We start from the raw sequence: 144179 nt of genomic DNA, 5'->3' as shown, positions 1-144179 counted from the left end.
CTAGCACTGGTGATACTGGTAAGTGTCCTTGTGTTATCATGCACACACACAGACCATCCGCTCCTCACCTGTTCCTGGAGGAGCTGTGGATGGGAGAAACATTAAGAATCACGCCTGCCCTTTAATTGTTCCAGTTATGAATCCAGGAGGTCTCAAGAGGTATTTCTACTGTTAGCAAAGGGGATTTATATACTGTCTATGGAGGTAAAGCTCTCATGTGCGAAAACTCTATTGAGGAAGAGTAATCAGGGGCTTTTTTATCAGAAGTAGAGAAAAAGTAATACTAGATACTTTGGTGTATGGCATTTGAAAGGAGATGTATCTCAGAAATAATTTAAAGAGGTTTCAGCGCCCATGACAAACACTAAAGTACCAAAAAAAAACTCTGTAGGCAAATGTAACCGTGAGAGTTAGAAATCAGTAAAGAATAAAAAATTTTCTGTGAGACAAATTGAAATGCGTCAGGGAAAAATAAATGCCAAATGCCGTGAGCTCCTGATAAAATTGAGCTTTAGGTTTCTGAAAGTATCACATGTGCAAACACGTTATGATGGTCACAGTGTATTCCATAATGGTTAGAAGGGATTTTGAAATTATAAAAATGAGACTGCGAGAATACAATTCTGAACTACAGATATTTTCTTTTAAACTTAATGGATTAAGTCAAACTCATGCTACTGGGTTTCACTTGCTTTTGGCCCTAAATAGTTACCCCTGGGCCAAAGTGGGTACAACATCTACACTAAGGGTTCACAAACTCTAGGGTGCACCCAAAATCCCATGGGGGCTTGTGGAAAATAAGCCATCTGGGCCCACACCTCGATATCCTGACTCAGTGGATCCTGAGTGAAATCAAGAAATTTCTACTTCACTGAAATATTCCAGGTGATTCTTACTTAGACAGTCCAGGGTTATACCTTGGCAAACGGTTATATGGGCCCAACAGAAAGAGTTCATAGGCCCTGTTCTGTGTATACCAAATGAAAATGCTTGTTATTCTTAAACCATATTATGGCCAACAGGCCACTTTGCTAAAGGAAAGATACCATTTGTTTTGTTTCCAAGGAAAATGCATGCAACTCATTATTTGTTTGTGTTTCAACATCCTGTACTGAGGTGAGGCTCCTGGTGCCGAAGGCAGCTCTGTGTCAGGTGTAGATGTAGGAGGGTCTCACATTTGCTAGCAGGCCCAGGAAGATGGCTCCAGACCAGAGCAGAATTTTTCTCCCACTGCTAATTCCAAAGAAATGTATAAAATTAGTCATCTGAATTTAGAGATGCAGTTAACATTTATATTTTCTTTCTAACAGACTTAGAAAATTAAAGAAACCATAGTTTACTATGAAGAGTTAATTTTTGGCAAAAGGGGAAATGTTCAAATGTCCAGCTTTCAAAAATGGGAGAGGAGTACACATTTTGTCTAAGGATTTCTCAATAATTCAGATGTGAAATGGGATATCAATCTTCCAAACTCAGCATCTTTATTTTGCTTATTCTTCTGTGAGTGTAAATGTCACTGCGTTTAGCAAGGACAAGCGTTTCCAATGTTCTCTCTTCCATCTTTGCTTTGTAGACTTTGGTTCCTCTCTTTGAAATGCCTTCCCTAACCCTTCTTCACCTCACTAAATCCTGCCTTTGCCTGAGATTCAGCTTGACTCCACCCCTCCAGGGGCTTTTCCTGAAATTCCCCCTCCCCCATCACCTTACTCTGATGAATCAGACATTTCTTCCCACAGGAAGGTCTTGTAGCAGCTGGTCCTTCCCCCCTGCAAGGCACTGTGACTTTGATGTCTGCAGCCCCTGTGCCTCATCAACCTATGAGTTCAATGATATCAAAAGCCTCATCCTACTTGTTTCTCTCTATTTCTGGGGATGAGCAGATAGTATGAGTTAATACGATTTGTATAATAAGTGGATTTAAAAATTTGAAAATTAGTTTCCATACAGTAAATCCTAATGAAGCATAATGTTGGTTCCTAAGTGTTAGTTGCATATATACAAAAAAAAAAAGGTCATTAGTTTCAAGATGTGTAACTACATTAACAAAAGCAAATATAATAATATATCACACACCTCAGCAGCAAACAGGTACATCAACATATAACTAAATAGTATGAAATGCTACATTTCAATGCTACAAAGTTACAGTGGGATTATAATTTATACTGCAACATACGCACACATACTCAAAGGCAATGAAGTTTTCTGACACTTTTGTTTACCTGGCAGAGCACCTAGGAAGAAATGAGCATACACCCATCTTTTTATTTCCTTTGGTTTTATTAACAGGAGCAGTCTAGTATGAGTCTTTGAGGTTAAGTGTAAAAATTCTTCTAACCCAAAATAAGAACACAAATGAGTACTTGATTTTAAAGAAAAAGGCATAAAATTATTTCTTTTCATTGAGTGATTGATTTAAAACACAAGTCCGTCACTTAATTAGTTATGCTTATTGGGTACAATTTTGCATGTGTTTTTACTGTTCAAAACTTTTTTCACAGAAGGTACAGATTGCTTATGTGTTTTGTATTCTTTTCTCCCGCTGCAAGTTGAGCTGTGTGCAATGCCAAGCAAACTGTGATTAAGAAAATGAGTTTTGCTTTTAATCAATTAAATTAAAAAGTTGGCACATGAAGCTTGTAGCTCCTTAAAATAATGACTAAATAAAGAAGAGGAAGTTTAATATTTAGCACAGTGAGACAATAATCAGAAAGTAATAAAAGCAGACATCTTTAAATAGATAAAAATGACAAACCTATATGATGCATAGGGTTTATTCCAATAACCTCCAAAATGAATAGCACATGAAAGAGTGAGTGTTTATTACTGCACCTCACTCAGCGTCCACACTGTGGCTGCCATCTAACTACCCAGCTATCATTGCAGAGGCATTTATATCTTCAGCAAGTAAATATTACTCAGGTGTGAAGATGAACACACATGGAAGAGAAAACATGTCCATATTTCAAATGAAAAACTACTTACTGAATCTCAAAAAAAAGAAGAGTTCAAATATTTTGAGACTTATAGCCCTCAAAAACCCCTATCTCACTTTATATCATTCTTAGAAATCATGAAGCTTTATGATTTCAAATACAGCCCACCTAGAGATAAGAATGAAGATGCATTTAACCTTTTCAGCAGCATAATTCCTGGTTTGTTGATATATATAAGAATTTTTTTAAGAGGGATACTGACATATAAGATTTTGAGTTAGGCATAAAATAACATGTTGATATAAATCATTCCAAAAGAAGTAGTTAGATACTAATGTGGAAAGAATTTCAGTATTTTTAGGGAATATGCTGGGGTGATACAAATTTGGGATTTTGACAAATCAAAATGATCTCCCAATTTAAGTCAAAGGTCAATCCTAATTTCCTTATGAAAACAAATTTTTCTCTTTAAGGCACTTAGGGCAATAGGTCATAGTCCTCTTCTACTGTTTTGCCTTCTCCATGTCTTCACTCAAATGTTTCTTGATCCACGAGGCCCTCTCTGAAGACATGTAAAATTGAAATATTCCACCCACATTCCAGATCCCCTTTTCCTTGACTTTTTTCACTCTTTTCAGGGCACTTCTTTGTATTTAACTTGCACACTCTGTGTGTGGCTTAGCCTGTCCCCTCTACAAGAATATAAGCTCCCCCGAGAGAGGTCTTTCTGTGTGATTTGCACGGCAGCGTACCTAAGCACCTAGAGCCGTCAGTAGCTGGTGCGTGGTGAGTACACAAGAAACATTAGCTGACTTTCAGTGACTTTGTGTACACTCTGAAGAAGTAAAAGATATGGTCAGTAAAGCCCACTTTTCCAACGTATGGAAGTTGAACTTAAGAATGATTTGGCATTAATTCATGGTACACATTTCAAGCAATTTTTAAGTTATACTACAATATTCAGAATATTGTTCTTAAATATATGTTTGCTAATATAAACATGACTGAGACTTCTGTCCGTCATAGAGTAGAAACTCTTTTGTTTGCCAGTTTACAGACTTAGAGATATACAACTATGGGGAAATTCATTTTCCTAAGAATCTTAATGAAACACGTAAGTCTGACAGAAATGGATTCGTTTTTGCAGTCAAAATATTAAATCTGAATACTCTGCCTTAAATTTGGCATTAGAAAACTTTTGAAAGAAAACAATTTAAATGTATTTTATGAATACATTGTTGTATACCTATCTTTTTTTGATGATCTCACTCATCTCCATTACTGATCTACGACCTCTCTACCTTGCTCGCCCATTTAAATTTCCACACCTGCTCCACAGCTGTCTTGTTAGGACAACCTCAGTGCTTCATCAAATATTGTACACGAGTAGAGCAAGTATTTTATTATTATTACTACGCTTCCATTAAACTTTCCCACTTCCTACCTTTCCAGTTAGGCAAGTCTCACCATGTCTGTAAATTCTACGCCAGTAATTGGAATATTTCTTTTTTCTTTTTCTAGTCCTTACCCAAGGACATTTTTCATTGTTTTTAAAGAGAAAGAGAGGAAAGGAAGGAGGAAGGGAGAGAAGGAGGGAGGGAAGGAGGGGGAGAGGAAGGGAGTGGGAGGGGGAGGGGGAGAGAGAGAGAGGTGTGAGATGAACCTACAGCCTGGGCATGTGCCCTGACTGGGAATGGAACTCACAGCATTTCAGTCTGTGGAACGACACTCCAACCAACTGAGCCACACCAGCCAGGGCAGTAACTAGATCGTTTTCGACCTAAAACTGCCCCTGGTTTTCCAGGGAACATTGTCTTATTCAACTACCCGGCACATATTTGGGAAGGAACTTGAAAGTGCATCATGGAGCTCGGGATGAATTGTCGCTCCCACTCAGCACCACCTCTGTCTGCTTGAAATCACAATTTGGAATTGATCATGATTCCTTCCCACCAATACTCAAATACCCACACAATCCTGATATAGCTTCATCTCCTGTATCCACATAATCTATCCATTACACATGAAATATGTGATCTGAATCCCTATGGCATATAACAGTGAAGTTATATAAATTTATTGAGAATACTCTGCCTGAATCCAGTTTGGAGAAGAAAAAAGCACAAAACAAACCAAAATGTAAAAATGTTACCATTGTGGTTGTTGGTTAACTGTGGAGACCTTGACATAGGATCCCATCCATTTTTGAATTAAAGTGCACACAGGTAGGATGTTAGGCCGTGTGTTTTGTGCTTCTCTTCCTGTTTCTGATGTCATTGCGAAAGTTCAGGTCACAATGATGTTTCTGGATTGTCGCAATCAACTCCTAAATGGCTTCCCCTTTCCAGTTTTGCCTTTTTCCTTTTCATCCTCCACAGTATTAACAACTTTCCTAAAATCTTTTAATTTCTTTCCGGATCCCTATTGCTTGTTTTAAAAAGTCCAAACTCCTTAAGGAAGGATTGTGTAGAAAGAAAGACTTGATGTGGCCCCAACTTCTTATTCAGACTACTCCTTTCTCCACCATCTCCTACCTTTTATGTGTGCCTGGAGGCAAATGCTTGCGCTGGGATGTTCAGGATGCCCCATTGCTTGGCAGCTCTGTGTGTCTGCTCTGTCCATCCAGCGACTAACGTGGAACCTGACACATACAGACATCAAAACACAGGTTCCAGATCCAAGATGGCGGATGAAAACTCCCCACATCCCTGCATTCCGAATCACAGTGAAAAAATATGAATGTAAAGATATGTCCTGGGCACCACTGGAAACACCAAAAGAGGGCAAAGAGCAATGAGCTTGGTCAGGAATTTGAGAGAGATATAAACACTAGTGTATAAAATCCAATGGAGCTGAGAAACCTGTGACCCAAGATATGTTGAAAAAGACAAGCTCTTATAAATTTTTATGATTTCTAATTTAGGAGAATCTGGTTTTTGTTGTTTTTGTTTTGTGTTGTTTTGTTTCTGTTTTTTTTTAGCTTGGATACAGCTCTGAACAAATCAGTGACCTGGAAGATCAAGCAAATCATTCTCTCATAACACACTGAAAGAATAAAGATGTGAAAAGTGTGAGGAAACCATTAAGGAAAATAAAGGATAGATTCAGAAGTTTCAATTTCTACTTAATAGGAATACCAGTAAAAGGGAATGAAGAAGATGCAAGGTTGAATAATTAAAAAATAATAGAAGAAAATTCCCCTGAGCTGAAATGATATAAATCTTTTGTTTGAAGGGGCTATCAACTGACAAGCTGGAATGTTCTCAACTTAGTGCAAATTCAGCTTCAAAGATAAAGAGAAAATCATGAAAACGGAAATCACAGAAATATGAAAAGTGTTTCCTTTAGCTTCAAAGGAATGAAGTTAGAATAAAAATGCAGATCTATCATCCACAAATCTGGATGCTAGAATAAAAGAATTTTTTCTCAGCATCTGAGATTAAATTATTTTGAAACCATAATTCTATATTCAGCAAAATTATCAATCAAGTAAAGAGGAAAAGAAAAATATTTAGGAGCATAAGAAGACTCAGGCAGCTTAAAATCCACAAATTCTTTCTGTGTGAATTATTCAATGCAAGATTCCAAGCAAAAATATATATATGGTATATCAAGAAGATAAAGGCACAGGATAAAAGAAAAAGCAAAAACTAAAGCAGTTAAACTTTTATTTAGTTTAAATGATCATTGTTTACTAAGACATTTAAGAAAATTTTGTAAATTTTATGCTCTAGAAATTCCCAAATTCCTAGGTAAAATAACAACACAGCAAATGTTTTAAAATAGCAAGTAAAAAAAAATAAAATAGAAAATATTATATTATATATTTCTTTATACCACTATTTTGATAAATCTAGAAATCTAGACTCTAGAACTCTAGATTCTAGATTCCTGTGGGTTCATAATCTTGGATGTTCCAATAAATTATATCTTTATCTCCACTAACCTCTAACTGAAATTTAGCATGACTTTCAATTATGAATCTTGGCAATAAAGCATAGTGGTATTAGCAATACTTGTGACTCTCATGGGCACAAGTCACAGAAATGTTTAAATCACTTTATAGTTGGTGCAAGTATGTGAAAACATGATTTATGTGAGTCACTACATTAGCCTGTACATTGCACGCAATCTCTAAGTTTCTCTCTGCAGCTGATCCTGCAAATGAGCTGACCACCCCACCCTCACAGGCATTCTCACATTGGTAACTCCACCACTCATTTTACCTCTGTTCTTATGTTACCTGTTATCAATACTTCTTTAATACTCTTATTTACCTCTTATTTTCCTTATTTACCTCTGTTATCAATGCTTGAGTTAAGTTGAGTTTTCCCTGTTACTTGGTAAAGTGTTGTGAAGCTGGACAGTGGAAATGAGAAGTTTTAACTCTCCTTAAGTCAGTATGGTGTTTTGCAATACAGATAACTGAGTGAGCTACAAGTATAAGCCTTGCAAGTTCAAACAAATCACATGATTCAGATAACTATGGAAGTATTATTTAAAGTAACTTATTAGTATTCAAAGATAGTGCAATGATACAGGCCATGCATATTACAAGTTCTGAGCAGCAAAATTTCTTTACTTGGTTTCCTCTTCCATTCTCGTTTTGCACACTGTGTTGCAAGGTAAAGGCAAGCACACATAGTTTGTTGTACCAGCAGGTTTTGTGCATTTTTTCTATTCCATAAGAATAATGAGCACATTGAAAGTAACATTGTGAGAACACCATAAACATAATCAGGAAAAAACCCACACACATTATTTGCAGGAAGGCATGGAAAACTAGGTGACTACACTCAAATTCCAAGAAGAACATTTTTAAAGAAATGATTCTAAAAAGTGGTTCATAGACTTCATCAATTGCCAAAGGGTCCAAGCATTAAAAAAATGAAAAAAAAAGTAAAGAATTCCTGATTAGATCAAGTAGATGTTTTCTAAGGTAAAAATGACCAAAACCAAGTCAGGAAGTGAAAGAATAGAATAGATCAATAATTATAAGAAAAACTGAAAGGCAATCAAAGATTTACACACACATATGTGTACCTCATCCCCTTTACCACTACCAAAGACCTGTGCTAAAAATGCTGCTAGTGAACAAACTTTTAAGGAACAGGTTGTGTCTGTATTTAAATCCTTGAACATTTAGAAAAAGGAAACAAATACAAACAAAAGAAAGTTCCCCAATACATTCTACAAACCAAATAAAATAACCCTGATATAAAGGCAAAGGAAAATATGTATATGCGAGAAAACCACCAAAGCAATATTACTTTTAAATATATAGGAAACTCCTAAATGAAACAATAACAAAGCAAATTTCCTCTAGTATAGCAAGAAGGAAGGAGAGAAAAGATATGCAATTGAGAAAGTTTGAAAATTGATACATGGAAGTTGAAGCTTCAATTTTTTCAAAGTTGGGAGGCACCTTCAACCTTCAAGAAGAAGGCCGGAGATTGGGTGAACATCCCATTGAAGGTCATGGAGGCAGTTTAAAATAATTGTGGCAGACAGTGGGGTTATTAGCATTGCCAGGTAACGTTGAGCATTTATTTCAGATGGGATATTGCTGCCCTCTGGCAAACTTTTCTTTAGCAGAGCTTTTCTGCTTGATTGCAGGACATTGAGAGTTGTGATTTTGCAGATGTGACCAAAAAGAGAAAGAGTCTAATGAAATAATAACTATCTAAGTTCAAAAGATGAAAAGTGAAGAGCAGAGGAATTCAGTCAGGCTAGAGGTCCTGCTGATGGAACACAATGGTCACCTTTAGAGAAAGTAATAAAAAGGATTATTGCATATTTTATTATGGAATACTACGCAACAATTAAAAATAATGAAATAGATATACATGCAATTAAATGTAAAGCTCTACAATATGTACTGTTGAATATTTTGAATAAAACCAAGATACCTGTGTGTGTGTGCTACCAAATGACGCACAGAGAGTAAGGCTTACCATTATTTACTTATTTTTATTTTACATTTTTTATAATTTGAATTGTCTGTACTTAGCATACATTTAATTTTTAAAGTATTTTTAAAAATAAGGTTATTTCCATGTTGGACAAAAGGGTGTGCATAACTTCTTCATGTAGAGATACTGCTGTAAACTTCCTTATTTGTTTTCATCCAATTTTTTTTTAATGGTAGTATCTTTTTTTTATAAAAAGGAATCACATCGTGCATACTGTTTTTAATCAGCTTTTTTTTAACCTTTCCTACAGCATTAAATATTCCTCTAGTATCATTTTTAGTGGCTAAATAAAGCCTTGTTGTTAAATATTTATGTTTTATTCACCTCTTGTTTCTACCAAAACACTTCCATAAAAATCTTGTAGCTATAATTTTGCAAACATATATGACTTTTTCTTAGCATGAATCCCCTGAAGTAAAAATGCTGGTTTAAAGACGTTATGCAAAATTATGAGGCATTCAGTAGAAATGGCCATACTGCCTTCCAGAAAGATTTTTAAAATTTATACTCTCACCTACAGCATAACCCAGTGCCTCCTTTCACGCCATTTTTCCAACCCTGAGATTGTAATTTTTTAATCTAGTTTTTAATAACACATCCTCAAATCTAGATTTATCACGAAATTAAAGATTTTCCTATCCTAACTCTATATTAAATTATTTTCAAAATCAAATAGTATAGTAATAATGACCTGAAAGCAGTTGGATTCTGTGGGATATAGAAATCAGGACAATATTTATGTGCCTCATACAGACCTGTTCCCCAAGCTTCCCTTCTTTACCAATCAGTTACATGAAAAGATTGAGAATTAGGTTTTGAGGGTCTGATTCTAACTGCCTCCAATGAGTAAAATTAAAATTTAAATATAACTTAAAAAACTGTGCACTGGACCTTTGTGCCATCAAAGAAGGTCAAGTTCAAGCCCCTTATTTGAAAAGACCTCTCCCTGAGAGATCACAAAAGGAAGCCTATTAACATTACATCTTTCTCTTTCCTTTTCCTCATTGTTCATTTTAAAGCAAAACTAATACTGACTGAAAGCTAAAATCGCAGAAAACAGTCACGGCTTATGCTGTATTGATGTGGCATCAAAGTTGAATATGCTCCCACTGAAATCAATGGGCACGATTACTAGTGGAAAATCTTGATGAGTTATCCAGCCAACAAAGCGTAGCTCTTTTGTTTTCTAAGCAATACTGGAAAAGACCTATTACATGTTGCTACTTAGGCATTTTGTGTTTTTATTTTCAAACAAGAAATTCAGAGTTTGATATGCCTGAAGTCTGGTTACTAAACATTCTGTTATTCCTGCAAAGGACAGTGGTAAGTTTTCAAACAGGAATGCTGTCTGAAATGCTTTAGCACTCAACTCAAGACTGTGACATGGTCCAAAATTTAAAAATGATTTCCTGTGGAAAAGAAAGAAGATACTTGCTTGCTGTTGCTACCGTTGCTGTATACATGCAAATAAAATAATAATCTACTGGGAAAAAGATGAAGGTGATATTTGCAAATGATGTTATTGTGTAGACAAAGCCATATTCAAATTAATTATGACAGTAACTTTTATTGTTCATTCTCATATAAAAATTGCAAAAATGCTACAATGCTGAAAAAAAGAGTAGTAGAGGGAGATCAAAGAAGATCAAAAACAATTGGTATCTTAACAGTTATCAAAGGAAATCACACAGCTCTGAAGACATCCAATACTTATTTATTTCACTAAAACGCATACAGATGAAGTCAAAAGAAGAAAAAAAAAAAAGAAGATACCACAGTAAAACACTATTTTACTCTGTAGTTTCACCCAGGAGCTCTTCAAACATGTGAAGGCCTGCGCATCTTATTTACAAAATAATTATAAACCTTAAAACTAACCTTGGGATTTATCTACTACTTTCTTAGCCACTGACCTATTCCTTTCTTTCATTGCCGAGCTCCCGTTATAAAAGGTCCGTACTAACCTTGTCTATTGCATTTACCCTCAGCCCAGCTTTTTGTAATGTATCAGCCCTATCGAAATATTAAGTTGGTAGTTTCAGCTGAGTTACCACATTAGAGTGATGCCCTTTGACAAAGGAGGTGCTAGACCATAGGGAAATTTACAAAAGAGGGGTGCGGAAACCTGGTTACAAATTTCTTGGAACACCTCACACTCCTCAAGATTGTAAAGGGCTCACGTTGGGGAGATGAAAGAGGAATTCGTGAAGGGGATAACTTGAAGGAGAATTGTTCTTGAGTCCAGGTCACAAAGGAGAGGGGGAGACCCCATGGCTATCCCCTTCCCCAAACCTAATGAGGGGGAGGAGCTTCAGCGAGCCCCCTTAGGCTGCTACTTGACACATGTTCCATGCAGAGGACCTTTGCTTAACTCCAATATGAGAAGCTACGGGAGCTTGGGCCTCACAATGGGACGGGGCATTGCTGTTCTGGGAGGTAATTGCACTTCTTTCTGACAACAGGTAGAAAGTGCATAAATCCCAGAAGAGGGGAGTCAAACTGGAATAAAAGTTCTGCTGGAGAGGACCCTAGAGAGAGTCTGCAGAGAGCCTGGGAAGCGGACTGGCAGAGAACCAGAGGCTGCAGGGGGTGTGGCTGCCTAAAGAGACAGGACCACATCAAGAGAGTTTCAGTCAGAGAGGCCCAGCAGAGGAAACTCTAAAGAACCTAACAAAGGGGCTGTGAGAGAAAGTGTCAGTTGTAAATAAGTGTCTGCCCGGCACAGAGAGAATATCAGCATCTTAAAATGGTACCTGTTCAGTGGGTCTTACGCCTCTCTTTCTCCCTCTGCCGCCCTTCTCCAGCCCCAGGTGGGTCCCATACAGCAATTACCAAGCTGAGGGGAGAGGAGTGAAGAAAGAAACTTTAAATCGGGTTGGATCCACATCAGAACTGCATACTCTGATTTCTGACAGGAGACTGTGGCTAAAAGTGACCAGAGGATGTCTGGGTATATGAGAAGGGTCAATGAGCCTCTCCAGGTTTTCAGCCAGGGGCGAGCACAGTCTACCACCTGAGTAGGTTGAAAGGGCATGTGGGAAACATAAACTGTTTGTTGTAATTTCAACCCATGAGTCCTAAATGCTCCACTGCTCTTTGAGACCATTTTCTCCAAAAGTGCCAGTGATCTTAAAAAGGTAACAGAATATAGTAAGAAAATGAATGGATTTGCACCATTCATTTGAATGGTCCAGAATGAATGGAAATGAGACCTGAAATTGAATTCTGAATTCACAGCTTAAGAACTGAGTGGTCTTGGCTAAGTCATCTTACCTCTCTGAACCTCATTTTTCAATCTGTAAATTTAATCTCTAAGATGTTTTTTTCTGTTCTTAAGGCTATTTGTCTCGGTTTGGGTTCCCTAGAAATAGATCATGAGACAAGGATTCTGCGCAACCTAATAGGTAATCCCAGGAAACTCAGTAGAGAGACAAAACAATGAGACAGAAAAGCAAGCCAATCAATTATTGATTGTTATCGAGCCAGTGGCCATTGTGGCAACAGGAGTTCAATCCCCCTGCAGAACCCAGGGAGGCTGTGTAGCCCCACACTGTCCAGTAGAAAATGCAATGAAAGGCAAACCAGTAGCTTCAGATTTTCTAGTAGCCACACTAAAAAAGGTAAAAAGAAACAGGTGATATTAATTTCAATAATTTTTTCAACCCGTTAAACCCAAAGTGCTACATTTAAATATGTAAAAATTATATATGAGATATTTACATTTTTTGACTAAGTCTTCAAAATTAGGTGGTTTTTTTTAATACTTATAGGACAATTCAATTTGGGAACTAAACTGTCATCATCAAATGTGTATTTAGATTATGTAAAATTTACAGTTGGAAAAGTATATTTGTATAGTCAAGTTTTTCCAAATATGATTCAAGGTTTTCCAATAACTGAAGAGTATCATTTTGAAGTCAACTAAAATCAAATCAAATTGAAAATTCCATTCCTCAGTCACACTAGCTACCTTATATATGCTCAATGGCCACGCGTAGCTAGTGGCTACAGTATTGGACAGCACAGATGTTGAATATGCCTCAGAGTTGTTCTACCTGGGAGACAAAGAAGCTGAGGCCTTTACCAACCTCATGGGCTGTCACTGGTTAACGGCTGCTTCTGGGGCTGTTGACAGCTGTGCTCACCACCACGCTTGCTTACCACCAGAACAAAGCTTCTTGCACAGAGGTGCAGGGGTTCACAGAAAGAAGCCTTCTGCACATAGAGGTGAACACCAAGGGGATGTGGGCAGAGCCCTGACGGTGTCTGCTGCACTATAAAACCTCCATTTTGTCATATATTGTCATTTTTATCAAGTCTCTTCTTGATTTCTTAGAAGAATGTGACAAATCAATTATTTGTTTCAAATATCTCTCACAGTCAACTCTTCCCTTCCATTGCCATTGATGTTGTTCCGTGTGTCAGAGGCCCTGCCTGGCCTGTCATAGTTTACGACGTTCTCAGCAGTTCCTGTTCAGCATTTGGGCAGCAATTCAGGCATGAAGGTGGACCCTGCATGTTTTGGGAGCTATGGTACATGTTATGTGGCTATCCCCAACCTAGTTTGTAGAACCAAATCTGATTTTAGGTAGAAATAACTTAAGATCTAACTTAATACATTAGAACTTGACATTTAAATATTGCTACACCTAATTCTGCTAAAAGCTTGATCTGGAGACCCTCATTCCCATGAGACCCATTCAAACTTGATGGTTTGAATGTTTGATTCTCCAGTTTCTTCCCAGGAGCCCCAGGTTGGCTAATGTCTCTATTTCCTAACCTCAGGCAGAATGCAGTCCATCCAGCTGACTTCCCCCGTAACTGTGCCGTACCTGCTTGCCCTGTGGGCCTCTACATGCCTCGAGTGTTTGTCTCCTTGCCCTTTACTCCTCAGTGCTCTTTGGCCTCTGTTGCCCAATGCTTTCTGGGTTGCATGAGGCTAAACCCTCTGGAAACTATGTTCTGCATGCCAGACTGACTCTCCTCCCTTTTTCTCCCCCCCTGGCCTACGCCACCTAACTGGCAGGATCTTATTCCAGGTTCCTGCTTCTACCACCCTATTCCATAATACTGCTCTTAACCAGGTCACATAATAGCACAGCCCCCAAATAGGACAGCATCTACCTTCAAGCCTAATATTAACTGCTCTCATTCCTCTTTCTTTCTCATTGATTCTGCACTATGACATCAGATTCATTTCTTAAAATTCTGCCCATGACATGGCAACATTTGCTAAAGAAAATCCATAACTATCCTACAAAGAATCTCATGTTGGGGAGACAGAATACAGGACGATGTTCCTGACTCAGGTAGTTTTCAGGCAAATTTGAGAAGCAAGATTCATATGTATGGCAGAATTAGGAAATAGTTTAGAACAGAGACTGGCAAACTTCACCTGTTTTAAAGGTCAGAAAGTTAACAATTCAGTTCATTCATTGTGGGCTGTATGTCCTTTGTTGCGATTACTCAACTCTGTCTTTGCATCATGAAGCCAGTTACAGACAATACATAAACGAAAGGGCATGGCTGTGTCCCAATACCAATTTATTGGGACGCTGAAGAGGACACTAAAATTTGCATTACATAATTTTTTCCATGCCGGGAAATATTCCTCTTTTGATTTTTTCCAGCCATTGTTAGCGAGCAGACCATACAAAAACAGGCAGTGGGCAGAATGTATTTAGCTGTCATAGTTTCCCAACCCATGGTGTAGAGCATAATTCAGTTCTTACTTGGGTGCTTCAGTCCCAGTGAAGTAAAAGTTTAAGGAAGAGAGAGAATCACTGAGATTTCTGTATGGAAAAGTCAAACCTAACTGAATCTAGGAGACAGTAAAATAACTTGGATGATGAAGGAAAGAAAGAAGCTATTTCCACTCAGCAAAGCACAATCCAAGAAAAATGAGTTGAGTGTGGCACTCAATTACAAACTGCATGGGGACTTCATTAGTTTTCTTCTAATGTGCTTTTTCTGTTCCAAAGTCCAATCCAGGACACTACATGGCATTTAGTTTTTATGTCGTTTCAGTCTCCTCCAATCTGTGAAAGTTCTTCAGTTTATCATTGTCTTTGCTGACCTTGACACTGTCAATGAGGACTGGTCAGATATTTTGTAAAGTGTTTCACGATTTTGATTTTGTGGTTTCTCGTGATCAGATTGAGGTTATGCATTAATGGGAACGATACCACAGAAGTGAGGTGCCTGAATCAGTGCATGATATCGGGGTACATGTCCTGTACTCGTGACGGTAAGCTTGATCACTTAGCTAAGGCTGTATCTACTATGTTTTAAAGTTACTCTTTTCCCTGTGTAAATAATAAATACTTTGGAATTGGTATTTAGATGCTATGCAAATAACCCTTTATTCTCTTTAAATTATTGCCCACTAATTTTAGCATTCATTGGTGGGTTCCACCTACAGCAATGTTTACTAAAGCTCTAATGATGATGTGCTATTTCCTTATTTCCCTTTACATTTATTAATTGCAATTCTTCTGTAAGGAGAAGTTGTCCCTTTGTCACCATTTATTTATTCATTCAATCATTTATTTATGTCAGTCTGTACTTCTAAGTATTTATTTTATTGTTTCATAATCCAATATTTTATTTTGTTGCTGAAGTATTTCCAGCTTTGCCCACTGAGAGCTCTTTCTGGTTGGCTCCTGTGTCTTTTCAACATGCCCCATCCTTGTTTCCTTATTTTTTGGAACTAAGATCCTCCAGCCTCGCCAATTATCTCTGTCCCAGCCTTTGAATCAATCACTTCTCCAGACAACCTTTAGCTTTAAATTTAGGGTCCCCTATAAATCATCCTACCTGTTCCCTGCCACCTTCCCTCAATAGTCCCTCTTCAGAAACACAGGAATCTTTCAGCCAGATAGCCTTCTCGCTCTGGTCCACCCAAATCCCTAACTGAACACAGCTACAACTAACAAATTCAGCCTTGTGAATTTTAGACCTTCATCCCTCCAAATGAGATACTTTCCCCCACCTGCGACAGGCCCAAATCCCACCCCATTTTCTCAAGTCAGGGCAAGTCACATCTTTTCCTTGAATCTTTTCCCAAACTCTCCGCCTACATTTATCATTTGCTTTTTATAAATACCATGCATGGTTTTTATCCCTTCAGTTCATGTAGGGTTTAAATTATATTCTTTGAATTTTTTTTCTATTTCTTTCATATTATTCATTCCCCAACAATACTGTAGCTCCTTTAGGTCAGGGGTCATACCTCATATTCTGGTATGCTCAGTAGTTAGTAATATCTAAATACCTAATAGACATTTAATAAATGTATGTCAGTTTAACATTCATATCAACAAATCAGCTACTAGGGTGAGTCATCAAAGAAATAGTTGAGCACTGGGAAGATTCCAGGAGCTATCTTATCTAAGCAGGAATGTTAAAAACTACTTCTTAAGATACAAAGTCAGGATAGCTGCGCAAATTGCTTATGGCTTTGATGGTATTCCAAGAAAATGTAACCCTGAGCCAGGGCTATACTTATTTCTCACCAGGAAATAATTCATCAGGATATTTATGGCTTCTCTATTAATAAGTAAATCGTTATGATATTTTACACAATACTTTCTAGCTTTGTTTTAGACCAACTGTCTGATCTATTTCCATTTTTAAAAATCAACTGCCTTTTACAGAATTATTAACATATAAAGCCAAAGATTTTCAAAGGGTAAAGGGGAGAGTATTGATAGAACTCATTGATTTTTTAATGAAGAAAATATTGATAAACAAAAAGAAAATAATCCCATAATCCCAACAGCCAGCAACAGTTAAGATGCTTATCCAGCTTTATTGAGATATAATTGACGCGTTAACATTTTATTGTATAACATACCATATATAGGAGGTGTGCCCAGAAAAAGTACAACCATCATTAATATAATGAGACCAGTTTGTGTGACATTGATGTAACCTGGCGGCCAAGGAGGGTGGAGTGGAATGTGCATGCGTGAACCATGATGATTTCATTGTTCTAGTCAGTGGGGACGGTAGACTCCACTGAATGAGCTGTGTACTGTGTGGCCATTTCACTCTACCGAGCAAGTAGAACAACAAATCTGCATCACATTTTGTGTTAAGCTTGGACATTCCTCCCCAGAAAGTACTGGAATGATTCAGAAGGTCACAGCTATGGGCAACTGATGATTGGCAGCTTCATCCCAACAATGTGCTCTCTCATGCATCATGTCTCATGCGGAATCTTTTTGGCAAAACATCAGTCACCCAGGTGACTCAGCCCCCCTATAGCCCAGATTTGGTGCTCTGCAACTTCTGGCTCTTCCCCAAACTAAAATCAGCTTTGAAAGGCAAGAGATATCAGACCATCAGTGAGATTCAGGAAAACACAACAGGGCAGCTGATGGTAATTGGGAGAACTGTGTGAGGTCCCAAGGTGCCTACTTTGAAGGGGACTGAGGCATCACTGTCTTCTGTGCAATGTTTCTTGTATCTTCCTCAATAAATGTCTCTATTTTTCATATGGCATGCTGGATACTTTTTGGACAGACCTCGTGTGTGTGTGTGTGTGTGCGCATCCGTGTGCATGTGTGTGTGTCTGTGATGTTTGTGTAATCGTTTCATACAAGTTGTTCTAACTTACTTTTGTCACTTAATGTTTCATATTTCTCATATCATTACTTCCTACATTATTTCTTTGAGACAGTAAATGGAATTTTATAGACTGAATGTATTATGATTTATTGAGTTAGGTGTCTATTTTTGGACATTAAGGTGTTTCTAATTTTCCCCCAATAAATGCCATTTCACAATGAATATTCTTATACTTAATTGTGAACATAAATTTCCTTAGCATGAATTCCTAAAAATGCATATCTCTATATGAACTGCTATACACAGTTTAGGGTTTTTGTTTCTGTGTTTTAAAGGCCATTGCCCAAATGTGGTGTCAATTTACTATGAATCACTGATCGTCAAAACTTTCAAACAATCATTTTACATTTTTAAAGGAACAATGCTCACCTCTAGAGATAATGAAATAAAGCTACATTTTCTGGGGTTTTTTTAAATGGGACTCTCCTTTATCCTGCAACTTTGATCAATTTTTAAATATTGTGGTTCCTGATATAAAATAAGCAAAACAACACACATTATTTAGTGTGAGTTGCAAAGAAGGTACAAGGTCATTTGAAAATGAAAACATCCAAGAGAACATAGCTACAGCTAAAAAAATAATAATAATTAATTAATTAATGTCCTATTTAACAAATATCTTGTCAAGAAAAATTATTTTTTTAAGTACCTTCTCTTGCTTTCTTTGGCATAATTAATATGTTTGCATAAAATATAATATTTTGCACATTTATTTCACATTCACCAGTTCTTCTAAAAAAAATGAGGCTCAGCCAAAACTTGTGTGTACACAAACAATTGAGAGGTTGTTGCCACATGTAAAATAAGAAGTTTCCCAGTACATTTGAATGTACTTATTTGTACACTCACCTCTGCACAAAAAAATTGAGACAAGTATATTTGTATCTTAAATGACAACAATACAAGTTAAATAATATAATTAAAGTTAAAAACAGACTAATAAGGCCAAGAAAATGCATTACATAACAGCTGTGTTTGAACTTCAAGTCTGGTTTCCTGAATTGTTCTCTCCTGTCGGAGACGTAAGTCTTTGTTGTCCGTGCACAGACCAGATTTACTTCATGCAAAACATTAAATGAAAATTCAATAATTTCAAATTATTAATATTCATTTCAAGACAAAAATGAACACAAGTACTTAAAGAGGAAGACGCTACATACCTTTTTTTCATTTCTGTAGATAAAAATCAGAAGAGCAATGTAGGCTAAGATTACTTTCAAACAATTGAACAGTTTTAGACATAAGTCCCCATCCCCCTTCAAAGATCTGAAAGGCAGAGGATAAAATCAACACATTTTTTTTTCTACTCACCTAACATCAGTCAGGGGTGACTAAATCTTTACAAGGTTGCTTTAAATTGAATAGTCCTTTAAGTGAATACTGTATTCTTGAAGATTCTTACACTAACACTGTATTTTTTAAGTATAAAGCCATGAAGTTGGCATCTAGGAAAACAGAAACACTCTATTGATCTCCAAATAGATATTTAAAAAGCCAAAATTCACATAAGCAGCTTGTTTGGCAGTGGCAACAGTGCAAGAAAATGCTATCACTAAATAGGACTGTGCCCACCCGGATGCAGGGATCACACTGGATTGCATTTTGCTATTTGTGATATTACTTATATTTTTTGCAAATTAATATATATCAGCAAGACAAGCAACATTGCATCGTTAACAAAGAAAGAGTGGGTAAAAGAACTGACACGTGATCGGCAAAGTCAGGTCTACTTTGGTCAAGAATATCACAATATTTGCAAGTCATATAGGAGGTTTTCTGAGAGCTTACAGGACTACTGAGCAAGTCTCCTAGAAAGATGCTTCCCAGCGTGAATCCTGAGAGGGTGGCTCTGATTCTGCGTGTTACACTGTGGAAGCTTCTGATAACGTGGGGGCAAAGGATGGACATATACACGCATGACGCTTTATCCTTATTGTAAGGTTCCAAATTCTAAAAGTGTATGTTTTTCAACTGGCATGAGTTGCCTCTCTGTGATACAAGTAAATTACCTGCTTTTCTAGTTTAAAATTTTGGAAGAGCTTTTTTTGTAGGATAATAGTATGCAGTGAAAAAGTGATATATTGTTTTTCAGAAACCATAATCATTTGAAACTTTTGAAGTAGGGGAGAGATTCATGTAAATTAGCATTGTACAACTCAGTAATTTTGAGAGCTTTAGTTCCTCCTTAATAGAAAATGTTGAATTTTTCCTCTCTAGTGAAAGTGTGTGACTGGATACAATGCCTCTTATTTGGGGCTTTAAATTAAATTTCAGAGACATCTTCACTTAGATCCAGTGACTGGATAGCCCATCTTTCACTCCATCTCAATGTGTATAGTAATGTCATATTTTGATTAACGTGTGTTTTCTTTGTTTAACTTGCTTATCTTATTTCTGGTCTTACAGAGGTACGGTGAATTGCTTATGTGCATTTAAGCTTCTGGCCAGTAAACACTTCCCCTTGTGCTTACTCTGGCAAGGGAATAGGAAATGCCTATGAAAGGGCCCTCTGCTCAGAGACCTGCAGCCAGACATCATCTGGGAAGTCATTAGAAAATCAGAATATGGGTCTCCACCCCAAACCTACAGAATCGGAATCTCCATTTTATTTTTACTGAATTTATTGGGCTAACATTGGTTTACAAAACTCTACAGGTTTCAAGTGTACAACTCAATAAAACATCATCTGCACATGGCCCATCGCCCCAGGCAAAGTCTCTTTCAGTCTGCTACCCCTTTGCCCACCTCCACCTATCCATACGCACCTTTCCCTCTGGCTATCATCACAGGTGACTGTGTCTATGTGTTATATATACAAGGTCTGTGCAGAGAGTATCCAGCCATGCCATATGAAACACAGAGACATTTATTGAAGAAGATACAAGAAACATTATACATAGGACAATGGTGTTTCAGTACCCTTCAAAGCAAACACCTTGAAACCTCACACAGTTCTCCCAATCACCGTCAGCTGCCCTGTCATATTTTCTTGAATCTCATTGACAGTCAAATCTCTTCCCTTTCAAAAGTGATTTTAATTTTGGGAAAAGCCAGAAGTTGCAGAGCACCAAGTCTGAGCTATAGGGAGGCTGAGTCACCTGGGTGATTTGATTTTTCACAAAAATAACTCTTCATGAGACACGATGCATGAGAGGGTGCATTGTTGTTATGAAGCTACCAACCACCAGTTGCCCATAGCTGAGGCCTTCGGAATCATCTGAATAGTTTCTTGGGGGTGGGGTGGGGAGTGTTCAAGCTTAATGCAAAATTTAATGCAGATTTGTTGCTCTACTCGCTCAGTCATTTTTAATGCAATGGCCACACAGTACACATGCTCACTCAACAGTGTCTACCACCCTCATTGACTAGTACAGTGAAGTCATCATTGTTCACACATGTGCATTCCAGTCCCATCTCCTTGGCTACCAGGTTACACTGATGTTGTGCAAACCATTCTCATTATATCAACAATGGCTGGACTTTATCTGGACAGACTATTATTTATACATATATAAATAACTATATATATCTATAACTATACATATATATACACACACATATATATTTGTTTTGCTTAATCCCTGCACCTTCTTTCTTCTAGTCCCCAGCCCTCCTCCCCTCTGACAGCTGTCAGTCTGTTCCATGTACCCATGCCTCTGTTTCTGTTCAGTTCATCAGTTTATTTAAATCATTACATTCCACATACAAGTGAGATCATACGGGGTTAGTCTTTATCTGACTGGCTTATTTCACTTAGCATAAAATCTCCAGGTCTATTCATGGAATCTGCATTTTAACAAGTTCCCCAAGAGATACAAAGACAAATTAAAGGTTAAAAAGCATTGCCCTAGAGTACATTTAACCTTTCTTATTCAGCAATTCTACTTGCTGGTGATTCTTCCATTTAGAATGAGGTGTAGCTCTCTGAATGGCCCATTTTCAGATAGACATGAAATAAAGGTAGCATTTTAAATTTATATTAATTTACCCTCCATGTATATGACCTCCTTCATATCTGAAGACATTCACTCTTAGGGTAGGGGAATTCATTTTCTAAAAGCAAGACTGTAAAGGGAGAGTTAATGTTCAGCCTACAACATCCAAAATAATAGTTTTTATTCTGCAAAAGATAAAAGACTTGGAAGTCAAGCTTTGTTGAAGAAAAAACAATTTTCTACCATCCCTATCTTTCTCCTGTTATCATACTGTGAAGCAGGTGGATGGAGATCATAAGTTTTCTCCATAGAACAGGAAAAATATTTATTTCACCTATTACCTAAGCCATGAATTGTTTTCCTTTATTAGCTTTATTTTGAAATAATTATATATTTAGAGAAGACCTGCACTATAGTTCAGTGAGCTTTTATATACCCTTTACCCAGCTTTGCACAATGTTAACATTTTACATAACCTTGATACAATGGCTGACGTTAAGAAACTAACATTGGTACTCAGACTTTATCTGGATTTTCCCAGTTTCTCTGCTCTTTTCTTTCTTTTCCAGGGTCCAATCCATGATACCACATTGACTCTAGTGCATTAGGCTCCTTCAAGCTATGACGATTCTTGGTTTTTCCTTATCTTTCATTATCTTGATCGTTTTGATGAGAATCGGGTAAATATTTTGTAGAATGTCCCTCAATTTGATTTTATGATACATTTTTCTCATGATTAGACTAAATTGATAGGTTTTGGGGGAGACTATCAAAGAAGTGGTATTAAGCTATGAATGTTTATCCTTCATGCATAAAGATAAACTGTGGAGGAAATAAAAGGCAGAAGTTTACTTCTTTGGACCCAAGAGATGGTAGGGAGAGACAGGAGACAGAAGGAGGGCAAGCAGGTAAGACGATATTGGGGTTCCAGTTTTCAATATTTTCTCCACACACACCTTCTGGGGGATAATCTTCAGGGGAAAAACAGCTTTGTAACATCTAGATAAATAAAGAGTGACCAGAGACCACAGGGTTAGTGGCTCACTTTCCCAGATTTCGGCTCTAAGCAGAGTGTCCTGGCAAATGTTTAACAACTGGAGTCGAGGAGCTGGGGGTGAGAGAGGGTGGAGCCCTGATTCATAATATTCACTCATTTCCCTGGTGGAAATGCTCCTACCTTGGCTGACATGAAGCTATGAACATAACATTGCTGAACGGAGTTAGAAAGAACTGCATGGAGGTACACTATTATGTAGCCCCTTTACCACACACATATAATAAACTCAGATAATAGTAAAATATGGTGAAATAAAGAGGAAGTGATGACTTGGAGTATTAATTATCTTTGCATTTAATGTAATTTGTTTAGGTATGTATTTACATTATTTAATTTTTAATAATGGTTGTGTTTACTAACTGAAGGGCAACAGTTCTGAAAAATTAACAATTGGCTAAGTTGTGAGCTCTCTCCAGTCCTCCACAGCAGCTAGGGGATTTTGACCATTTGGCTCAGCAGCACCGCATCCCATAGGGCTCACGTGGCCCAGAGCCGGTAGCCGAAGGTGGGTAGATAGGCAGGACTTAGGAAGCATTCCTGTCTCCTCACAGCCTTTGTGTGAGAGGCAGGAGCCTCCAGAGTTTCTCACTTTCCCAGTGGGACTGCTGGTGGACTAGCCGAGGTCTAGGAACAGGTAAAGAGGCCATGGAGGATGGAACTTTAATACCAGGGAAAATGTTCAGGTCTATGGCAATTATAGTGATGGCCTCCAACATCATCCCAAAAGATAGGATGGGACCTGGTTAGATTTCAGTGGTCCCAATTCCAGGGAGATGAATCCAGCCCCTATAAAGGGGAGATCACTGGCTGTCCAGAAGATAGTGCATGATCCAAGGATGCTCCAAAGATAAAATAAGACCCCCTTCAGATACCCCGATGTTACCTTGGGAAAGAGCAGGAAGAGGAAGGTAGAGAATCTGGGAAAGAGAAAGTCATCTTAAACAATGTTACTCAAAATATGGCCCATAGACCAGTGCCAGTCCACAAACTGTTACTGGTCTGAGGTGAGATAAATATAGGTAAGAGTTTGTGTTGAAATTTTATTGAAAATGGGCATTGCCATGATATCCTAGCATGTGACCAGTGGCCTTGTCTTGTTGAATGGGATATAGACCAGTTCAGGTGTGTTCAACTACCATGGTGTGTTGCTTGGGGGCACAAGATACACACTGGTCATAAGCTGGAAGGCCATGCATTGATTTATGATTGATTGGAAAGTCAATCAATTTGGGAAACATTAATCTAAAAGACTTTTGAAACCACCACGTATTTTGAATAGTTTGAATCAGAGGTTGTCTAGGTGTGTTCCTTGGACCTACAATAGCAGGATCACCTTAGAAATGCATACTCTAATTCCCCGCCTGATATACCCAATCAGAAACCCTTAAGGTGGGCCCAGCAATCTGTTTAAATGTGTCTTCTAGGTGATTCTGCTGCCTGTTTGAACTTAAGAACCACTGGTAAGAATCTTCAAAGTGAAAGAATTGTGTTCAAGCTGGAAGAAAATAAAATACTATTAAGTGCAAATCATCCCCATTAGAATGCAGAGCTGGAGTCTGTGAATGTAGACCAAGTAGAGAAAAAGGAAGAAAACGAAACTTTCTTTGCAAATCTGGGTGATATGCAAGTGAGTGAGGCCAAGAGGCAAAAGCTGAATACTTTGAGTGGATGAACAATTTTTATTTTTCTCTACATTTCTAAGTGTATCTCATTTCCCAGCACACATCAGCGTGTTTTTTTGCCCCCTACCAAAACAGGGCCACAGTAATAGGTACAGAAGCGTATTTCTCTAGCTGTACTCTCATCACCCAATTGCTGAATTTCTGGCTGTCCTCCCATTCCCTATAATCACTGCAATTAATAGTTCAGGAGGCACTTCTTGGCTATTTTGTGTCATTTGTCTTTATACAATCTTCCCCGGCACAGAGTTGATATGGCTTTGGCTTAGAATCTGGCCGACCTGGACATCAGCCATATCACAGCCAGGAAATTCTCTCTGCTGCCCATCAGAGCCCACCCGGGGCTCACAGGATCTTCAAAGACAGTCTCTCTCAAACTGATGTGCAGACAGTCACCTGAAGCTCTTGTTCTCCTGCAGGTGTGGTCCTGCATGTCTTGGGTGGGCCTGAAGAGTTGCACTTCGAACAAGCTCCCAGGTGACACTGATGTTGTCAGTCCACAGACAGTATTTTGAGAAAGAAGGTTTAAAGCAGTGGTTTTTCTGCTCTCACCATGTGTTCCCCCAGGTCTTGAACACAGGTAAACGAGCATCGTTGTAGGGTGACTAACTGTCTTGGTTTGACAAGGATTGTTCTGAACACCCTGTGTCCTGGGAAACCCCCAGTCCTGGACAAACCCAGCAGCCACAACCCACTCTGAACTGCCCTGACCCTGTTTCTCCCAGATTCTGACCCCAACTGGCCTTTGTGTAGTTGTTCCTTGACTCTTCCTTCTTTTAATATAAATGTTCTTCCTCGAGGCTCTTCATTTCTCCTCCACTCCGTGCACTCCCCTTTGGAAGGGCTGTCTCCACCAGCCCCAGAGACAGTTGCATTTGCAGCCCGTGTAGTTAGCTAGCCCTGTTTATGAAAAGCTGTCCATTTAACTTGCTTTGGAAGGTTTCACTGAATGTTTTCCCACAGCTGGTCAGGATTAAGAGGCCTCTCTGAGATTGGCTGGGCCCATATTTGATGGTTCACTCGTGCACTTTCATATAAACATATTCACTCCACCCGGTTTCTGTAGACCAAGCAAGTCTCCCCAGTACCTGGGAGCAATGCCTTCTCTGCTTTGCCTCTTAGGTAATGATGTGGATATTATCTGGAATTAGGAAAAACCAAAATCTTCAACTCGGGGGCTTGGAAAATGCACTGTGTTTTCCAATATTTACAATTGTTCTTTCTATGGTGAAGCCATACATTTTTTTAGGCACAATTTCATGCCTCATCATCCCACAAATATAGTTCTGATTATGTTCACCCACAAATAAAACCTTCAACAACCCTGAATTGACAGGAGAATGATTTCAAAACTCCCCATGTTAGTACAAAGTCATGGATCTCAAAACTTCAGCATGCATCAGAGTCACCCGGAGAAGGATTGCTAAAGCACAGGTTGCTGGCCCTGCTGCCACGTCTCAGATTCAGTAGGCCTGGGTAGGGGCCCACAAGCTTGCATCACTAACAAGTTCCCAGGTAATACTGATGCTGCTTGTCCACGAACCACTCTGAGAACCCCTGGCCTGCTGGACCCCTTCCATGTAGCCTCAGGTCACATTCCTAACACCCAGCTATCATACCTGTTTTCAAAGACAACCCTAAATTCCTTGTTCATATGCATGCTTTCCTAATCTGTGCCTTTGCTTTGTTTCATTCGTTTATTCGCTCATTGTCTTCGTCTGCTCGGGCCACTCTAAGAAAATACCGTAGGCTGTGTGGTTTAAACAACAGACATCTATTTCTCACAGTTCTGGAGGCTGGGAAATCCAAGATCAAGGTCCCAGTCGTTTCAGTTCTTGGCGAGGGTCCTTTTCTCGGCTTCCCGACGGCCACCTTCTCACTGTATCTTCACATGGTGGAGAGAGGAAGTGCTGGTCTCCTCCTCTCCTTGTGAGGACACTAATTCCAACATGGGGTTCACCCTCTTCACTTCATCTAAACCTGATTATTCCCCAAAGGCCCAATTACCTCCTCATGCTACCACGTCGAGGACTGGCTCTTCCACAGATGAAGGACACAGACATTCAACCCATAACACTCATGGATTCACTCATTCAGTGGTCCATTATTTCATTAAACTTTTTTCCCAGCTTTATTGAGGTACAATTGACAAATAAAAACTATAAACATTTAAGGTTTACAATGTAATTTTTTATATACTTCATCAAACATTTTTTTTTCAAAGACTACCAGGACTGGCTTTGTCAAGTGCCCTCAGGAAGTTCATGACATGAGGGAAGAGAGAAAAAAACATATCCTTTTCATTTACAGATCAGCTTCATGGCTTTTAAAGAGCTTCCATGTTCAAGCTCCCATTGATCTTCTCCAGAGCTCTGAAAGACCGACAGGGCAGAGAGCCCTTTACACACTTCGCTGATGAAGAGATCGAAGGCCAGGGAGAAGTAGTTAATCAAGGTAATGCCAACTCAGGTATTTTCAGTTCCAGGTCCATGATTTTGTTTTGTCTTTTTAGTTTCAGTCATACTACTTCAGTCTTGGCTCGTTGTATCCTCACTCGTCCTGCTGTCCAAATCGTATCCCTTCTTTAAAACCCAGTCCAACACTACCTCCTCCATAAAGCCTTCCCTGATAGTCCTAGTTAAAATAATTTTTCCTTCCTATAAACGAATGTATATTTCATTTTGTCTCTCTACTGGCATTTTTAAAAACTATAACCTCGCATTCTAGACCCCAATCTCCTTGAGAATAGAAGCTATAATTTGCTTTCCTTTTGCTCTCCCACACCACTTAGGACTTAACTCATAGTAGAGTTCATCAAAGCACTGGGAACTGAAAAAGGGAATAAAGAGGGAGAGATGAAAATATCACCTATTCTGAGTCAATGATTATATTCATAAGATAATCAATAAGGAATATAATGAAGATGAAAGCAGAGTTGTGTGTCATCTCTTTGCTCTCCATCTCTGTAAATGAGTAGGGGTGGGGAGAACTAACATTAATCAAAGTGATTGTTGGATACCAGATGTTTTGTGTTATGGTATTTTGCCTTAATAACCTAATAGAAAAATACTGTTTCTCCTCCCATTTTTAAGTGGAGATACTGAAGCCCAGAATTGTTTAGAAACTTGCCTATCTTCAGAAACTGATGCCATGTTTAGGGAGGAGACCAAACCCAATTCCACTGAACTTCATTTGGCAACATGAACACATGAAATTATCTCCAATTGTGCCATGAAAATAAATTGCCCAGCATTTATTTACATAAGAAATTAGTTCATTATATAGTAGTAATCTTGAGAATATCATTTACAGAAATAATCTTGAGATCATCTTTTAGTAACATAGTATCTCACTTTATTATTGATTTGTCATTTCCTGGATGAATCCTTTGATCCATTTTTCCAAAAGGAAAAAGGAATATCACTATTACCATACTCTTCTCTTGTTCTTCATGTGACCAGTCATCACTAATTGTGAAATGCTAACCTGTTACTTAGATACCAAGTGTTGTCTTAACAAGTGGTATTGTGTTAGAACAAGGCTATTAGAAAAAAAGAGTGTGAAATGTTGGGCCTACATTCCGAAACAAAGTGGGGGTGGGGGTGGATTAACCCAGAAATGTTTTCATAAATAACTTCAAAAGGATTAATAACTTTAGCAAAAATGGAAAACTCAGACTTTAAAGCAATTCATTAGACATTTACCATAATATAGAGCTGAGAATTATTAGGGAGTTTAACCAAAGGACATTGCCAGTGAATGCCACAGAATCTTGATAGAGGCAGATAAGAGACAGACAGCTTTTAAAGAAATGGCTAACTCATGTAGGAGGGTTCACCTGTTGGTTCTGCAGCTGAAGTCCAACAAGAGCTGAGGCCTACAACATCCTGAAAACCACACAGATACATCAAAGGTGACAGTTCTCACAAATGTATGAAATACCAATTTGTATCCTTTACACTTTCAGGTTTTGCAATGTTCTACCTGGTAAACACCCATCGGTTTAATTGGCAGGGGTTTTTACAAAGTTGTAACATTTCATTAGGCATTAAGACAGCTAACAATAGATCTTGGCATCTTAACCAGCTTTTTTCTTTTTACAATTCCAATGAAACTATTTTAAGTAATGAGAATATTCTACCAAACTCTTCCAAATTCAGTTGACTTGTTAGGTACAATAAAGTTTGAAAGCTCATTTTCAGGCCTCCTAGGGTGTTCGATTCAGAAAAATCAACTTACAACAAATGTCCTCTTTCTTAAACAGCTCTCTATTGTTACATAGCCTGTCAGATCAGGGAGCTGGTAAAACGTCATGCTTCTGGAGAAGGGGGGAAATTTTTCTAATTTAGTGTTGATGATGCTAATACAACAGGTTTCTGTGGGCATTTTCAATCACTCATGTACATGTCCTCAGAGACATGGCACAAGCAGACTGAGCTTCTTGAAAATAAAACCATAAAGAAATTCACATTTTAAAAAAGTGTTTCCTTATCATACATTCTAAGACATAAGATTATTGGGTCAAAGGTATGAACCTTTATTGTCCAATATCTTATTGATGTTACCAAAGTATTTTCAAAAAGTGTTTATATAGATTTATATGTCAGCAGTTATGTAAAAAGAAGCTATTTTTAAATGCACCCTTACTGACATTAAATTCTTTTGCTTTGTCTTCCAGATCATCAATTTGTTCTTCAACTTTTCTAATCTGTTGTTACACCCATCTATTCAGTTTTTAATTTCTATCAGTTTATTTCTCGGTCATGGAATTTTCATTTGATTTTTACCATAGTTTCCATTAATCTGCTGAAATTATCTTCTCATCTAAAGTCAGTAACTCCTATACCTGGATCTCCTGCAGGTCTGCTTTGGGTCACTTTTTCCTGTCTACTGGTGTGCCTGGTAATTTTATTGAATGCCAGAAGCAGTGTATAAAATGTTGTAGAGATAACTTGAGCCTTTGGATGATCATATCCCTTTCAAGTGTTTTACTTTAGCTTTTGACAGGCATTTAGGGAAGTAAGATCTCCCTTGGACTTCCTGCTCTCTGGAGTCGTGGCCTCTCAAGTGTTCTCCAACTGGAAGCTCTCTGATTCCTTTGAGCAAATATTTGCTCAATATTTTATCCAGCTTTTCTCTCTGCTCTTGGAGGATGAGTTGATCTAAATGAAAATAATCTATAACAGCTGGAGTATAAGTCATTGACACTAATTTTAAAATAATGAATTCAACCTAAATATAACTTATTTTTGTTTTAATGTATATTCACTTGATTATTAGTAAGGCTAAATGTTTTTATATGCTTGCAAATGTGTTATATTTCATCTTTTGTGAAATGTGATTTTAGTCTTATCTCATATATTGGTTAAGTGTGATTCTAATCTTATTAGTTTTCAGTTGCAGTATTATTATGAGTTTGTATGAGCTTCTGCGTAATAATTGTACTAACTAACCCTTTCTGTTATTATACCCAAATAATTGTACTTGGGCTACTGTTTGTTTATTTTATTGTTTCAATATAATCAAATCTATTTTATCTTTCACCTTGCAAGTAGTAACAGTATTTTATTTTATATTTTTAAAGATTTTATTTATTTATGTTTAGAGAGAGGAGGAGGGATGGAGAAAGAGAGGGAGAGAAACATCAATGTGTGGTTGCCTCTACCCCACCCCCGCCCCTCCACACTGGGGATCTGGCCTGCAACCCAGGCATGTGCCCTGACTCAGAATCGAACTAGCAACCCTTTGGTTCGCAGGCCAGCACTCAATCCACTGAGCTACACCAGCCAGGGCTAGTTATAGTATTTTAAGCTTATAAAAACAAGTCCCTTTAGACTTTCTATGGTATGAGTTTTGCTAATTTATTACCTGTGTATGATGAGTGTATATTGATTTTTTCAAACTGTTTATCAGTCTATGTATTACAAAATATTTTCACTCTCCATTGATTTATGTCCTGCTATTATCAAATATTTAATTCTTATATAAAATATAATTTATTTTGATCACATATTTGCCCCATTAACCTATTTGGTGCCAGTATCACATGGTTTTAATTATTATAACTTTATAATGTATTTTATATTTGATAACAGTAGTCTCTCCACATTACTCTTCTTTCTCCATACTGATTTTTGCTTGCTATTCTTGTTTATTTTCTCTCCTAGGTTTATGTTAAAATCAAGTTTCCCCTGACCATTACCTCAAAATGTGAAAAACAAAAGAGAAATTGATACACATGCTGGAAAGAAGTAACAATTAAATTTGTATGTTATCTTTTAAAGCAGAGGCAGTCTTTTGATTATTTAACTTAATATTTTTGTAACTTTCAAAAAGATTTTTAGGAGAACTTCAGCTATACTAAAATAAGCAAAATAAATAATAATTAAACAGTCTTCTGATTATTTAATTTAATATTTTTGGCTCCTTAAAACTTTTGTTTAGATAGGTCACATATATCTGTTTAAAATCAATTATAGCCCTGACTGGTGTAGCTCAGTGGATTGAGCATGGGCCTGTGAACCTAAGGGTCGCCTGTTCGATTCCCAGTCAGAGCACATGACTGGGTTTTAGGCCAGGTCCTCAGTGGGGGGTTCGCAGGAGGCAACCACACATTGATGTTTCTCTCCCTCCCCTTCTCCCTCCCTTCCTCTCTCTCTGAAAATAAAATAAATAAAATATTTTTTAAAAATAAAATAAAATCAATTATAGAGCTAATATATTTTCTTGCTCTTGTAAAATGAATCTGTTTTAAAGTTTATATTACGTTAGTAATTGCTAGTTATTTAGAAATACTACTTACTAATTTATATAAATATTCACATGACTTCTAATATTTTACTAATTTATTAATTCTTCAAATTTCCATTGACATCTTTGGATTTTCAAACTATAATAATATTTTTTCCATACACAATGGTAATATTCTATCTTTTTTCACTCTTTATAGCTCTTCTTTCTTTAATATGTTTTATTACATTCATCAGGGATTTTAAAATAACATTTAATAACATTATTATGGCAAAACCATTATACCAACTTCTTTCCCCACCCCTGTTTTTAAACATATACATTTCTAGTATTTTTACATTAACTTTAAGGTTGACTCTTAGTTTAAAATACTTGTCATCATGTTGAGGAAATATTTTATTTTTTTAACCATTTGATCAAATAGTTATCAAATTTTATCCAATGCTCTTAAAAATAATCCATTAAAATAATGTTTTCCTATTTAACCTACTGATATCACATATTTCATTTGTATCGTTTCTAATTCTATAAACTTTTGCATTTCTTAATATATATGATTTCATTTGGCCCTGGTATATTTTATTGCATTTAAAGTATAGCATGTATAAATTATTTTTTTATTTAGAGTTATTTAAAGTGTGATCTTTCAGTACCATTGTCCCTTCACTAATATTACAGTGTTAATGATTATAAAGTATTTCCTTTGCCTTATGTACTGGTTTTTGACAAAAATTACTCTTTATTTAATATTCATATTGCTTTATTTGACTTAGATGTGTGAGCAGATTAAGCTGGAAAATACTTTGCCTTTTAAAAACATATTTCTGTTGTTTTTCTTTAAGTATGATTTTTGTAAGCACCACCAAATCAGAAAGATTTTTATCTTAATTTAATATGAAGATCTTTCCATTTGAATAGGGAAATTAAAGCCCTTTACACTTGTCATAATTTTTAAGCTTAATTGTAATTATTTTATACTTTGTTCTTTTCAATAATTCCTTATAGTCTCCTTATCATTTGATCTTTTGCATGAACAAGGTTTTGTTTACTTTTATCTTCTACAATTATTTACAAAATACATATATTGTTTCCAATCTAACCAGTGCCTACATTAAAATGTTTACAAGTATCTTTAATTGTATTCTTATCTAATGATTTAAAAGTAAAGCAACAACTTCTATTGCTTTTGTTTTCTCCATCTCCTCTTTCCACATTATGAACATCAGTTACAGACTCTTCCTTTAAAAATTTAAAAACCTCTTTTTCAGGGTTATCTTATTGAAAACGTTGCACCTTAGTAAAAAAAAAAAAATCTAGCTACCAGCATCAATTCTTAATTCACTTCAATTATCACTAGACTTTATTAATTTATTACTTTGTCTTTACCTTTAACACTTAGCACTAATCTTTTTTCCAGAAATTTCCTATTCTTGAGTTTTTATATTGTCCCACCTCTCAGTATCCTGGAAGACATCTCTGAAATGTTTGCAGCAGATATTCTTAATGTCACATGTCCTGGCATCTTGAATATTTTAGAATATTTTAGAATATTTTATTATATTCTTCGGTTGCTTTTACATATAAGTCAACAATTAGGTAGGCCTAAAACTTGCAAATCTAACTTATCTTTCATAAAATTATGTAGAAATTTACTTGTGGTCTTAAAAAGGTTCTTGTTTGACATAAAACTACAAGGGCAATCTACAAAATTAATATATTTTTTTTCCTCACCTATTTGCAAGATTTGTTTGTCCTAGAAATTTTGAAATTGCCCAGCTTATGACTAGGCATTTATTACTACTCCTTAATTTTCTTCAAAAGAAAACTTACAATGTTGGTGCAAGTTTTTCCTCAGAAAGTTTTTCTCTGTTATAACTTTAATGTTTACTTCTGATCCATAGGCTTTATATTCAGGGAAACACCAATTATTTTGCTCATAAATCCAATAAATGTTCATTTGATACCAATAGAATATACTATGTGTCAAGCACTCTGTTAGGGGTAGGGTTATAATAATAGATGTTTATTTTCTCAAGGAGCTTATATTCTAAGTAAGAACTCTGTAATTTGTCTTTCCCATTTCCTCTTATCTTTTTAACTTTTACTCATTTCCTTTGGATGTTTAGACTATTTATGAACTTCTTGAATCGCTTATCTTTATTTCTACAAAACAAAAATTTCACCTACTGAATTTTTTATTTAGTCACAATCTATTCTTATTTTTACCTGTTCTTGTTTAATTAAAAACAATATAGTCTGTCCTACTATATTGTTATAATTGCATTTCTAAGAATCTCACATTATCAAAATGTTACTATAAAAACAATTTTTTCAGGAAGAAAAGGGACTAGCAGCTGGAAAGTTTCAAATACACAGTAAGATTATTTTTACTACAGTAATATCAATAATAAATGTTTTTATATCTCTAAGTGTTTTTAACTCAAATTACAACTAGTAAATTAATCTGTAAAAACCAGTTAATACAACCCTCAACATTATTCGTCAGGTAATGTAAAACTTACAATGGAAAGTAAGACCAGATCTTTGACAAGGAGTTTCTAGGACCATAAAATAAATTATATTACAATTTGCAACTATCCAAAGTAAAGACTGGAACACCAATTGAGCAACCAACCAGCCATTCAAACAAATTTATTACAAATACTTCTATGGAATAACTTCATTTCTGCATGATTAACTTTAGTTTGAAATGTGCCATTATGTTAAAGCTAACAATAGCCAATACAATGTACATGATGTATCTTAATATCTCAGTGATGGTATTTCCAATTCCATCTATAAAACCATAGGAAGTAAGAGAAATGATTGAAGTCTTTCACAGAAACAACCACAGTTTCTGGTGCACTTCACGTATTAGGGTATGTTCCTTGCTCCATCCTCTCAAACCGAAGGAGACCGGAGAGGAAAAGCACTCATGACTTCAGTGTGCTTCCCCAAAACTTCCCTTTTCCTGTAAACTTGCAGAGTCACCTTCTGGCACTTACAACGAGAGCAAAGGAAAAAACAGAAAAGAACAAAGGAGAATAATTTTGTGTTGCACATGTATTTCAAGTCCTGGTGCATGAGGCCCAAGTAGCCATCAAAGGGAAGTCTTTTATGTGTGAACATTAAAATGAAGAAATACAGTTCTGGCCAGGATGAACTTTCATTCTGCTAAGCCTAAGAAGTGCCCCAGGTATGTCAGGGCCAGCAACACAGAAGGCCATAGGAGCATGTTAGAGAACAAATTAGAATTGATGAAGCGGGCCTTTCATCCCTTTCAATATCTAGAATATGCTTATTTCCTATGTTTTTACTGTTGATGTATAAAATTTTGTTTCAGGTGGTTCTAACGCTTTTTAAAAACTAATTTAGTAGAAGAGTGCTCATATACTGCAACTCATTTGGTGTCTTCCCAGAAGTCCCCCAAATTGGAATCTTAAAATATGCACATTGGGATGAAAACACAGCTTAAAAACAGTTTTGTTAAATGTCTGTTTTTTTAATTCAATGAATGATTTTAAAAATTAGCTTCATTGTTTTTTAATTTACCATCTGTTAACTCAATAAATATGAGTTCTTAAAGTTAACCTAATTGTCTTGGAATTTGCTGTTTTTGAAGCTGATTAAAGTTATTTAAATTAATTTTATTTTATATTCAGACTAGGACAAAGCCTTTCTGCATTTGGATAGATCTTGGTTAATAATTTACAAATAAATATGCCCATTTTTGAAATGGACTAATTTTCTTTTTATGGTTCTTAATATATATCAGTCAACTTGTAAAGAGGCAGAGAGGCTGATGCTAGATAATTAAAGGAATAGTATATCAATACACCAAAACTTATAGCCATTAAAAACTGTGGCCATGTAGAAAATTTGCATGAACTCTGTCTCTTGTTTAATAAAGACAAATAGAGTAAATATTAACTGGAATGCAATTTCTTCCACTCTACATCATTGTGGATAAAAGGAGCTATGTTCTTTAAAATATTGCCCTGCCTCTGGTCACAGTGTATTGGACTAACAGTGGTCTCTGGTCCCAAGTAGGCCAATTATACTTTTCCTTGAGGACTGTGAAAGACGGGTCTTTCTCTGGGTGGCTTGACTAGAACATCTGTGGCTCAAGAGAAACTAGCAACCATGATCTGCTATGTAACTGTGGGGCGCAGGGAGCTGGGCTGCTTTGAAGAAGAAAGACAAAGATGGACATAGGGAGAGAGAAGGTTGGTGGAGTCCCTATTGCACCTTAAATACTTCTGTGCCTGGGGCCCCATTACACTGACTGTGAATTCCATGAAAAGCCCCAGTGTGCTCTTCCCTTTTTTGCTTAAGCTCAGAGTCAGTCACCTTCTCTCACTCACAAGTCAAAATAACTTAAACTACTGCACAAGAGGAAAACCCCCTGGTGGTGATGATTGTTTAATCAGGGATTTCCAGGCTTTGTTCCTCCCCTGCTTTTCTTTAGATGAGAACTTTTTAATATTAATACATAATTTACATATTTTTTGTTTTACAGTTATTGTTTTATGGTTTATCTATGAAACCTTTATCTCCAAGTTATTTAGTAGAAAGCTTTTCCTCTAAAAGCTTTAAGGTTTTAGCTTCTACATTTAGATCTAAAATCCATTGCAAATGAATTTTGAATATGGTGTGAGGTAGGGATCAACGTATTTTTTATTTTTTATATGATATCTGGTTATTCTAGCACCATTTATTGAAAATACTTTCTTTTGCACATTGGGTTGCTATGGTGGTGGAAATGGGAAGGGGGATGAAAAGACTGTCTAAAACTAAATTAATGACAATACTAAAATAAATAGGTATCCCTGGCTGGTGTGGCTCAGTTGGATGGAGCTATTGTCCTATAAAGTGAAGGATTGTGGGTTCAATTTTTGGTCAGGGCACATGGCTAAGTTGCGGGCATAGTGGTTATCCTTTTTGTAACATAGCAGTTGGCTCATTCACATCAAAATATTTCTTTAATCCTCACCCAAGGACATTTTTTCATTGTTTTTAGAGAGAGGGAAACACTGATTATTTTAATTATTTCTTTAAAAATATATAGCAGTGGATGAAAATGTTTTGGCTAATAGACATCCATTTTCCCTATTTCTAGAATAATTATCTCCCAATTTATCTTGGAGAACCATACCTCCCCCACTCCCAGCCTACATGATTTGTGTAGGGTGGCTGCACTCCCAAATCCAAGGTGGACACTTGACCCAAGGCTGGTGAGTTAAAGAACCACAGCCCTTGACCAGAGTGATGAGTGCAGGTATGGGTACTTGATACAATTTGACCCAGTCACAGTCATGTGCCATTATCTGAGTAGCTAGATCTCGTTATGCCTAAAGCAGTCCTTACACTCTATTTTTCCAGTTTGTGTGTATGTTTGGATAGGGGTGGAGGAATAAAAGTGAAATAAAACCAAAACCAAAATTTTTATTTTTGAGTTGGATTTCTACGCTTTACAACCCAAGTTCTCAAAGATCCCATCTTATTTCTACCAAATCTGAATTTATTGACATGGAGCCAGAAATCTGTATTTTTTTAAAAGATTTTATTTATTCACTTTTAGAGATAGGGGAAGGGAGAGACAAAGAGAGGGAGGGAAACATCAATGTGTGGTTGCCCCTCGAGCACCTCATACTGGGGACCTGGCCTGCAACCCAGTCATGTGCCCTGAGTGGGAATCGAACTGGTGACCTTTTGCTTTGCAGTCTGGTGCTCAATCCACTGAGCCACACCAGCCAGGGCTGAAATCTGTATTTTTAAAAAGCATTCCATTTAATTCCTATTCACATTAAAGTTTGAGATCTACTGATTTAACTTCCTTATTTTATGGCTGAGGAAACTGAGACTAATAAAAACTAGGCATCTTTCCCAAGATCATTCAGCAATATGTATTTATTCTAAGCATGTGAGAATTAAGAGTGAGAAGAACAAAGATCCCTGCCTTCCTGGATATCACCGACTAGCATGTTAGTTACAGAATCAGGACTAGAATTTGGTTCCTCAGTTTTCTTCCTGGGGACTTGATTTCACCAAGGATCATGCTCTAATACTCCTCTTCCCTGCTCTAATACATTTTTGCTCTAAAATGTACACTTCTATTAAAGGCAAAGAGTCTACATTTGGGCAGCATTCATAGCATATAAAAATAGGAGGTGCTTTAACAATTTTAAGGTAAATGATACTGCTATGTACCGTTTGTTATTTGCTAACATTTCCACCAAAGCAACAGAGGACAGAAAGCAGCGAAGAAAACAAATACAGTACCCACCCTTCCGCTCAAAGTCTCAGGTAGCCAGAAGGTCTTTGAAGACTTGTTTTTTGTTAATAAGTCATTCAAGATACTGCATTCAAGTCTATTGTCTGTGTAACTGTTTTAATAGAAAACTAATTTCTTCCAAAATCTTTCAGTAAAAAATAAATATTCCAGAAATAGAGGCCATAATTATTCTCTGGCTTTGTGTACCCCTGGCACACCAGCAAGACACCCAGGAGGTACTTTTTTCTACCCCATTTACATTCCAGACAATTCATTTTCTATTCTTGTTTAGATCCCAGGATTCCTTTTCCATTAGAATACTAATGACAACAATAACATTAACACAAAAAACAATTGTTAGTCTTTATTGAGTATTATCTGTACTGAAGCGCTGTGCATCTGTTAACTCCAGGAGGTGGGTACAACTATTATCCCCATAATGTGGATGAACAAATTGAGGCAGACAGTCAGGAGACTTGTCCAAGGTCAAGCAGGTAGTAACTAGTTGAATGAGGATTATAATCCAGGCAGTCTGACACTCAAGGTTTCTGAAATTCACTTAAAATATTATAATTTGCCCATGCTGCTCCTTTGTATTCAAAATCCATGGGACATGTAAAATGGGTGAATTTTATTGTACATAAATTATACCTCAAGAAAGTTGAATAAAAAAATTACAATTTGTAGAGCCAAGTTGTTAAGAATTTAAAGATGCTTTTTCGTGAATTGAGTGGCTTTGAGAATATGAATGTGCCCGTGGGAACATAACCTACAAGAAACCAGCCAGCAGCATACCCTATGAAAGAATATACCTGGTGTTTTCATCACTTTAGGGGAGTGTTTTTGGAGAGTGTGGGATGTTCTTGCAGACCAGAGACTGTGGAGTGGCTGGCAAGTATGGTTTCAAAGCAAGGGAGGAGCTGAGAAGAATTGTTTAGTGAACTCAGTTTTTAAAGTTGAAAAAATAAATCCTGTAAAGACAGTCTTAGGCCCATGACTATAAAATAGTCTAACGGGTAGTAACAGAGTTTGGCCTTCACTAGAAACGTGCATGAACTGTACCAATAGTGCAATGTGACAGAGCCTGAGGGTGCAGGGGTTTAGGGTCTGGAACAAGGGCTATCTGGTTACCAACATTCCTCATGGCAGCGCCAGGAAGCTTAGTCTTAGACAATAGGTATTCTGATGCAGTACAGATCTTTTTGTCCTGCACTGAATGATTTATGAATTTTTAAAAACCAGTATTTACCATAGATAGAGAAAATTATATTGATCCATATAAGATCATTGTGTTCTTGAAAAATAAACAGTCTAGCAAAGGAAGCATATGGCATAAGGGGCACTCAAAAATGTGCTCTCCTTCTAAAACATTAGCTTTCTTTTCTCTCATTCATTAGCTCTGCAAATATTTATCGGGCACCTCTTCTATACTATATGGAGGGCTGTGCACTATAAACTGGGCAGTGTTGCTTTTCCTCATCCCTCAGATGATTACAGAGTATCAACTACAGTAGCCTCTCATATTAATTTTTTCCTGCCCACTTTCCCACCAGAGCATTTTCTAAAGAGATTTGATGGTGTTACTTCCATCCTTACAATCTTTAATGACTTCCTATCTCCTATAGGAGACTCCTAAAGTCCTCTCATGTAGGAGACATTGATTGACAGTCCTTAACCTCAATTTGACCACTAGATATAACCCCCTAGTATATGCGTACTTTGAAATGTAAGTTTTCAACATTTAATATTTCAATGTTTTATGTAAGCTGAATTTCTAGCTTCTTTTTATAAACTGAAGAGCTGGAATTTGGCATTGATTATTCCATTTAGACAGAGAATATATTCTCCAGATTGACACAGTTCTGACCACTGCTTATGGTGTCATCTTGGTCTGCTTTGCTCCCTTATACCCATGCTTGGTCCAAGGTATGCATAATAGTTCGCAGTCCCTGATGGATGGATAAAGGGTTCATGTCTCAACTCGAGAGCATGTCTGCATGGTCCTTCACAAGTTGGAACTGTTTGGTTTCATCCTTCACAAAGACTCTATGTTCCAGCCACTCTGAATTCCGAGTAGTTCCCTGCACAAGCTTTGTCCTCCTCAGGGCCTTTACTCATGCTGGTCTCTCTGCTTGATATGTGCTCCCTCCACCTTCCTTTGCTGCCTAGAGGAGCCTCACTTATCCTCAAGACTTATTTCAATCCTCTAAGGAACTTTTCCTAAATCCTGCCAGAGGGGTGATTTGCTGCTTCCGGTGTTCTCACAGCACATTGTGCCTCTAGTAGAGTGCAGTGACTTTCCTACTTGCTCAATGGGAAAATGTGTTTCTTGAAGACGAGAACTCTTAATCACCTCCATGTCCCAGATTCTTAATAGAGTGCCTGGCATCTAGTAGATAGATATGAATATTTATTGAATGAACAAAGAGATGGGTAAGTGAATGAATGAATGAATCCTTCCAAGAGAATTTCTGTTACAAGATTCTAAGGTTTGAAATAAGAGACGTAACTACTCAAGGCCAAATCTCAAATTTTGATAGTGATCATGACATCTTCCGATAACAGTTCTTAAAAGTTCCTGTTCATTGTACCCTTTCCAGAACAGCAAGTCTTGAGAAAATTAAATGTATATAATATTAGTAAATATGCAAAGAGTGACTTAAAGTTGACAGAGCACCATATCGTGGGGGGCAATATGGGTGGGATGGTAGTACTGGATTCCAAGAGAGCATACATGGTGAACGAAGTCATAGCATTCCTCCATACAAGGCTGGTGGCCTCTCTGGCCATGTCTACCTGGAAGAATGGAACATCTGGGCCACAAAGCAGCAGGAAATGATCATTTAGCTGCAGGTTATCATGAGGAGAAGGGTCCCATACGATATGGGAGTCCTTGGAGCAGTGTGTCACAGCTCTCTACGAGGCTGCACTATCTGGCCTCGTCGTAATGGTTCCATGAAGCCACGCAACTACTCCTGGTCAACAGTTGTAAGTCCAAATAACGTGTGTCACTTCTGGCCATAGCACTTAAATGCCAGCATGAGACAATTCAGTTGACCTTTAGTTTTGCCATAGCCACATGAAACATTCAAGGTGGCCACTGTTCCGTCAGTCTGGGACCCTGAATAAGGAGGCACAGAAGACACCTGCTGATGTGCAACGGACTCATAGTATGACCAAGAAAACAACTTTTGCTGTTAAGGCCCACTAAAACTTGGAATTGTTTGTTACTCTGGCATAATATAGCCTATCTGGTTTAATAAAGCAGATTTTCTCTGTTTTGCTGCAAATGAAAGAAAAAGACTACTGGTTGGAAGTTATAGGAAGACCGATTCTGTGTAACTTAAAAAAAGGTAATAAAGGTACAGAGATGGAATAAACTGCTTAGGGTTTTCTTGGTTCATTCACCAATACACAATGAACTCTACTGTGTGTTAGGTGTTCTGTAGCTAAAATCCCTACCTTTATGGAGGTAAGTGGTGAGTTCCCTTCACCCCTGATGTTTGCGTTGATGGCCCCTAAAGTTCGGATTAGACAAATTAACTTGAAAAATACTCTCCAACCCACAGCTTCATGGATGTTTATTTCCTCTGGTCTAAAATAGGAAAAAACATCTATTTTCTCAAGCATTCCTTTGATTCAAATCACTTACTGATTTATTGAGTTGTCTTTTCACATTTTAATGTCAATTTCCCAGCAAATAAGTTCCTTGAAGGCCAATACTGTTTTATCTCTCCTTTTCTCATACTATTTAGTAGGCAATATTTCATTGTCTTTTCTTCGAGGAAAACAATCAGCTTTTGATAGTAGCTATTATTAGTTGATATGTTTCCGATTTACTTGTTTTTCAACTATTTGTTAGATGTGGACTTCTTAAAAAATCTAGGAACACAAATGTACTACCCTAATAACTTCCAGGTAAAATGCTTTTTTAGTTTCCTGAAAAAAAAAAAAAGTCTTAGCCCTGTACTATTGAATTTGTTGCCAATTAAGCTGTATTTCATTAACAGCTTATTCAGTGGGTATTTAATGTATTCCTACTATGTGCCAGGGGGCAAGGCTTACACAAGTTTATCAAGATATGTTACTTAATACACTTTACCCATCATTACATAATTCTATAATAGAGCCTATGACCTCGGGGGGAGGGGCACAGGAACAAATTCAAAAGGTTGGGGCAAAAATGTTCCTTCAGCTTAATGCAGGGGAGCACATTACACCTTAAATTCTGGGGCTCAGTTGATAACTTGGGGGAGTAGATGAGTATGTCAGATTGTGTACGGGAGAAAAAAAATCCTTTTCTTTTTGTATTTCAATTTCTGTTAAGGTTCATTTCAGGCTTTTAGAATTGGAGAATCATCTGCCTGCTACAAGAAATTGCTAATAAGCAGTAATTAAAGACTGAGAATTTATTTGTTCTTTCCATTCCAAACCTGATGTCATTCCCAGATGGAGATATTGGTACTGGTTAAGCAATTCAGCATTTTGGTAAATTAAGGCAGGATTTGGTGTCTCCTGGGTCCTGTCAGGGAAGAAAGTGGTCCAGGAAAGAAAACTTGTGTTTTATTTTGTTTTGCACATTGCAATCATTTATACCTTTTTGCTTTGTTTTACAGAACCAGGAGCTGAGGTGGGCACCTGCATCTTAAAAAAAATGAGGGCTAGTTCTCTAAAAGAAACTTTTCATGCTCTAATGTCTTTGGAATTGTTGTCTCCGTCTAAAACGACACCTGAAAAGGACAGCGCATTCCAGGGAATTCAGCACCCACTGATGGAAAAGAACAGGCGGATCAGAAAGCAGCGTGAATACATGCACTACTGTCCTTTATTTAGAAAATCCACACCAAAATACAGCACAGTTGACGTGTTTGTTACCAGGGCTTGAAAGTTGAGTCCACCACTGTGCAAAAGATAAAATAAGACGGCACGGATATCAGGATTTTCCCCGTGTGCTTTATTCATAGACATTTGACAGGGAGGACCTAACAGAGCATTTAGGAAAAACACTTCTCAGCCCACAGTCACTTTCCAGGAACTTCACTGCAAACTGTGCTCCAGGCTGGCGGGATGGAGATTTTAGCAATCTCCCTACTGCTTCCATAGTTTCCTTCTCTCTAAATACAATTATTTATGGGGACTTAATGAGAGAGCAAGCCTTGTGTGAAAAGAACTCAAGAAAGTGCAGCTTCTAAAAATACACCGAGGCGGCCCTGCAATTCTTATTGTTACAAACTGACGTTTTGCAGTTCAAGCCATGAACCTAACAACTACACACACACACTCACACGAAGAGAAAAAGTAAAGACTGTTTTTTTCTTTCTGCAATTCCTTGAGTAAACAGTAGTAATTTTTTGTTTTCATACTCAATGCAAATTTCCCAAAGACGACACAACGTAAAAACAAAAGACCTGTTAGCTTCCTTAGAGTTGGTGGACAGAATGGCAAGAGGACAGGGGCAAAGGTGAATTCCAGGTTCGCCTTAGCTGGGGTCCTGAACTTCCAGTCACCCCCGATCTTGCAGAGGTTTTAGGAGTTTCAGTCCCCTATGGGAACCGTTCCCTTGGCCCTCATCACCGGCCCTCTTCGCTTCCAGCTTTTTGAAGAAACTGGACCTCAGCTCAGGCGTCTTTTTCCAGCGAGGAGAAAAGAAGTACAGCGGCTGATGAGAAGACAAACAGTAAACAAATGGGCCAGGGCACGGCCGGGTGTCTGCCAGGGGTCCACTCCTCTGCCTTCCACCACGTGCTCTTCAGCTGGGGTGCAGCCCTCCTGCACACGGAGCTGAGAGGGGCGAGGGTGGGGTGAAGGGAGAGGGACAGAACCGGCTGTGAGGGAAGGAGGCCCTCTAGGAAAGATCGTCTCCACCGAGCGTTGACGGGAGAAAAAAACTGGCCCACATGCCCCTAGTGGGGAGCGGTACATCCCACGCAGGCTGGGTTTGGGAGGGGGAGCGTCGGGACCTCTCACCTGACTTCCTCCTCTGCTGGCACACACCGCAATCACCCCTTGCTCCCCCTCTTAAAAAAAAAAAAAAAAAAAAAAAAAAAAGCCCAGCCAAACAACGAACAACAAGAGGAAGCCGCAGGCGGCAAGAGGAGGGGTGCGGGAGGTGGGGGCCCCGGAGAGGTGAGGGGGTAGGGTTGGCGGGCACCGAGAACTGCGCCGCACACCCCCAAGCGCACTCCAAGGCGCCCACACTTACCCCTCGCGGCCGAGGGTCCGGTCTTCGGCGCCAATCCCCGTCCGCGCCCCTCGCCCGCCCTCGTCCCTCCAGCCCGCCGCCCCTCTGCACCCCAGCCGGCGCGCGGGGAGGGAGCCTACGCGCGGCGCGCGGCGGCGGCGGCTCGGGCTCGGCTCGGCTCGGGCTCCAGCGCGCCCAGTGTTGCCGGCGGCCGCCGAGGCTCCACCGCCAGGGGGAGAAGCCGGGGCGGGCGCAGGGGAGGCGGGCAAGGCCCTCGCCGCCCCGCCGGCCATCCCGCGCGGCAGAAGCGCCGAAGCGGCCGGCGACGCAGGGTCCGCGGAGCCCCGGGGCGCAGCGTGCCTGGCCGGAGGAGCCGCAGCTGGATGCGCGCCGCGGGTGGCGGCGGGCTCCCGTGGGGGGCGCCCGGGCCGCTCCGGTGCGCCTCCAGACTGCGGGCGCGGCGACCGCCGGGCCGAGAGCAGCTCCCGCCGGCCCCTTCCCCCTCCCGCCCCCGCCCCCTCCCCCCGCCGTTAACATCTCCTCCCTCCCCCTTCCCTTCCTTCCCTCGGCCCCGCGCGCTCGCTAGCTCGCTCCTCGCCTCTCTCTCCCCTTTAAACGCCCACTTCGGATGGGGAAAGAAGACAACTTGAAGTCAAGTTGCAATTAACTTCCGCGGCAGCCGCAGCTCCGGCGGCGGCGGCACCAGAGGCGAAAGCCGCCGCCTCGGAAGTCCGACGCCGGCGCGCCCGCCGTGGGAGCCGTTCCCGGGCTCCGGCCCGCACCCGACAGCCACCGCCGCTCCCAGCGCCCATGCCTGAGTGAGTTCTGCTCCTTTGCTCTCCCCCCCTCACTCGTGCTGTTTTCTCTCCGTCTCTCTCTTTTTTTCGGAATCGATCCAAACTTCTTTATCACACCCACTCCCGGCGCCCCTGGTTGAGGCTGCTCGGCTCCCCTCTGGTGGGCGCCCGGTGGCGCGGGGCTGCCGGTCCCCTTCTCTGTCGCGCGCAGCCGGATCCGGACGGGTGGGCCGGCAGAGCGAGGGAGAGCACGCGGGATGGGGGACTTGAAGATGCCATTCGTTCTCTCTCAGGGTGTGGACGCACTAACACACCTGCCCGACAGACCCTGACTGAACAAACTCCTTCAGGTCATCAGCGTGACCCCTTTGGGGAGAGAAAAGGGGAGGCGAAGAGACCGAAGGAAGCATGCAGGGAAAGGGAGAGCCTCTCTGTGCGCCCCAGAGCCGGGCTGGCAGAAAGGTGCCCCGCGGAGTCGGCTGGGGGAGTGGAAACGTTCCCCCGCGGGATCGCAAGTGAGCTCAGCATCCTTGCCCGGTCCATCTCCGCCTGCCTCCGCCCCCGCCCGTGCGGCAGGTTGGGAGCGGCGGCGGACAGGGACCTGGGAAGTTTTGGCAACTTCTCCATCCCGGGAACCACTCGGGCGCCGGGAGTTTGAAAGCCGCGGCACAGCGCGTTTCCAGCCCTCGCAGGCTGTAGTGAGACCCGTCCTGAAGGGACTCCTGGATTGAATTTGAGTTTGGAGATGGGGTGGAGGCTGGGAGAGGTGCTGCCCTCTTTACAAAGACGGAGACATCACAGGAGTGGCCTCGGGGTCTCCTTCCTGCAGCCCGGACCCGAGCGGGGCGGCCTTCTCCGAGCGCTCCCTGCCGAGGCTCCCGGGCGGCGGAGCACCGGTTTGGGCAAGCGCCGGAAGAGGGACAGTGCAGGCAGGTGGCAGGTCCGGGCGGTGACACGCACGTACCAGGGAAATTCACTGAGCAGGACTCTTGGGATGACCGCCGAAGACCGAGAGGGACTTAGAGCGCTTGCTGGAGGTTTTGGCCCGGACCTCCACTGGGGCGTTGCAAATTTCACTTACAAAGTGTCAACCACAGGATAGCCTCCCAAAGTGTCCTAGTTGGCAACTTTGACCTCTGTGCCCTTCCTCGGTGAACTTTTTCAGCGGTATTCCGGATTTCCAGGCAAATGTTTTAAGATTTGGACTCCACATGGTTGTAAAAGACCCAGGGGAAACAGAACGACGTCCAATTTTCAGGACAGAACCTTTCTGCCCAGACTGGGTTCCATGCTTGCATCTTTGAAGGCCATGCCACCTGACTTTACCAAGAGGACAGAGGAGGGGGTAAGAATGAGTAAAACGCGACTGCTAAGTGTCAGTTTTTGCCCGCAGCAGTCCCTAAAATCTGCAGTGTTTGTGCTGCTGATGGAGTAACTCATCCCGCTGAAACTTTATTGAAATTTACACCCTAACTGAAGTGGATTTTTCTGAGGTGTCAGGAGTGTAAGATTTATTCTATAGTCAAATGTGTTTGGGAAAAAAAAAAATCCCCATACTTTAAAACTGAAGAAAACCAAGGTTGAAATGTTTTCTCTGCAAACCTTTAATCTGCTGTGTGGTACTGGTGCTATGATTTAGCAGCAGTTTTTTATTTCTATTGCATATTATTTTAGTAGAACAGTAGTACATTCATATACTGGCTGCTCCAGTCTGCTGGCAAACATTAGCATTCAAGCTTACATTTTTGACAAATGTGCAGACAGGAATAGCATGAATAGGCATCTTAAATATTAACAACCTAAGCATCTGTTGTGAAACAAATTTAATATATTTACTCTGTTTTTCTCACATTGTTAGAAAAGGTTATAATAAGTGCATAATTTCAACTTTAGTTTGCAGAAGTAACTGGCTGTATCTTTCACTACCTCTAGGAGTGTTTAACACAATCACCAGACATAAATACTTTAATTAACTTGGTTAGGCACATTATTAAATATACTTTAAACAATGTGCATACTATGTAACAGTAGCAAAATATGTATACTATTTGTGCACATTTTAAATGACTGTGCATTTTATAAATACACCAAGCATGTTTATTCTTCATCTCCACTTGACACTTATTACTTCATATTTTTTCTAATGGAAACAGTATTTTAAGTGTAGAGTTGTTCAGTCATATGTAATACCTAATGTGTAAACAGTAGCTATAAAATACAAAGCACTGGTAAATTTGAGTATGGCTACATGTAACACAATTGTACAAGAGAAATAAAAATCACTGCTCAATTTTGTATTCCTTTCTGAATAATGAATACAAATGATGGATAAATTTCCCTCCTAAAGTACTAGTGCCTTAAAATGTGTGGGGGGGTAGGAGGAATGAAGGAGAAAGGGGGGAAAGAGATAAAGAAAACCTAAAGAACTTCCCAAAGTCTGAATAGTTATTTCCAGAATCAATGCATTCCTCCTTTTCCCACAAGCTGAAATATGTAATAAATAATAGTTCTTTGTATGTAAAAGTATTCAAAAGGAATGCCTTTTGTTCAGTTGTTGTATAAATTAATATATTCTTGGTTGATAATCTACAAAAGTAGTTCTTTAGTCTCCCAGCATCTTAAAGAAGAACACCACCAAAATGAATAATGGCTTATTTCTGCAAAGAAGTCTGTTGCCAGCTATATGAACCTGCAGCTGAATAAGATATGATATGCTGAGTGATGGTTAAGAAAAACTACATTACATTAGCAAAGACTGAAATATGTGGAGGAGATTTTGAATTATTTTTTCATGTGACAGGTTGTGGATTGTAAATTAGGCCTGAAAGGTCAGGCAACAGGCACCTGTTCCTCATTATTGTAAAAATCTTTTGGTTACAAACACTATTAAGCTAAACACAATATGGATACACAGTAGGGACTCTATAAAGCACTCTAGTGGTTCTTCATCTGCTCTGTAAATTTCCAAAAGGCCCATACACAGATACGCCTTTTACACAAACCCATCACTTCTTTCAAGATGTGTTATCCTGGATGACTCTCATATTAGTAGTTGAGATTGATGAAGTATATAAAATAAATACACGTCGCTGAATCCATCTTCAGACCATGTCTAGAAATGTTGTAGTCAAATGCAACAATATTTTAACCCCCTCTTTTTCCTTTATAATCCATTGCTTAATTTTCAGAATCTGTTCATGTTTTCACTAGAAACCTCTCCAAATTGTCTTGTATACTTTTTCAGACCAGTTCCCGTTTTAAATGATGCCATGAAATAATTTGCTCAGTACTTGTATATGATGAGCAAATTAGTTGCTATATACTGTCATAGCTTTATGGTATATAGGAAATGGGAAGAATACCCCATTTTAGATGAATGCTGTTAGGAAGGGTATTGCCATGTGATCTTCAAACTTGCCACTCTTCCCAGGAGAGTTCAGCAATGCTTCTGTTAGAATTAAGGAGTGTGATTTGATTTTTATGAATGCTTTACCTTTAGATATTTCAGAGGGCAGAATAAGCATACATATTGAATGGACCTAAGCAGCATAAGGTTGGAAGGAAGTAAAGGTGCCAGTTGCTTTTAATTAGCAAAGAAGGAGGATTTTGAGTCAATTCTGTAAAACTCAAATGATTTAATTCTATGTTTAAATTTGTTCTTTTCCTCTTTTTTTTTGTTTTTGAACAGTTATTGCTTCCTCTGTTAAGTATTCAGTTTTAGCATTTGTGATCAGATTACAGAACAGTCATTACTCTTGCTTTTCAAATTGATTTGGTTTTCAAACTCCCAAACTCTGGGATGATTTTAACAAATTGGTTTACATTTTGACAGAACAGAGTTAAGTTAATTAATAGATCAGGCACGAAAAATCATCCACGGTAGGGTGTATTTTCTGGTAAAATGAAAGTTATGTTTCAGCGTGATGAGCATCAGGCTTCAGTAATCTGTTCCTCGTGTGGAATGAACACTTCCTACTTCGAGCTAGCAGGCACCTACTGTTTATTTACGCTGCATTAAACTGACAGCTCAGCAATCAAAGGAAAAATATTACTTACCTTCCTGAAGTAAATACCAGTTTATAGGTTAGTGCACATATTTATATTCCTGTCACCATTAAATAACGGCTCTGTCTCCATTTTAATATCTACCTGTGCTATAATCCAGGGCTTCAGACTCTTCCTGGTTGGGGGTAAGGGGTCGAGAGCAGTTTTTCTTATCCTCTCCCAGTGGCAAAACCTTGAAGAAGAGTAATTTCATTTCTGTGCTGTGAGAACCAGTTGGAAGAAATGTTACTTTACATACCTCAACTATAAGATCAAAACCCCCCAAGAATCTGCATGCCACTTAAAATAATCACTTTAGAACAACCTCAGGACAAATACATTCAAACATATTCAAGTGTGTGTTTTCTAAATTAACTTTCTACAAAGTTCCAAATAGGTTCCTTAAACTCTTTGATTACTTAGGTAATAACTTTAACAAAGTATCTTCCCTTGCAAGTCTTAGATGGAATGCTTCAGTTTTTACTGGAGATCTGCACGTATTAGTAGAAAGGGTGGCTCATGGATTGCTTGATGCTGTTGGCTTTCCTCTGAAAATATTCTTGCCTCTTTTCTTGTTAGTATTTCAACCTTAAGATAAGAGGGATTTCATCTTTTGAACAATACTAAATATATTTGTTGTTTCCTCTTTAAATTAAAAGTCCCTTCCCTTCAAAACGCCTGGAAACATCCAAACACTGTTGAAGTTGAATCATAACACTTATGGTTAACTTGAGAAAATGCTTATTTTCACTGACATTCTGTAAGTAGCTCTTACGCTCATCATCTACACACAGTTGTCAATCTCTAATCACATCTTCCATTGACAGCAGAGCGGAATGTGGTCTTAATCCAGCATATAAATCAAATTTGTTACACAAGGCTCTTCTGCTTCACTATTACCAAAGAAAGAGTTTCTTCTATGGTAATTTATATATCGTTCCTAAGTGCTATTCTCAATGGTAAGTCTCTTAAACTTGATGTCTTCATAGAGTGTGATCAACACATTAACACACGTTATTGAGTACTTTTGAACTTATGCCAATGGTACCTTTTGCTGTTTATTTCTTTAAAGTCTTTTTTAAGATCAGATATTTCATTTCAGAGTAAATAGATACAGATTGTGTGTATATATATTCAGGGTGAGATTTAGTAGCGTAACAGTTCTCCAGCATATTGGCCTATTTTTATTCTTTCCAGCTATTCTCTATCACTTCCACTGTCGTTGCTGTCTCAGGGTTGGCGTAATAGAAATTCTATCACCTCTTTCAATGGACTTTCAAGGATGTAACTCATTTTGTGTGGTGATCTAGTTTAGCAATGAGGGATGAAAATTAGGTAACTGGTACCCCAGCATGTGTGTCCCTAGATTCTCCTGAAACTTAGTCCAGTTATTTGACATTTGGTAGTGAAGTGTGTTGTAATAAAAAATTAAGAGTTGGTTCAGTTTCCAGTGGAGGAAGGATCTTGCTGGATAAAACATTTAACTGTGCAATATTTTATTACGCTCGCCACGTATTTTATAACCCGCTTATTATTGCGCAGATTTTGAGCACCTCGGGGTGTAGGTCTCCCAAATGAAACTGAATGCTTGCAGAAGAAGCGGATGTCAGGCTGCACCTGGTTGTGCCTTTACAAGAATGTCTGCGGACCTGCATTGGCCTCCCTCCTCACTACCCCTCCCCCCCAGGTGTGCAGGAAGTGGAGGGCGTTGTACAGGGTGAAGTGGGTGGACTCTACCCAGAGCTGTGACCTGATTTGTGACGCACCCTCAGAACTGCAATAATGGTCCAGCTGCTTCACGGGCAACTGGTAACCATCTCATTTGGGGATGCTTCTGCCTTGCTAGCATTGCCAGAGAGAACTTCGTCATTGTCACCTCATCAGAGACTACTTTTTGAGAGCTCTCCTGTAGGGCTAGATTCAGAGAGCAGCTTCTGATATTTGGAGGGTAAGTGCCAGAAATGTTCCTATCAATTGCATATGGAGAATCAGGGCTACAGCCACATGGAGAGACAGGCATTTAGTGTCCGGGGTGGGGGGAGGTCTCTGTGTTGGGATATTGCTTTTTCTTAGCTAGAGATGATTTGAGACCAGATACCAACAAAAATTCTTCAGTGGGCATTCTTTTGGGGGGATAAAATATGGTAGGAAGCTCACATGGGAAGATATGAGACCATCTTGCCTTGAGATGTTTAAAGAAAAGGGAATTCTTGAGATGCAGTTTTCCAGGAAGCCAGGCGTATAGTGAACTTGATTGCTAGAGGTTCTTTTCTAGTCTTACTCATTGGTTTCTGTAATGCTGTTAAGAGCATGTAAATGAGAATTTGGCCTTTTAATGTTTATAATGTTAAGGACTTTAAGGCAAAAGAGATTTCATGTTATAAATATTTTATTGTAATAATTATTATAAATAAAATAGAACCCAGTGTACACAGATATCTTTTGAAATGGAGGTCGTCTTGAATATAGCATATCCATAATTAGCTGTTTGATGTTGAATGCAATCGAGTTTCCCTGTCCCAGAGAACCAGACTCTCGAAGTCACTGGGGATTAACAACATGGCTATGTGATTCCTAATAAAGCTCACCTTTCTTTCTCCAAGTATTTAATCAGTGAGTGAGGTGCTAAACTAATCCAGGTATTTCCCATTGTGTCTTTACCAACTGAAATGACACCTCCGTAGTTATCCAGTTTAACATTAGGCAGGTTTCTCCAGACGATAGGAGGACGTAACAATATTTTAATAAGTATACTTTATAAAACAAGTCTTAGAGGTGGGCTCCTTTGGGTGGTTTAAAGAAGACTGAAAGACAATTTAGAACATTATCTTAAAAGTAAAAAAAAAATGACAGCCTTACTTTGTATGCAACCATTGTATTTTAATGATACTGTACGCTTATTAGTGTTATTAGAGCAGTAGACAGTTAATTACAGCCTTTTCTGAGACATGTTAACTGTATATTAACAGTCATGTTAAAAAAAAAGAATGATGTATATGCTTACAGACATGCTGCTGCTCGCCAGACTCTTAACAATATTATTTTAGAATGTACGGAATCACATTTTGGGCTAGAATCATCAAAATGCTTTCTACTAAAACAAGTTAATTTTAGAACTTTTCACTGGGATATAAAATTTTTTTTTTTACTGTATTTTTTTCCTTCTCTGCAGTTAGTATTGGCTTGATTGCTTTTGCCAGGAGCATTAGAAATCATTGCCCCTGAGCAGTTTTAGCTTTCCCACATTGCATTTTCAGATGCCCACATTTTCTTGTTTTCTGATGGATTTGGCCAACCTCAGCCAGTAAAAGCTTATTGAGTTGACAGCACTTCTTAATACTTCTTTTTTGTGGAATTGTTTTAGTCACTCTTCCTTTATCCAAGTTGTGTTCTCTTAAAATGCTCCAAAAACCTGATAGTTAAGATGCATTTGAGAAGTTGATCACAGCGGCAGTTCTAATAAGACTATTGCATTTTCCAGATTTCACACCTGAGTTTTTGCTTTGGTTTGGGGCATGGCAGAACAATGGGCGACTAAGGAGGGGAGTTTGAAGGTAGACCTAGTCTGACTTAGACAAGTCTATCCAATTGGTTAACTCTTCGAATTCCCTTGGTTAGTTTGGATATGTAGACGTTGTAATTGTGTAGTACAGCACTTAAAAATTCACCTGCTTTCCCACTTTATGATTTTTTAGGTGCTGCTTATATATATTTCTATAAAATACTAAACTACAAAAAAGAAATTCAGTGTAAGGTGTCATAAAATAAGAGAAAGTTCACAATTAGCATTCTGTGCCTTGCATAGTGAGCACTCATTAAAGATTTGCTAAATTAATAATAAAACAGTGAATTTCACTTGTGCCACGATAATAATATAATGGGAATAAAGGACTTTTTTCTTTGATTTTCTGTTTTTACCGGGGTTATCTGAACACTGCATCTACACATGCCCCGGCTTTCTGGATAATTGAATGTTTTTCTTCTTTAACTATGTGCTCTGTCATTTTTTGACGGTAGCACTGGGGTCTGTTTTATCCTCATTGTCTGACCTCGAGGGGTAGGGGAAGTATCTCTGTTCATGTTCACGGTCCTTTGGGGGTTGGCTGTGGTGGCAAACTGTAGTAGAGTCAGTACAGAGCACTCCCCTAGGTCCTTGCAGTTAGGCCACCATGGAATGAATGGTCTTTCTGATATTCTGGGACCAAAACTACTACTTGCCAATGACCCAAGGCTCAATGACCTCTACCCATTCTTTCCTACAGTAATGATTTTTTTTCAGGATCCCATTGAAAAAAAATATCAGCCATGATTACTGCCTGAAAAGATATTTTTCACTGTAACTATATATGTTGTCTTTTTAAATGTCTTAAGATTTAGAGTATTTATATTAATGAAGATTTCATTCCATTCCTTAAAATCAGTACTAGAGTTCCAATGGGGTTGTGTTGGCTGCATCTAAAACATTCTGAAAATTTCTCAGCATTCTGTGAGGGTGATCTAAAAACACATGTATGCAGCTATTTGCAAGACAGCCTTATGTAGTTACAGAAAGGAAAGTGTTCTTCAGCAGTACACTGCTGTGTGACCTATTACGTTACCATACACATTCTGTCTCTTTAAGAACAGTCTCCTCTACTTGCCCTATTAATTGTTGATATGTTGCCATCCACAAGACAAAAATTAGAGCTGTAATTAAATAATCATGTGATGCTCCTTAGTGCCAGTGAGAGCAAACTCATTTTTCCAGGCCCTGATGGTCACTGATTATTGTATTACTACTGGCTTGCCTTTTTTTTTTTTTTTCATGATTCTCTATCTGTAGATTACCTAACTCCTGTCCTTCTTTTCAAAATGAAAGAAAGTAGAGAACATTCAGCCAGTTAATTGGCTAGATGTCCTCAGGGATGTAAGGTAGACATCCCCTTTTTTTGCTTTTGGTCACCTGGTAGGTTCTTTGGGGAGGCTACATCAGTGGTGTGGTTGCCTGCCATTTAATTTACACTGGTGTTTTGGCTGGGATGGAGGCATATGGGGAATGCCAGGAGAATTACAAAAGGAGCTGGGTATTAAAATTCAGAAATGATTAAAATTGAAATAAAAGGATGCTGCTTCTTTGCCAGTACTCTGGCAGTCATAATGACACATAGAGATTAGTTTCCACCTTCATCTTTTCCTTCTTTCTCATTTCCTCTTGTTTATTGTTGACACATTTTTCTTATGTCTGTCTCCTGTCTCTGCATCTTTTTGCACCATTATGCATTCCTACTTCTCTCTCTTTCCTTAAGCTCGGAGAAGCCTACTTAACCTTATTATAACAATAACAGAATAGGTTATTAATATTTAATATGCACATGATTAAAATTTCTCTCCCTTAAACATAGGTCAGCTGTATTATTATTAACCAGCATGTAATTTTTCATTTAAAATATTCTTATTCTGCCCTTGCTCTTTCTGAAATGTGGCTACTTTAGTAGTGATTTAATATATAATGTTTAAAAAACTGTGGTCGGCGAGTGAGAAAAGAACTTACCAGTCATGGATAATCAATTATGCATGAATTCAAATGTAACAGATGGAATCTGGTGAGTTAAAGTTTCTCTTTGCCTTAGTGGTTTTTTTTTCTATTTGTTTGTTTGACACCTGTCTCACATATAGATAAACATCTCATGCAGCATGTGGGAAATTTCCTTATATCTTTATATTCTCTTTAAAGTGAACTTGATTTTTTAAGTTAAATTCAAGGGCAGAGAATTTTTTATGTGGTCTTAAAGATGATCATATTCTTTTCCATCACTTTATAGATTCCGAACCTGATCCTGCTTGACTTATGAAGGTTCATTCAGCTAGCTAGTCAAGAAGGAGCAAGCCCTAAATCCAGGTTCTCTACCTTTTCTCCACTACTTTTCCCTCTGTGTCATTTATCCAATTTTGTGGGAGTTGCTTAATAATAGAGGTGCGACACTAACTCTGGGTTTTGTAGAATTTCTAATGAAAACTGTGGTAGACTGGTTTTAAATTGTGTAACATTCTCTTGTATGACATGCAAATAGCGTCTGTGAACATATATCATTTTATGCTACATGCATATGACATCTGCGTTTACTCATACCTGGATGTTGGCCAAACAATTGGGCTTCCCAAACCTGTAGAGAATGCCCCAAGATGCGGTTTACATCGGAACCTGCAGCATACGCCAGCCACGAAGATGCCTTTACACTTGCCGGGTGGTACATTCTTAGTGACAAAACCCCTTTGTGCAAAGCAAACTAAAAAGTTATTTTGGAGAGCCTTGTTATCTTCATGAAGATACAAGTTTCATTTTAATTAAAGATAGTGTGAATATGTAGTGGTGTTTTTTTTCAGTTGTAGAAGTAATACACAATGATGGATATTGTCCATCTTTAAAGCAACACAGTCTCAAAACAGTTACAAGCTGGTCTCCATCAAAATTTTCCATAGATATGCTGTTTGTTTCTCTCCAAGTGTATTTATATATGTTTAAAAAATACACATGAAAATAGTCTTTACAGAATAAACATAAATGATTAAAAATAGCCTCAAGGCTCACTTGTTCTATTTTTGAAGTTATACAGTAGCATTATTTGTCAACCTTTTGCTTCATATCAGCTAGAAATTTGCATATATATTTATAGTTCATGTTAGTTATTTAATAAATTAAATTCCCTAATACACACACTAATAAATAAAGAGATACCTGCAAAATAAGTAACTGGATATGTCTAACTACAGCTATACTGTGAAACTATTTTTTAGGATTTCATTTTTCCTGTAACACATAATATGTAATTTTATGTCTTAATATTCTTTAATCATGCACTGAAAAAATATATATGTATGCATAAACTTCAATAACATATATCATACATGAAACCCAATACATTAACAACTTCATCATTCATATAAAAGTCTTTAATATTAAGTATATGTGAAGTCAGTAAGAGGAGATGATAGGAGATACAATACAGGACAATATATTGTAGGGAAAGATGATATAAATCATTGCAGGGAGAAGTAAATACCTTAATCCTAATAACTATACCTAAAAAGTGACTGAACATTAAATTTGGAAGGGTTTTGGGCTTTTTATAACAAAATTATATATTTAAAAAAATAGAATCTAAAGTCTTTCTACAGAGGCATTTTATAAATTAATACTTTGATTGCATTTTTACAATTGTTACACGTCCGTGGCTGTACTGCATGTAAGTCTTCAACACTCTGAGTCCTGTTTAGTTGGAAGGGTCTGCTGTTTCATGAGTATAGTTAATTTTCACTCAGTTGAAAAATATCCAAAAGAGAATGTTTGGACTTAACATATTCTGATTTGTTTGTTTTTATTTGCTTCTTTGTCTTCTTTTGCAAAAATATAAAAGTATAGAATAAACTCTGAAAACAGAATGATTTTTTTGCATCATAGGACCATCAAATTACCTACTTTGGGTAGGATCTTGGTCTCTAATTACCAATCCATGTTAATTATCCTTGGGTCAGGTATTCATCATATGAATTAATTATCTAGCATAGACTGGACTGTGGCTGTTGGCGGGTAAGGACAAAGCAGTGGAAAGGTTGTCGGGGAGGATGGGGTGGTTCAGTATGTTGTAGCTTATTATTTTCCTACTTGGTATGATATTTTCATGATAATACATATCTTCCAAACTTAGAAATAGGTGAAAGATTGGTTTGCTTAGGTTTTTGGGGGGGAATATAAAAGATATATAATGTAAAGAATGCCATTTTGACAATTCTTAAGTGTACAATTCAGTGGCTTTAATTATATTTACATTGTTGTACAACCGTCAACACAGTCTGCTTCCAAATCTTTTCCATCATCCCAAATAGAATGAGCGTTACTTCTGAATTAACTTCGCCCTTGCTTCAACAAATTTCCAGCATTATGGTGGGATTTAGTCACCATTCAGGTGTGATACAGTTGTTTCTGGTGGTGGCATTCCTTCTTGATGGACAACTCCTGTCCAGCGCCTCGTGGTGATGGGCAAGGCAGTACAATACCTGAAACTGCCTTTGGCTCATAGGCCCCCCACAAAGATCTGGACCAGATTCAGGTCCATTGTAACCTCAAACTGTCCTTCCTCCAGTTAAGCCAGGGAAGATTAGCAGTAACATTCACGTCACTAAGATTTTGGTTATGTTTTGGCTAAAAAGGTTGATTGGGAACAGTTGCTCTTTGACCTCGTTGGACTGCGACGACTTGTCATCGGCTTTTTGGCAGGGACAGTGTGAATACTTCAGTTCTGCTTAAGTGCAATGGTTTCGTCTGGAAATAAGTTGCACAGTTTTGCACCATTCAAGGAAAATCTCACTCAAGGGTGAAGTTTTCTGGGAGAAGAATCACGCTCAACTATGTTGACAAAAGAAATAGAGGAAACTGGGATGTTCTGGCTCCAGTAAATAACAGGCTGGTTTTAGAACTTTACTTCCCTGTGTAATTTTGTGGTTAGTTGCTTATGTCTGTGATGATAAATCATACACCTGTACAGGATTTCTGGCACCCCAGTAAATCTCAAGCAAGTGCCAAAATGCTCATTTTTCATGGTTCTTCAAACAGTGTACCCTGAATGGACAAATCAATAATCTAACGGATTGTCCCCCTCCTTTTTTTTTTGTTTGAACTTAGTGGCTTGCCTGTACATTACATTCCTTAAATTTTGGGTGAGTGCCGGTTCCTAGCACAGCCTTAACATTTCCAAGGGACCTCAGGATTGGGTTAAAAACTTCACTTGAGGACATCCTAGAAGGTATATTTGATTTCCTGTCCTTAACATATTACTTAACCCAGTGGATGCCAAACATTGCAATCACCCCGGGAGCTCCAAACAACAGAATGCCTGGTCACTGCAGTGAGGTGCAGCATGTTACTGAAGGAGCTCCTCGGCGATGTCAATATAAGCACATGCTGGGAGCCGCTGAGCTAACTTCTGATCCTGGCACCTGGCTTTGCTAAGATTGAAAGCATCTTCCTGAGGTTTCTTAGAAGCACTCACTCAAGAAAATAGTTCTTGGGTCCCTTTCACTCTGATGGCAGGCACTGGGAGAGGCCAGAAACACCCACATAAATGCAATTCTCAAAGTGCTGCAGTTTGGAGGGGAAGACACGTAAGTAGGGAATGTCACACTGGAGGACAGTGGTGTATGATGGCACATTGAGAAGGACATAATGAACGGCTGGAGAAGGCTTTGAAGAGAAGAGGTGCCGTCAAACTGCATACTAAGGCTATGGCAGAAGGGAATTCCCCAGGTGAGAAGGTAGAGGAGGGCCACTCCAGAAGCAATGCAGGGGAAGAATGCCGCAAACCGAGACTGCAGGTGTTCTGGTGGTGGCTTCTACGCTAGAGGACTTAACATCACAGGAATCCTTCCCTCCCCCTACTCAATTTTTGGATCTAAGTCTAGATAGAGATACCAGAACTTCGATGTCATTATTACCAGTGTGCCTTGGTAAGGTCGTGATGCATACTGACATCTATGAAAGGAAAGGGAGCTTTCAAAATTCTTGCCTAATAAATTCTTGCGAGAATAAAAGGGTCATATTTCTGGGTAAAAGGCCGAGATATTCTGTCAGGTTCTAGAAGCCAACCAAAATGGCTCTTCATTTCTCTTATCCATCTTTCCCCGGACCAGCAACATTGGCCTCTCCTTGTGCGGCTTTCCTAATGACCTTTGTCTATTAAAACCATATCACAAATTACCAGTGGGTATTTACATCCACCCCAATGTAATTAGGAAACAACTTTTGATCACTATCAGTCTAGCTATTATGGAGACTGCATTTATTAGGGGAAAAAACAAAAAGAAAAAAATGGGAAGCCCCCTATTTAGAGTTGATTATCATTGCTCCTTTATCTCCCCTGAAACATAGTCAAGCTTTTTGCTGTTATTTTCTGGAGTATACCGTTATTTGTTTGGTATCTGGATGCCCTCCCAGTTTGAGTAGATACCTACATTAAAGCTTCCAAAAGAGCCATTTCTAATGGCAACTGTGCTTATTTAATGTGGGGGTGGGAGAGAGGATGGGGAATGACTCTGAGGTTTTTAAAGTCACCTATGAGCTCTTTAAATGCTTATGGAAAGCAGCATTGGGGGTAAATGCATATTATTCCAGATGTACCACAGAACCCTTTCAAATACAGACATGTCGAGAAAGTCATCTTTGCATGCAACTTTATAGATGTTTGGGCTGATTCTGAAATGGAAAATGACTTCAATTTGTACATTATTAGAATGTCTAAAAGCCATTCAGCACCTCTAAGACTCCTGGCCATGTCCTGCGTTTACTTCGTCATCCTTTAGAAAGTTCACTCGATAAGTGCTATGCCATAGAACTTTCTGCAGTGGTGGCGGTATCCTGTAATCTACGCTACCCAAAACCCGCATGGGGCTATTAAACACTTGAAATGTGACTGAGAAACTCAGTTGTAAATTTTATTTAATTTCAGTTAATTCAAATTTAAATGATATAGCCACTGTCCTCCATTACTTCCTTCTCACTATTACGGTTCTCTAAAAGGGATTGTCATTGCAGTTAGCAGTGGGAGCTGGTTGCAAGTGACCCTGAACTTTTTGTTCTCGTTTACTTAAATATTCATAATGTAAATATTGCAAGGACAGGATATGAATTCCTGATAATATGGTAGTGAGCAAGATGCATCTTCTCTGTTCCCATAGGGCTTCCAGTCTAGTATGGGAGACACTCACTAAGCCAATAATTATCCAGTTTGTTAATTGACTAAGACTGTGATGACTTACAAAAGAGAAATGCAGGAGGCTATGAGAGTGTAAAATGGGGGCTATACTTGGAAGATTAGTCAAAAAGTTTAATCAGAGTTTCGTTTATTCACTAAAACAAGAAAAGCCTGAACAGCTTCCCTTCCCCAAGTTCAAGGCTGGGTCAAGCTGGCTGCAGGTCCCATGGGGCTCAGAGTAGGGCAGGTAAGTGTGCCTTGCCACGACCTCCAAAGATGTGGGGGCTGTCTGAGTGAGCTGCACACATGCACATCCTGCAAACTTCTGAACTTGAGCGTGTAGATTCTGTCCTAAACTATGCAGTTGCGATGATGTCAGTCACAGATAAGATGTGAGAAGAAGGGTGCAAATGTTTACAGGATATTGCATTTCCTCTCCACTATGTGTTTTGACAAAGTTGTTTGGGCTCCAGCCCCAGCTCTTTCCTCTCTGTTCTTACAAATTTGTATTTGGTCTATTCAAAAAGCAATGTGGAAATCAGTCCTGACATCCCAGACAGACAAAATGAGACACATGATAGCAAAACATATGGCTCAAATAGACATCCTTATATGGCCAACACAGACCATATTCCCAGAAACTCATGTATGGAAAACACCACCTGCAGCTAAAGCCAAAATAACAAAGAGTTGACATGACAGAAAGAGCAATGTGCTACGTAAATCGTGCTGCTTTAAAAGTGTACAGAGATAGCCAACTGTATTTGAATTTAAAAAGATGGGAAAAAAATGTCCTTAGAAAGTGCTATGGTGGTAAGCATTGCTTTGCTAACGCAGTCACTGGCGGAGTTGCCATATCTTAAAAGCGTTCAAATTCTAAATGCTTTCTCTGTTTATTACAAATGTATGTGCTATTCAGAACTCTGAATGTGTTTTAATGCTTTCGGATATCTGCCTGCATATTTATCTTAATACCGTGCCATCTGAAACATGCAGTCGTCCTTTCGTTATTAACTTGAAAAAAAATCTTGTGTATCTGTTACAATATTTTATCTTTGCTACCCTTTTATTTTTTTTTGTAGCCAGTCTGAATGCCTTCTCATGGAATAAAAAATTGATGCACTCTGTTTTAACTGTATCCACATGTTAAGTAGTTCATGTATTTGACTTGCAATATTTCATGTTCCTGAGGTTTACTATTTTGATATATTGATTTATAAACTTTATTTTGTTTTGACTTTTTCCAATGCTTGCTTGCATCTTTATTGCCAAATATAAGATGCCTGTGTAGAATAATGTCTTTCCCCCTTGATAGTTTATCCTCACACATGCTCAGGAAGGTGGCATTTTTCTAATTACCTTTCTTTTTTTTTTTCCTTCTTTATTTTAACCTGGGTTTACACTGACCAATGCTCAGTGGCTATAATGAGTATTCTGAGGGGTAGACAATTTATAGTTCTTAAGGTTATCATTGGGCTGTATGACTTGGAAGGCATAAACCTCTGTATATCACTTATGTTATTTCTTATATAGTTCTATAATAAAGCAAGGGCTTGAGGGGAAATTAGTATGTATGTGTGATTAATAGAGCCATAATTGTACTACATGGCTATTTGTTGTAATAAAGTCATTATTAGATATCTTTATCCTCAGTTATTCTGTTTATCATATTTTCCAAGGCCATGTCCATCCTTATTACTCACTTTTGTGTTACAGAATTAGATTGTAATTCCTGAAGGAAAGATGCTATTCAGATTTAAAGATTATTATTTTAATTCTCACATTTCATTAACATTGGCCAGATCATCAGGAGGTTAAGGCAATCAGGAACTTTTTTTTCTTGTTTATTGTGTAAATGACGGGATAAACATACTTATAGTATTTATTCCAATGTGTCTTAATACTGATATTTTCAGTAACTCTTTTGTCTCCTCTTTGCTCAAATTTTGTTTTTGCTTAACAATTTTCCTGTTTTAAAAGCATTGAACTTCAGGTGAAGTTGCATGGATACTTTTTTTTGCAGTCTGTAATTTTTCTCAATATTGTTACATTGCTATTTTTGTAAAGTTGTGCAGTGTGACACTAGAATACATTGTCCCTACTGAAAACCAGGCAAGTTTCAGGAAAACATGTCATCACCAGTTCAGGGCAACTATTAAAACATACATCTTGGAAATTCCTAACAACCCATCATATAGCAAAAATCATTGTCATTGTAGAGCTCATTGATAGCTATCTTTTTCTTTTAAATATTTCCTTATTATATTTTATACCTTAATTAAGGTATTCTCCATATTTCCCCACATGTCAACTTTTAAAAATGTAATCTCATTTGGGTTTTTTTTTTCTTGTTTGTGATGCTGTGTTTTATCATCACATGTTCTTCCGTTTGCCCAAGGCTTGGGTTTACACGTGTCAACATTCACAGTTGCCTTCCTTGATTTTGACTAACCTTTCTGGTTTGTGGGTGACACTTGGGTGCCATTAGAGTGATAGATTTTCATTGTGTGTCTCCTAAACTTGTCCTCCCCAGGAGGCCATTATTTCCTCTACTTTATCTGCCGCTTTACCTTCTGCTTTTCTTGGATTTCCAATGTAAACAGTGTCTCTAAGTGTGTATTGGTAGCTTTAAAGAGCTCAATTTGCATATCTCCCTCTTATCTCAGTACTTGTGCTAACTTGTTGCTTTTTTATGTGTGACAAAATGTTTATCTGACTGATTTTTCTCTCTTCCCTAGGAGTGTTTTCTGAAAAATAGTTCTTACATTTTCTGGTTTTGTTTAATGATTAACTGCCTACAGGGACTGAGTGCTCATACCTAAGCGATAAACACTGCATCTCTATTTTGAGTGAGATTGTAATGTTCTTCATTTTTATGGAAATTACAGTTAATAGATTATTAAGTACGAGGATCATACGTGTGTGCTAGTGACCAGTTATCTAACTGGGTAGCTTTCCCTAGACTGCAAAAGTATTTACTGCATCAACAGATGTATTTAGCGTGCACCCCCTCCACCCCCCATAACTTTGTCTTTCGCCCGGTGTGTAGTTAGTTTAAGAAGGGTGGCATCTCTTCCTTTTCAATAACAAGTCAGGTGTCTTTTAAGTGGCCCAAATTTTGTTTAACTCGCCCACTATAAGCCACGTTATTTCTTCCTCCAACGTGTTCTGTGCCTCAGAAGCGAGGGAGTTTTGAACCTGCCTCTGACTTGTACAGAAAGCTCTTAACTCGGGCTGTTTTAACGTTGGCCCTGGAAATACTTTAGGATACCTCCTCTTTGAGGATAAATATTCGCGAGAGCGTTTTAAGGATCTTGGCCTTTTTTCCTCTGCAAACGTTTCTGCACCCGCCGCGCTGCTCCGGAGGGCTCTCCGTTCCGACCGTCCCCTGCGGCCACTTGCTGAAGTCCCCCTACCTCGGGGTGCTCCGCCCGTCACCTGCGAGCCCGGCCCCACTCCCGAAGGGCCGGTGCGCCCTCCCCGGTGCCTCGGGTGCCCGCCTGGGACGCTCCCGACGGATTCCTTTCTGTGGCTTTTGTGGCGTGTGGGTGGCTGGTTGGCTTTTCCCCTGGCCCTCGCCCCCTCCTCCCACCACTTTCACCCCCCCCCCCCGCGCGCCCGCCCGCGCGGCCCCTCCTCCCGCCCAGCTCCCCCGCGCACACCTGCCCCTGCCACCCGCGCGGCGCGCGCGCCCCTCCCCGCCGCGGCCGCTGCCAGGGACGCCCCCTCCTCCCCTGCGCCCGCCCTGGCGCGCCTGGCGGCGGCCGGCGCTAGCCCTCGCGCTGCGCCCTGTTATTCTGGGTATTGTGTGTAATAAATGTCGGGCCGCCTCACTCTAATCAAGCTCATTACAAATTCTTGCGCGCCCGGGGCCGGAAATTGTGCGCTCCCCCCCTCCCCTTCCCTCACTCATTCACTAGTTACTTGTCTTTCTGCTTTTTAACTCGCCGCCCCCGCCCCCTCCCCGGATCCCGGCCCTCCAGCCCGGGTTTTAATCCCCATCCCTTTTCCGCCTTCTCCTTGCACCCTGCCCCCCCCACCCCACCCCCCCGCCGCCTTCCTCCTCCACTCCGCACCCCCTTCTTCCTCCTCTCCCTCCCCCCTCCTCCGCCGCCGCCGCCGCCACTTTCTCGCTCGCTCCCGCTCCCCGGACGCGGCGGAGGAGCCGGCCCCGCTGGGGAAGGGCTCGGGGCGGCGGAGGGCGGCCGGGAGGAGGCTGCGTGCTCGGGGCTGGGGCTGCGAGCGGGGTGATTTTGTATTAAAATGAGGAGGAGGAAGAAGAGGCAGCCACAGCGGCGGCGGCGGCAGCAGCAGCAGCGGCGGCGGCAGCAACAGCGGCGGCGGCGAGGGCTGCAGCCCGGGCGGACGCGCGGAGCCGAGCTGGGCACGGCGGCGGCGGCCGGGATGAGTCAACTCCTAATTTAATGGGGGCAGAGACGGCAGCGAGGGGGAGAGCGAGCGAGCGAGGGAGAGAAGCAGCCCCGTCCGGGGACTCGCACTCACACGCGCGCAGCCCGACGCGCGCACACACACCTCTGTCCCTGTGCCGCCCGGCGACGGCCGGCCTCGCCACAACAACAGCAGCCGCGGCCGCCCTCTAGCCTGCCCGGGGCCGGGCGGGGGGCCGGGGCGACTCCGGAGGGCGCTTCCCACCCCCCCGCTTTCATTTTGGGAAACTCCTCGTCAGTTTTGCCGGGGTTTCTGGGTCTCCTCGCCCCCGAGTCCTAGTGCCATTGTGGTGCCCGTTGTTTACCTCGGACTCGGGCTGAGTGGGAGCGCGGCGACTTTTTGGGGGGGAGGGGGCGGGGAGCTGGTCGCTGCGGAGGCGGTGGCGGTGGCTGGGGGTGCCTTCTGATCCCCCCTCCCCCCGCGCCCTTCCCCCCTCCCCGCCTCCGCGCGCTCGGCTCCCCCGGCGCTCGCAGCCCCGCGTCCATGGGCAGGGACGGTGTCCTCGGGGCTGTTGTCAGCGAGGGCCGAGTCAAAAGTGGCGTCTTAGTGCCTTTCTGGGGCTTTTCTGGCGACCTTCGGCCCCCCACCCTCGCTGTTCCCCGCTAGAATCCCTCGTTGAGGGTGCGAGGCTGTGGGAAGAAAGTTTAAGGTTTGTTCGTATTAGTCGCAGTTGTCGGGGAGGGCGGCGGGGGCGGCTGGCAGGGAGGCGTAGGTGGCCGTCCCCTCGCTGCGTTCCGCGGGTCACGGGGGAATAATCTCGCAAGTGACAGCCCGAGCAGACTTTCTCTGCTCGAGCTTGAAACCCCAGCGAGCTGGGGGAGGGGGGGGAGAGCGAGGGACCTTTTTTCCCTTTCGGGAGACCTTGTCCGCAGTGGTTTGTTTCTTCTTTTCTTTTTAAGAGAATCCTCAGTCACCACCTCGCCTCCCCAGCTCCACCACAGTCTGCAGCTCATAACGGGTTTTGCTTTGTTTTTACGATTCTTCCCCCAACGAATCACTTGTCAGATCAATTTTATCTTCGCCCTCCTCCCTACTTCCCACTCTCCCCTCCTCCCGCATCGAAAACCCCGTTCTCTGAGGTTAGAGATTTTACAAACCATATATGTTGTTTTTCGAATTGTGATTTTTAACACTTCCCCCACCCCCCATGGCTACTCTTCTAGACGTTTATTTCTGCCCTTCCCCCGCTTAGGGGGGCGGGGGTAGGGGAAGAGAAAATAATACAATTTCAGGGGAAGTCGCCTTCAGGTCTGCTGCTTTTTTTTTTTTAATTAAAAAAAAAAAGGACAGAAAACATCAGTCTTGAACTTCTCTTCAAGAACCCGGGCTGCAAAGGAAATCTCCTTTGTTTTTGTTATTTATATGCTGTCAAGTTTTGAAGTGGTGAGTTTCAGGTCGGTTTTGCTAATTTCACTCAGTAAAACTGCAGTGTTTCTGTTTCTAGATAGTACTTTGCTTCTTTGTCTCTTTAAAAGGTCACAGTGAAAGCTTGGCCTGGATCGTGCCGGCCATATGGAATGGATAAGGGCACAATCTCTTAAAATGTGATTATGGGGTTCTGTGGGGGCGAGGGAGGCCATCTAGCAAGGAACTCGTTGAAAAAGATCCCACACTGCAAAAAAAAAAAAAAAAGGTTCTTGAAACCGGAATTTCATGCTTTGCTTTTTCTTTTAAAGGGAAATGATTGCTGTGTCTGAGTTCACTGTTTTAGTCAGTAATTATCACATAGGACTTAGTTTATGGACAGGGAAATGGGATTTTGAGAAAGTAGCCTGGTTTCTGTGCGCCAGCCAGACATTACACGAAAATGGATTTTAACATGTGTAACTCAAAAGAAACTCTTCGGCTTGGCATCTGTGGAGACCGTAGTTAGTTCCTGTGCTGCCAGTCCAGCAGGCCCAGTGGAGACTGCTCTTGGCAATTCCAAACTGAGGTTTGGTGAACTTGATTTTAGCCTTGGGCGCAGAGTTTCAATGAGGAAATTGGGTGTTTTATGTGCATGTAATTTTGCTGTATAATGTAAAGATTTTTACAAGGTGAGTGAGTGTTTTAATAGACGCTTGTAGGTGGGGACTGGAAAGACAATTTTGCGTGATCTATATGATGTTTTGATTAATACATTAACTAAATTATCAGTTTCATTTGCTGCATAGTTTTATAATGCTGCTAAGCCTAATGACTACTTAATATATTTTGTAGCATTAACTTTGATGCTGTTGTCTACTTTTTTCTTTCCTAAATTGCCCCCACGGGTTAAGTATTTTCTTTTCAAATCATATGTTTTGAAATTCATTTTCTGCTCTAGGGCAGGGCAACCAATTTCCAAAAAAGCAGCTCTGTATTATAATCCACATGTTAACATTATAAAGAGTGTTCTGAATAAGTTAATAATCATCGCTTTCTCATTTTGGCTTTCGTTTAATACAATGGAAAAGAGTAATCTTGATAAAAAGTGGTTAAAGGAGGCACATTTATTGTTAATGAACCTCATAACCAAAAACAGATGGGACCTCGATCAACAGTAAACCTTTAGTTCTCAGCATGCCACCCTGGAGTACAAGGATAAATAGCCATTATTTCTCAAACTTTAGAGTTCTTCAATTGGCATTCTTAAGGTTGCTTTTAAGCCTACAGATTACCATTGCACCCTCCTCCTCATTCACCTCTTTTCTTGATTATAATGGACAAAGTAAGCTATGGTTAAACAGAAGGAAAATATGCTTATAGAAAAGCCGTGCTAATATAAGCTGGCTTTCAATAAATCAGATCTAAATAGCTCCTCCAATATAATAATTTTTTTAAAGTGCAAGAGATGGCATTACTAGACAGCTGGAAGAAAGTAGTAATTATCATATTCTATCTGATTTTCCAAAATATGGCCCCCTCCCCCTTAGTGTGGATAAGCTCAATACTTCAAGTACTGTGAAAGTTCATAAAGTAATTCCGCTCACCCGTTCTTATCGATGCTAGTTAAAATTGTAGTTCAGAAGTGACTTGGATGTTATACTCATTGCTCTATCATAAACCATGTGTAAATTGATGTCCATTGTATAACTGAAAATAACAATTTTTTGAAGTTAATCAAGATGTTGACTTCATTGCATACTGAAATTATTTTTGAAAACTGACAATTACAGAGTATTTTCAAGATTTTTGCTATTTAAATTAACAGCATTCTATGACTGATGTACTAGTAAAATACTAACTCTAAAGCATGTGCGTTCTGATGCTTCAGTACCTGAGATATTTGAAGAACTCCACTGATATGCATTTGCTTAGGGGTGAAATGATCCAGTCACATGTTTGAGCCAAGACTTGCCTATACATTTAACCGGTCACATACCTCTTGAAACTTTGGTAATGGAAAACTTTTTTAACAAATTAATCTGTAAAGTCAATGGGTAGTTTAAAAATTAAAAGTTTGCTACCTGCTTCTGAGGTGGTATATATATATAAATCTATTTTGTTCTTATAAAAATTAAGCTATATATGCTGTATATATCACATATAATGAATATTTTGAACTGTTAATTTTTTCATCCTTGATTAAAGTGCTGATGTTCTGTAATGAGTTTCTAATTTTTAAAAATTGGGACTACATAATATAATTTATTTTCTTTACTTTTCTATACTTGTGGTGACTATTGTTTTAAAAGTAAGCCCATTTTCCCCTACTTAGTTCTGTTGGTAGGTGACAAATTACCTTTCATTCATGTGTGTTGGTACAGTTTTCACAAATTATTCTGTTGTCTTGAATGGACCTGTAATGCTGCTACCTAGAAATAGACTTAACATCTGCATTGTATTATATATCTAGCTGAATAATCTTACAAATACCTTGTGTTTGTGAAGAGAGATAATTAGGGGTGTAAAGTATTTATATGATACATGTGTATAAATACAGAGAGAAAGAGAGAGAGACCCCCACCCAACCAATTCTAACGTCGTCTTCCTTTTAAATTCTGGCAGGTGATCTGTAGAGGGTAACTGAGCATGGATCATCTGAACGAGGCAACTCAGGGGAAGGAACATTCGGAAATGTCTAACAATGTGAGCGATCCGAAGGGTCCACCAGCCAAGCTTGCCCGCCTGGAGCAGAACGGGAGCCCACTAGGAAGAGGAAGGCTTGGGAGTACAGGTGGAAAAATGCAAGGAGTGCCTTTAAAACACTCGGGCCATCTGATGAAAACCAACCTTAGGAAAGGTAAATACTTTTGAGCCAAATCCTGGAAAGCTGTGAGCCCTGCATCTGCCCAAGGCCACTTTCTGTGGGGGTGGAGAGGCAGAACATGTCTTTGTATGTTCTTTTCCTTGATTCTCTTTCTGATCTGAAATTTGTTACATCTCTGACTGCAGTGTCAGTCACGTTTTGAAAGTGGAGGCTCTGTGAGTGGAGCATCTTACTCTACTACTGTAGACCGGAATCACTGGACACTTAGGATAATAAGGACTGAATGCAGTATAATGGTCTTTAGCTACGCAAGGCTTCCGCTGATAAGGTGTTATTGTAGCAGAGGATATATGTATACACAGGTGGCTGTTGCTACACTCACCCCGATTAAGAATGAGACACTTAAATTGTTTCAGTACCGCCCTAGCTTTTTCATAAAATTCCTAGTTGTAAAAGGCAGTTTCAGAGGTAATAGAAATCTTACATGACATGATGAAAAAGTTTTATGTCATTTTGTGGCTTGTTTCTATAGGTCAAGTGTATTATTTAGCAATGAAGAACCTGATGATTCTAGTTTTTGATTTTTGCCATAATTGGGTGTTTTTGATAAAGGAAGGACAGATTTGGGCAAGTTTATAAGGGGAGGATGTGTAACTGTGACTCCTTTCTACCAATTTTATATTAAATTGATGAAGTTTAACAACTTTGTGTTCAACACTGTTTGTGTAAAGCAGTGCGTGTGTGGGTTATAATGTGTTTTCATAATGGTCTTTATTTTGACTCTGAATAAATGTGTATAGGATTCAGATTTTTCTTATATTTGCTAGGCAAAGGATAAAAATGCCATCTTTTAGCAACCAAGAATATTAAGTAGATAAAGTTAGAAGGCAGAGGAATTTCATTGTGTTTGATGCATAACATTTATCATACAATCATTTATTTTTTCCTTGGTTTGGCGAAAACAAAGAATATATTGATCCTGAAATGAACAGACACAGCAGTCCGTATTGTTAGATCTTTATCTATTAAAAATGGAAAAACAGCACTTCAGCAAATTCTTTGGCCTCTACTCATGATTACCCTATTTATTGATTGTTTGCCAAGAATGTATGCATCTTAAGAAAGCCAGGGTAAGAGCATTAAAAATATAATTTATTACAGCTTTTCAAACCGAGTGCATTAATATTGTACTGTGAAGCACTGGGGCTCTATAAAAAAGACTTTCTGACGCCTGCAAACATATAAGTTCCATAAATTCCTAAATAGGAGATTTCAGCTGTCTCTGGTATTATGTGATATTTGCACAGCAAACTTTAATGCCAGGACAGTTTTAGACAAGGATTCTACAGACTTCGCTGCTCCTTATGGCAGACGTGCTGTTTACACAGGCTCATAAACCTTCAGCAAAAGCTTCTAAGACTGCCTCCAGGTTTAAATCATGTGGTATTTTTAGCATTCAGCAGTGACCAGTGCACTCCCCTTTTAATGCTGGAAGGTTATGAAGTTGCTGTAGTTGGAAGTCTCGCCAAACACAAGCACAAATAACCAGACAGTTCAGAGAAGGCTTCTGTTTAGCATTACTCCCAATATCAGGAGGGCAACTGTGACAGTTTGCTGGCAGATTTAACAGCTAGATTTGTAATATGTGATACTATTGTCACTTTATCAATAGGCACCTTAATTATCTGCAGCGTATCTCTAAGGAAAGTAAAACAATAAATATATCCAATATATTTTAATAGTGAAAAACCTAGTTATTTCCAAGGCCTAAAGGACAGCATATAGTAGAACAAGTCAGTACCATCCTGTAAGAGGAAAAATCAATGCGTATGTTTCTGTTGAACTGACCCAACTCTTTGAAGACGTTAGGACAGGGAGGAGAAACCAAAGTACAGTAATTTCACTTCCTACTCAAATGATTTTTTTTTTTCTTAAAGCATTGCATTGATAGTGACTTATTTTCAAAATGCAGTTTAATTGTAGAAGGTTCTCTGCCTATTTCAAACAAATTACTAAAGCCTTTTAATGGTGTTTTTTTAAATCTTATTTTTCGTGCATGTTTTCTGTTTGACAGGTGCTAGATAAAAATTATGGCTGAGACAAGAAAGCACTACTTAAGAAAAAGGGGTTGAGTGTTTTTGTTTATTTGTTTAGGAAATTTTGCCAAAGTACCTTCAAGCCAAGAAAGAAACCACCAGTTTGTATACTGCTGTTTCTGCTGTGGTCTCCCCAGATCTTCTGCTGATCGCTGATGGGTTCTCCCTCTGCTACAGATCAGCTGAATGAATGACAGGATTCTTGGCAAGCTCTACGGCTTGCTTTTCATGCCTAGTCTGTTGGGCACCTCTGAAGGAGTTTGTGAGCTTTTTTAAGTAAACCTAAAGGGTTTTTTTTTGTTGTTGTTGTTGTTGTCAGAGCTAGAATCTCTTGTAAACAGTTCACTAAACCTTTGGTGAAGATGCACGTGTAGAAAATGTAGCTGTTTTACTGCCAGCTTTTGTTCACAGAATACAGCATTTTTAAAGGGCACCTCTGGTGTCAATAGAAAAATCCTGATTTTTTTCGCACTGGTTCACCTGTACTAGACATGTTCAGAAGTTGGTGGGATTCTGTGAGTGCAGAGGGCAGAGCTTCTATAAAGGCATTATTATTATAGGACTAATTGAGGATCCTGGGTGCCCTGTTAAAGTAACCTTTGTCATCATTTATGCTAAAGATGATACCCTCCTGGCAGTTTGCCACAGTACAGTTCAGATGCATCTGCTTTTAACCCTTTTCCGTTTATCATTGGAAGTCTGATCGTGAGCTGCATAAACACCTTGAGTACTACAGTATTCGTGATTTCAGTTTCTAGAAGCCTCCTTCCTAACACTGGTGTGGACTGCGCTTATTAATCATCTGGCTACTGAGTTATTACATCAGAATAAAGTAAATAAAGGGAGAACATGAAATCTATGCAGATTCCTTTATCCTAATATGTCCTGATGAGGCCAGTTTCCTTTTCTCTCTCATTTTTATCTCATTCACTATAACAAAGATTGTTCATTTTAAAGGCATATAGTTACTGTGATGTATTTTTAGTCAAGTAATTTAAATGAGTAGCCATAAAAATCTTATTTATCTACATTATGCACATATGGAAATCATATATTTCATATATTTGAGCATCCGTTTGGTTAAGTTTTTGCATTTGTTCTATGGAAGTATTAAAATTTTTAAAGAGGAAGAAAAATGCTAATAATTTTATAAAGATAATTTGTTTTGACACAGACAGGGTAAGTTTAGTGTTAACAAAAGCTTATAGGAAGCATGAATTTGGTTTTTCTGAAGACAACTGTAGTGAGTTACATCTGCACACTATATCACCACAACAGATCAGACAAGAGGCTTCTTTCTCTCTCATCAGCATTATTATTTGATCAGAAAGGTAATTCTGCACTGACTAATTTTAATTAAAGCAGCGCCCAACTTACCGTAGGACCAAGTTCACATTCTGTTTAGACATTTCTCTTACAACTTTAAAAAAGAAAAGATCGTGTATGTTTGTGTGTGCGTGCCTGTGTCTCTGTGTCCTGTCTGCCTTGGAAACAGAGTCTCCTCTCACTGTGGTGAAGATTTATTTTCATGGCTTAGTTTTTCCTCCCACAGACTGTATTTCTGAAGATTGTTGGTTTGTATCGCTTTTCCTCTGTCTCTTTGATAGGAACCATGCTACCAGTTTTTTGCGTGGTGGAACATTATGAAAACGCCATTGAATATGATTGCAAGGAGGAGCATGCGGAATTTGTGTTGGTGAGAAAGGATATGCTTTTCAACCAGCTGATAGAAATGGCATTGCTGTCTCTGGGTTATTCGCATAGCTCTGCTGCCCAGGCCAAAGGTAAATGATGCATATGTGGGGCTGGAAAAATTGCTTGGCATCCTTTGTTTACCTTGCAGAGAAAGCACTGAATATTTTTGTGCAAAGAACTGAAGCCTGTGTATTACATTGGTTCCTTATAAACTGTGGCTTTAAAAAATTTGCTTAATTCAGTTTGGTTTAGTTAACACACATTTTGCTCATGTGGAATGTTGAGGTAGATTTTTTTTTTAAATTACTTCAGCTGAATCATTAGTATGCTTATTGACCTTAATAATCTGCTCCACTGAGGACCCACAAGGAAGTGAGGAGCGTATTTGAGCAGATGGACTGTTGAGAGTCAATTTGCATTTATGACTGAATATCTAGTTCTGTTTCTTTTATTCTGTTTCTGATGGTTTTATGGGCTGTAAAGTATTTTTCAATGCTGATTCCCTTTGCAGTAGAGAACCTTATCTAAATCGTAAAGCCATTTAGAACTGGTTCAGCTATGTCTTATTAGAACTTCCTGTAAGTTAGGAAAATGTGGCCTATGCATAGTTTTATTGATGGGGTTTGATTTCCAAAATAATAAACAACTCTACAGTCATTTACATAATTTCACAATTTGGAAAGCTAAGCTGTGAATCTTTTCATTGACCTGCCTTTTAGAGGGAAGGGAATCATTCAAACAGAAATAACAATGTTGCTTGTGGTGGGGGCCATGAAAAAAGAAAAAACCTACCAGATTAATTATCTGAAGGGTAAAATGTTTAGTGACATACTCTCTTTATCTGGAATAGGACTAATCCAGGTTGGAAAGTGGAATCCAGTTCCACTGTCTTATGTGACAGATGCCCCCGATGCTACGGTAGCAGATATGCTTCAAGACGTGTATCATGTGGTCACATTGAAAATTCAGCTACACAGGTGAGTCAGGACAGCATTCGAGGGGAAGAATGTTCTACTTACCTGATCTTTCAAAATAAAGCATCTCTAGTCAACCTTTTATTTTTATTCCCTCTGTGTTTCAGAAGGGTTAATTAAAATTGATTTGTTTCCTTACTCCTTCTGCTTTATTTTCCTAACTTAAGTGTAGAATTTAAAGGCACCCCCCCAAAAAAAATCTGTAGATTTGTGCAGGTTATCAAAAGATAAGACTTTTTGGATTTATTCAATTAAATGATGCATTACAGGAAGGCATTTTACATAAAGTTTACTTAAGAGAAAAATATTTTTACATATCATGAACAGTGCCATCTGTGTACATTTTGTGAAAGAATGCCTTATTCAGTATTGCTGTGATCCTATTTATTTATATATTTTATTTACCATTTTACTTCGTATGAACAGAGTCACAAAAGGAAAATGGTTAATACGTTAATGCTTCTCCCGGTGGCTCGTGAGAAAGCAGTACACCTTAAATTGTCTTCCCAAGCGCATCAGAGCAGGAAGGTAGAAGTAACATGAAAAAATAGCCACCACAGGCAGCTGATGTATAATTCATGCATCGATACAGCAGATGTGTTGTATAAAGTAATTAACTAATCGGAACAATCAGGAGACCGAGAGCAATCTCCAGATGCATCTGTTTGATGCGCAAAATGAAATCTGTCTGTCTTAAAGGAATGTTTTGCAGCGGGATGCAATCTTGTAATAATCCTCTTTCTAATCTATGTCTCAAATAGTTGCCCCAAACTCGAAGACTTGCCTCCTGAACAATGGTCGCACACCACAGTAAGGAATGCGCTGAAGGACTTACTGAAAGATATGAATCAGAGTTCATTGGCCAAGGAGTGCCCCCTTTCACAGGTACTTAGCATAGCGTGTAATAAGTAATAAGACGTCATGGGCAGCCCTGATTTGAGGTTTGATGGGGCTCCATAGTGTAAAGCAACTGGTATCTGAAGCAAGAATCTGCCGAAAATACAAAGTGGCTTGACCACTGGTGACTTCTAAAAATACGCCTGATTCATTTTGAACAGAGCCTTTACACTTTTTCTCCCTTGGGAAACGAGTGAAGGAAAAGCAGCTCAGCAGAAGACTGTGCTAGCTTGTCAGTTGATTCCTTTTCTGAGTGTTGTGAGCATGGAAACTACGTTCTCCTGAGCGCCCTTATTTAAGGAAGAGTGAAGGCGGTATAATTTCCAGGAGCTTTCAGTGAATGGCACTGTAAGTGTTACCATGGACCACTGCATCATGCTGCCTGAATAAAGGAGGAGCTCACTTTTCAAATACTTTGTTCATTATAAAAAATAACAAAGAGCATTTAGTAAAAAGAATTATAAAGGAATAGAAATCTCTTTCCTGCAACTAAAGGTTGAGTAGTTATTTCTCAGATTTTGTCACCAGTTTTGGGGGCATTGGTTTACTATTACTTTTTCTCCTCTGAGATGTCTGTCATACCATCAGGGATTTTTGAAATGAGACAAAGATTTATTATTATTGTGCTTGATTTTTAGAATGAATTTTGATGGAGAGCTAGTAAAACTGCCGGTAGAGACTGCCCTGTTCTAAATGTAAAGCTGAACATCATTTTTGATAGTGCTTAGCTAATTTCAAATACAAAAAAAAACCCTGGGTGCCACAAACCTGCTTGTCATGGGCTGCCTGGGTGGTCACTACATAAATGTGTAATGAAGCCGTCTCAGTGCCCACGAGCCGTGTAAGGTCATCCATGATACAGTATAACTGAAGTGCTGATCTAACTAGATTCTTAAGTTTTTCTTTCAATGCAAGTGTAAAATGTAATTCTGAATGTTAGTTTGTCAGTCACTTGAACTTGAACTGTGTGACTCTGACGTAAACATTTCTGCAATTGCCATAGTCTTAAAATGTGTTTCTGGTGCTCATGTAGGGACTGGGTACCTTTGGAAGGAAGCTTGTGGGCTTTTGTGCTACTGTTTCATGGAAACTCCACACTTTTCAGTTTCATCAGCTGTACTTTGCTATTTGTTAGCAGTTACAGGAATGAAGTAAATGAATTAAGTTTATAGTAAATGATGGCTTTCTATGTTCTTTTAAGGTGAGCTATAGCCACAGGTAAAATAATTCTCTGTATTGTGAAGTGTAGTATCTTGAAATTCAAAGCAAACTCTTTTTGTCATTTTAGCTCATCTCCTTTCCTTCCTCTCTCCCCCTTGGAGTAGAAAGGATGTGCATTTATACCCATCTAAATAAAGTAATTTAAATTAATTATAAACACAGTTAAATCAATTGGATGATATAATGAAGCAGGTGACTCTTACCTCTGGGACTTTGGGTTTTGCAGACAATTCCAGATAATATGTCACTTGGTTACTAGCTTTTGAAAATTTGAAATGTCCTAGAAATAAACTTTGTTTTATTCAGAGTTAAAGCATGTAGAAACACTCACAATAGGAATCTCATGTATCTTCATGTTACTAAGTGTCCCATTGATTTTTGAAGGAAATTCAGGCAAAGATTAAATGCATTTACTGGGAGCTGGAGAAGAGGTTGCTAGTACAAGTATTTATCGATATAGGCAGTGAGAACTAATTGTTAAATAACATCAGCATTCAGCCAGTAAACTCCACCTTACTGTAGCTTATAAATATAATTGTGAATTTACTTAATGTTATCATGGGAAATGAATTGAATACAGGCAATTATAACGTTAAACCGAATGACAAAATGAAATTCGGGGATTGGTTTTGGAGTCATTCATTGGAGAATTTCTGTAGAGAGGCCTTTAGAAGAACATGCGTCCATGTGTATCTGGAGACTTCGCTGTAAGCATTCAGTGGTGAGACGAGGCTGTAACTTTAACATCAGTTGTAATTATGGTCCTCATTTCCATAAAAAAGTCTTTTGAAAAAAAGTATACATAGTTTCGTGGTGGCAGCACATAATTAGAAATTTATTTAATATTTAATACTAACAGAAGTATAATTTGTTCTCTAAATGAGGGACTTATATTCTGCTATGTCATCATCTATTCTTAAGAATAAATTTTATGATCTGATTGATACTCAATTCAGAATGCTTTAATAATGAACTATTTTCCATGTTTAATTTATTTTCTGTCATAAGTTACTAGTTAAAGATGAGAAATGCAGGCTCTCTAAGGCCTAAACACACAACATATGCTGAGCTTAGCAAAACTACTCTTTTCTTTTTCCTGTAGCTAAGATTTGGTGATGAAGATGCTATGGTAAAAAATGCCTAACAAGTAAATATTGTCTCAGTCTTGTACAAAATGGGACCTAACCCTAAGAAATCCTACATGAGAAGGCCTTTTTAACAACCCCTGTGGAGTTTTGATTCATTCACTTAAGAATTTTCGGCATGCAACTCAGTGTTCACGTTTTGCTGTACATTAAGCGCTTTGTTTTGTTGAATGTGATAAAATACCCTAGTAGTGACTTACGTCTACAGGATCCCCAATATTATGTTTAGCAGGATGTCTGCCCTATGGGCAATAGACTCCCTCTCCAGAGTAGAGGCCGGGAAGGAATGGGAGTGGGGAGCTAGCAGGAAATTTGCCTTGTGTCTGACAAGCCCTGCCTCCACTGCTCATAGGACGACTGTCCCACACTTACTAAGCAGATGTCCAGTTTGGACTTGGAATCGTAGACCTAGGTGTTACTTTACCAGACTCCTCCTTAGGCAGATGAAGGAGCCAGTGCCCCCAGAGATTAAAGTCAAAATGCTGGTTAGTGACTGACCCAAAAATCCCTTTCCCAATGACAAATTTTAAAGTAAGTGCTGACTTTAAAATGAATACTAATTTTTGGTGTAGTAATGTTTTCTTTGGTAATATTTGCACAGTTTCCTCCAGCTGTGGAAGTTCCATAAATGTGCATGTGGTTTGATTTATAACTCATAGCTTTCTTTATTTCTGGTACTACTTTCCCATCATAAATCTGCTCAAGTAGATTGACATCCATTTATTAAGTTTTGGCACCACATGTTGGTTTATTTCTGTAAAACATTCTAAGACATAAGAAACGCCTAGCTTGCTATAGATCTGAGGTTGGGCGTTGTTTGGATACTCTTGCTTTTGTCAGTGGGAAGTTGGATGTTGTATCTGAACGGCAGGTAGTAGAGAGAATGAACTCCGACTTGGGGACAAGAAAGCCTGTGTCCTAAGAACTCTGAGAATATGGATTTGGGAGGTAAATTGGGAGTTAAAAAAATAAACATTTGACTTAAAACATTTCATTTTCAATTTAGTTTTCCCTGAAGTTTTAGAAATTAAATTTAAAATACTAGATAAACATATACATTCAATACAAGGACAGCTTCATCTTGTACAAATCAGTTATTACTTCTACCAGCCCAGTGTCTTCCTTTTGAAAATGTTTAAGTCAGATTTTCCCGAGAGATTTTAATCTGATCTGCACATTTTCCTCACCCATCCCCACCATACACATATGCACACACTCACACATCACAGCTTTCGCATTTTTAAGGCACTGGACTGTTTTCTGTTTCATTGTTTTTTATTTCTCACCTGGGGAAAAGTAACTCCAAGCCCAAGTCCTACATAAAGTAAGTGTGAATTGTCATTTTTGTTTTCAAGTAGCAAAAGCTATATAAAATGAACTTAAATTTGAACATTCCATTTAGAAGTAATATTGAGAAAAATGATTTTTTGGTTCTCCTTTTTCTGCCAGCATCTCAGGATCTAGTATGTGTTAGATTTTTTATTAGGTATTGGCAAAACAGAAAACTGTCTTGCCCTCCTCAAGCTTAGCATTTAAATATGCCGAGTCTCTGAAATGTGACAGTCATTTCCATAGACATTAATAAACCTCTGTGTTCAGTTGATTTTCAGTCTGTATTAGAAATAACACTGGAGCAACAATTTAGAGAGCCCTATCCATTATATATTTTTAACTGCACTTCATGTAATTTTTTTCATAATTTTTGGACTGAAATGACATTTAAAAAACTTTTTAGCAAACATTGATAATCACATTCTCTCAAAGGCGTATGTGGTGTTGGTGTTCATTTGTGTATTTCATGTGCAAGCCTAACCTATAACATTTATGCACATATTTACACATTCAAAAATACATATCAACAGTCTTCCATGTGACAGGAGACTCCTATTTCCAAGTAATAATAAGGATGATACATCCTCATAGTTGAAGTAAAAATATTTAACTTTAATTTAGTGCTCTCGAAGTATCAAGAGCACTTGTATCCCCCTGTTAGTTTTATATTCCCATTTTCAGTTAAGGAACCTAGGGCATTGAATGTTTAAATGAGTTCCTATGACAACATTGCTAGTAGAGGAACAAGAATTCATACCTTGAGCTTTTGAGCCCAACCAGGTATCCTTCTTGGTCACATGTAAAGTACTTTTTTTAAAAGGCTTTCTCAAATTAATTTGATGTGTTTTATAGAATACTTTGACTTCTTGGAAGTAGTGATAACTATTTATAGTTTTCCAGTTGTATTCATTCTCACTGTTGAAATTTTTCTTTAACATGCATTTTTGTATCTTTGATTTTTGATGTTTGTACATTGACTTGCTTTAAAAGTACCATCGTCTCGTCCCTCTAATTTCAAGCATGATAGGGTGATTTAGGCCACAGGAACTGACTTCTGGAATAATCTAGTATTGGGAAGGTTCCAGAAGGTTTGAACATACCAGCTCTGGCAGTCACTTCTTTCCCCTGTCCTCACATCCGTCTAGATGAGTAGGTATAACTGAGCTAACAGCCCTTGGTTTTGAACCCCAGGACAACGTTAGGCATTTCACTGAAAACAGTGGGCAGTTCTGGGGTCTGTTTGAAAGGACAGACCTTGGCCATCCGCTGCTCTCACACAATGGATGAGTCAACACTTGAAGTTTTTCTGTGTGAGGCGTGCCTGTAGGATTTGTACTTGCCCCTTCCTACTATAATATTACAAATCTTGGTGTTAATTACCATGTATTTTGGGGAATATCTGTATTCTTTCCTTTTTTAATATTAGAAAGCCTTTCCTAGCCAGTCCTTACCCTACTGACCATGGGAATCTCAGCTTATGAATACCTGCTTAGCCCAGCACTGAAGCACTTGATAGTAATTGGGTTTTATTACCACTTTCAGCAGTTGTATTAATGGCAGGGTCCATAGCGGAAATGGTAAACCAGTCTTACATGGGTGGGTAATTGTGTGAATTGCTAAACTTAGACCAAATAATTTTTTTCTGCCTCCTTTTTTGAACCAGTTATTACTTCATTCTAGTTCCTCATTTCAAACAGCGAGCTATCTGCTGGATGTTAATATTGTAATACATAGATTCTACCATAGAAGTGTCCTCTGAATTGCAAATTTTACTTTTTGAATCTCATTTTTAGCTGGTTTGGATACATAAAGATTTTACTGTAGCTTGATGTTAGTTCTCTGTAACCTTTCAGAAATATTAATCAAAGAAAGCTGAACTTAATAAAGCATCTAACTTCAAGTGGATTGATCTCAAATATTTTATGGCCACTATATTTTCACAATAGCACAGCATAAAAGAGTTTAAGCCATGCCAATTTAGGGAAGCTTAACAGTGTGTAAGTACTTCATTTTTACATGATAGATTTTTACCTATGCTTTGTTTTAGATCTTGAACGGGTTTCTTTTGACCTCAAAATCACTAATGCAAGAAAAATTACCATATCATGAGAGCATTTCCCCTATCTTTTTCTGATTTGTAGAATCATAAATACTTCCAAGGCTTAGGAGCAGACATGGCCTGGGTGAAAAGTCTATTAAGTGCTATTTTCTAATTGTATTCTTTTTTTAAGTTAACCAGTACATGCTAATTAATTATTCTGGTTTTCCTGCTAAAACAGAGCTAGCTTTAGAGTGCTTTTTGAGGTTCTTCTTTCACAATTATGACAAATTTCAAGTTGGGCTCTATTTGGATTTGCTTTTTAAACCTGCTGTATTTCATGTCAGATTTGGGCCCCATGCAGACTCATAAACAAACAAACAAAAAACCCCTAAGTTCAAAATAATCCAGACAAACAGATACACCCAATTTTTTTTTCCTCTTTCGCTGGAAACTGCTTGATGGTAACAGGCTCTGAGCATAAAAGACATAAGAGAGCCTTCACCATAACAGGGGAGAGCCTCCACCGGGCCGTGCGGCTCATTGCCAATTGAAGTAAGGAACGCGCTGGCTGTTGGGACTTTTAAATCTAGACTTAAAAGTTATTTGTTCTGTTTAGCATTTTTAAAATGATTCTGTTAGGAATTGTATGTGCTTCAGTTTTAATTTTAACTCATAATGATTGTAAAGCACCCTGGGATGCTTGCATGAAGGGCGCAACAGAAATATAAGATTGTATTGTGTTCTAATATGCAGCATTATTATGGGTGCTGGAGTTTCATCATGGACAATTCATAAGGTGGCAGAATTCCTCCTTGTAGAGAAGGTAGCTGACTTTCTTCAATAGCTTCTTTTTCTTTCTCTCATTCTTTCTCTAAAACTTTATCTTTAGTCATCCTCTTGACTTTTTAAAAAAATACTCATAGTAAAATATTTTTCCTTGAAAATGCTAATCTAATTTAGTTTAGTCAGAGGGGTTAAAGTTGCAAACCAGATGATAGGTTGAAAGTTAAGAAATAGTAAAGCTGCGATTGTTAGCATTATCTGAGATTACATTCTTATCTAGATAACAAGACACTTAGTCACTGGGTCCTACCACTTGTCCAAGACTCCTCTCATTTTACTGTCAACTCAGCATTTATTCCCAGGATATTCAAAAATAAGGAGCTAACTGGAACAGGGATTAACAATTTGCACTTCAGAAATAGTGTTTCCTAAAGTGTATTAAAACTCCTGGGTTATGCTAACATAGGACAGAGCTTGATTTTGTTTACTTTATATATCTTAATGCAGCCATTTCTTGAAGTGATAATTTTTTCAGCAACTTCATTCTGTCACTTGGTATTTGCGTCTTTGTGTGCCATTGCTCTTTGCTGTCACTCTGATTAGTGAGCTAGTAGCATTCGTCACCTGAGGGTCAGAATGTGAGCTGTAATTACCAACTCTGCGAGCTCGGACCAGTGACTGTCCATGCCTCAGTTTTCTCATCTGTGCAGTAGGAGGATAAGAGTATCAATTTTGGGGGTTTTTAGGAGAATTACATGAATTAATACTTGTACAACATTTAGAAAAGTACTCAGTCCTAAAGTATACAGTAACTTTAGTTATTTTTCTAAGATCTGAGATGGAGAACTTGAAATCACATTTGTGGGTTGCTGCATAATCTAAGAAACTTTGTTGTTACATAGAAATTATTTTATGGAAACAACCAAGAACCTCCCGTTTTTCAAAAAATTAGAGGATTGTGATGTAACTCATGTTCACTTTTACAAGGCCCTTGTAGCGTCGTCCTTAGAATCATTAATATGTTCAGATGTTTTTTAAAATGGAAGCGGGGAGAAGACTCATGTCTTGTGCTTTAAATAAGCACATTGGCAAGGGAAGCAAATATGATACCTTAGACTGGGCAATGTCAAAGAAGACAAAGATGCCTCATGGGACTGTTCTCTGGAAGTGAGTTTTTCCCAGTGTTCTTTCCCATAACTTCCCTCACCTCATGCCCCATACTCAAGGCCCTGTTCCCCCTTTATGCACCCATCATACTACTTCCTGCATTGTTCTGAAATTATCTGTGGACTCACCAGGCTCCCTGTGCACATGGTCATTGTCTGTGGTGATGGCATTAAGTTTCGTTCACCACCACAGTCATAAATGCTGGCACACAATAGGATCTCAGGAATATTTGTAACACAAATATCCTCATGGGATTTTCACCTTGTTAATTTCATGAACCAATAATTTCTGTCAGTAGTTTTATTACTATTTTACAGATAATCTTATCTGTAGTACCCTAAGTGACACAATATTTTTCTGTTAATTTTGAATTTTCCTAACCAACAGCAAATTCATTCTGAACTTTTTTTTTAAGAAAACCTACTCACGTTCCAAGCTCTTTCATATTTTTACTTAAATTGTAATATTCTTAAATATGTGTATAAAACTTCTATGTTTGTAAGCGGAACAATAATCTTGGGGGTACAAGGGACCCAGAGATTTAAATAAAAGACCTTATTACTCATCACTATTAAGCACAATCTTTAGCAACATATTTCTATACCCATTTTAAATTTTTCATAATTGAACTTATATTTCAGTATGGCTAATACTTTTCATTTTGTCTCAATTTTGTTATATCTGAGATCCACATTTTCTTTTACTGAATCTCAAGTGTCTTTTTAGTTAGTAAAATCTCTTTACTAATATTTTTAGTTCCATTTGTCTATTTCTCGTATTTAAAAATAAAGAAGGAAAATTTCAATGACAGTCAAATGATTTATAGACGAAGATGCTGCTGCTTCCAGCACAGAAATGCTCACAGTCAGTACCACGCCATGTGAGCTCGCAATGGCCGTTCCTCAAATGATGTTCTAAAAGTCCACATTGGCCTTGGAGACTCTGTTTTAGGCTGTAAACATAGAATATGTAAAAGTTGGCTATATAAAGGTCCGGAATCACCTGAATTTAGAGAAAGCTGCAAGTGTAGATAACTGTTGGCCATTCCAGAATGGGCCTCGGGGACTTGGTTTGCCCACCCCCCTGCGTGAGTACCAGCACAGCCCAGCGCACACACCTCCGGGCATGGACGGGGCTCATTAATTCATGATGTGCAACCAGTGCAACACATTTTTACCATTTCACCACAACTCCCAAAGAGGCGATTGCCAGTGTGTGGCATTTACCTAAACTGAAGCATTTTCATGATTTTGAGAGAGATGAGTCAGATTAATTTGATTTTTCTGGATGTCACGTAATCCAGAGGTGACATTGATTTATATTTATCTAGTGGACATGGGAAGTCTTGCAAAGAATCACTACTAATAAAACACAGAAATCAAGGACATGGCTTAGCCCTGAGCCTCCTGTAAAATCTTGGATCAGATCTGAATCAGGTCCACAGCCCTGGAATGGGCTTCTGTGGGTTTGTGAGGACCCGAAAGTTATGTCACTTTGGGGAACATACGTGGAGAGAGCTTCCCTGGGTTTCATGAGATTCTTAGAGTGCTGTTGGCCCAATCAAAAGCTAAAAGCCAGACTGTCTCTTCTCCCCAGTTTTTAGGCAGTATGGTTTAGAATCTAAAGCTGTTCATGTAAAGAAGAAATGTAAAACCTGTAAAGAGTTACAGAGCGTAATGGTAGTGTTTATTTTGGAAAAATGGATTTTCCAAACTACTTCAGTTGGTGTTTTTTTTTAACTCTGGCTTCCAGCTATTCAATATGCTCTCTTTAGGACCCCTGGAACTTAACACAAATTTGATATCACTTTTCTGTTATTTCTAAGCACAGATGCTAGAAAATTTGATCTCCAAAGAAGAAGGGAGATTTATCCACCCCAGGGTCATCAGAGTAAAAAGCGTTCTCCAAATATGCACGTTAATACAGATTCAGAATTCTAGGGAACAATTTTTGTTATAAAATCAAATTCATTGGATTTAGATTTATCTAATAAAAAACTTGTGAAAATCCTTTTTGAAGTAGCATAATATTTAACTTAGTGATGAGTATGTTTTTAATAACCATATTATAAGCAAGATACCAAGGGACTTTAACCATGTAAAAATAAACCAGAGGTTGGGGATGTTTGCACAGTGAGTGCCTGAGAATGGATGATGTATATTAAAATTGAATCTTTAGTCACTAAAGGAGACCTTATAGGACCTCGGTTTGGGAAGACATATAGACTTCATAGAATCTTAAAGCTGTTAGAAGGGATGTTGGAGAATTTCTAGTTCAATTCCCTTCATATTGCAGGTGAACAAATATAAGACTCTATGTGCAATTAATTTGAATTTTTATATGCCCTTAGTAATAATATACATTTTAGCAAATATTTTCTCATTTAAGCTCTTTACTAACATGTTCAATTAGTTTGAGTAAGAAAGTTCCAGTATAATAAGAAAGATCTGGATAGGTATTTATACAAAAGAACTGAATACAAGATCTGGTCAAAAGATATTATCTGGGTCTTAGTAAAATTACTTTAATTATGTGAAAAAGCCATATGAACTGTGAACCAACATTTTCTTTAAAAATTAAGAATTGGATATTTAAGTTATTAAATTTCTGTATTTGAAATGATTGCATTTCATCTTTAAGAGATGTGCTAGGAAAAGTAAACAGAATTGGATGTGTTCTCTTTGTGCTTCCTTTTGTATTCCTTTAGAGCTTTGTATTGAGTTTTCATTCTTAGTGCATTTTAGTAACCCTTGTAGGGTTACTTTGTGTGAAAATGCCACTTTCAGGAACTGGGATTGATTAAGAAGGCGAGAGCCATAACTCTGACAATTGGAGTTTAAATAAAATTTAGAAATGATTAGTCTCTTCTCAACAAATTGAGATTCTGAATATGCCCCAGTTGTATCTCCCGAGAGGATAGCTTAGAAAGCAATAGAGAACCCAGAGGGAAAGATTTGGGGAACATAAGCTGACATGCACAAACAGAATATTACACTTAGAAGTCCTGCCATTTGCTTCTCGTAAATTGAAGCCCGTTTCCCTTTCCTCCTACCCCCAAGTACCAGATGGGACTACCTGTTAATTTTCAATAAATTTGTTCCATGCCACCATCTCATAGGATGCCTTTTAGAGCTTGTTTGTAGTATTTACTATCCTTTGGGATTAAAAGAAAACCCCATTTCCTGAAAATCCCTGTTAAAATTGTATTTAAATGTGGAATTGATTCTATTTGATCCGAATTAAAGTTTGACCTTCGAGTTTCCCACATACATACAAAAAAACCTGCTGTGAAAATTCACGACACAGGCAGACAGGACACAGATGAAAGGGAGGGACATCGGAGTGTACGAAGTTGCACTTCTCAAAAAATAAAAATGTAAAAGAATAGAGAGCCAGCAGTTTGACAGATTGTTCAGTAAATGCTCATTTTATTGAAAATTATAAAAAGGTGCTTAATGCCTCCATGCCATTAATACAATACATAAAAAGGTAACTGTCAAGATTAGTGTTTCAGTTCGGAGCTTTAGGCTTCACTCTACATCGACTTAGAAGGTGAAGGTCTCTGGATGTATCTAGTTTGCACGTGCAGACATTTATCCCAGAAAACAATTAGTTTAGATTTTATGCTGAAGACGTTAGCAGTGACGTGCTTTCATTTAAAGCAGGGACATAACATACATACATACATACACATATATCTGTATATGAGTGTGTGTCTATATGTACATATGTCAGACAAGGTAGAACCATGGAAATCACCTTATAGAATTAAGCCTGTACGAGATTATTTCTCTTGCTGCCTCTCTAGAGTATTCCAATTCAAAACATATATTCCTTCCTACAAAAAAAGATATTCAGATTCCTTAGTTGAAATTAATTAGCATTCAGAAACCAGATAGCATGTTTTTGGGTATTCATGAGATCTCTGTTTGAAAAAAATGTTTTTAACTTGTAGAAATGTGTTGCAACACACAGATGGGAAGAAAAAGAAAAAAAAATCTCTTTAGCAAGCACTGTGTGTAAAAGGAATATTACATTTTGCACGCTCCTGATTGCTCTGTGTAAACAGTTTTTGACATCTGTCTTTATAGTTTTCGAGGAGAGGAAGACTTTGTTAAAAGAATCATTTTTATACAGCAGTCACCATTTCAGTCTTGCTTTACCTGTATTATGAAAGCAGATGGTCTGCATGTCTTTTGAATATTTATAACTATCAAAAACAATCTCTTGCTATTCACCCTTAGGCTTATGAGATGTCAGGACTGTTCTGGTTGAAAAAAAATCATCTTGGGTGTTTACAGAAAGAGGATTACATTAAGCTGAAATGACTATACATTTTCCAGTTTAATATTTGTCCATCAGCTGTTTAATCGTATTTAGATAATTGTGTAAATAAGATGTTGTCGCCTTTGCCCTCTCTGCTGATGGAGCCTGAAAGCCTTAAACATGGGTGAACCCCCATTTCGTATATTCTCTTGCTACCTTCTCCCACCTCAGTTAAACCATCAGCAGGTCTTTCGTAAGTTTTGATCATGATATCACAGTCCTGTTTAAAAAAAATACAGTGCACAAAAAGCCAGTATGAAGATCACATGCATTGCTAGGGAGCTGCTGGCTTCCGGTAGAGGCTGCTTAGTTTATTAGAGTATATTGTAATATGCAAATATGGTACCGCACTCCAATTACCCTTAAAGATGACATAGCTTTCTCTTTTTTCTCCATGAGCATGCAGAGCTTTGAGGGTATTTTGGAAAACTTTTGGTATAGTGGGGGTTAACTGTTTTTTGACTGGAAGCTGAGCAATCAGAGATAACAGATTTTGCTGTGGTTGGTTGATTTGGCAGAAAAGCATGAACAGTTTTGGTTTAAATGATTGAATAACCTGATTAGCATTGTTTTGGGGTGGGTTTTTTGTTGTTGTTAAAGGCACAACAAAGCAATTTTAAGGGTAATCAGATCACTGCCTTTCCCCAATTGATGAACCTCTTTTTCAGAAGGCAAAACCTCTTTGTTGGCTACTGAGATGACCAAGCAGAAAAATAAAACTATCTTCCTTCAGTTTCTGAATGTGTTACAAATATGTACCTACAGTGTACATTCCATTCTAGCAGGGGGTTGAAAGAATATAACATTTTGGGGAAAAATTATGTAACCTCCACTGATTCCTTGTGGGGTTTGTTTTGGTTTTTCAAATTTATAGAGACCTGCAGTATTTTAGAGCAAAGGTTCGCAATGTTCTAACTATGTCTAAGTCAGGCTTTAGAAAAATTCCACCCTTACCTTTTCACAATTAGAAAGGTTATAAATAATGTATTTGGCTGAAAAGGAAGCTCAGCCTGTGGCAGATGGTATCATTCTAGAGTGCCGGGGTTTCTGTGAAGATGGCATTCTTTCAGATCGGAACTTCAGCAGACTCCCAGAAAGAACCGAAGCTCCTCATAGGGAGTAGACATGTGCTTTATGGATCTTAGAAAAGCTTACAACTTGGCTCCTAGGATGAGAGTATTGTGTCACACTGGGGTTATGAGATCCACAGCCAATTTCTGCCAACTTTCAAATTCTCTTTCCCAGCACGGAAAGCTGTGGCCTGTTCATTGGTCGGTGTCGTGTGTAGCATTGGAACTTGGGATTTAAACTGACGGAGTTTTGTCAGCCCGATTCCTTTATTCCCTGAACACTGATGTTTTACACAGACTGGCCACTAAACAGGAAAACTTGCGATAACAGTTGTGTCTTTCTCAAAGTGCTTTAGAGAGCTTGTATAAATAGACATGGAGAGAGACCCGGAATGACATAACCACCGAGTACTTCCGAGACATCTGTGTGCATGCGTTTTGAAAAACCTGGGCAAAGATGTCTTGCAAATTAATGAACGAAGGGTCTTTAAACTGTGAGTTTTATTGTGACGGCCAGAAGTGATGATTTTAAAATAATCATTTAACAATTAAGCTGCCATTGCCTTTGACCTTTAAGAACAAAAAAAAAAGAGTGAGAGGAGGGTTTGCTGGTAGTCTGCAGTAGGGCTTATTTCAGTGCCCTTTTAGTGATCAACTAATAACTCCCCAGCCCTGTGATGAATGCGATGAATTTGGAGATAAGAACCAAGGCTCTGGTAGAGAGCCGTCAGCAGGACAAGTACTGTAGTGGTACTAATGTGTGGGATGTTGGGGAAGTCAGAACAGGCAGAAGCAGAGACACCTGAAATACATCCTCAGGGGCGAACAGCTGTTAGCTAGACGTGGGAGAGGGCACTGGTCCCTCCTCCAAGTCAGGGAAGTAGTGTATGTCTTCCCAATGTCAGCTACCAGGTGCAGGCCAACTTTAGATGATACCACCTAATTTGGATATTGCAACAAATGGAAGTACTGTTTTCCTTGGTGTTTTTCCCTTGTTTCCTCTTGACTTGTAACTTAATTTAGTTAACAGTCTTCATTCTTCATAAGAAAACGTATTTGACTTAAAGTGTGTCATTTGCCATTTTACCTGATACCTTTCTGTTACTTACAGCATAGTCTTCCGACTGATCTCAAATGTGATCAATCATACGATAAAACCCCAGTGAGGAGGCAGTGGCAGAGGGTTTTCATAGTAGTGAACATCTCTTACGTCCGTCCTGGGTATGTTCCAGGCACTGTGCTAGTTGCATCCATTCATTTTTTTACTTATTGTCTGTCCAAGGGCAGATAGTATGTCTCTTCAAGTCATTGCTTTTTCTTTACTCACCTGCCCAGTGCTTGGCACATAATAGGAGTTCAATAAATATGTGGTGAGTGAATGAAAAAAAAATGCCTGAATGAATGGAGTCTCAGAACAACCCCATGGAGGGGGGGTACTACTCTCATTTAGTATAAGAAAATGTGATAGTCCATTTGATTGGGGTCACACTACCAGTGTCCAGCACATCTTGGACTTGAATGCAGATTTAGGTAATTCTGTTTCATCAAATGAATATTTAGTGTGTCTTTATTACCTGCCAGGCACTTGGGCTGGAGGATCACATGGATCCCCTGTCTGCATGAACTCAACAGCCTATTGTAATCTTTTTAAAGCAGTGTCTCCTTTTGATAGACAAGAATCCCAAGCCTCTCTCCTTAAAAACGTGGAACTTGGTATACCCTTTGTACATCCCTGCCACCCATGAAAATATCATGGATCTTGACTTTCTGTCACTTACATTCAGTATTATCAAAACAGTAGGTGTTTCTTTATGATTTTCTGAATTGCAGATGACAGTACTGAATATGATCTTTCAAATGCCATCGGCCCCATAAGGTGGTGAAATCTCTCTCCCTGGCCCCTGAACCTCACTAGTCTCGTCAGGTGCCATGCCTGAGACTTTGATAAGGATTTTACCACAAGAAGAAGAAAAACAGCATCTTGCAGTGGCTACTTGTGAAATTTACTGCATATTGTTCCAATAAAAATAGAAGTGGCCCCAAGTTACCTGAATTATGGAATATTTCCCAGCCTCCCCCAAAGCACAGAAAAGATAGAGAATCTAAAAAGCTGCTTTGGCACATACCATAACCTGTGGATTAGCCTTTCGATTTATGTCTTGCTTAGGCTAATATTTACATTAATCAGAGTTTCCTAAGCACTCACCACTCAAAAGAGTAGAACGAATCTAGAAAGTCACGTGAGGACAGACACAGCCTACCAGTTTAGGGTTAAACAAGGGCAGAGGGAAGCTTTGACGATCATGCACATATGGATATTATTTTCCACATATGGATAGTAATGAACTACATCGCACTGTTACATATGGGCTCTAGTTGTATAAAAATATTTCAGACTTTTTTTCACACACCATGTATTCTTCCATATATATATATACACACACATATACACACACACACACACACGCTCACACATACACACATATTTTTATATTTCACTGTTGGTACACTGCATCACATTAAATTGAAATGATCTGTTTACATACCATCCTACTAGATTGTAAACTTCCTATAGGCAGAGGCTATATCTTGTCTGCCCTAGTACCAGCCAAGCACATAGTAGGTGTGCATGCAACAAAGAGCAAATTTCACAGAGAAAACTATTGGCAAACTAAAGTAAACTGGATGTTTTTCAAAAACCTCAGCAAAAGTTAGGTATTTCAAATACTTCTGAAAATTAAGATCACAAGTGACATCTGCAATGTCTGTGTCCTATTATATTAACATTTAAGAAAGTGCCAGAGTGTCTAGGTATAAGAGTAATAATTTTTACAAAATTGAACCAAAGTGGAGGAATATCAACTGTCATCCATTTTCAGAATCACCATTATCCATCAGCGATCTCAATAGTTTTATTAGTGTCTGACTTTATTGATCCATTATTACAATAGAATAAGGGTGATTGAAGCTGACGGATTGTTAACTGGATCAGGTAATCTTCTGGCTCTGGTTTTGGCAACCTTGCTAAGTATCTTTTTGTACCCTGGACTGAGGAAGGCTCTTAGTAAAATTGCAAGCTACTAGATTAATGGCGGGGCACCGTGAGCCCATTAAGAATGCCTTTTTAGAGAAATAAAATGAGAAAAGGACTATAAAGTAGAAAGTGTCAAAAAAAAAAGGATGTCACAATTCTTCTTAGGAAGGATAGCCATGTTTTACATAAATAATGCAACTCGGGGAGCTTATCCTTCACTGCAAGGTCTTTACAGATCCCCCAGATTTACATATTACAGGGATGTTGTTTGTATTACAAAATTAACACCAGTAATGGATGTTCGGAGAATTGATAATGACCAAAAGAGCTGTAAATTAAAAGTAGCTTTTAAAGAAGACATAAAAATACTTTTGTTCCCAAACTGGCTTTTCTGGTTGCTCACTGCTCCTGAACAGCCGGCCCTCTGTAAACTGTTTCACCATAGACCAACTGAAGTCTGAAATGCAAGTTCTCATGTTTCCACACACAGGAGTGGGGGATGGGTTGGCGCAGCCAAGTCTTCATTATTCCTAGGACTCATTTGGAAATTAATTTAGCTGCTACTACTAGAGAATATGGGTGCTGTGGTTAAAAATAACTGTGAATTAAGCCACTGAAATTACCATAACTAAAATCTGCTGGGAAGAAAACTCTTTTCTTTGTTGAAAATGAGTTTAAAAAAAAAACTCCTACTAATACATCAAAATCAATTTTTGTCTTCATTTTTATGTTAAACTGTTGTCTGTCTTCTGGATGAACATAAGTGACAGAGTAGGTCATTTTCTTTTTTGTGGTATCTTTGGGAAATTTAGTAAGCATGAAATGTATATATTTAAATTTTGTATGGTTAGTTTGAAATTCAAAACTCAAGCTTTACTGCAGATGAAGCTAGCGATAAAATTGCAGACAGATTTTTCTTCTGATAGAGGATCTCTGTCAGTAGTTTACTTTCTCCTTGAATGTGGTCAGTCAGCCTTTGGACAATGTTAAAGCAGTTGATGCACCTCCAATTGAAAACCGAATAGCAGCAGTTGGAAGTGCTAGTGGTGTCTCCCAAACTTTAATGCATGCACAAAGCCCCCGGGGATCGTGGGAAAACGCAGGTGCTGAGTCGCTAGGTCTGGAGTGGGCTGAGGATTATGCATTTCTGGTAGGTAAGCTTCTGGATGGTGCTGCTATTGGTCCCTGGGCCATACTTTGAGAAGCAAGGATGTAGAACAGTCACTAAAACTCTTTAGTTGCCTTTCTTTATGAATGATCATAAAGTTATCTTTATATAATTGGGTTTATTGGGGTCAATGAAACTTTGTCAGCTTAGGAATAGATGACATTGATGGAGGTTCCATAAATACTAGAGCAAAGCCTGTGGATTTGATAGCTTTATACTGATCTCAGTAGGTGGTTGCTTTCTACTTAAATAAGCATTTGATGACCTACTTAATGAATTTTAAGAAGTTCAGACTTTGGGTTAAGTGTGAAACAAAAATGTATCGGTATTCAGCTGATTTAAAAAAATAACAGTTTCCACAATTGAAACCATTTCTGCATTCCATTTTGTGCCACTATGTATTACAAATGTTTCCCCCCTCTTCTGCAGAGTATGATTTCTTCCATTGTGAACAGCACTTACTATGCAAATGTCTCAGCAGCGAAATGTCAAGAATTTGGAAGGTGGTACAAACATTTCAAGAAGACAAAAGATATGATGGGTAAGCAGAAACTGTTGCAGCGGTGGCTACATACCATTATGTGTCATTTGGGGGTTTATCAAAGTCACATCTAAAGCCAGGTCTTTTGATTGCCCAATTAGAGATCAATTTAGAATGTTTCTTTGAGGGTAGGGAGTGGGTATGAGTATAATGAGATAATTAAATTCAATAAATGTTTGTGTTTAAATCAGCCAAACTGACTTGGTTGTCAGACATGCAGGAAACCCAGGCGTGAGGAGGGGAGCTGTCATTTTGTAACATCTCAGTGAAGACCTAACCAGGCCTTGAATAACTAATATTAGCTGTGATTTCTCTCAGAGATTAATCATGCTGTATCTTCTTTGTTTTTGTTCAAGAAAAAGAGAAAATGTCTATTTTTACACCCCATTTTTAAGGAAATTAAATTGTGTTACTAGTTTCCACAATCGAGATTAAGGAGTTTTTATACATCTAATCCGCAGCCCTGAATATCGGTGTTTTAGTGAGCGTACTGCTGTGCCATCCCTACCGGAAAAATCATGGCATCATTTGAGAACTCTTCATTCCCGTATAGCATACTGTCTTAACATAAAACTTCAGGTCAATATTTGTCACTCAGGAAATACATTCAAGTTCTACAGTGTAAAATGACAGACAAACGTTGTGTGTTGTACCTAAGCATTTAGATTATGACATTTTTGTCCCTATTGAGGTTGTTAGTATTTGCAAAAGCAAAACTCTGATTAAGGTTAATGTTTCAATTTCCAGTAATGTTTTCTTACATATACTTGCACCCTCCAAACAAGGTATTTTAAAGTAACACAGGAATGGGGTATTAAATGTGCATCGCGTTGTGCCCTGTTTCAGATCTGTTCCTGTTCACTTCTGCTACATCCATTTAATAACCACAACAATAACACCTTCCTAAAAATTTTAGGAGACAAGGGAACCTGAATTTTGAGCATTGTTTTAGCTTTTAATATTTGAAGCAAAACCATCCATCTACCCAGATTCTTTACCTTTACCTTTTATAGCTATAATGAAGACAATGCATCATTTTTGGAATAATTGCTTGAATTACTATTCCCTGTGATGAATGGCCCACCTGGGCTGATATCACTGGTAAAAATGGAAGGTTTTTCCCCCCAATTCTTAGTTATATTTTGCATATATCAGTGATTTTAGCAATATGATAAGTTTCTCTAAATATAAAGCCTGAGTATCCGATGAAAAGAGAAATGACAATTAGAATTCAGCAAGAGTCTATACGTAGAAAGTATAGTGTGTTATTTGGAAAGACTCACCTACGTCCATATAGCATCATGCTCAGCTTTTTTAGTCAAGAGCATCAAACCAGTCTCCTCCATACAGCAGCAAAGCATTTGACACACTTAGAGTTGACTCTCAGCCAGTGCACATGAGAGATCTAGTCAAGGGAGAAGGGTTCATCTTGGGGAGGTGGTAATAAATTGCAAAATCATGACAGTATCACCGTTGTACCAGAACAACTCGCTGCCCCTTCCTTGAAAGATTATCTTTAGCATCTGGTGATAGCCATAGCTTCTTCAAGAAACCTTTGGGTCTTAGCCCCAAAGGCTTGCAATGCAATAAATCGTTTGCCTCATTCTAAGAAATATTTGCAGGTGTACCTGCTGCCCATGATGGTTAGAATTAAATGAAGCAAACTGTATAGGATACTCAGTTCAGTGTTCAATATGCGCTCAATTATTACTTATCATTATGACCACTTTCATTATTTATTGTATTGATTACTTCTTTATATTCATGTCTGGGTAAGAATTGAATGTTGATAACATTTATGCCATCTTTTTTCCTCTCAAACCTTTTGACTAAAGTAATAACAGTTAATATAGATCATGAGAAAATAATTGCGTATTTCTTTCTTGTTTAGTTGCATGTTGTCATGTCTTTTCTTAGCTCAACTCACTCTTTCTAGTTGCTGTTAAGCAAATGATGTACTTGCAGAAGCTATCTTAAAGTAAACATTGCTTATAAGCATTCTTGGAGTGATGAGAATGAATAATAGTTTGACCCCAAAACTAGTTATATAGAATTGATTTCATGCCTTAAGTCTGAGCCACATTGTAAAATTAGATCAGAAGCATTGTCCCACTTTTAAAAATTTGTGGAATAGTGCAGAAGAGGAAAGTAGAAACACAGCAGGAGGAGTTCTATCCTGATATTTCCTTAGTTTAATTGGATGTTTGATGTGCCCTGTGCCCACTCTCTATTTAGGAAATGATCAGAAATCCTTATCAATACCCATCCTTGTTGACTTAACATGATTTTACTTTTTATCCATTGTAGTTGAAATGGATAGTCTTTCTGAACTATCCCAGCAAGGAGCCAACCACGTCAACTTTGGCCAGCAGCCAGTCCCCGGGAACACAGCAGAGCAGCCTCCATCCCCCGCACAGCTCTCCCACGGCAGCCAGACCTCTGTCCGGACCCCTCTTCCGAATCTGCACCCTGGGCTTGTGTCAACGCCCATCAGTCCTCAATTGGTCAACCAGCAGCTGGTGATGGCTCAGCTGCTGAACCAGCAGTATGCAGTGAACAGACTTTTAGCCCAGCAGTCCTTAAACCAACAATACTTGAACCACCCTCCCCCTGTCAGTAGATCTATGAATAAGCCTTTGGAGCAACAGGTTTCCACCAACACAGAGGTGTCTTCCGAAATCTACCAGTGGGTACGTGATGAACTGAAACGAGCAGGAATCTCCCAGGCAGTGTTTGCACGTGTGGCTTTTAACAGAACTCAGGTCAGTTTTGTTTTATTTGTTAATGGTTCTTTTTCTTTTTCTCTCTTCCTTCAGTCCCATCCATACTCATGTTTATTCTTTTACTTTGTACTAACATTTTATCCTCTTCATGTGATCGTACTATTATCTGTTCCTGGTGTTGCCTACATTTTATCATTCCTTCCCCTATCATACACCTCCTGTACCAAGAGGATGCTATGTACAGGTTGATCTTGATTCAGGGGCCTTGAAAGAATAAATTAACTATGAAAAGTGTTTCAAACTGGCATTACCTGTGCTTTTGCATAATGGAATCACAGACAGTAGTAGCAGGTTGAGAAAAGTTTCATGACTTGGTCACAGCCACTGGCAGGACTCCAGGCTTCTAGCCTGTGATCCTTCCCATGTTACCATCCATATCAGACATGGGTTTATAAATGTGCCCTATTGAAGTTCCTCTACAACTTAAAAAAAAAAAGGTGGGATTCATTAGCAGTTTCTGCAATTTAATGCTAAGCAGCCATTGAGAAAAAAATACATGACTTATTAGCAAAAAGGGTTTCTTTGCTTTGTCCTCTTTCCTCTCTGCATTATTGTTGATGGCCTTCCCAACCTCATTCAGAGGCCCTGAGGAAGGTTTGGCCTGCTGGCCTTGGCCTGCATATGTCCCTTGTGTCTGTACCTTTGTCCTCCTGGGCAAATTCCTATGAAGATGGTGTCACCATGGGAGAAGTTTCAGATGGACAGGGAGAAAGGGTGACAGACGAGAAGAGAGCCCAAAGATTAAAAAGTCCTAAACAAACTGATTCTGTTAAGCTATGAATGAGAGGATTTTTAATTTCTTGTTTTGGAAACTAGTCTGATATATATGGTGTTTATTTTTGGCCTGGGCACACACAAAAAAAGAATATGTAACTTTGATAAGAATGAGGACATTGTGTCCTTTCAACTTGCTTGTTCTGGTTTTTTCTCTTGTCAATTTTTGGGGGGCCTGACTAATATTTTCCTCTCATATGTACGTTACTTTTATTTATTACATGATTATAAGAATAAAATTCTGGTACAAAAATAATCTAGTATTAATTCCTTGTTGGCAGTGTTTCCATACCTAGGAGAATCCCAGCTGTGACTTATTTTTGGCTTGCCTTAACTGGGTTGAAAGGACGCTTGACAAAGCCTTTAACTCAGTGTTTGTTTTCAATTTCTTTATCTGCTTTTTGTACATCTTTCAGTTTTAAAAGAGTGATGCAGAAGGTTATGTCTCAGGTTCAAATTGTATGGTTTTACCTAATTCTGTATTTTTACAACCTAAAATATGTATTTATTTTTAGCTGATAAATTTAATATGACACCTATATTCAGTTGGGTGGTAATTAGTTTTTTAAAATGAAACGAGTGAATGAATGAATCAAAAGTCAGCCATCTAGCTTAGATATTCCTGCTTCTGGCAACTTTATTTTTGTAAATAGCAGTAACAGCTAGCAGTTCTCACTATTGGGCAAAAATTAGATACGGTTGTTGAACTGAACTAAAGGCTCACAGACAAAGACAACATTGACATACACACAGATGACACAGATTTACTGATAAGCATTTTAAAAATCAAGCAAATTGTTACTTCTTCAAGCAAGGAGGAAAGTATATTTTATATGATGAAGAATGACAAGGGAGTCCAGCGGAGGGGGACCAGGGAGGAGTCCCCAGCCCTCGGTGCACAGTTTCTCTGCTCTTGGGTTATGTTGTCCCAGCCTTTACTTTGAGGAGTTGATCATTTATTCTGCCTTTGGCTCTTATATTGACAAACTCCACAGATATTTATAGGATTTGTTACTGGGGAAAAAAGTAGAATTCTCTTTTTGTGCCACGTTAATCTCTTTGACAAGATAGTCATCTCTGTGGTTAACATCAAGAACAGTGACTTTATTTTTCTGAGCTTCAGAGGAGAATGAAAACCTGGTACAGCTTGATACCGGTCTCTCTTGATGATTAATAGCTGATTTAGAAAAAGTCATCACCAAAATACTATTTTGAGCTCTGGGTGGTAGAGGGGGTGGGCTTCATACCTTTACGTTGTATTGGTAATTGGTGCTCCTCAGTTGGAGTGGTTGTTGGGCCATATTCGAAGCTGTCTGATTGAACTGAGAGTAATTTTCTATGCACATTGAAATGTTCACTTTTTGGGGAACTGGATTTTGAACACGAAAACAAGCATGCATGTATTTTTGGTGTCACACACACGCACGCGCGTGCGCACACACAGCTGCATTTATTTTAATGATTATACATTCATATAAATGCATGTAGTGTGTTTATTTCAGAGTGTATGCATTTCAATAAAAGCAGGTGCAGAGTGGGGTGTGTGGTGTGAGTGCGGAGTACGAAAATACACATGCTAATGCATATGTATAGACGAGCTCTGCAGAGTTAAATCACACATCACACGTTGTGTGCACTTCCCACAGTGTGCAGTTCCAACTCCAGGTTTAAAAAATGGATGTAAAATATGTACGTACAAATGCAAAGTTGTATGATAACGATCAGGTAAAGATGACGGCACCCTCTCCATAGTGTGTTAAAATATTAGTATAATGGATAATGCTCTTGTGACCTGAGAAAATGTTTGTCATTGACAGCTCTGTACAACTTTGACTCTTAATTGGAGAATTTTCTCATCATCTTAATTGGGTCTCCTAAATTAAATCATACCCCTTTCTTAAGACTTTCACACATGACTTCTTTTTAAAAGATGGCTACCTTTTTTGAAAATTTACGGTGATATTTATATAATTACTTGTTTTGAGGACTTTTTCTGTTTTTGAATGGAGGGGCATACGTTCTCTCTAATTGCTGCTGAAGACACCAGCTTTTAGCACACATCACTCGTTCAGCTGTGCCTCCTTGATGTCTTTTTAATGGAAACCTATGGCTAAAAAAATTGCCAAAGCTGCTAGATTTATACTTTTCCAGTGACTTCTCTGCCATCTCAGGCTTGTGATGGGAGAAAATATATTTTTTAGTGCCTTTTTAAAAATAAAACCCAGAGTTTAGCTCGGATCCCATCCTGCAGCTTTTCTCCTTTTTTCTTCCCCCTCCTCTTGTCCTTGGCACACTTTATTTTCCAGTAAAATAAAGAATGAAGATGGATTATTCAAAACTGATAACAGTAATGGACCATCATGTAATGTTTTATTGAATTTGAGTTCTGCAAATTATGTGGTGGAGAGAAATTTTCCTGCTTAAGTATAAGGGAGATTGCTACTGTGTTTCTATAATTCTTCACAGTGTGATTTAAGAAAAGTCTACTATCCATATCACTATTGAATAAAAGGAAGAAAGGTGCTATTACCCCAACGTGACAGCTCTCGTTTAGCCTCCCCAAATGACAGAGATAAATGCGTCTGCTTATAACTTACTTGGCGTAAGTCCAGCATAGTAGGTGGAGTTTAAAAATGGCCTTCCACCTGGACATGGGATTAAAAATTCACCAAACCACAGAGGCAGGTAGCCTTGAAGAATATTCACCATATTTTCTTTGTAGTAGGGATTTTTTTTTATCAAATCATATTTTCCTTCCGAGGGCTTTGGAGTTCCATGAAACCGATAAAATCTATCTGAATCAGTGATTACGCTCAAAGAGGAGACAAGCGGGAGGCCAGACAGGCTATTTGTTCGGACTGGCAGTCTGTTTCACTTAGCTGCTGTTTTAAAGGATTCTTCATTAGCCTTTGGAAGTACTGATAATATTTATTGAAGGTTTCTTTCTTTCTTTTATTGTGCAATTACTAATGAATTTTATTTGTAAAAACTCTGAACTTTTTGGGATGTACAACAGGGTTAGGAATTCATCAGGAAGTTTACTGTTTAATTGAAAAACATTAGAATTTGCACTTAACCACCATGTAATGACAATGCAGAACCATTTTATATTTTCATATGTGGAGAACATAGGAAATTATTTGAAGATGTGAAGTCCCAATGAAAAGCAGCTTCTCATTTCCAATAAAATTAATATTCATGAGGTGTTGATAACTTACCACATAACATATAAATTCTCAAGTTCTTTTCAGAAACAAAGAATGGCTAATTTTTTGTTTAATTTCTTTCAACAAATTTATTGAGCACCTATGGTGCACAATATTGACAATGTATTTTAGTTCTGGTGTTTCAGCATATTTCTGAGATAGCAAATAAGGTACGTGACGTTATTTTTCAGCACGAAGAAGAATTTTTGGTAAGAGATCCTTCTTACTGTCCTCCATGGGGGATTACTGCAAGTGAACTTAACCTACCTTGGCCAATCTGAACTGTATTTTCCACTATGGGAAAATGGGAAATGGGGCCACATACATCCTGAATCTGCAAATGCAGCTATTTGGGCAACAGCAACCTGAACAGGACCAAACATTCGTTCCCACATCCGGATTCCGGATTCTAACAGCAGTCGTTTTGCATCCAGAATTATTCTCAAGTGACGTGACTTTTTTTTTTTTTTTTTTGGTAATTAACATGTTCTAATCAAAACATTTTCTAACAATATTTTCAAGCATTTCCACCAGGGGGCACTCCCCTCATTGAAAGCCTGGGTCCAAAAAAAAAAAAAAAAGGAAAAAAAACCCAAAGGTTTCTAAAACACCTGAGATGTCTATACTGGCTGCTTTCGAGCTGTGACTGTTTCAGGGTTTGAAATATCACTTTAGACCTTTAATATATTACAAGCTGAAAAACGGCACTTCTTCCAGTCAAATAATTAAGTGGAAATAAGATGTTTTGCCCCTGAAACACTGTACATGCTGAAATGGGAAGTCATGCCAACATGAAACTGTGGGTAGAGAAATTTCTAAATTGTCTTTCAAGTGATCTGCCATCTTCTACCTCAGCCATACAGGAATGACTTGGTCTCAGGTTAGCAAGATCTGATAGTATATTGTTACATAGTTTTTCAGGTGTTTGTGTTTCTCACTAAAGCTCTCTGCTGTCAGGGGAAACATTTTTAATAGATGTTATATTATTTTTTTGAGATTTATAAATGTCTAATTACAAACTTCCCAATCCTCAATATTTATGGGATCCCTTTGGACTTAATCTATTTTTTAAAAAATTACTTAACACTTACTGTAAACATAATACAAAATGCCACAATAACTTTTCGTTGAGGGATGGCTCACCTTGAGTAAATTAATAATTACTGTTTGAATTACCCGTGGGTGGCAAACCTTGTTCCTAAGTTTCTGTCGCCTGTTTGCAGTTTTTCCTTTTGTGGTCTGAATATACATAATTTATCCACTTAGTAAATATGTACCAAGCACATATAGTTGGCATTGTGCTGAGGTAACAAAAATGAATGTTAAAATATTTTACTCAAGGAACTTTTAATATCCTGTTTATTAATTTGTATATTTCTATCTCTTTCTGTATAGTTAATGTAGATTACTTTGCCAAGCACATCTTTTAATACATAACATTTGGTAGAGAAGAGCGGAGAGCATGGATTATTTTTTTACACCTATTTGCAAACATTTTTTTTGAGATCTGCATTTTTTGGTTTCAGTGTGACACATCAACACAGTCAATCTAATTAGTTGGCCTTTTGCAAATTAAATAGCTGGATGATTGACTGCCTGTTTGATTGAATTGTAGTTAAATTGACTAGATGTTTTGCTCTCGTATAAACTCAGTGGCAACATTACTTGTCAGTATTATGAATGAAAGGAAGCATACCCTTCACTGTTCAGTTATGTGTCTTACGGTGAAACTGAAAGTTTGGGTCCAGTTTCCAGACTTTGGATACATACACTAAATGAGATTCAAATTTACCCTTAAGCCCCCCTGAGCCTGTTGGAGGTTCTTTTTAAATAGCAGCCTACAAATCATTTTTTAAAGTGGACAGTGCTTTTATACTGTCTGCACCTAACTCTTATATTTGGGCAATATGGTGCATGATCCCTGAGGAACAAAACTAGGTTTGCTGCATCTCCAGGAAACCATGAAAAAACCCAAATGTTACAGTCTTGGGGCTTAATTATTTTGACATAACATTTCACCTCCCATTCCCCAAATGTACCCTTTCACCATTTCCAGTGTTGCTGGAAAGTGAAATTTGTAAACTATCCAGAAATCTTAACAACAGTTTATTCTGAGCTATATTGTGTTAAACGGATATTCCGGCTAAATGTAAAAAGCCTTGGCATTCCAGGCATTATTTCGTGTACGAGATTGAAGAGGTAAAGCTGCTCAGTGCCTATCCAACGGACAGAAAAAAATGTTCTAATCCCTCTATTTTCATATAATCCCTTAAACAAAATTGGGGAAAACCATCCATTTTTGAAAGCAAACTTCAAAAAAGAAAGAAAGAAGATCTATTATCAGGGAGAGAGAAACCCTGAAGAAGTTTAGTAATGGTTTGTAAATTTCTTCTCTTACAAGTAAATATTTTTATTCCTCAAGAAAGTTGATATTTACAGAATTAGATAATATTCTTTTCCTTGGCATGCTTTCATGGATTTTTGAAATCTGGAAAGGCGGTTACACATTTCAGATTTAATCTGTGGTTTCTGAAGTTCAAAATTTCAACCTGTAACCCAGAGGTATGATGTAGCAAAGTAGTACTTAAAATCATTGGGGTTGTCACTATAGTTTCCTTAAGTGGTAAATAGAATCACTTCTCATTGACTCTAATAATGTGAAAATCAATGAATAACCTAAAATATTGCCCGTGAAAACGTAACATAAATCTTAGATGATGCTTTCCTCACAATCTTTTTTTTCTAATACGCTGCAGTTCATTTTCTAGTATTTTCTCTGAAAGTTCTGTGTCTCTGGAAATAGCTTTGTATCTTTACATATTGGGCTGTTGGCATTCCACTGCCTTTGTCTAGGCAGCTTGAGAACTATACAGTTCAGTGCTGTTGTATTATGAGCATTTCATTTATTCTTAACTTCCCTCGATCGTCTCTCTGTGAAAGATTTCATGGCAAGTTAAGCTTCTCAAAGGAAGGAGACCAATTAGGCAGTTTCAGTTTATGTTATATGTAAAGCAGATGCTTAATAAAATTAAGAATACAATTGAAGCTCTCTTCTCTACCACTTCAATTGTAACTAATGTATTTCTATGCAGAATTAATGCTTCTGACTGTTCATTCTCTGAACAGAGTGGGGAAGGAAAGGGAAGGATCACTGCTGGCTGAGAGCGGAGCAGGCTCACTCACCCTGTGCCTTTCACTCCCTGCAGGGCTTGCTCTCAGAAATTCTCAGAAAGGAAGAGGACCCCAAGACTGCATCCCAGTCTTTGCTGGTAAACCTTCGGGCTATGCAGAATTTCTTGCAGTTGCCAGAAGCCGAAAGAGATCGCATTTACCAGGATGAAAGGGAACGGAGCTTGAATGCTGCCTCGGCTATGGGCCCTGCCCCCCTAATAAGCACACCACCCAGCCGCCCTCCCCAGGTGAAGTCTACTTGTTCTTCCTTACTCTTCTCCTTCCGCTTTAAAAAAATGTCTGGTAAAGAATCTCAACAAGAAACTAGAAAGGTAGATGGACATATACAGAAAAAAATACAAAACAAAAGTGTATAGAGTTGCTTGGGGGAGAATTTGGTCCCAAATCACTGATTATGGTTTAAAAAAACAAGCTACTGATTAGGGGAAAGAAAATTGCTTTGTATTGCTGCTTCCTTGGGGTTGTTTGGGGATGAGAAGTTGTCTTTAAATGGGATATTTGTCTCTACTACCATGGAGTAAGGAAGTATTTTAAACTGGAAAGGGAAAAAAGTAATAAAGTCACTTTTATCCCTGTGAGTTTTAGAACCGCCATTTGAATAGTAAATAAATATAAATAAATAAATAATTCTATTTGTATTTATGCTTTCCCATACGAACTGCAGCTGGTGCCAATTACACATCGTCTCGTTTGTAATCTTTCATAATTAAGTTTAATACAATCCTTGAAGGCAGCTTTAAATGGAGCTGATAAAGAATTCCATACGTATTCCCAGAAACAGGCACATTATCCAAATTTTTATACTTTTGGGGGAAGGACCCAAGTCACCTCCCAGGTAACTTTCTGTATGTGTATCTGTACTGCTGCTTCTTTTCTTAAACCAAGTTTAAAATGTAGCCTCATAACTCTTAGGAGAACTCAAGAAGTTAATTTTCAGTACAAACTATTAGGGAAAAGTTTGATAGTGGGTTAGGCTTCTCATCCACAAGCAAATACATTTCTTTACACATATAATTTGAACAACTCTTAAAAATAACGTCAGCTAAAACTGGATAAAAATTAAATATGGGGTATAAATTTAAAGTATTTATGTAACATGTAATGAAGTTATATCTTGATGTTAATTTTTCATTAATAGTAAAAATAGTAATACGTTTCTAAGAATAGAATTATAGAAAAAGCTCATTCAGCACTAAAAATGAAACTGCTACGGATACTCCATGAATAAGGAATAGATGTTATATTTAGCCCCTAGTTGAGGGCCTTAAACTGTTTATTGTAATGCTTTGAAATGGTTATTTTTTAGCAATGTCTCAGAAGTCCATTTTCTCCCTTTTTTTAATGAAAATCAAGTAGGTGTTCATGTCTATAGGAGCAGACTGTAAGAAAGTCATTACTGTAACTGTGAATGAGAAAGCCAAGCCATGTTTCTCTAGCAGAAAAGAATGGCATACACACACACACACACACACACATCCACCTGCTCACGCACACTCACAGTTACTGAATTTGATCTGTGAAGCTTCCTATTCAGTATTTCTTAAGAAAAAGAATGAGAAACTCTACATATAGGCCTATAACTTGTATTATAAGAGTGACTAAACAAAACCACTGTACTTCAGACTTGGTTGAATGATTAGTGTTGGGGTTTAGAGTGGCGCGCACACTGTCATTAGTTAGCTGTGTCCCTGTCCTGTCACTGAAAGGCCTCTGGGCAGGGAGTTATCTTACTTACACACTTAATCTGCAGTATCAACGAAAGAATAGCTTATTTAAGACCGGTATGAACTTTAGCATTGAGCTTCTCCTTTCTTTAAAAATTTATCCAAATATTTGACTTAGTGATTCTTAAGACAGCTTTTGTTTTTAATTTTTCTAGGATTTTAATGCTTCTGTTTTTCAAATGGGATTCTGCTATTCTTAGTCATCAATTTTGTTCTTTTTTTTAATTTTATTTACATACTGTTAGAGAGAGGGGAATGGAGGGAGGAGGAGAGGGAGAGAAACATTGATGTGTGAGAGAAACATCCATCGGTTGCCTCTTGCATGGCCCCAGCTGGGGACCTGGCCCGTACTCCAGGCATGTGCCCTGACTGGGAATTGAACCAGCAACGTTTTGGTTTGGAGTACAATGCCCAAACCACTGAGCCACATCAGTCAGGGCCATCAAGATTTTTTCTTTAGGCAAAGTTACATTAATTCTTAAGGGATATTTCTTTTCATAAACTATTAAGATTCTCTTGAGTAGCTTTCTGATACATATGCAAAGATACACACATACATCTGATACATAGTCTTTAGACATATAAATGCTATATATCAGATGTGTGTATCTAAAGAATAAATCTCATAATTTGGGGTAGAAAATATTTATTTTAGCTTGAATTATTAATTGATTGGGCCATCGTTGAGCTCTGTTTGTTCTCAAGAAGGGTTGAGACCAAGCCATATTCAAACAATGATGAGCATATAAAGTATGTAAATGCTGCAGAATCTTAAGAGAAATTCTTTCAGAGAAAAAAGCATTGTTTCTATTAATGTGATATTATTGGCCATCTTACCAAATTCTGAAATGATTATCTGATATATGTGTATAATTTTATTTCACTGCTATAATATAAATCTTTACAGTATCTTCTGTGCCCCACTGAGAATCCCTTTGCATTATTTAATATAATAATACAGCTCACAACCAGTTGGCTCACCTTTTACCCTTTGATAATGATTCAATGAATTAAATTTTAAGAGATTTTTAATGGATTAAAAGCATTACCAATGTTGAACAAGTACTCTAGACTGGGGAAAATGTGTTTGTTAGGAAGCTGTTGAACTAGTACTGTTTTGCAGCAGTTGAAATCTAATGCTCAAAGGGGAACCAGTACACCACATTAAGGGTTTACTATGCCTACTGCAAATGACGAAAATAGAAGGCAGGAGGGCGGAGGATGAAACCACAAACACAGAAACAGACTGCAAAATTTTGTCCTTTTTAATTTCATATTTTACCAGAGAGGAGTGTATGTGAAATCACTGTACATTTCATTTTCCCCCAAAATGAAGAGAGATTTGAAATATAGAGTGAGACAGGTAGTGGCCTTAGGTTAAAACCCAACCCTGATTTCCTTCCAAAGAACTGCATATTGCAGGCCAAGGTCCCTTGTGACTCACTGAGGAGCCCACCCATCTTTAGGCCTGAGAGAGTGGATTCTTTCCCAGCTCCTTCTGTAGAATTCAGGGCATACTGAAGCGGATTTGCGTGTTCCTGGTTCATAGGAGACTGAGGGCCTAAACTATCGAGGGACTCAGATTCTCAATCATCCTCAAGAAGGGACTCCTTGGTTTTAGTCAAGCTCCAGGTTTTATTCTTAGGAATACCTCCCCTGAATAAACCCAGCCTAGCCTCAGGAGTCACCAAAGGTCTGGGCTGGTCCTGCCCAGGTTAGGTTCACCATGTGTACACCTGTCCCTTCTGCTTCCATAGGGGCAGCCTTGCTGCGAGCTGCTTCTCACTGGGGCAGTCAGCTCTGTTTACTGACGGCATATTTTCACAACTTTACGTGCTAATTCAAGAAATAAGATTGCCTTGCACTTGATAATGGTTCACGGTTTTCTCTGCACCTTGATGTACATTAATTCATTTCATCCTCAGACCAACCTTTTTGTAGGAGAAAAATGAGAAAACCAAAGCTAAGGTTTAGTCTCTGTTTTCCAGTCCCCTTTTAATTCTGTTGCTCCTCCCCCTACCTCAAGCCACCTGCTCAAAATATAAATGAACATAATAGAAAAGGGAAAATGAAACTTGGGGACTTTTTCTGTTTGTCAGAGAGGATGGGAAGTTTTATTGTTTGGTTAGGAAGAGGACATTACAAGAACATTCTCCTGATAGAACATGTTGAATGCATGGCAGATGGTCCGTGGGTATTTTGGAGACTGTGGACGACATTGTCCCTTCCACTTTGGTTGTATGAAAATGTTTGGGAGAACCCAGTCCCTCCAAAACTCCCTGGTCTTAAAGGTTTCTTTTCTGACTCTTCTTAGCAGATTTTCCAGACAAGCAGAGGAATTTTATTAATAATAATTAATGATTATGTTCCGGGAATTCTCTGTTCCACAGAACACATCAGTTTTAAGTTGATTTCTATTTAGGTGTGTGCTTATTCTAGTCTTGTTTGCATGTTTTAATATGTGTGACTTTGGCAGGTAAATTAACCTATAATTATAACTTTTACATTAGTTTTATAATTTTTTTCCTTTATTTTTATATCTCCTTATGTTATTCTTTAATTTCTTCTAAAGAAAGATGTGATGTTTAAGGCTTTAGAAAATGTACAAAGTTCATTTAAGAAACACATCATTATTTTAATCTGGCAGCTGCACCCTCTGTCTCTTTACAACTTCTTCTGTAATATAACGAAACCTAAGTCCAGTTACGGGGCAGGAGCTGAATATGTGGTAAAAGTTTCATTTGTTATGAATTCCTTGACCAGCATTATTTGAAGATCTTATTTATGTGCTTGTAAAATGTTTCCTATAATAGTCATCTTTTAAAAGCTAGAGGATTTGGAAAATAATTAACACTGTTTCTACAATCATAATACTCCAGACAGTGTTAACAGATAAAAATTTGATAATGTGGGCAACATTCCATCATCAATAAGAATGCCTTAAAATAGTGTATTTCTTACATAATATTACTAAGAAAACACAGTTTTCGTACCTTAAAAAATAAATTCACACTGCATTTGTAAAATTAATGAGTCATTTATTAAATATTAGATATTAATGAACTAGATTTAGCAAAGGGCCACCAAAAAGGCAGGTCCAGCATGTCTTTAAAAATAAGGATTTTTCCCAGTAAACAAGTCCCTTATAACATGACCGCAGTATAGTTGCAGGGTTTCTAAGATGAGCATGAGCATCAGACACACTTCGGCTTAACTCCCAGCCTTGCCCTTGGACAAATTTCTTAAAACCTCTTTAAGAGCATTTTCTCAATTTTTAAATGGAGCATTAGTAGCACCTACTCCAGGCTACTGTGCAGGTTAGAGTTAATGTACATTAATATTATGCCCAGCTCATAGTAAGCAACTAATAAATGTTAGTGTTTATTATTATCATAATTACTAATAAAACTATATCAAACTTCGTGTGTCTGCATGCACACATGTGTGTGCTATGAGCTTGCAGGTAATTGCTCCTGCCTCAAGGAATAACATACTCACCATTGAGGTCCATCGTAGAAATCACGTAGTGGAGTGTGCATGTAATATGTAGTCCATGTGTAGTACGTATAGGTCATTTTGTGGTATATCATGCATACAGCAATACACGAAGGCACAAAATAGAATTTTCATGGAAAATGTGCGTTCTTCTGCATAACTGCAGTGACATAAAAGGCAGATCTTAGGGCTGTGCCCTATTCCGCACGTGGGCAGGTACAGTTGAAGCTCCAATTCCTAACAGCTTCCCCGGCGCCTCCGTAATGATGGAGTAGCACACCCCACCTTGATAAAAGCTATTCAGAAAGCAACTGCCTTTACTTCACCTCCTGTGCTATTTGCTGAGAAGAGCTGAAGAGTAGTTTGTTTTGCCTGGAATGAACTACTTTATGAATTTTAATGTGTGATATAATATTAAAAGCTAAACCAGGATTAAAGAAGATTTTTTTTTTTGTACTAAGCTAAAATAGTACTTAGTAGAGTGAGGTATAAAAGATTTTTGTTTCCATTTTTACCTGGGGAAAAATTCAGCTTTCCTATTTTTGAAAAGCTGTCCAAGTCAGTTCCCCTTAAGCAATAGCTTATGTTTAGGGGGGAAAAAATGTGATTCCAGAATTCGAATAGCTTATCTATGATAAGATACGGATCTGAGCCAACAGGATGATAAAAGTGAACTTTTCTACATGCTTTTAAAATGAGTAATAGTTTCTTTATATTTTTAAAAGTTGTTGCTATCACTTTCTTTTTATAATTTTTAATGTTTCATATGTACTTATTTCCCACTTTTATTTTGTGTTGGCTACTAGGAAACGATTTTTTTTCATGATTTAAAATTCTTGCTTTTTACTCCAAGTTGTAACTGCTTTAAAAAATATTAAACCTAAAAGAAATTTTTAGACACTAAACCACAGTGGCGAGACAAATGATTATAGTGTACCTGGAGGATAAATTCTTAAACATAATTTTTACAAAAGAATGCAAATTATTTAAAAACATGAAACATCAAGTTTCCAAAGCCCGCTCTCTCTTAACTATTATTACAAAGCAGATTGCTACCACGGAACTCTTTCTTCCAATGCACTGGACTTCATGCCCCCATTTCCATAACATTCAATTTTCAAAGCGATTGAAATGGCTTTTCTTTTCTCTTTCATTTAAGCAGTGAGAAAAAATAGGTATTAAAAGGGACCCCGTGGGGTGATCAAATCTATCCGTCTGCCTCAAAGCAAGACCACCCCAGAGCAAAGTTGTGAATCTCACCAGAGCAACTTTGTAGGCAATTTATGGTAATGCATTAACTCTTCTGGCTCCTCAAGTGGTGTTTAGCAGATGATTGCTCCAAAGCCCTGTGTATGTTTTTAGTGGCCCCCAGCCCTTAACATACCTCTGAGAGTGCCCTTGCTTACTGAAGTCCCAGAGCTAGAAGAGGAACTCTGCAAATCTAGCCTACTCCCCTGCCTCTAGTTTATAGTGTAGGAGAGGCAGTGAGGCCCAGCCAGTTGGTCACTTGTCCTGCTTCACCTTTTGTGCCCTCACTTCAGACCTGTGGCCCACCCATTTCACAGCACTATCCTTTCAGCCTTAGGTAGTGACAAGGTGGAAAAATCTAGCTGCCTCTCCAAGACAAGCCAGAGGTGAGTTGTCTTGCTAACTGGCCATAAGTTCAAAGGATTCAGAAGGCAGGTTTTAAAGGGGCTCATATTTACTAAGTACAGAGAATTGAATAGCCTAGGATAACCTCTGCCCTACTTTTGATGCCAAATATTTTGGGACGGGGGGAGGGGGGGGAATAAACCTGGAAGACTCGTAGTATGAATGGGAGGGTATGTCATTTAATGGCAAAAGAAAATCATCCGTTTATTCTAAAATGCACTTCATTTTCTAGTGTTTGCAGTATATGTGAGAAATGGTCCAAGATGCTAAATTTCTAGAGAACAAAAACTTGGGTTCTTTAAAGGACCCTAAGAAATTAGGTCCTTAACGAATCACTTTGCCAGGGAAAAACATGGCCCTGCGTCTGTGACAATTGTCATTCACATTTTCGTCAATTCCCCAGCAAAAAAAAGCAGCGATACAGTTCATGGGTAAATTTACTAGAGTGGTCAATATATAATTGCATAATAAAAATTAAATGTATTGGTGTTTTAAAGATTAATAATAGTATTAATAAATGTTGAGGATGTGATTTAATTTTTCCCCTAAAATTTTGTGGTATTTTCCTGCTAATGTATGCTTATCATTATGGCCAAAGGCTTATCATTACTCATTTTTCACTCAGAATTAGTACATTTTGAATATATTTTTTAAGTCACTGATGATATATTTTGTGTAACTTGCAGCAGTGTTCCATCAAATATTGTGAAACATTTTCTTATAGTCTGTTGTACAATTCAAAAGAAATAGTTACATACAGAGGTGCCAGAAAGAGATGACATAATTATACAGAACAGCTTGGACATTCACGTGTAAAACGCAACCCGCCTTTATGATAATTAAGCAAGGCACTCTACCTGTTTCATGGATGGATAGAAGGTTTAAATATGCAGCTCCAAAATGGCTTTGTTATGGAAGCTTTTTTAAGGGAAACATGAGGAAAAGGCGTTAAAAAAGGTCCAACATTGAGAAGGCCATAGTATGTAATAGCTATCAGTGATGCAGTTGTCTGTTAGGCACCGGGCACCAGGAGAAGATACGGCCCTGTGCGTTGCGATTTTAATTGTGAGTTTCCTTTGTTAGAATTGAATGGAAAGTAATTGGGAAACAATTAGTTGGGGGTTTTCAAGTCTTTGGAACTATTTCGTTTTCCAGAAAACTTACTTTATGGCATTGTAATTCCTGGTTGTCAGCTGGCAGTTGCTGTCATATTACAGATGCAATCACCTGTGACAGTGTGACTTCCTTAACTTACGCAATCTGATCTCGGGGCAGTAAGGAATGTTCAACGTCTGCACTGCCGACCGCCTTGATCATAAATGGAGCCGAGATGTCCAGTTGGGATGCTGAGCCCGAGAAGCTTCAAAACAGCTTGACCAATGAAAAATGACAGTCACATTCAAAATGTTTTGTAGGTGAAAACAGCTACTATTGCCACTGAGAGGAATGGGAAACCAGAGAACAATACCATGAACATTAATGCTTCCATTTACGATGAGATTCAGCAGGAAATGAAGCGCGCTAAAGTGTCCCAAGCACTGTTTGCAAAGGTTGCAGCAACCAAAAGCCAGGTAAGAGCCTTGATTAGGCATCGAGAATGTTTATCTGCGGTGCCTGAGAAAATTTCATTCGAAGGGGTGTCTGTTTTCAGTATGAATTTGCATCACTGAGAGGTCATGGTGTCTAGGATTATTTACAGAGCTCTCGGATGAAACAAAATGTTCAGATTCCAGTGATAGACACTTGGTTTTGTTTCCTCCAACAGCCATTCTCCAGACCAGGGATTTCTCAGTAAATCCCTGAGTCCATTTAGAGTTCTTTTCAGCAGAAGAATAATGCAATGTATAGGAAGTTTCTCAATCTGGTCTATTGTAGTGGAACAAATAGCTTGAGTTACTATTGTTTCATTATTACTCAGACGACCTTGATTTCCTTCCTAAAATACTAGAAACATTATAGTTTATTCTGTTCCATCTCCAACATCTACAACTACTAAGTATACTTACTAAAACAAACTGGCACACACATACATATACCTTTGTGTATGAACGATTTTAGTTTTTCTATAGATGTATGATACAGATTGAATTACAGTTAGAGAAAACTGTCCATCTCTGATGAATTATGAATGAATAGAATTGAACTGGAAAAGTTACAGATCCCTACAAAACAAGATAAAGACATAACAAAGGATAGATAATGCGGTTCTTACCAGTATAATTGCCATATATGGATAATTGATATGTATCAGAAGCAGAGTCATCTATATGCACGAACTCACAATTATCTATAAACCCTTGTTCAAAGAAAGAATGCTTCTTCAAGGACCAGAAGAACACTAAACTCTCTTTCCCTTTGCAAGAAAGATTTGATGACACTATCAAGGTGAGAATTTAGAGGCAGGGAAGGGCTCAGGTAAGATTTTAACAACTTGCAATTTTAAACAAACATATTTTTATTAACATTAATGAACCCTCTTTTATCAAACAGCCCGACTGCTATCAATTTCTGATAACAATAGACAACCCTGGGGGTATTTACAGTATAAAACTTTTTGTAGCTCTTCCTAAAATTTTACTCTGTCAGCATTAATAATGGTCCTTCATCAGAGTTTTGTTTTAGAAAAGGTTGTTCTTGTTTAAGTTATAGACGGGATGAAATACTTAAGGATATCTTGGAAATGTTACATAAAAATGATTAAACTCAAGCTGTGGACTGTAAAAATTATAGCTTTATAGGCCACATGCCCGCCTACCCTTCAATCACCGTCAAAGTGATAATTTCTACAATAATATGTTTCTTTTCTTGTGAGGTTCTAAACATCAAGTGCTGTTGAAACATTCAGCCGCATTGTTTATGTCAGTGCTGCGCTCGGCGTGTCGTGCACCAGGCCACCGCGCTCTCTCGTGGAATGTAAAACTCTGCCATGAATCATGGCTTGTATATCGGAAATTACTGTAATTTTGATTGGAAATTACAGGGCTCTTGAAATGTTTCTAATTATGATAGAATGTTAGAGCCGCTTCAAACCTGTGTGCTTCTTCAGATATCTTCATTTACATGCCAAGGCTCTGCATCAAGGAGAAATGTCCTATTCTCACTTTGCCCCTCACCCACCCACCCTGCACATTTTTGTTTGGGCTCTTTAGTCTAATTATGATGAGGATCTCATATTTAAATATATATAATCTTGCTTTTCTTTCTGATCCTACATCTTTTCTGACCTATCCAATTAAATTATCAAGAATAACAGGCTATATTCCTACAAGGCCAAACACTCTCCCCAAATCTGCAAAATACATAAACAGAGAAACTTAACGTGTATTATTGTAAGAAAGGTCAGACTTAAAACAACAAAAATAAATATTAAGACTTTCAGATAACTCATTTATTACTTGTTATATGTCATTTGATTTAATCTGGCTCCCACTCCCTCAGTTTCCTGTCTGTATCAGTGATTGTCAACCTTTCTCATCTATGGCGCACATAAACTAATTGTTAAAATTCTGCAGCCCACCAAAAAATACAGTTTTTGCTGATCTGACAAAAAATTTGGTATAATTTTGATTGATTTACAAAAAAAAGTAATAATAGTAATTACCTACCCTTTTTGCTCAAAAGTGACTTTCTTAAAAAATCAGATGCCTATACTCATAAATAAGGACTTCTGGTACCAAGAATTAACCAATCAGACATAAACTTACTATGCAGTGTGACCAATAAGATGCAGCTTTGTTATATGACCTATATATTTATGGCTCAAGAGAGAGCATTCACACCGGATGGATGTTGTTGTGTTAGCTGTTGTCATTTTTTTTTATTTGACAGTCTTAAGGGAAGAGAGGTCAGTGCCCTTGACTAAATACTCAGGTATTGCATGTTTTAAAAATTCTTGTGACACACCTGTTAAAAATCACTGGTCTGTATCATAACCCCCTATGGTTAGCAGCTCCTTTGCTATACCTTCATTTTTCTTCCTTTTAAATGATATTCCCAACCCTCCCTGCCTGGGCCGTGGCACTGATTTTGGAACTATTCAGACAGTGGCAGCAATGGGTTGGTAAGGTTGTGTGGGTGATGTGTTGGGGAAGTTCTCAATGTCCTTGCCCTTCATACCCCTGCCCTGCAAAGCTCCCCATGAGTCTCCTTCAACGATGCCTATTGTCAGCTGCTGTATGTCTGCCACGAGGGTGTGTGTCCCATAACCCCAGAGCTGTTAGCTAGTCTCATTACTGGTTGAAAGAGCATCTAAGGGGCCAGCTGGTGGCTGTGGGGTCAAGCAGACTGTAACTTCATCCCATCAAACAGTTACTCCTAACTACTAATTTACTGTAACTTTGTAGCAGGGCATGTCTGTAGTTTTCTCTTAGTTGTGCAGTTTAGTTGTTAGCACTACCCTGTTTATGAAAATATGTAGTACGATTGATGGTTACTTAAAAATAAGACAGTCCAAAAACGGCATGTGTGTATCACTGAGAGAGGGGACCTGACTCAACAAGGGAAGGCGTACGTTTACTTAAGTTGTGTTCTCCTGCCATGATTTTTGGGAAGGAAACAGAATACCTAGCAAACAAATAGAAAAATATCTTCAAATCAGACCTCGTTCATGGTCCAAATTCCCAACTTCTATTTACATCTTAGAGATACGTGCCACAGATTGTCAGGATGAGGCAGAGGCCTCCGAAAATGCAGCACGCGGGAAGCAGGAAGCCCCTGCCCCGTCTCTCTCAGCCTGTGCTTCTGTGTCTCACTCTGATCCTCAGGTTGACTTGGCATTCATCACCTTTTTTGTGTGTGCTAAACCCCATCGTATGTTCTGCATTATCTATACTTAACTCTCAGAGTAACCCTGGGAGCCAGCATTGTTTTCCTCATCGTACACCTGAGACTCACTGACTAATAAATAGGAGAGGCAACCCCAGTTCTCTGCACCTGTCCTGCTATGTTAGTGTCTCCTCGGGGATCCAGGCAGCATCAGTACTGAAGTTTCCCAGTTCCAGGAAAGAGGAATTGGGCTACTGGACTAATGGATAGTGGAAACGGTGGGGGCTTGCCTTTCTTCACTGACACACTCTTGGGATGTGAGTTCTTACCAACATAGGGCCCTCGGAGCCCATGCCTTTTCATGCCTGATGGGGAAGCAGAGGGGAGACGTGTTAGCGAACTGAGGCGGCTGTGGGCCAGGCTGTTTCACTGATACTATAATACGGGAAATCACTTAACCTTCATAAGCCCAAGATTCTTCTAACATGGGAGGAGGTTACGTGCTACAATGTATGCAGCAGAGCATTTAAATGACACGGCACTGTACACACATGGAAAATGTCTTCTAATGTGCTAAGCAAGAAGCTCAGCTCATGACACAGACACGTTTATTATCTCTTCGGGTATCTCAAACACCTTTCCTTTTAAAAGGTAAAGCTCTAGGTAGATGCCCCAAATGACAGGCAGCGTACTTACTTTAAAGCTGCTGCAGTCCCAGAACGTTACGGAACCAGACACGTCACAGTTGTGCTATGCAGTGACTAATGCTCCAGGTATTTTCAGTAAAAGAAACCAACTCTGTGGATTCCACCACTTCACAGGTATTATGTGATCTCTTCGATGAGTAACAGAAATGAGATTGTTTTTAACTCTAATAGAAATGTCTGGATAAAATATGCAGGTACAACCTGAAGGTAGGCTATTTCTGTGCTTGGGCAGGAAAGCTGGCTAATGCAAACTTTAAAAAGATGATATGCTTTAAACATAATGTGAATAGCTACAAATGAATACACTTTATATTCTAGGTATTCATATAAGCAGCAGTTTTTTCAAGTGAATCATATTGGAATTTTATCAAACATTTAGTCTGATAACATCCAAATAATTATGAGAGCAGAATTCGCTAATTTTACTGTTTAAAAAAAATAGTTGATTTGGGTAATAACCATTACGGTATCAAGGTTCAGTTACTGTTCATTGGTTATAGTGTTTTCATATGGGAGATGGAAATGGAATTTTTTCCTTAATGGTGGCAGATGTTGGAATCTAATTTTATTCCACGGCAAACCCCCTGAGAGCGCTGGGACTTAAGGTGTATGTCCAGCAAGGGGACATTAGCAGCGCTGCAGGCCTTGCCTTGTACGTCGAATTGTTACATTGATTTTCATGTTGCAGAGGGGGAGCTTGCAGATAAAGTAACGCAGTGAGAGAGAGTGAAGGGCTTTCACTGAGCGACGCTGCATCGCCACTTATGTTTGGAAAATGATTTCTCTCCTGTGCTTTATTGAACAGGGTATTTCTTTCAGGTAAAGCAACTAGATGATGAAAATTCTATTTGACTGAACGTGCTTTCAATATAATCTTTTGCAATCTCCCCCTACCAGTCCTGTAGAGGTGGAGGACTCTGGCTGCTACAACTTTGGCTGGTTGATAGGTATGGTTTTTAACAGTAAAAAAAAAAAAAAAAAAAAAAAAAAAAAAAGGAAGATAAAGATAACCTCTGTGAAGATAGCACAGCCAGTAGAAGAGACCAAATAATTCAAAGCCTTTTGCTTTCTTCCATCCTTTCAGACATTTTTTATCATTGAGATTGAAGGCCTGTAAGATGAGAGAGAGAAGGGGCAGGGGAAGAAAGAAAAAAGAAGCGAGCTTCAGTGCCCCTTGGGTTCATAGCTGGAGAGATCACATCTTTTTGACCTTTGGATTGGGAAATTCTTAGATGGGGATTAGAATTCTTAAATACGTTAAGACATAGTATGTCATAAAATGGGCTAGAAATAGGACTAAAATGTACTTTTCATGGCCAGGAATAGGAATCTGTAGTAATTCAATCCAGGGAAAAAATCACGGAACCATGACTGCGTTCTGTATTGCAGCATGCAAGTGAAGGCATCCTTTATTTTGTTAGAATTAAATCACACTTCACGGAAACTACGCTTTGAAGCTCTATGCTGATTCATTCTTTCGGAATGTTCCTGTGACAGACTTTGCTGCAACACGGTTTCACCTGTGCAGCCTCCCGTTGAAGACACAGGAGGCCCCTGCAGATTTGAGAGTCACGGTGTCTTTTTTTTCTGGTGCGGGGCCCTTTTCCAGCAGTCTGTGGGAGGATCTGTGCACTGCGTCCCCCCTCGCAGCACCGTCTTGGGTGTGAGCAGAGTGTTCTGTAGCCAGGGTCTGCGGAGAGAGCTGCCTCTCGACACATTCTCCATCTAGTGCTTTGTTTTGTTTACCCTTCCATAGTTTTACTGGGTAGAGGCGACCCTGGGGAGATGCCGCCTAGGTTTCCCTGGGCCGTCTTCCTGGAGGAGGAAGGGGCGAGAGGAGTACTTGTGGAGAGAGAAGTGAGGAGAGACAAGTAAGACAACCCAGAGGGTAGCTGTCTCAGCCTTCTGCCCATGTCTAGTTCAACTCCTTCTTGGTGGCCTCTGTTGCATTCTTGAGTAAGTGGTCGTGCAGAGTTCAAGGTGCTCTGTGTTAGTAGCCGATCTCTAAATATCTCTTGTGTCTAAATCCATATTACGTCTACATTTATGAAAACTAAATCCATCTTCATATCTCTAGTTGATTATTAAACAGGACTATTGAAATTAATGGCTTTAATATATAAATGTTGACATAACTCTAATGGCTTAAAGGTAACATGATTATACGTTAGATATTTTAAGTGTTAGTTAAATTGGTGGATCTGAACATGTGCCCTTTTCACATTTCTACCTTATAAAAATAAGCATATGTTTTAGTAAATCTAGGGTTTGACTGAAGAGGTCCAGAATTAAATCAAATAGAACACTCACTTGCTCATTATAGTTTTGGCTAAAAAGTCATGTAGTCAGGTGTCTTTCCAGCAGACACTTGATGTTATCTATTTAAACAAGTTGAACAGAAGATTTCTGGTTATCTTATTGCAATTCAAGTTTCACTCTTTTCCCCCAAATTAAAAATTAATTAACTGTAGTCATGTAAATACATTTTTCTCATTGACCCACATAATAAGTAAACTGTCACAAATGTAGTCATAACTCATTAAGCCCAGTTTCTCCATCTTTAGAAAATGTCACCAGAAAATTGTAGACACGATTTGAAAAGAATCGATTTGTGGATATTGGGCCAACTCTCCAAAGAGGATCCTATGTGAGGAAGGCCGCGGAGCGGTGCGCTGTGAGGCGGGGCCCTGTGTGTTCTAAAGCCTGAGTGCACTGGCTGGGTGTGCGTAGACCCTGCTGTACTCTGAGGCCACTGTTGGTTCTAAAATGTTAGTGTAAGTGGAGAAGTGTAGCCTAAGAATATTCTCTGAAAGTTCCTCTTTTTGGAAGCCCTTCTGTATTCAGCTTTGACAGCTGAAGAGTTAATGCTTCAAGACAGGGTAATGTATCTACACAATGAGAGTAGAGACCAAACCAGTGGGGTTTAACTCATAATAGGAATTAATCTTAAAACACAGTGTCATTCAGTTAAACTTAGCACATAACTGTAACAGTAATGTAAATCCTTTAACAAAGTACGAAGTCAAAAGATGAAGTGTTTCCTCAGAAGTCTCAACAGTTGTCTTTTATGTTTTCTATAGTAAAGGTAGGTTTTATTTTAGCTTTATCTTCTTTTTCCTCATATGAGAAATGAAAATAAAGGCCCTGTGAAATGAATGAGCTATGAAAATGCATTTATGCAAAATGACAATAGAAAAATAGCTCTGGAAGAAACTGTACCATTAAAATTTTACATCAATGAAAGGTGTTAAGAGAGGGGTAGGAAAACGTATGTTCGTAATACAAATCTAACGTAGAATTTTTTTTGCCCTGCTGAAAGAACACCTTTAGTATTTTAAAAGTAACATTTGAGATCGTTCATTTTTTAAAGCATAGTTGTTACTCTTTTACATGTGCACTTCTTTTGCATGCAAAATGACACAGCTAAATCACTGACCACCCATTTAAAAATATATGTACAGTATGTATATTTTAGAAAGTAGAAATATAGCCATTTTATAATTTATCATTAAATGTCTTGTAAAAATATAAGCGGCAAACCCCTTGTGGAGTGGCCATACAATTGTTAAATTGATGAAGTTGTCTGTTTTCTAGGTCTTCATCTACTTTTGTTACATGTTAATAGACAGTCTATTCTCCTTTCATTTCTTAATTCAACAATTCCAGTTGTCTTTGTGTATTTTTTTTAAATAATTCCCTTTTCAACCAGTGTGCTTGAGGAACTGAGTTTAAACACGCCGTTTCATAAACTGCCAGCCTCCTCGGCCGCCTCAGTGCCTCTGATTCTGTAAATCAGATCATAGACAGCATGCTGTCATATAATAAGGTGTCTGATCCTTATTACCAGTTTGTTGATGCACAGACTCCTTCAAATTGACCATTGCAACACATGGTTTCCCCTGAAACTAGCTGTGATAATTAGCGTGGTTCTAATGAGACAGAATGTCACTGATCTTGTGCTGAACTGTCGAGTATCAGCGCTACGGATGGGAACTGTCAGAGCCTGCCATCTGTGACAGCGCTTGGCATATTCCAGTGGCAAGGTAGAGCATGCTCAGTAGAGTATTTTCAAACAAATGGCCCTTTCCTTGACGAGGGTTCTGTGTTCTGTTCAACTGGAAGAATGTTTGCCCCAACTTCGGCCCACACCAAATCCATTTTGAGATCCAAATGCGAATAAATACTTAAATCTCTGTTACATGTTACATAAGAGAGGAATCTTTTGTTTAGCAGGTGAATTTTAAGTGACTTTGCTTCTCCCTTTTTTGTTTTCCTGCCTCTCCCAATTGCCTCATATTGTCAGTTAACAGCAACACAGTCATTTAAGATACTTTCTCACAATTTTAAAATTGCCTTGTTTAAAAGAGATTTGTTGGGGAGTTGGGATGGCGCGTGGTGATAAAGCAGTCTGATTTAGCAGAGAGAAGGGGAAATGAGAGAAATAGTTCCGAATGTGTGCAGGAAGGAATATGCAAGTTGAATAGACGGATTAGAATGGACAGGGCAGTTAGATCTGTAGACTCCAGAGAGGCGTAGAGGGTTTTTGCTGGAGTAAAAAGTCCAGCACTGCTTATCATTCCAAAATATGCTTTGTTGCTTTTTATTTCCTCCTCTCTGGCAGACCACACAGGGCTTGTTCTGAAGAACATTTTCACTAATCTGATCAGGCAGCCAAATACGCCGGGAAAACTGCTTTAATGATCCCACTAATTACCTCAAGTCAATATGAACTGTATTATTAGACTGAGGGAAAATATTCCATTAGGTCTCCCCCTTGGGAGTTTCTCCGCTTTGTGATGTCACTGAAGCCTTCACCCTCTCGCTTGTAATTAATTTTATTTACACACGCAGGCACGCACAAGGTCACACCTGCACAACCGGCGCTGGCCAGGGAGCTTGTGGCACTCCGGCTTAATCAGATCTGTCATAATTACCATTCTGCATGTTTCTGACACACGCTGTGAAATATTTCAATTTAACTGCCGCTACCAGCACAACCAGATGTAGTGCGAGTGTGGCTGCATTGGAAATATTATTCCTCAGGATAAACTCTCTCCTCCTCCTTTTTCCTCCCCCCACCCCCGCCTCACAGCTAATGTGGCACAGAAGCTGATGTATCCTGTAAATCTTGAATGCAGCGCTAGATTGATAACAGGCGATTAGACAGTTTAACCACAAACAGCTTGTTCATTTTTCACAAATGAAAACCACATGTAGTGTAACTAAAATTTCAGGCCCCCCCCCTTTTTTTTTTGAAGACTTGGGGTATGCATGTATGTGTGTTGAAAATGTGCTTAAATAAAAATACAATGCAGTGAGAAGTGGTGTCTAGAAAAAAGGAGAAGTTGCCTAGTTTTTTCCAGGTTATTTCAATCACAACCTTTATCCAATCCCATTTTTCCACTTTTGCCAAAACTTGAATTTGTATTCTCCACTGGGCTTTTCATTTTTTGGTAAGGTTCTTTTTAATGGTAAGAATTACATCCCTTTGAACTGGGCCTTTTTATTTTTCAGTGTTAAACCATTTATTTGAACATAAATTCTGAAAGAATTGCTACAGTTGAGCGTATGTAGGTTTTTAGATGTTTGCCTTCTTTTTTTTTTTAATGAAAAAGTTGTTAGTTTAGGCTTAATGGTCATATCCCAGATAATCCAAAACCCAAAAATGGACGCAATCAGAAAATGTATCTCATAGAGATGTTGATGGATTTCCAGAACCATTTTGAAAGGTAGAGTTGAAAGGCTGTTTTCCTGTGGAAATACTGCAGATAAGCTGGCAGAATGGGCAGGCACAGTGGGTAACCATATACCACCAGTCTCAGAAGAATCCGGCCATACAAAAATTAAAGTATTGGAGCTATAAGAAGGGAAATACACGAGTGGAAAGCTAAAATTAAGAGAAAGAGATAAAAGCAGTGGTGATTTAGGATCATATCTCTGAAGAAGGTTCACAACAATCCACTTTAGAGAACATTTAAAACGTAGATGTAGCCTATGAAATGTCTTTTCATACCAAATAAAATACACTCTTTCTTTTTATCTTTGTTTTACTGCTTCAGTTATGAACCTCACATAGAAGCTTCTAGGGTTCTGTGGTGACTCCTACTACCTAATATAAGAGGTGCTATTTCCTGTAGAACAGTGGGATTTTTTTTTGTTCTTTTGTTCCCTTTATCCATTTTTCCTTTTATTTATTTTCTCAAATTAAAAGAAAAAACTTCCAATTTTTTTCACTCGAACTTTCTTTCCTCTTACCCTGGCCATTTTCTGTGTTGTGTTGTGTTTGCTCCATAATACCTTTCAACTTGGAAATGGAACATTCTGCTGCCTACTCGTACTTTCTTCTACCTGAATATCACTGTATAGGGAAAAGACCATATGTGCCTTTTCGTTAGAACCCTTCTTCCATCTCAGCTGCTAAGCTGTTCACATGGCCAACACCAGATCGTTAGGTCAGTTTCTTCAGCGGGTCTTCCTCTGCCTGCATCGTCATTTTGCAAGGTTCAGTTCTTGTGGAAGATTTGTTTCAATCTCCACATCGCTTACCTGTCACAACACTATTTCCTGTTGAGTACAGATAACACCTCAGAGTCCCGTTTAACACACAGGTGAAGGCACCCACTGCTCATTAGTGAGATCAGCCCACCGCTGGTGTAGTCACCTGCATTTTAGGGTTCCCGAGAAGAAGCTTGTTATACACGGCATAGTTGTGTGGGACTAAGTCCAAGAAATAAGGAGAAGGGAGGTTAAAAAATACAGCCAATGACTTCATTGCTACTGCCCTTGCTCTAATAACCCTGAAGTTTTTGCATTGCTACCTCAAACTATGTTAGAGATCAGCCAGCATGCAAATTGGATCTCGTTTTCTAATCGCTGGTGGATCTCTGCCACTTACAGGAACCTTGGATTGTTTCTTTGCAAGTGAAAAATTTCATTTAGAACCTGAAAAATCATCCCTCGTTTTCCATGTTTGCAAACTTTATTTTGGTGTGTGTGAGAATTTTTTTTGCACCTACCATACCTGTTGACACAAATAGGAACAGGAAAGAGAGCAAAGAGTTGCTGTTTAGGGATGCTGTGGTACAGATGGAGTTTGAGAATATTCAATGTTTTAGGTATGAGGGAAAAGCATGTCTTTCCATTAAATGGAACTAGACTACAATAATCCCATTGTCAAGGAAAGTATTTTAATTTTATTTATGGACCCTGCTCAGTCCCTCTCTAATAAAAGGACAGTTTCCATGCATCTGTCAGCAGGTCACAGTTGAAGTGTAGTTAACAGACTTTATCTTGCCCAAACTCGGTCAGCCTTCCTCAGCCATTCTTCAGTTTATCTTCTTCACTCAGATCCTCGTGGAAAGATGCAGGAAGGAGATGGGATCCTTTTCCTACTGTGCACCATTCTCTCTGGGACACACTGCATTTTTCATGGTCATTGTTGAGGTCACCAGTATCATTTACAGTGTGGTTCATGTTTTTATTCTGAGCTGAAAGCAGTAAGAAGGGTGTGGTTCCTGACTCTCTATGTCAGATAGAAATAGGGTAAATTTGCAGACTCACAGATGTTTACGTAATACCTTGTACATCAACTTCATCTTCCAGAGAAAGCATTGAGGACTGCAAAGAGTGGGGGACCCCGTTCCACTGCTGCCCCATAGTGTAGCCCCAGGCAAGCTGATTAAGGGGCTTTGAACTTCCCCTTCAGGAAGGTTAAAATAGGTTGGGTCAGATTGTGTCCAATGCCCCTTGCAGTTCTAGGTTCTGTGAGTTTATCGCATACAAACAGGTGCACAAGTGAGAAAGAGGATGCTATTTTGATTGAAGGTACTGCCGACAGGTGTGTTAGTCTGAGAATAAGTCACAGAGGAGGTAAGGTTTTGAATACTGGAAGGGCTCAGTTTGGGGGGACAAAGTGCTATTTTGGGGTCTGTGGCCAAAAAGGATTACTTATGAGTGGCAGATAGTGAGGAAAATGGATTGTTTGGAATCCATGTATGGACTCCATGTTGTATAGTTGAGATGAGCCCTGGACTGATAGAATCTTATCTGAGCCTTGCTATTGGAAAACTGGAAGATCTCCCTCTTCTTATCAGGGACCTAGCAGAGTCAGTACCGTGCTCAGTAAGTGGTGAGGGAGGTAGTGGTTGCCAACACAAGATGACTTGAAGTTTACTTGGAGGAGTTTTCTCCTTAAACATGTCTTTCTGGTTTTCTAACCAGTGCCTGAAAATCTTCCTTTAACTTCTCTTTCTCTCTCTCTCTCTTGGATTGATGTAAGTTGTTGTGAGGAGAAGAGCACATTGTAGAGGGAAAAAATGTACTCAGTCCATAAGAAATCACAGGTTTGGAAGAGGTTAGTGGCCATAGGGAGTAAACAAGGAAAAAGAGGTAGGGAACGACAGCTGGTTTGAGGGCATATCTGGGAGCCCATATTTGCAAGTTCATAAATTGGAACCTGCAGCATTTAATAGCTGCTGAGGGGTGCCCATCCCCAAATGTCTCCTTTAAATGTTTACCCATTTTACTTATGGTACCAACAGGAGTGCTGCTTGTCATGGGTGCTACTTAGCTGGTTCATTGATGGAGTATTTGGTGGTTTAAATGAAATGCAGATTAGGTAAAAATAAATTACTTTGAATAAGGTCAAGAAAGTGAAGACTGTAAATAAAATACACATTCACAAACAGACAAATGACATTAGGAAACCCAGCTCAGTCCATGCCAAGCTGTTACTGTATAAATTGCCTTCTTTCTTCCTGGCTTGCAATTAATTTTTGCTTGTGTGTTTGGAGATTGGGGGAAGGGTAATAGCCTAATGGGTAATAATTTTATTTTAGTATTTTGATTAAAGAGACTGAATAACTTGGACCCTGGATAGCCATAAGGACTAAAGCCTTATCCATCAAGCTTAATTTCTAGACAGAAAGTTGTATTTATATTTCTGAAACATGTTCAGCATTGAGCTACATACAAAGACATGATGGTTATGTGCTCAGTTATTTTCTACTTGTGTTCCCCCTTTGCCATCTTTCCTACTTTCTTTCTTCTCTTTCTTAAATCCTGTGTTTGATAGCTACCTTCTGACCTGCCCTCAAATCTTAAAGGCAAATACTTTCTTACTACTTGCTCTTTGAAAGTGGCGATGAGGACCAAAACCATTATTCTGCTGGTTTCCTAGCGTCTGTGTAGTTGTCTCCCTGCCTCTGCCCCCAGCAGCATGCGTGCCCCCAGTCCATCCCTTCCCCTGCCCCCATCCTCTCTGCCCTGCTGCCTTTCCCTTCTGTTTGAGAATCCAGGGGTCTTTAGAGAAACTTGTTAGTGTTCCTCTCCTGGCAAATAGACGTTTCTCAGAGGATACATAGCTAATCTTATTTATCTTTATAGTTACTTCAGTGGTACGAGGGTAACTAAGTTAGAATATTGAGGCTTTATTCAGAGGTCGTAAACCCACTTTGTGAGTTTGTAATAACAGGGCCAGGAAAAAAACAGTGAGGTATACATGTGCTAGTGTTAATGTCAGTCAAAAAATTTTAAGCTGGAAAACTATTTTTATGAATGGAATCTCATCCAGAACTGAAATATATAAATCAGATTTTTAAAAAAAACCTCTCCTCATTTTGATTGATTTGAGGATTGGGTGGGCACAGGGCCTTCTCATCAGCACCCCCCCCCCCTGCACTGACACAACCCAGGCACTGCTGAACCTCGCCTGGTGGAAACCTGGGGCTCGCCACACACGCTGGGAACCATTGCACCAGCGAGTAGCTGCTTCCCTCCTACCCAGCTCTAACAGGAATGGTCCTTTGGTGGCAAAAAAAAAAAAAGATTCTATTTTATGAATCAATAAATACCAAAATTTTCTAGTCTACTAAGAGCTTATATAAGATAGTTCTAGAAAAATGTTCAAAATGCGTGTGTGTGTGTGTGTCTTTCTCTAGATTTAGTATATATATGTATGTATACATACACATATGTGAAGGGGAGCACCCTATTCAGGAGTTCTTAACCTGTGTCCCACCTTCCCCCCACGGTGTCCATGATCTTGGATAGAAAAAATTTTTCTCATTAAGGTATTACTGAAATCTGCAATTTTATAATTATCAATATGGCAACAAATCACAATAGTAACAGCAATACCTATGAATTTATCACCAGTAACATTCACAAATATTTTCATGTTATTACAGTTTCTCAATATTATTTATGCTTATTGCTATAAAATTATAGTAGTTATTAGATCTGTTGCTAGATCTTATTTAGTGTGTTAATCAAGAAGCACATATATTGCTGTCAGACATTTTTGATAACTGTATTTCACAATTTTTTTCATATTATGCATTTTATTTTAAGTGCATATAAACATTGTTCCGAAAAGGCATCGTGCAAGGGCTGCACCGGGTTGCCAGAGGGTCCGTGATACAAAAGAGATGAGATCACTGACTGAATAACTTTTGTATAGGAAAAAGTATCTATATATTTTTTAAACACAATAGCTGAGGAATTCTTGAATTTGCCTGGGAAACATTTGTTTGTCATTTACTCCTTTTTTAGTATGCTTTTTAAAAAAATTATTTTATTGTTGTTCAAGTGCAGTTGTCTGCATTTACCCCCCCACCACTCTTCCCCACCCAGCCCTCCCCGCCTCCCTCCCGATTCTCACTTTTCAAGTGCCCTTCACTCCCAGCACATGTAAGCAGGGGTTATGAGCATTGCAATAACATTGAAAACAATAATGACGAAACCCGAAACCTGATGGGCAACCTTTTCCAGCATTCTGGTGCCACACATTGTGCAGCACTTCGTGAGAGAGTTCCTTTCCCTTCGACTAGAAATTTTTGCCAGCTGAACAACACCTTTAATATCAACTTACACCTGAAGTTTGTACCTGAAGTCTTACCTCACGGGATAGAAAGTGTTGGAAGAAATGACTCCCCATTTTGCTCTTTGTCCCCAAATTTCCTCTTATCTTGCACAGTAGGTGGCACATAGATGGCATTTAGTAATTATTTGTGGAAGGATGGAACGCTTCAGAAGCACATTTCACCTGCTCACAATTTTGCCCTCCCAAAAGCCAGTGCATTCCTAAGGGAATCCAGGCGGGAGAGGTGAAGGCTCTGAGCTCAGAAAGACACAACTCTGGTCAAACTCCAGTCCTGTTTGCCAGTCCTCCCTTGTCTCCTATCATTGGTAAAATCGTAACCTGGACATTGTCACTGGGACCCACATGTTTCCGGAAATACTTAGGCTTGCTTTTTTTAGTGCCTCCTTATAAATCACAAGATTTGCATCCCTCGAGTAAGCCAAACTCTGATTACAAAGTTTGCATAATGGATAAAATGATGTGGGTTTTGACCACAAAATAGGTATTATTTTATCAGCAAAATCATAAGCAATTTGGGAACCCATAATGAACCTGCATGCTTGATTATTCCTCTTGGGATATGAGTCCCGTACCTTTTGCAATCCTGACTTGCCTGCCCCTCATTTTAAACGTTTTTTGTCATCTCTCCTAGAATATAGAAGGAAGATTTAAATTTTTAATTCCCAGACCCTGATATGCACAAGGGCGAGTATAGCTTATTTTAGGAAATATCTGCAGTATTGAAAGGTTTTCTATAAATCAGTTAAGATACAATGGCAGAAATATTTGTTTAAAATAACATGGTAGTAAATTAGTTTTGTTAGTAAACAAACAACTGTATCAGATAAATTGTCCCCTAAAAATTATTCTGTAAGTTTATATTTTTACTTTGTTTTTGCATTGGACATACGGATATTTGTCAGTTCTTTTCATATTGAGCTTCATAATTTTGAATAGAAAAATGTAAAATTTTAGTAGTAACTTTAGGGTGCAGCATGATAAGAAATTTGCTACATAACATTGTAGTATAAGAGCACATCTTTATTTGAGGAATTTGGAAAAAGTTGAAGGTTTTTCATTAAGCTGCTTCTTTAAATAGTCCAATATATTTGCCTTTGACAGAAGCATTTGATAGTGCTTCTCTGCCTCCTTCAACCTAGGATGAGCTCAGTTTGAGTCTTAGGTCTTTGAAATGCAACAGCAGCATTATGAATATAAGTTGTTGGGCTTCGCTACAATACATAATGCCCTCAGGAATTACAGAGGAGTGTTCAGTTGCTTGCCGCTAACTAAATGGCCCAGATTGTGCCATTTTTATATCTTTCTCTGTCCCCCTAACTTAATGCCACTTTAAGTGTGTTGCAAGGAGTCTTTTGCTGTAATTTCACACTCACTCACTGAAGTATGAGCCTCAGGTCTCCAAGCCCCTTGGGTGAAGGAAAAGTGAAGCGTGTGCCACTCACAGGGCTATTTGTGTTGAGTTTTATTTATGATAAATGTAACTCAGATCACACAGATTAGGGTGGACTGAAATGGGGGAAAAACCCATCAGCAATAATTAGTTCATGAAGAAATGCCAAGGGCCTGAACTAGAGCAGTGGGGATGGAAAAGAAGGAACAAATTCAGGAGATGTTCCGAAAGGGTGATTTGACAGGAATTTATGATAGTTTATTTATGGAGGAAATAGACAAGGAATATCAGATTTTCAATTGAAATTGTTTGCTCTTTTTTTAAAATTAAATAGTACATAGCCACTATAGAAAAAAGTCAAAAAATACAAGCATAAAAAGAATATAAAAATACCCATAATTGCAATTAACTAGAGATAGCTTGATTTATGTTTATGTATATACATATATCTCAAAGATGGCTAAGGGAATATAAGTAAGCTTAATTAAATCAGTATATTTACCTATCAGGAAGTTCCATAGGCTAAATTAGACATATATACTATATATGTGGTATATGCATATATGTCTTAGATTCATTAGTATGGTATACGTACCTTTGAATTCCCTATTGAGGTATATTTAAGTTATATTTAACTTTTGCTATCACAAATAATGTTAATGTGAGCATTATTATAGTTAAATATGTATATATAGCTTTAATGATCAATTTGTTAGGATAAATTCTCAGAAGTTGAATTATTGGATCAAAAAGGCATTTGTGTTTTAAAGGTACTTGCTAGACATTTTTACAGTCAACATTTTCACGTTGCCCTTCATCAAGATTATAACAATTTATACTTCAAATAACAGCCTTTCAGCACAGGTGACTGGGTGGGTGGTGATGCTGTTAATTGAGTTAAACTACATATAGAAGAGGAAAACCTAGTGTGTGGGAGGAAAACACTGGGTTCAAGTTGGGATGTGGTGACTGAATTATTTTTATTAACTCGGTAGATAGTTAAATTCCTTTGGATTACCTGTGTGATAATGAAATAAAATTAAAAAAAATAATAGCTGACAGTCATCAGTGTGTGCCAAGCCCCCTGCAGGAATTATTTCAATTCTCACAACCCTGTATGACTGGTGGTAAGATCATCCCCATTACATTGGGGAGAAAATTGAGGTCTGGAGAACTTGAACAAGGTGACAGGGGGCTAGTAAGTAGTAAGATAGGAACTCAAATTAATACCCAGGCTTTAACAAATAGATCTTAGAAATACGGTTTATAGATTAGATCAGGTCAGAGCACTTAGGCTGTATTCTCAGGAAAGTACAGTAAAGAGCGGTAGCAGACGAGTTGTAGGCAAAGGCAATTCTAAAGCAACTGGTCTACCTATTTTTCCTAGCACACTGCTAATTTCATCTCTTTTATTTTTTCATTTTCCTCCCCACTTTAAATATTGCCTGCTCTTCAAAGCCAAGCTAATATCACTCTTTACCGGTAAGGACGCCTGGACCACCCTAGTACTTCTCTTCTTCCCTCCCCTTGGGTCCCACCTGAAGTCTGCCCATCACTGACCTTTATCACATACTGCCTTGCACTAGTGTTTTTTAATGTCAGATCTTCCCGAATACACAGTGAGCAATTTAAGGCAAGTGCTTTCAGTTAGGCTCATCAGCCCTTTTTGTAGTTAGCGTGGACTGAATGTTACCTTATTTCATTTGTACCAGCCGCAGTCCTGTGAGTTTAATACTGTTATTATCTGCACTTTGTAGAGGAGGGTCTAAGGCTCAGAAAGGAAATTTACTCAGGTTCACATATGTACATGCCTATGCTGAGGAGATTGAACATGACTTGAAGGACAGTGAGTATTTGGTGGATGGGCAGAAAAAAAGAGAAAGGGCTTTCCTGTTAGAACAGGGGAACAGAGAATAGAACGCAGGAGGTGTTGGGCAGCAGCTCATGAGCACCCAGTAGGTCAGAACATGAGTGTGACGGGGAGCAACCTTCAGTGCAACTCCAGGGGCTGTGGACTTTGTCTCCAGGATGCGGAGCCTTCAAAGGTCATTTTGAGTGGCAGTTTGAAAGAAGACTGGAGCAGTGATTTCTTGCCAGCATCCTTTTTCCATGGGTCTCTCAAAGTTGGTAAGGGGGTCCAAGAAAGCTTCATTAGACCTGTATATTTACCTATCAGGAAGTTCCAGAGACTAAATTAGATGCCGTACTCATGTGCTTTCTGTAGGCGTCACAACTCCATATGATAACACGTGTTCTCACATTCTTTATCAAAGCTCTAGTCGTCACTGGTGTACTTTCCCCCCTAAGAGAGGAAAAAGTCTTTTGTTCAGAAATCAAACTAATTGTCCATGGGGAGTAACTTTAAAATGTTGGTGGCCTAAGAATATAAGTCCAGGAAAAGGTGCTCCAGTACGGACTAGTTGGTGGTGAGCAGAAGGCAAAGGAGCAGGTGACTATGCTAGAGGAATAGCAGCCCAGGCTCACATTGATGGAAGGATTGTAGCGTGAACCCCGGGAGTATTGAAATTCTATGACCCTGGCTTTGAAGAACAAGGACAGAATAAAAACTTCAGATTTTAGGGCAGAATGTAGACATGTGTTAAGCAAGAGCCAAATCATAACACTGAAATTTATGTCATGTCAAAAATATATCTTAGATTCAGAGGGAAATAACCCAAGCAGTTCTTTTGCAGATTCCATATTTGAGTCAGACACATAAGCCAAAATATTAGTTTTGTTTAAGCTTTGAAGAAACCATCTTGAAAGTAGGCTTGAAATATATGAAAAAAATTTTTTTATTTTAGATGTGTTTTAAATCGAATGTTTTAAAAATAAAAATAAGGCTTTTGGAGGGAAATTCTCTGTTTCAGTCAGATTAAGATGTTTTCCTCTTGCTGGCTAGTTGCGTATGGTGTTGAGGATTTCATACTTGTATCTGCGTTCCTCCTTCATTCCCCTTCTCAGATTCCTCCTCCTGAAAATATTCTTTAAAATGTGAGACCTCCTTGCCTGACAACCTTTTTAAGTGAGAACCATTTTTATCTACTCTGGCCAGATTATCATCTCATAATCTTGTTGTGGGCCAATTGATAGCAAAAACAAACAGAAAAACAAAACACCATAGTTATGTGTGCCCTAAAGTCGGTGGTTATGAGAAGGTAGAAAAGAAAAAAAAAAAAGACAAGTGATTATTTTTTTGCTTAGCATTTAAGCAAAATTGAAAAGTAAATATGATTTACTAATGATTCTGAATATTCCTTCTAAATTCACTAAATTTTAAAGGGAACTTACACCCACATTGTATAAATGTTTCTTTTTTTTATAATAACAGACCTCCAGATGCTAGATGTGTTTGGCCTCTTAAAGACAAAATGGCAAAAATTTACTCAAGGAAGAAAAGTGTGGATAGCCATTTTATATGCTTTTATTACCACAATAGGGAAACCCACAGACTTCTGGCTAAATATAGAGTCCCTTAACATAAACTGTAAAGTCCAGAGCGAGTTTCAGACAGACATAGTTTAGAAGTTAAAAAAATCACATTAATTTCAAAGAGTATCTTGATTGGCTTTTTTTTTTCTTTTTAGTGAATGCAACTACCAGAAACCACACCTTGAAAATAAATATATTTAGTGATACACACACACACACACACACACACACCCTTTAAATATATTTCTTTTTAAACCCATCTTTGAATAAAGTGGATGTTAATGTGCTACTTTTAGAATGGAAAATGTATTTACTGGTACGTCTCTCTTCAAATTTATTTCCTGTGTTTTCTTTAATAAGACCAATGTGAACAGAGCAAAAAAAGTTACTCACAGGACTTGCTGAAATTCTCTTCACGATATGCAGTATGGATGTTATTAAATGGAGGGGGGAAGATTAATGTATTACCTACTAGTTCCGTGGAGTAGAACATGTATCTTTATTAATGTTAATGGGTTGGTCTCTCATTACATTATAGAATAATCTGCTTTAGCAAAGGTTTTCCTTCTAAAGAACTTCATAATATTTAAAGGTTAATATGTTAGGTAAAGAACAATATCTTAAGCATTTTTATTACAGGACACGATGGGATGGATTTTATTAAATTACACTATGATTTGAATGGGGAAGAAGAAAAAGTGCATCGCTTCTTGCCCTCAACTTTAATGCCTTTAATCAAATAATGACCTTCTGGAAAATAGTTAATTTTAAGCATTTGGAAAGATCAATACCACTTTGCCACCAAAAAATGGCCTAGACGATGAAATTTGATGTATTTAAAGTATCGTTTCACCCTTTTAACCTAGTAAATAATTTAAAATGCTTTCAGTATTGCTTTGCCACTGTTTTATTTCTCACTGTTCAAAGTGTTACAGTTGTTCTCAAAAAAAGGTTCAAGTTCGTTTGTGAAGCCTCTGGGCCTTGGACCTAGAAGTGGAGCTGTTCCTCCATTAGGCCCGTGTGTCTGCGTCAGGGTCCCTGGAGAAGCCGTGTATTTTAATGCTATGTTTGAGGCAAGGTGTGTAGAGCATAAAAAGGGTGGAAGTGGGACCTTTCTGGAACGTTAAAGGGGTGGCTTAAAACATCGATAGTCACTTTGCTGCTTTTGTGGCATCTTTAAACATTCATTCTACAGGTGAAAGAATCAGTGGCTCTGACAATTAGAACCTAGCCCGCCACCCCCACCCAGCTTACAGAACACTGATATGAAATTAGCCTTGAGCGCCGACAGCTTTGTAAATAAAAAAAAAAATTGCCCTATATTAGCGTGTTTGTGGGCAGATTAAAACTGTCTTCATTAGCATAAGTAACACTTACAGATTCTTTTAAAAGTAGAAAATTATTTGCTGGATGATAATTTGCTGGCTTTATAGTTAGTTGTTGTTCAGACTGTACTCATTCAAAATGCCTAGCGAAGTTTAGTCTATAATACTGAATTTTTTTGTGCTAGAAGTACTATTTAATGGATTATGTACTTAATCCTTGTTCCTACCACTTGCTAAAATGTAATTCATGCTTTCCCACTAAAATGTTTGTATCAAATACCTCCCTATTTAGATTGATTTCTTTTAATATCATATATTATTATACTATGTGCCCCAGAGATTGGAACAAAATACTTCTGCAAATAACACATAAAAGATGGAGGGATAAATACAGACTATAAAATGTTTTGCTTTTTACAACTCAAATTACCATTCTATTTTTTAAAATGTATTTTTCCTTCTTAGTTGTAGCAAGAATTATTTGTCATTTTCTTTCTCTTTATAGCTCTTGGGTTTAAAATGCATATGTATATAATGATCATATATACATATCTGTATATTATATTGAATGACTTTTTTCCTCAGAGAATATAGAAGTCTATTTTCCCCTGGAAAACTAACTGTGTTACCTGCTCCCCAGCTTTGTCACAGACCCGGCGCTGAAAGGTTGCTCTTTTTATGTGTGAGACCGTATAGGTACACAATAAATTCATTTGTGAAATGAGGTTCCTTTCCTGACTAAATTAAAATCCTGTGCACCCCTTATGCATTAAAATGTTAGAAGTGAATCGACTTGAATTAACTGTTCTATAAAGAGTGGAGTGGAAATCAGAGATTGCGTTTGGTTGGAAATTAGCAGCTGAGAGATGGAGGTGCCAGAATTTTTATTTAGATGTGGTACGACAAGATTCTGTCAGTAAAGCACGTCATTAGAATATTGAGTTCAGAACTGCTAATTTCTCCTTGAAAATGAGCGTACAGTTGTGTGTTTCATGGACCATAATAAACTGCCATTGTGTTGCCATCCGGTTTGTTTTGCTTTTCATCGGTATTGGTTTGGCAGTCATTCTGCACTTTTTTCTTTTCCTCTCTCCTCTTCCCCCGATCTTATATTTCTTTACTAGGTCTCCAACCCAAACCAGTCAAAAGATGTTATTTATTTCATGCAGCCTCTGCTTTAGCATCTTTTGCACCCTTTTCTTGCTTACGGTGGCAAGACCTTTGCAGATGGTTCTTGGTTACTCTAAAGTACACAACGGTATTTCCTTTGTGGCAGATGGATTTAAGACTTTTAGTTCTCAATAAATGTAGGTTTACAATACATAACTTTACAGGATTTGTGTTGTATATAACAGGTTTGAACATATTATCTCAGAATTCATCTGCATGGCATTTTCAGCTTATTCAGGGTCCATGCCAGTTTTTTTAAGTAATAGGGGGAGCGCTGTGATTGATAGCAACAGCTCAAGGCGTGATTTTGAATAGAAACAAAGGGTTTAGAACAGAAGGTGTCAAATTAAACTTTGTCAGTTTGAAAAGTAGTAACATCCTGAAAGTTTTACTAATTTATTTACATGTGGCTACTGTTTATATTTTGCCCTCTTTATATGCAGTGTAATATTGCTTGGCAAATTTACTACATTTAAAGTTTAGATTGTTCCTTGTACCATTTTAGTTTTCTGAGAATGGATCGGGGTCATTATTTTAAGGCTTTCAGTCGTCTGTCTTTTCTCCTGTTCAGAGGAGTTGTCACTGAATTTAATTTTAGAGTAGTTCCCTACTCCCACCTACCGTCTTACAGTATTTCAGGTCTCGGAGACCTCTCTTAAAAAGGTAATTATGTTCACATTTTTCATTCCTTGTCTCCTCTACCAAGTAAATCTATAAATATATCATTTAAAAACCAGTACAGTATAGGGGAATCATTATTTTTTATTTGTTAAATATTAACAGATATTCTGACATGTTCACTTTCTTCCCAAATTTATATGTTCTAACAATATCACTTACCGAAAAGTCACCTAGAAGAAGGTATAGAGGGATTAGAAATTGTTTGGCATTTTTTAGTCACTTTCTGCAAAACACAGACTAGATTACTGTCGTCATTAATAGAATCTCAATCGATGGGATTTGAGGTAGTCAGAATATTCTGTTACTTAAATAGTATTAGAAACAATTAATCTTACTTTTGCCGGTGTAAATTGGGGATGGGCCAGTTTATTTCTCTGCTGACAGAACCAGAGTGTCACAATATGTTTTCCGTTGCTTTTTAGGGGATACACACATGAAGAAAAGCAACACCCCCCTCCCCCCGCCTTTTTGTTTTTTTGGAATATCCTTGTAGAACTAACAGTTCCCAGCTGCACCGTTAAATATTTTTCTAAGAAGCATCTGATTTCAGTCTCTTAAAATCATCATGTTTCTTGAAAGGCTAGCAGAGACATGCTTCAAACTTATAATTCATCAAATTATTTTTAGATAAGGAATTAGAAGTATTATTTAAGGGCAGAGGTTAATAGCAAACTACTGGAAATGTTATGTTAGTCATGGGCAATTAATAAAAATAAGGACCCATCTTATAAGTATGGAGACACAGAAGTGACAATATGAGCAAAATATTTGTTGAATGAGTCAGGGCTCTTTTTCTGAAATATTTGTTAAACCAGCGTGAATGTGATTGTTTAGGAATTAGCCATCATTATTAGCCATTTTAAAAGAACTAATGATTTTCTTTTCCAAAGAACATCTGTGATCCACATGTTTTTTCACATATATCCAAGTGCTAACTGAACTCTGCATTAAAAAGTTTCTAAAGGAAGCTTTTCTTACATGAATTGTTCTTAATTTAACTTTTAGCAATTTTTAGTTACAAGCATTAAGTTTCTAAAAAAAATTTCCTTAGATGCTCAATGTCTAGCACTTAACTGCAAAAAAAAAAAAAAAAACAAAAAAAAACTTTTCTGTTTGAACCTTGTAACATCTCTTGAAAGATAAAGAAAATTGTAGTATGTGCTACGTTAGGGCGTGGGGGCCTGCCGGTTGCCGTAGCCGAAGGCTGCAGGCAAGGGGACACAGTGACACGGTTAATGTTCAGGCCTACAGGAGGGTGTATCTAAAACCTTCACAGCATCACAGCTTAGAGCGAAATGAAGAAATAACTTAGATGTAGGAAAATGTAAAGTATTTTCATGGCGCGTTCGATAGCAAGTATTCTCCAGTAAGAGCTAAATAACCACATCCAGGCACCCTATGCAAGTGGGTCTCAAATATTTCAAATATAGTTTCCTAGTTAATATCGCATTCACGTAAGTACAGCTGACATGTAACATATCATCATATGATTCTGGAAATAAACATGGAATTGCCATGGTTAGAAGAGAAGCATGTTCAACGACACTGTAGTCACCTGTTATTCTTTTAGGCAAATCTTCGGTTTACTGCCTGTGTTCATAGCCTCGAATTATGCGTTCAGTGGTATTGCAGGGGTGCGTGACTTCATGACCATCCCCATGCACGCATTCCTTTAATTAGAAGACCCGTTGAGTAGAGAGTCAAGGCTCTCTGAGAAAGCTTGGCAGGTATCATGGGGTTTAGCAGCGGTCACTCTTGGCCGGTTAGTAGCTGGGCCATGGGAAGGTAATGTATCAGTTCTCTCTAAAATCTCTCAAATAGGCCATTTTGGGGATGATGGGCCTTGCTTTTTCCCACTGTATATTGCAGTTGGAAAGAGAATTTTCTGTCCAGTGGTTCAGTTTGAGAAGAAAGAGAGGAAAGTCATTCCATTCTCACTCCAAAGGTGATAATACAAAAACAAAAGCCCTCCCCTTGGCTAGTTCTAAAAATCAGGTAATAAGGAAACTGTACTTTATTCATTCACATCCAAATAATTTAGTTGGAATTTTCAAGAAGCTCATTTGTCTTAGGCCAAGTTCCCTAAAGTGGCACCTAGGACTGGGAATCAGGGGCCCTTGATTTGGTAAGGGACCTGGAAGGAGCGAGGAGGATAGGGTCCAGTAAGAACATGGTCTCAGGTAAAGTCTGTATTGGTGGCGGAGATAGGGCCACCTCTAGAGAGTAAATTGAAGGGTAGATGAGTTGTCCCTTTGGGGTTCGGGGGCAGAGACTTTGTACCACTGGCTCAGCCAGCCATGGCCGCCCTGGTTGAGGGGGCCGGGGAGGACATGCAGTGACTGTCCAGGCATCTCTAGGTGAGATGGCCCCAAGTCAGTTCTCCAGAGAAGAGTGCGGCTGTAAGCTCTTAGGCAGCACAGCAGCTGGGGGTGGTGGCCTTGGCCGGTGAAGAGGGTCTGGATGGGGTGCCTCCCCTTCCCCTCCACTCCATTCCTTAGTGTCCATCATGGCAGCCAAGATGAAGAAGGTTTGAGATGGTGATTAGAAGATGCTAGACAGTGTACTCTGTTAGACCACTCAGTTTTTGAGAGATGATCTGAGGATCAACAGTTCAACTTTAGGAGGTATCAATAAGGTTCAGATTTTAGCATTCATTGGGCATATTATTCAGGAAATCTGATAAAATTATTGCCTGACATAGTGTATCATAGCGTATACTGCAGTAGGCAGAAAAGCAGACTCTGTGGTGTCTTGAGAATTCTTCCAATGCCTGGTCTAATCATCATGCTTTATTTTGGACAAAGTTCTTGCTCACACAGTTGCACCCATCCTTTCTCTCTCTTCCATAATGACACTCATACACACACACAAATATTTACACAGTTTCCTTTGTGATACAAAAAGTATGAACTTTGGAAGTCCCTTTAGAAAAATTATTCTAAAAATCTGTCCTGTCTCTTCTTAAATACCTTCAGGACCTCAGGTGGCCACTCATCAGATGGGAAAGTGGGCAGGACTGAAGCACATTCGACTTTGCTTCTCTCCTGTTCCACACATCACAAGAGTCCGTGGTAAATGAGTCTTGCCCTTGAAGTCTGAAAAATATTACCCTCCTTTAAGATGCAAGTCTGAACATTTATTGGAAACAGAGCCTGCCTCCTCAGTGGCCACAACTATTCTCTTAACAGGTTTAAAAAAAAATTTTTTTAAGCAGATTGGAGTGTTATAAGCTTATGAAAAAAAGTTAACTTCACAGGGTCTTCCCTCTTTAAGCTCCTAATGGAAATTGTCAGCCCTCGCCCTGCCCACCCCACCCGATAGGCATGAACTGACCTATCATTCCCTTGTCTCTAAGGGGTGGTTGTGTGAACTGTTACGTTGGAAAGAAGATCCCTCTCCAGAAAACAGGACCCTGTGGGAGAACCTCTCCATGATCCGAAGATTCCTCAGTCTTCCTCAGCCAGAACGTGATGCCATATATGAACAGGAGAGCAATGCGGTGCATCACCATGGCGACAGGCCGCCCCACATCATCCATGTTCCAGCAGAACAGATTCAGGTTCGTTTACCTTGGCCAATTCAATATAGCACTAAGTAAATAGAGCTTTAAACTTAGCAGGGATATTAGCGTTTCTCTGCTTCCCAGCAGTCTAAACACGGGCTTTTTAGCAAGAGATAGCAATACACTGCCGTCTTGCTCAGGGTGATGAAAGGAAAATTAACGCTTTCTCCAACATGTGTTTTGTGTTCCTCTCCCCACCCCCAAAGTGGCAGGAACCCCTTTTTACACTTCTTGTTCGGCAAGCGTGTCTTTGTTAGAACTGTGTTGTTTTGTGTATAAGAGCTTACATTTTTAAAAATCAGAATTTAAACACACCACCTTTTCTTTTTAAAATGAATACCTACACTGCCCCCGAGGAAAGGAATTACCACTGTTTTCTGTAGAGGAATTTTGTAGAATTACAATTTCATACCTTGGTCTCTTTCCAAAAGGAGGAGGGGAGGGAAACCTAACTGCAGTCTTGATTCCGACTCCTCAGCCCTTCCTGCCCCTTACAGTTACCTCCCTACACCCTCATGGAACACAGGTTGGAGGTGAGCTACATCTGCTTGTCTCTCCTTTAGGACCCCTTTCCCACCACCCTTGGGAAAGGAGAGTCTAGAAGCCCTTTCTTACCAGGCCTGCTGCCCCTCGTACCACGGCTTGGTGCTGCTGCTCAGGTGAGCAGGCACCAGTTACCTTTGCCAGCAGGAAATGGACACAGAGAAGGGGACACCGTGGCTTAAAGACCTGCTCTCTTGGTGAAGATATTCAAACTCTGAAAGGACATACTATCCATGGCAGTGGGGACCACTGTGCCAACAGACTCGGCCTTGTATGTAGCTTGTCCTGTCATGGGACTTCTCTCTAATGATCCACTGAGGAGATTCCCCTATGGATTTAGATACGAAAAGAGCTCTGAGATCAAGTAGTTACTGGTACTCTTATGGCCTTGACTGGTTAGGAAGTGTGTTGAAATTGAACTTGAGCTTTATAATTTATTAGCTTGCCCCTTTAAGGGAAAATGCCATTGCCATCCAGAGCCCTAAAATTCTACCACCTTTGGTGAATCACCTTCATTATTTCTGGGTATTACTGTGAAAAAAAAAACATATATAGCTAAAAACAATAGGAAAAAGATCTTTGAGTGTGTATTAAAGATAAATTGAAAAGAGAATCCCTTAGGATATCAAGTACTAAAATAATCGTGAAAGCCTGATAAACTTACTGTTTAGCAAAAACAAAAAAGAGAAAGATATACATTAAGTAATAAAAATAGGACTTGTTTGAAAATGTAAATCGTTTTTAATAAACTTGCCTCTTAGGGTGATACAAGGTAATAGGCACAGTATAAATGTTGCGATATTTTGCCGCCTACTCAGGATGATTTGCTTTGGTGATAAGAGTTACGGGGAGGGTACAGGTACGTGCGTGTGTCACACATTTCTGTGTAATTGTGTATGGAAATTACAGCACACGCACAGATACTAATTATGAAACAGTGTCTGTGTGCACTAAATTTAAACCCTAATCACATCCGAGTTTACTGTAGACAAAACAATTTGCTAGCCATTGTGTGGTGGATTGAACCTTTATTTTTCAGTAAGACAAAACTTGCAGTGTCAGCCTAGTGCGATTTGGTGAGACATTGTGTATTCAATCAGAACTGTCTGGCAGCAAATTCACGAATGTGGGAATCTCACATATCCTTTGGACTCATAAGAGATAATGCTGAAGAAGAGGAGAAGACTGTCCATACTATTTGTAATTTAATTAAAACTTTCTATTTTTGCTCCACAGATCAGCCACCCTAGGACAAGGGGCAGAACACACATTTACATTTCTTTCATGGTTTCGTACCTCACTTTCCTAAAATGCCTTTGAAATCCTTCTCCATCTTCCTTTTAAACCTTTGTTAATCACTTACGTCATAATTTGCTTTGCTACATTCACATTTGATGGGTAGCCTTCTGGTGAAGTTCCTGGTTCCCATTTTCAGAGCACTGAGTTTTCACTTGGGTGAGCTGGTGTGAAAATCCAGGTTAAGGAGCCTCCCCTGACCTCTGATATGGAAGCCTGGTAGACCCCCAACTCCCCCCACCAAATTCCTCCCTCCCTTCCCAGTTCTCATCATTTTGGGTTTTTTCCCCTTAATGCCATGGGCCGTTTAGCTGGCCTGTCTTTTGGGCCCAAGTCTTTTGTCTCCATCAAATTAGCTAGCCAGCCATGGGATCCCTAAGCACATGCTCGGTCAGTAGCTGGCTGCATGCGCGCCTGGGAGAACTCGGAGCTCTGACCGTCTGCCTGTTCCTTTCCAGCAGCAGCCCCAGCCGCAGCCGCAGCAGCCGGCTCCACCACCCCCGCAGCCCCAGGCGCAGCAGCCCGCAGGCCCCCGGCTCCCCCCGCGGCAGCCCACCGTGGCCGCGCCAGCCGAGGCCGAGGACGACAGCCGCCAGAAGACCCGGCCGCGAACAAAGATTTCTGTGGAGGCCCTGGGAATCCTCCAGAGTTTCATCCAAGACGTAGGCCTGTACCCGGATGAAGAGGCCATCCAGACTCTGTCCGCCCAGCTGGACCTTCCCAAGTACACCATCATCAAGTTCTTTCAGAACCAGCGGTATTATCTCAAGCACCACGGCAAACTGAAGGACAACTCCGGCCTAGAGGTGGATGTGGCCGAATACAAAGAAGAGGAGTTGCTTAAGGATTTAGAAGAGAGTGTCCAAGATAAAAACGCTAACACCCTTTTCTCGGTGAAACTAGAAGACGAGCTAGCAGTGGAAGGGAACACAGACGTTAACGCTGACTTGAAAGACTGAGATAAAAAGTATTATTTTCATTCAACAGTGCCACTGGTATTTGCCAACAAATGAAAATCCACCTGTATTTGCTCAGAAAACCTTTGTTGTTCGTGTTCGGCCAACGAATCTTCAGAAACTTGCACAAACAGGAAAGTTGAGAAAGGGTAATACAGACTGCAGTAAATGTTTTACTCTGTTTTACAAACTGCTGGCAGCCCCCGGTGAAGCATTGAGGATTGTTTGGTATGAAAAATTCAAATTTGTGTTCACGGGACGCACCAAGCCGTGTGCCCCGTTAGCATGATACCAGTGATTTTTTAAAATAATAATTATTATTCTGGAGCCTCAAACAAGCATTATAACTTCTGTGATTATCATTTCCTTCCTTTAATTATTTCTGTAACACTCCACACTGATCTTTGGAAACGCGCCCCTTATTTTAAAAAGAAAAAAAAAAAGAGTTTGTTACTCTATTGTATGTTACAAAAGAACTATAGACTGTGGAATGCAGTTTAAAGATGACATATGCCAACAAATGCCTTGTATTATATGGCACTGCCGTAATTCAAATTTGTTTTTATTTTGGAAATAAAAAGTTCACTGTAATTTTTTTCATTCTCATTGTTACATGATTTTTTTTAAAAAAAAAATGAAAAAATGTGAAACACAATTTAGTCCTCATTATTTATTTGTAGATCCTGCAGCATCATGTTGTAATTAATTTTTTGGAAGTTTCCGTTAAATGTAATATTGCTTCTCTTGTTACCATACTGATTCTTTTCTATTTATAAATGTATTTTGATGGGCAGTAAAACAAAGTGTCTTAAAAGTTTTAAATAGAGAAAATGTGCTTTACACAGTTGCCTATAAAAAGTGCTCTATGTTATCCAAGCAATTCATACTATAAGCTTCACTCTTATTGTTGTATGCAATTTTTACTATCATGCAAATAAGCTTAGGTAAATAAAACTAATAGATCACCTTAGAAAATTATGCAATTAATGTGAAAATAATTGATGTTTGCAATGTGTCTTCCTTTGGTTTACAATCAATTTTAAAGCTACATCTGTATAAAATTTCTGTATAAAGGTGTATTTCTTTTTTATGAGTTTATGGCTATGAAAACACCAGCTATTTTGTTACAGCTGGCTGTTTTTGTAAGTGTACCACAATTTTCTTTATGCAGAAATGTTCTGATTAGGAGTGGTTATTGACTGTAACTACACAATTAAAATTGTTTGTATGGTATGACACGGTAGGGTTTGTCTGCTTATGTGAAGTAACCTGAAAGAGTCAGAGACGGCCCTCTCGGTTAGGCGCATGTTACTGCCTTCTTGATATTTTCCTGATTTTAAAAAGAGCAATTGAAAAGTCACTCAAAACCCTGGAAGTTCAAGTCACAAACACATGCTCATTTTTCAAGTATAACTAGTGAAGATGATAACCTGTTTTAGGTTAACATTTTGCTTAATAAACAGATAGCAGGATGGTCTAAAGACTGGCCAAAAAACCCCATAAATCCAGTCTCTGGCAGTTACGTACTTAGGATGGATTCATCCGCATTTACTTTACGATACTTCAGTTATGTCAACACTTTTTTAAAGCTAATGCACAGATATTTTTAAAGGCCACTAATAGTAACATAAAATAAGTACGGAAAAATGGGCCTTCTGTATAAAAACTCCTTAATAATTAGCAGTGTATTTTTTTAAAGTTATAAATGGAATATAAGTAACTCCGTTCATTTTGTTGTGTATGTCATAACTGTAAGAACCACATGAAGAAAAGAAGAACACACCTTGAATTTAAACACAGTCTTCAAGATAGAAAATTAGGTGTGCTAATGGTCATAGGATTGAGGCCAGGGTTGCAGTTTTTGATTTTTTTTATAATTATATTTTGTTGCTTCCTGTTTTGAAAGGGTTCCTAGATATTAGTTAATAGGTGTGTCCGGGTTCCTTAAAACCTGGTTCTGAAATGGTCCATTCTTCTCCCGTCACCCTAGGCCCTGATAAGCTCATGGGTAGGCAACTGGGTTGCTTTCGTGTTGAACTTTTACGTAGGAAACTGAACCTGTATCATGGAAAACTCCCATGATACCATTTTAAAAAGTACCGTTTACCTTTGAAGCGTGGCTGAACTACTCTGAAAGCAGCTGGTTGCTGCAAACTTAAAATTGACTGAAAACTTTTCAATTCTTAAGTGAGAAAACTTTTAAACATTCTTGCTCACTAGACTTTAGAAAGCATTTAAGCAAAAGGAGTTGAATTAAAATAGAAGTTAGATTTCATGTATTAAAAAACAAATAGAAACTAGTATGCCATGAAGTTTTTAAGAAAACTATCTTCCTCTTTCTTTTCTCTGAGTTTTAGGAAAAACCTAGAGCAGAGAGACTGTTTTTTTAACCAGCCCAACACTTAAGGTGTCAGAGGTATGAAATTTAATATTTTAATGGGAGGAAAAAACGGGTTGCAAAACAAGATTTTCCCATTCCCAATAATCTAACTTTTGAAATAACATTTTCAGTGAATTGGTGAGTGTGTGTAAGAAATCAACAACAAAATTCTTACTTAGGTTCTTTAACTTAAGCACCGTAATTTTGCTAACATGGTATATTAAACAAAACAAAACAAAAAAGCATGTCAAACACTCAAGGTGATGATGGAGCGAGTGAAATTGTTTTCAGGAAAGATGGCACATTTTCAAAAAGATTTGTCTGGGTGACCTTCCACCTTGCTTCCCCCACGTCCTTGATTGCACAGACCAGGCCTCTTGTTGCCGGTGGCTATGGCAAATTCCTTGAACAAGCTTCATTGTGTCCAAGTTGATCAGAGACTTTTTAAAAGCGGGGCGTGATAGAGCGCTTCGTGCTGTTAAGACCTTAGCAGAGTCAGGTAGTTTACGGGTAATATTCCACCTTGTACATCTGAATCTGTCATGGATTCCTTCCCTCAGCACTTTGCCACTAATTTGTATTACACTCTGTGGCCATATAATACTTGCACATTATGCAAAAAATAATGTTGATAGTATCTCCTTGGCACAAAATATGCAGAGTTGACACATAACCTTTGAAAACCAAGGTAACTAGTGTAATATGTATGTGTGCCCTAGCTGTGTGGCACTTGGTTACAAAGTCTGTACATATTATGTACAAAATGTGTATAGCTTAACATTTAGTCCTAATGAGCTTAAACGAAGTGTGTTTTCCACGTAGTGATATCTATATCTGTGCTTATCTAAAATACATGAGTAGAAAACATTTTCAAATGGTTCAAGATCGAGTAAAAAATGACAATCCCATACATTCCATTATTAAATCCTGCCCTATTCCCTGTTGTGATCAGCTGATATTAAGGTCCTTGATTGTCACAATAATACCAATAAATGACGTATTCTGAACTGCCTGGTGATATTTTCAGAAAAGAGCAATTAAAATGTATATACCCTAATAAATAGCCTATAGAAATAGGACTATTGTGTTAAAACAAGTCGGAAATTTGCATGATAGTGTGGAAACCAATGGAGTTCCAACAATATTATATCTAACATATGAGAAGATATTGATGCTATAATTTACCTTATAAATAAATATTTTTGACTTTTTAAGGGGACATATTATGAATTCGGTGTTTCTTCTGAGGCAATCCTTTTAATGTAAATACTACTTGCATGTCCTTTGGCAAAGGCTAAGCTACAATCTATTAACATACACGTTTTTGATAAAATATAAAGTACCCTTATTAAAGAAATGTGGAAGGTGTATGTCCATACTACTATACCTGTTTACAATACCAAATGTTAAATAAAAATAGTTTGGAATCACTGTTTAAAAGATGAGCGACATTTTTAAGCCTTTCTTACATTACCCTACTTATGTGAATCATATATTTCCAAATATAACTTTATCCAAATAATTCTACAACAATTCCATTATGGCTTCTTGCTTATACCAAGGTTGTGTGTTAAGTCACTTTCTTCCGTCTACTATTTTCAGCAGCTAATAGACCTACTGTGATCAAAGGCACATGACCTGGGCCCTGTTGTCTGTGATGAGGTGGTTGATAAGGGAATGCACTAGAGCAGTACGTTGTATTTGTTGCCTTGCAACATAAACCCTCGGGAAGGAAACTCTAAAGTGACCTATTCTGCAGTAAGTTAAATGTTAAGCATTATTTCTTTACTGCCAGTTGAAGTTACTGTTATCAAATATTTGCTTTTTATGGTATCCTCATAAGCTCATTCCAGTGGCAGTCTCTAATTCATGCCCTTGGGCCCACAAAAGAAATGATGTTTCCTGGGCTGCTCTGATTTGCCCCTCCCAACAGAGCTAACAGGACCTGTTAGACAAGGTTCAGATATTTAAATGTGTCCATTAGTTCGGTGAGGCTGTGGCAATGTGATGCAAAACGAGCCTTCGCCCAGAGCACAGCTTGTCCAACACCATCTTCTTGTGGGGATGGGTTTCAACTACTCCACCTTTGTTCCCAACTTTAATTTCCAAATACTTGTTTTTCCATCTCGTGCAAAGGCTTCCTACCTTCTGAGGCCACTTTCTAACATCCTCCTCAAATATGCTTAAAGTGGTAACAGCAACAGCATGTGTTGAATGCTTCATTTTACAAGGCAGTGCCGCAAACATACCTCCATTCCACTATAAGGCATGTCAGGCAGGCACTGAGAATTCCCCCTTCAGAAACGAGGCAGGGGCAACTCGGGGTAATTGATTTGTTCTGCCACCCTGCTACAATGCTCTTAAAACCAAGTCTTCTGTCTACAAATGTCTATCTCTACTTTCTCCTTTAAAAAAACTTTTCAAAATGCAGAAAATATAGGAAAAATTAATTGCAATTCACAATTTTCAGAAATATAACATGCATTTTGCTAATATAAAAAGTTCATTACTAAAGTAAATGAAATCAAGTGTATGAAATATTAACCCCAAAACTCTGTCATCCTTGTGTGAGATCCGTATCGCCAAATTAAAAAAAAAAAACCCTACACTTTATTATAGCAATTTTCAAATACACATGAAAAACTAGAGAGAATAGAATAATGAACTCCCAAGGATTCATTACCCAGTTTGAAATATTTTTCTGTTAATAAATACTTTGTAAAATTTGTTAAAATTAAGATGAGACTTCTGTGAAAATATACAAACTGTTCCATGGCATAATCTTACTTTTTACAAAGTAATGAATTTTCTGATTCCTAGAAAAAATTACTAACACCTGAAGTTTTTCCCAGTACCCTCTGGGAATTTTCAAAAAGCCAATTTTAGAAGAAGAACCTGTAAGAGTTCCACAAATATTTGTAACATAAAAAAAGACAAACCAGCCTCTCTTTATTTATAAACAATACGTGCTTTCATATCATTGTTTAAACTAAAGTACATAATTTTCAGTTATGCATAATAAAATATGTAATTAAGCAACATTCCATGGTGGATTAAAGAATTAAAAGCTTCAGGTGCAGAAAAGAATTTGTTGGCATTTTCTTTTTCAAGGTGGTATTTTGAGGTGTTACTTTTCATTTTCCTTTGACATCTTATACAAAAATAAATAGACAG

General features: G+C 38.6%; 2 protein-coding genes across 8 annotated transcripts; one reads left to right on the top strand and one right to left on the bottom strand.

Moving 5' to 3' along the window:
• Window positions 1-42050: 42050 nt before the first annotated feature.
• Window positions 42051-44227, bottom strand: LOC128781475 (translation initiation factor IF-2). The gene is made up of 3 exons (XM_053929265.1): window positions 44039-44227; window positions 43437-43933; window positions 42051-43015 (listed from the first exon to the last, which is right to left on the bottom strand). The coding sequence occupies exons 1-3, from the start codon at window positions 44225-44227 to the stop codon at window positions 42853-42855; spliced, it is 849 nt and encodes a 282-aa protein (XP_053785240.1). The 3' UTR covers window positions 42051-42852.
• On the top strand, window positions 44010-142436 carry SATB1 (SATB homeobox 1). 7 transcript variants are annotated; one of them, XM_053929613.2, is made up of 12 exons: window positions 64094-64508; window positions 64715-64812; window positions 67399-67633; window positions 71304-71480; window positions 72242-72368; window positions 73127-73250; window positions 90979-91090; window positions 93398-93852; window positions 101060-101272; window positions 109333-109488; window positions 135624-135827; window positions 138128-142436. In XM_053929613.2, the coding sequence occupies exons 3-12, from the start codon at window positions 67423-67425 to the stop codon at window positions 138626-138628; spliced, it is 2280 nt and encodes a 759-aa protein (XP_053785588.1). In that variant the 5' UTR covers window positions 64094-64508; window positions 64715-64812; window positions 67399-67422; the 3' UTR covers window positions 138629-142436. The 7 variants fall into 7 exon arrangements, with proteins under 7 accessions (XP_053785589.1, XP_053785592.1, XP_053785590.1 ...); XM_053929614.2 differs by lacking the exons at window positions 64094-64508; window positions 64715-64812 and adding an exon at window positions 44010-44233; XM_053929617.2 differs by lacking the exons at window positions 64094-64508; window positions 64715-64812 and adding an exon at window positions 63083-64078.
• Window positions 142437-144179: the final 1743 nt, after the last annotated feature.

The sequence above is a fragment of the Desmodus rotundus genome, chromosome 8, assembly GCF_022682495.2.
Source record: "Desmodus rotundus isolate HL8 chromosome 8, HLdesRot8A.1, whole genome shotgun sequence".
Taxonomy (NCBI): Eukaryota; Metazoa; Chordata; class Mammalia; order Chiroptera; family Phyllostomidae; genus Desmodus; species Desmodus rotundus.
Note: the sequence above shows the minus strand (reverse complement) of the source record. Positions and strands in the feature narration are given on the sequence as shown.

What these genes read in the sequence shown, in the direction of transcription:
- LOC128781475 (XM_053929265.1), bottom strand. Translation starts at nt 44,227, where the DNA reads ATGGGCGCTGGGAGCGGCGGTGGCTGTCGGGTGCGGGCCGGAGCCCGG. An exon ending in GTCTTCTTTCCCCATCCGAA is followed by an intron (nt 43,934 to 44,038) that starts GTGGGCGTTTAA and finishes CGGCGGGGGGAG; the next exon opens with GGGGCGGGGGCGGGAGGGGG. An exon ending in CGGACCCTCGGCCGCGAGGG is followed by an intron (nt 43,016 to 43,436) that starts GTAAGTGTGGGC and finishes CGCCCCTCTCAG; the next exon opens with CTCCGTGTGCAGGAGGGCTG.
- SATB1 (XM_053929619.1), top strand. Translation starts at nt 67,423, where the DNA reads ATGGATCATCTGAACGAGGCAACTCAGGGGAAGGAACATTCGGAAATG. An exon ending in TTGAAAATTCAGCTACACAG is followed by an intron (nt 72,369 to 73,126) that starts GTGAGTCAGGAC and finishes TGTCTCAAATAG; the next exon opens with TTGCCCCAAACTCGAAGACT. An exon ending in GGCTTGGTGCTGCTGCTCAG is followed by an intron (nt 136,490 to 138,127) that starts GTGAGCAGGCAC and finishes GTTCCTTTCCAG; the next exon opens with CAGCAGCCCCAGCCGCAGCC.